Below are 144,179 nucleotides of genomic sequence, written 5' to 3'. Positions count from 1 at the left end.
TTTTCACCTGTGAGTTCTCTCTACTTCTCTGAGCTCATGGCACTTCCAGCCTGTACCACCTATTTGGAAATGAAGCCTGTGCTAGTCTGTGCTATTCCTGGTACTCTGTGGTGCTACAGAGCTACTCACATGTTCTTTTCTCCCTAGCTATAGTAGAAGATACTGGAGAGGAAGTACCATCCAGGATCATAAGATCATAGACTAAGACCTGGAGGAGACTTTCTAATAACAGCTAACACTTATGCAATGCTTTAAGGATGGCAAAGCATATTGTGCATGTTATCTCCTCTGATCTTCACCATATCCTCTGACATAGATGTTTCATTTTACAGATGAGGAAAGTGAGTCTGAGGGAAGATATTAAGTGATTTCCTTAGGGTCACACAGTTTGTGAGAGAGTCAATAGTCAAACTCATTCAATTCTTTTTTTTTCCTTTTTGATGAGGCAATCAGGGTTAAGTGACTTGCCCAGGGTCACACAGCTAGTGTGTCTGAGACTAGATTTGAACTCAGGTCTTCCTGATACATCAGGGTGTGGTTTTCTGAAGAAGAAAAAGGAGGAGGAGAGAAGAAGGAGGAGGAGAAGAGAGAAGAAGAAGAAGAAGAAGAAGAAGAAGAAGAAGAAGAAGAAGAAGAAGAAGAAGAAGAAGAAGAAACAGGAGAAGGAGAAGAAGAAGAAGAAGAAGGAGAAGGAGAGAAGGAGGAGGAGAAGGAGAGAGAAGAAGGAGGAGGAGAAGGAGAGAAGAAGGAGGAGAAGGAGAGAAGGAGAAGGAGAAGAAGAAGAAGAAGAAGAAGAAGAAGAAGAGAAGAAGAAGAAGAAGAAGAAGAAGAAGAGAAATGATTCTACATGATCTGAAATATTTCTGCAATGTGTCCAGGCAAACTAATTTTGAAAATGCATAAGAGGGTACCTGAGAAAATAAAATATGAAGTATCATGTTCCTGGTAGATGTTCCGCAACATTTTTTTAAAGATAGCTTTAAATATTTTCTCTTGCAATAGTATATTCTGGTGCCCATGTATACATGCTCGCTATATGACTCCTGTGAAGTGGGAAGCTTTCATTTCCCCATATGGATAACACCTGTCTTATAAAAATAAATAAACAGTCAGAATAATTCTCTCCCTAAAGGGGAGCTGCTGTCAGCATATAAAGATCTGTCTTCAACACCACAGCAACTGGATGTTTATTTTTAGTGAATTTCACATTTACCTCTCATCTTCTAGGCAGTTATTTTGAGCCTAGGGTTCCCCCCACCCCAGTTGTCTCAATTTGTGACTTTCCTCTAGCTGACCCTAATTTTGATGTTTCTGATTTTTTTTTTAATTTGGATGCTGCCAATAACACCTTAAGGTGCCAAAGGAACATGACTTCTGGAATTACTTTTTGTCAAGTAGGTTTCACATAGCATTTAAATTAAAAATTGTTGGTTTTTCCTAATCACTTGTTAGAATGAAAGTGATACTTTACATTTGTCGTTTTCTGAAAATATCTCAGATCCCTGCGTCATTGTCATATGTGAAGTGAGATTCTGGGACATAAAAGATTAAACTGGGCAGGGATGACCTGTGGTAATTTTAATAATAATGCTAATAACAATGATCATGATGACTGTCTTTTATAAAATGCTCTGAGGTTACAAAGCACTCTTGTCACAATGACCCTGTGTGTTAGTTAATAAAAGTACTATAATCTATACTTTATACATGAGATAATGGAAGCTCAGAGAGTTTTAGTGGTTTGCCAGAGTTCACACAGCTAGGAAGTTTCCTTGCCAAGACTTCAATTCAGGTCTTCTGAATCTATGCTGTGTTCTTTTTTTCTACACCAACATGTGGTTCTGGTTGGTTTCTTAGGGACATCTGAGGGGACCACTGACACTAAGTAATGTCCAGTAAAGTACCAGGATGGGGAGATGGGAAGAAGCACTGAATAAATATTGCAAGTCAATGCCCTGTTTTAGAGTATAAAGTGAAAGATCTTATAATTTGAAATGAAGACCAAGAAATATTAACAAAACTAAGCTGGGGTGAGCAGACACAAAGCAAAAACGTAAGTCAGAGTTAGTCTAGGTTCCTGACTGGATAGCAAAAATCAAGGTGAATTATTCATTGAAGGAGTTCTGTGGACACTGCTGCCTTTAGAGTTATGTCAATAGGGCTGTTGTATTTCTCTCAAGATATTAAATAGACAGTATCATCACAGTCATCATAATTATCATCACTGGCTTGACATTCATCATCAAAATTATAATAATGATCATTCATATTGCCATGTTCTCCTTTTAATTTTCCTCCTCTTCCTCCTTCTCCTTCTTCTTTGTCTTCATCTTATTCTTCATCTTTTTCTTTGACTTCCTTCTCTTCTCCTTTTGTTTTTCTTTTCTTCTTTGTCTTCCTTCTTTTCTCCTTCTTCCTTTTCTTTTCCTCCTTCTTCTTCCTTCTCTGTCTTCTTCTCTTTTTCTCCTTCTCCATTATTAACTCCATTATCTTTATCATCACTCTTACAACAACAGCATTAAGGGCAAGCAGAAGATCAAAGCATCAAAGAATGTAAACTATGAATATAAAGAAAAAAAATATAAAACAACCAGAGATTTCAAGAGGAAGAAAGCAGCTAAAAGTTAGACAACAAGCTGATAAGTCACCAGAAAAGATACTAAAATCAGATGGCATCTAAAATATTACAAACATCTCTAAGTAATACTGCAAAACAAAAGAAATTAAACCAACAGCTGATGAAACACAACGATGTTGACTCCCAAGAAAGCATGGAATTGCTGCAGGATGTTCCAGTGTGGCCTGACACAAATGAGAACCATGAGAGAGGAATTTAGGAAACAACTCTTGGCAGAATTTATGTCCCACACAGCAAACATAATTAGCAGAATACAAAAACTGGAATCCAAGTGGTCTCTCAAAAAAGTGAAAGAGAGAACAACAGATTAGCAATACAGAAATAGTAAAGTGAAGGACAACTTGGAAAAAGAGGCATAAAAAGCAATAATGTTAAAAAGAGCATATGATCTTTATGAAAGTAAAACACACTAGTCTCAAAAGCAGGTTGTGCAAAGACAACTTAATAAATGTAGACCTCCAAGAAGAACCTGACAAGTCAAAAAGCATGAGCACCATGGTACAAGAAATAATATAGGAAAACTGTCAAGAAGTTCTGAATAGGAAAAAAAACCCCAAAGGACCAATTAAAAAAAAAACAATCTCTGGGGGGAGGGAGGTGAAACAGCTTTATGTTTCTACTCCAAGACACATGATTAAATTAAACAATTCTAATAAGAAACAACAATTTCTGTAATTGAGATTAGTTTATACGTACAAGAAATTGCAGAAGAGAATGGCATAATATATTTTCATAATATGTTATGATGATAAGGAAATTCCATTCAAATTGCTAGAAAATGCATGAAATATTTGGGAGTTAATCAAATAAAACACATGTAATATTTAAATTGAATAAAGATTAAATTACTAATTATTTTTAAAGAAATCAAAAACAATTTAAACATTTGGAGTAACATCAGTGTTCATGCCTTGCTCTGCCAATGTAATAAAAATTAAAATACTACCAAAATTAACTTTCAGTTTTAGTGCTATGGAAATCAGACTATGAAAGAGATACTTTATAGTGCTCAATAAAATAATAACAATTCATTGGATGGAGCAAAAGATCTAGAATATCAAAGGTAGGAATGAAGGAGGAATACTGCTTCTCAATTCAAACTCCATTAAAAAGCAATAAACATTAAACAATAGAAAAGTAGATAAATGTAACTGACTAGAGAAGGAAGAACAAGAAATAATAGACTTAATAGTCCAGGGTTCCATAGACACAAAATTTTTGTGTCTAAAATTTTTAGGACAGAGTTCTACATCTAACTAGAATTGCTAAGAAAACTGGAAAGCAAATTGGCAGAAATTAAGCTTACACCAACATCTTGTACCAAATTCCACAATAAATTCAAATTGATAAATAAACTGAATATTAAAGACTATACCATAAAAAAGAAAAGCAGCACACAATTCACCTTTCATCACTATGGGTAAGGGATGAATTCTTAATTTAAAAATGAAAGAAGTAATTACAAAGCACAATATAGACAATTGTATTTAATGAGATTGGAAAGCTTTTTACATAAACAAAATTAATGCATCTAGGAAAAAAAGAGAAGCAGCTGTGTGGGAAAAATATCTTCATATCAAAATTTTTAGATAAGGGTTTAATATCCAAGATATTTAGACAACTAACAAGTATTTTAGGGATAAAACTTTAAAACAGCTCTCAAAAGAATTGCAAACTATTAATAACCATATGAAAGTAATGTTCAAAATGACCCCCAAATAAGAGACATTTAAGTTAAAATAACCCTAACATTTTGCCTACTACTCAGAAAATTGTCAATAATCATAAAAATAAGACTAGTTAGTATTAGAGGGGGTTGTGAAAAGGCAAACTCAGTAATGCATTGTTAGAGGTTATATGAATTTGTTTAACTATTCTAGGAAGCAATCCAGAATTTTGGAATTGAAGTGCCTAAAATGACCATACATTTTTATTCAGGGATTCCATTGCTAGGCATATACTCCAAGAAGATCATGGATAAAAGGAAAGATCCCACAGAAATCCAAATATGTAAAGTGATACTTTTTATAGTAGCAAAGAATTAAAAACACAAATAGATGGTGATCAGTGGGTGAATGGCTAAACAAATTGTGGTACATGAAAATAATAGAACATTACTGTGCTGTAAGAAATTGTAAATAGAATGAATACAACAAAGAATGGAAAGACCTGCATGAGTTGAAGCCAAGTGAAGTAAGAGGAGCCAAGAAAACAACATACACAGTGCTTCCAACAAATGTAAATGCAGAGGATAACCACAAAACAATTGAAAGTGAATATTACAAAATTATAAAGAACAAAGTTGGCCCTTAAAAAGAGATGTGAGAAGACACTCCCTACCCCTACTCATTCACAGAAGTTGGGGAGGGTCCACAGGTGTGGAATATCTGCACAGGCAGATTTTTAAAATTTTGTAGGTCAGTTTTGCTGATTCCTTTTCTTTTTTCCTCTAAAAAAGTCTTCGTTATATGGACTAATGTACTAGGAGAGGGAACAACATGAGGAAAATTTAGGTGTTATAAAAAACAAAAGATATCAAAAGTATTTTCCAGAAGATATGAAGACTAGATAATAAACACAGAATAAACACACAGAGAGAAATAAATTATTAGCATTGTGGACAAAGAATCAAATGTATATTATGGGGTGATGGGTACAAAAAAAAGATATGAAAACTGTTTATTCAGATCTGGTCATGGAAAGAGGATATAATATACATACATATATATATATATATATATTATATATATATATATATATATATATGTTTCCTCTTTAATTCCAGTTAAGGAAGTCGTTTGTGGCATAGTTGTGATTTCAGGTTTAAAAAGTAAGTTTTTGACACAGTGTTCCTCTTTTGTTCCAAGTTCCCACATTCATCTCCATGCTTTCTCTAGGTTCCATAGTAATAGCTAGCATTTATATGGTGCTGAAAGTTTTGGGAAGTGGTTTTTTACATATGTTATTTAGATAAGAATAATAAAATTAGCTAGCACTTACACGGTGCTTCAGTGTTTACAAAATACTTCATAAATATCTCATTCTATTCTAACAACAACCCTGTGACGGGAGTGGTTTTATTATCTTCTCTTTTCAGATGAAGAAACTGAAGCAGATAAAGGGCAAGTGACTTGCCCAAGGTCACATAGCTGGTAGGCAATATTCAAACTCAGGTCTTGATGATTCCAAGTCCAACACTTTATCCATTGTGCCACCTAGATGCCCAACAATGTATGACATATGCATGTAATGGAATATCATTGTGCGGTAAGAAATGACAGATAGAAGAAAACACGGGAAGATTTGTATCAATGGATACAAACTGAAGAAAACAAAACTGGAAGAGTTATATATAGTATTAACTTAAATATAGTCAATCATAGCATTTTCACAGGTCTTTAAGGTTTACAAAGTGCTTTATGTATGGTAACTCCTTTGACCCTCACAACAACCTTATCAGATAGGTGCTATTATCAAATTCACAAGGCACAGAGAGATTTAAGGGACTTGCCTGCTGTCACACAGCTCGTACGCATCGAAGGAAGAATTTTCACTCCAGTCTTTCTTACTCCAAGACCAGAGTTTTATCCACAGTGTCACCCAGTTGTCTATCTCATTTATCCTCACAACAACTTTGTGATATAGATGATACTATTACTCTTCAATTTATAGATGAAGAAATAGAGGCTAGGAGATGTTAAATGTTAAATGACTTGTCCAGAGCAAGTATCTGAGGCAAGATTTGAACTCACGTCTTCTTGACTCCAAGTCAGTCAATCAATAAGCATTTATTAAGCTCTTATGTGCAAGGGACAGGAAGGCTCGTGCAGTTGGATAGTAAAGTGCTTGGAAGGGAGTAAAATGTGAAAAAGATAATAAGAGATCTGGTTATGAAGTGGTTTAAATGTCAAAAGAGGACCTTATATTTGATCCTGGAAAAAAACAGAGAGGCATTGGTTCTCTTTGAGTAGCTGACGTGGTTGGACCTACGTTTTAGAAAAATCACCTTGGCAGCTGAGCGGAGGATGGACTGGAGTGGAAAACACTTGAAGAAAGGAGACTAGTTAGAAGACAATTACCTTATCTATAATTCTTACATCTCAGCCACCTAGCTGCCTAATCTAAATCTCTGAATGTTTTATCCATTCCATTCTCTTAATTCTCACTCATTTCAACCTCTTTGGAGATAAAACAATGAGACAAAATATGTTTGGCAAAACAAACAAAACAAAGCCTCCCTCCCCCCAAACCATTATGGGTATGACAACTTGTCCAGTCTAGCGTGTAGCCAGAGAAATTGAACTGCAATGAAGTATGGGGGTGCTAATAGATACCCTAATGTTTTTCAGTAGGAAATGATGGGTTTGACACAAAGGCCTTGGGATGAGCCCCAAAGACTTAGCTTATAGTAATTGGAAGATGAATCAGAGAGATTCAGTAGATAGTGCCTAATAACCACTAATTTGCAAATGCCTGGGCTGAATTGTCTTTATTGTTAAGTATCCAAAACATTGTTTAAAAGGAAGTTGGCATTGTCTGACAAGATAAAAAGATGGATGCCTTCTAATATATATATATATATGATATATTTATATATAAATTAAAGGTTGAATATGCTAGTATGTGGAGGTTTCCTAGAGGAGAGTGAGAAAAAAAGGGAAAAATCAAATTTTGAGTCCTTTTTCTATATTAGCTCTGAGCTAGGCAATGCAGAAATTTAGACATATGTGACAGAGTCTCTGACTTGAAAGAACTTATGATTTAAGTAGAGATACAAAACTATCTTATGATGAAATAGCAGGGAATTCAAAACTGTGTATAATTTGGCATAAATGTAATGACTGAGCTCATACATGTCACAGGAGTTCTGAGGAGAGTGATATCAATGAGGGCTAGACTAGTCAGGACAGGCTTCGTGAAGGAAATAGGAGAATTTAAAAGAATCTTTGAAGGATAGATTAGGATTTAGATAGGTAGAGGGAAAATGGAAGAACATTTTGGGCAAGAGGAAACATGAACAAAGGCATAACTATGGGGAATGAGACAGTAAATAGACTGGCTTGACTAGAGATGAGACTATATGCTGAGGAATCATTGGAAATAAGAGTGGAATTTTTGGGCAGCAGTAGGGTGTATGTATGCTTTCCCCTTCCCCAGACACTTTCCAACTCTTTCTCTCATAACAGGAAACAAATCATTACCAACATTCATAAAAGGCACATGCCAGTCAATAGCCCCAGGACTCCAATAACAATTTCTTCTGACTTCCTTGTCCAAAACATTCCTTCATGACCTCCACTCCCTTATATGTGTTATCTTTCTCTACTAGAATATAAGCTTCCTGAGTGTCAGGACTGTCTTGCTAACTTGAACTTACTTTTCTGGCACTTAGCACTGTGTCTGGTGTTTAATAAATGCTTTTTCATTCATTCATTCATGTCTCTTTGTTTTATGGTGGTCTCATCCAAAATGCTTCAAGTGATAAAAAAAAATAGAGGGGGGAGTTACAAAGGGTGGGATAGAAATGGCTTAATCATTACCTAAATTTTGGGAGAATGTGCTCAGCAAGAGCCAATGTCTGACCCTAAAGCAATTTACAGGATGAGACTGGGAAGTTGAGTCTCTTCACCAAAGTCGTGTCATGAAACAAGCAGTGAGTGATGAAAGGGTGGAGGGATCGCCAGAATAAAATATCTGCCATGGAGGAAAATAGTTATTCTCCAATCCAGATTGTTAGGGAGTGAACCATAGGGAGGAGTAAGAGACCTGTTGAATTTCATGGTAAAACCAAATCCCTCGAATGAAGCATTATTGACCCTTTTGGAGGCTGTGACTACAACAATATCGTTACATTTATTTGCTTATGGTGGATGTAGCTGTTGACACATGCCTACAGATTGGATAAGGGTGCCTGAGTCTGAGAGAATCCTCATACTAGCCTACATATTAGTTGTTTTTAGTGTGTTTTATTAATATTCTCTTTGATTAAACAGATCTGAGTAAAGCCTATGGGCAAATAAGTCAAGCTTGTGTGATTGACTCAATTTTGCCAAGCTCATGTACTGATTCACTGAAATATATTCCCCACTAGGTGGGATGTTGAGCAAAGAATAATCAGTCCCTTTTCATAGACTAACAAAATGAGTTTTTCCAGTTACAAGAAGAGACAGAACTGAATTTCAGAGGTGGCAACTATCTGAGAATTGTAAAGAGCTTAAAGTTTACCCCTCTGTTGTTGGGTGGGGCAAATCATCACCTGAGTGAGTGTGGGACTGCTTCATAAACTCATAGGATCATAAGATTTTAAGTTCAGAACTGAAAAGTACTTTGAAGGTCATTACATTTTACAGCTATGGAGATTGAGGCCCAGGGAAATTTTGTAACTCATCTAAAGTCACAAGATAGTAAATAGAAGAGCTGAGACATGAACTCAAGTCCCATGCTCTTTCCACTGTAATGAATAGCATCAGGCTAGTGATCAGTAGCATCTCCTTGTGGGTTAAATTTTAAAATATTATTTTAGATAGCTCTTAGGAATTGAGAAGGTTTTATGTGCGAAAGAGGAGACTCCTGGAATTGTTATCCCACAATGTCATCTTCCAATGCTCCATTGTCATGTGGCAATGACTCTAGTATCTAAAAATCCATACCACTGGATCATAAGCCAGGGTGGGTCCTACTAAGTGGGATAGTCTCTGAGGAAAGGCAGTATGTAAGACTCTATGTCTATAGTTTGAAGACTAAATTAGCCAAAGTGGAAACACTAAAGCCACCAGGAGATGATTTTCTTTCTTTCTTTCTTCCTTCCTTTCTTTCTTTCTTTCTTTCTTTCTTTCTTTCTTTCTTTCTTTCTTTCTTTATGAACCACAGCAACTCTTGGAACTAGCCACTAAGGCACTGGAGAGTTTGCAATATTCATCAGTGGAGGGAGTTCCCACATACCTAAAGTCATAAAGCCATGAAATATTGAAATATAAATAGCTACTAACATCAAGGATCTTTCAAGGGTGTATTATTTAACAAACATACATTTTTGGAAAAGGAAGAGTCCTTTTTTCAGAGACCCATATGATTCTAGTCCATATGTGTGTGGGCTATGCGGTTTCAGAGGAGCTATATTAAGTGGGATGTATTTTGTAAGATATGCACTATTTGTGCTTGGTGGGAGATGGGGTCGTTATTTGTTTTTGTTTTTTGTTTTTTGTTTTTTTAATAAGAGGCTTTTGAAGTATTATATTTCATCCTGAAGTATTTTGATTTTCCTACTGTCTGACTTGATATCTCTTCAAATGAGCTTACCTAGCCTCTCAAAACATTCTCCTTTGTGGTAATTTATCTGAAAATACCCCATCTTCTGATTTTCAAAGTGCATTTTGTTCACAGAAGCAGTACAGTAGAACCCCATCAAATCTGAGGTAAGATATCTAGATTTGAATTCCAGCTTTGTCACTCAAAGATAGTAAGGGCAACATGTATGAAATGATAAAAGAACTAGGAATGGGCATGGGAAGAAAGAAAAGAATGGATGAAGAAAGAATCAATGGACTTGGTGTTTGATGCCAATTGAATGGCCACCGGTTAAGGCTATAGACAGGATTATAAAGGCTGACACTGAAGGAATATTCCAGGATAAGGGAAACAGGAGTCACCCAGGCCATGTATAACAAGGAGGCATATGAATTTGTTACCTGACAGATAACCATAATCTTGGGGCAAAGGGTAGTGAAAACTGAGCATGTATGGCAACAAACACAGAATATATGCAGTTGAGCTGCATCTGGGCCAATGTAAAATGTTTTCTTTACCAATACTCAGCTCCTTTTTTTTTTTAAATAACCCTTAGCTCCAGCCCAGAGAGGGGTGCAGACACCTTTCCTTCACAACCGTGCTCCCCAGCAAGACATTTCCTAATTATTGCTCTAGCGATGCCAGGTTTCCTGGCTAAACATGCCCTTTTGTAGAAGTACACATAAGCCTTGTGTCTTCTCAGGAGAAGGTCTCCGTAGCAAATAAAATAACCCCTAACCACTGACGAGACTAAAAAGACCTGGACTTAAAAGAATGCCTGGTAAGTCACTGTTCTTAGGGGACCCAGTTAACAAAATGTAAATGAAGCTCTAATGTAAGCCCAAGCTCTCAAGAAGCAATGGATAAATGGTGCTATGCAGGCCACAGTCTCAGCAAGCAGGCAGTGGGAAGCCAGCAAGCATGTGAATCCACCAGCAGCCATTGCATATTCATTATGCAATTTGGAAGCAACAGGTTCATAAATAATCTGCTTTGATGAAGCAGCAAGCAGGAGCTCTGGTCAGGCTTTGGGGACTGAACGTTTTAAATATTAAAACATATAATGTATTTTGTCACATTCTCCCACAGCTGTGTTATGCAAACTCAGGGACAGCTTTAAAAATAGTTTTTAGAGGGAGGCTGCTAATGTAAGGTGCAGCACCAGTAAAGTGGTGAATTCCTTTGTGAGAAAGTAAGGAAAGCAAGACATATGCCTTCCTCCTCTTCAGCTATACTTCGCACATAGACATCTATGCCTCCCACCAGTATAACCTAAGCTGCAACTCTAGGACAGAACAAATCCAATTTGGAGCACAGTCTATGGAGTGTGCCAAATTACAGCGGCTGTCAAGCATGAGCAAAAGAGGGTTTCTTTATTCCTATCCAGCACATACAGCCTTGGGATCCCCTCACCCATTCCATATTCCTTCCCCTTTGATCACCTATCATTCCTGTCTTGTCTTCCTTTAGCATTGAACATCAGCAGAAAGGCCTTCAGATTCTACTGGCTTTTATTTGGGGCATGGGGAGTGGGAACCTGGGATGAATTTCTTTAGCACAAATATTACATACAAAGGCAGTGGAAATAGCATATAAATTCTCAGCCTTTGATTTTCAAGAAACCTCTCTGGACCCCTTCCCTAGCTACCCATTTTCCATCTCTTTTATTTGCGCACTTAATCTGTATGCTTCTCAAATATTCAATCTCATTCTATTTGAGACATGCACATACACACATACACACACCTGTAAATAAAACATTTATGAGGCTTTTTCCTGCACAGTTCAAATCTTTTGTCAGTCTTACTGCCAAGTCTGCCCTATATCTTTTCATATATTATCTTTAAAGCCATCTTTTTTTTTTTTAGCTTTTCCACTATGAAAGTCCAATGCATTTCCTTTAGAATAACATAAGCAGAATCAAAAAGGGAATAATAACACTAACCTCACAGGATAGTTTTGAGGCTCAAATGAGATAATAAAAGGTGCTGGGGAAAGTAGAAAGTACAAAATAAGCTATTTCAGAGACAAGGTGGCATTGTGATGGTAATTATTTCTCAGTCATTTCAGTAGTGAATGCACTTATTTGAGGATTAGAAGGAGGAAGACAAAGGCAGGTAATGAAAAAGTAGAGAGGAATTCTATGAAGATCTTTTTAAGACTTTCCAAATGTGATCAATATATATTTTGCTATACACTGGCTTCAGTAGAAAAGGGACCCAAGAGAAGAAGGTGGAAACTATTTTAGAAAACGTGGCTTGACTTTTAGACTCAGAAGAATTACATTTGTGCATTTTGATTTTTTTTTCTAGATGAGAGGTAGAAGGAGCTGGATATGATAAGAGCTGAATAACACCAGAAAACATGAAGTTAACTGCATCCAAAAAGACAAAAAACAAATGGTTACATATCTAACATCATTTCAGAACCATCTCTCTGTGTATAGCAGATCTTAGCTGGTTTGATCAAAGGTCAAGTTGGTTATTAAATTAGAAGAAAGGATATATATCAACAGATTATATAGCTTTTATAATTGCTTAGATAAAGTGCTGGCTTTGCAAAGTGGGAAATGTACAAAACACCTTTCATTGACTGTCTTAATTCTCTGTAAAGGCCTAACCTATGGAAAAAGGCCTCTACAAAAGGACAGTTAATGCAACCTAAATATAATATGAAGGGAGGAAGGAGAAGTGTTCTAAGTAGGTTGGTTTTTGAACAAGAGTTTCATCGGATAAAACTTTATAATCTAGGAAAGCTGTCATCTAAGAAATGCAGAATTCTGATAAGCCAAGGGACATGACAACCAAAGGCAATACTGGTTTACAGTATAAGTTCATCTGCAAAACACTGTGCAACATGTTGGATCACTATTAGTCCTATTGCCTTAAAGAACAGTGAAAAACACATGAAAAGAAAATAAATCATTCTTGTAGAGAGTTTAGTGGGTAAGTGAGTTCCAAATAAGCCTAGTTAACTAGAAGGCACTGAAAACTAGGAGGACAACAGTAAACAAATATGAAGAGAGACTGATCTATTAGCATCTTTGTGGTGATCTATTTTCATTTGCAATGGTTGCAGAGCAATGACATTTAGAATGTGCTACTTCTGCATATGACCTATAGTTTGATTTCTGAAAGGTATACTTGAATTAAAACACTCCAAAAACTACAACTAACAAATCACAATACAATTTCCCTATTTTACTAAATCAAATCATAAGGTATAGTAATAAAAAAACACAGGCAATTTAATTGTGCAAAACAAAAAGGTAACTAATTAGGGAAATCCCATATATATGCAGGGGTATAATCTACCATATATTCCCATACCACAAATGGAAGGAGAAAGTATGTTGCCTGGCTAAATTTTAGGGGTGCATCTCAAATGGAACACTCCTCTGCCTTCAAAATAGCTGCTTGCTTATTTTCCTCACAGAGGTGTTGGCATAATCTGCTAAATTGATTCTGTTCTGCTGTTCTGCTATCTTCTGATCTCTGCTGAGCTGCTAATGGCATTTATTGGTTTCCCATTAGATTACAACTGCTAAATGGATTTTTTCTGCAAGAGACTGCTTATATTTTTTTGATAGCATGGTGAACTAATTCATGGCTACTTCAGCTATTTTGTGAATCAGACTGACAGCTACACCCAGCCAAAATGCCCCAAACTCCACAGGTTAAATTTGTGTTTTGAATTGTTTTTCCCCTTTACATGCAGCTCCTCCAAGCCTGCTTGATGTATGGGTTCAGATGTGTGAATTCCTTCCAATCCTCACCATTCCACTGGCATCTAAAACTAGGGCCATGAAGATTACCTTGAAGTTTCACTTTAGCAGACTAAATGGGCATAGTATATAGCTGGTGATATTTGTCCTTCACTCCTGCAGCATGCATCTATATAAGATGTATTATGGAAAGAAGTTGCAATGGTGTCTTAGAAGGTAAATTTAGGAAGGACAGACTGTCAAACAAAATATTCGAGGAAGAAATCTATGCTCAGAAGAGCTCAAATATGAAGGCAAACAGGGATTGCTTAACAAGTTATTTGAAGTGACAATAATCATCCTGGAAATTCTCATTAGCCCTGCTTTTATCACTGTATGTGAAAGTTTCTCATTTGGGTACGTGGTCTCTATTCCACTCACCACCCACCCTAAAAAATAAATAAAAAGATATATGCAGTGACTGATCTCTATTCACCCTTTATTATTACTAGAAAATCTATGAGTATTGTGTGTGGAGACTCTAGCAATAAGGAAGGCAACCTGACACATGATGTGACTAGATTGGAAGTATTTTAATGGACATAGAGAAGATGTACTCAGGACATCCACTTTCTCCAACAACTTTTCTGCTTCTTCTGTGGAATACAGAAAACCCAGATATAACTCTTTCTCTCTCTCTCTCTCTCTCTCTCTCTCTCTCTCTCTCTCTCTCTCTCTCTCTCTCTCTCTCTCTCTCTCTCTCTCCTTTGTTGTTAAATGAGTGAGATTCAACTTACCAGAAACATTGTCTTGCCAATCATTTACTCAATGGCTAAAAAATGATGCCTGGAAAGGAGAGTCAACTGAATTCTCAAAATGTCCTCCCAGAGCAGGGTTGCTAATACAAGATATGGGAAGCATAAAAACCGTTAACCCAAATGAAATACTAAGCTGACTGAAAATTAGATGACATATACATATTTCTGTCTAATGGTAGCCATCTCCAGGGCAGGGAAGGGACAGGTAAGAGAAAAAGGGAAAAAAAAAGATAACTTTATTATATATTTAAAAGGAATAGCAAGTGGTACATAATGTATTTGCAGTTTCATGTGCAATCATCTTTTTATTATACTATGATATGGAAATCCTTGTTTTATTCCATAAATTAAAAAGAAAATAAATTAAAAGAAAAAAAAGAAAATCAGATGCCTTGGTGGCTTTATGTAGTTTGGCCATGAGTTGTAAACCTATTTTAGAGCCATTTTTTCTGGTATTTGGAGGGGTTTAAGGTAGAGCTCAATCAAGTCACTGCTTTTACTCTGCCATTTGTAAACCTATTAAAGATAAGGAATATAGTAAAGTTATTTTTTGTTGTTGTTAGTGCAAATAGGCAGGTGCTGATGCCAGAAATATCTACAATATATCTTAAGGTGACCTTTTTGTTGACAAATTTAGTCATTCTTCATGATAGGAAAACATAGTGTGACATGGTGAAAAGAACACTAAAGTACAAGTTGTAAGCTGGGTTCAACTCCTGGGCTCAGCTACAATAATACTATCTGAGCCTGCCTTGTAGGGTTATTATGAAGAAAGCTCTTTATAAAGCATCTTAAAAAGAAAAGAAAACAAACTATGATTGTGCTCTCTCTTAAGATGTTAAAGAATTCTGTAGACATGAATGAATAAATAAGTGAAAAAAACCAAAACCCAAACATTTGTTAAATGCTCACCATATACCAATCAGTGTACTAAGAGCTGTAGATACAAATAGAAAAACAATACAGTACATGACTTAAAGGAGCTCACATTTTTATAAAGGAGACAACACAAACAACAAGTTTGAGCTACAAATTGTATGGAAAATGCCATGATCCTTTTGGTATGACAGAAAATTAAACAGTAATGCATCTTCTTGGATAAAACATTGTTTCTGATGTTGAACCATTCAACAGTGCCGAGGACTTCAATAACAAGAATTTTCTTTTATTTATTTTTGTTAGTTGTGGTTGTTGCATGGGCAGAGGCTATAGTAGCACTTGTACAGGTAGCTGACCAGTTGCATCCCCACAAAGGTTGCTTTCCTGTACTATAAACATAACGGCATAGGACTTTATTGTGTAAATGCATATTAAAATCATGGAACAAAAATGGAAAATTAAATGTTTAAGGTACAAAGTTAATGTGACAGAGGAACTGGTATATCTGACTCCTATTCCCCCTAGAAGTTGGAGAGACAGACCACAGTCACTCTAAAAAAGTTTAAAGTGGTGAAATAATACCCACTACAACTAATAGGCACTTTGTCCTCTATAGCAGTATGAATGGCATCAATATTTTTATACTGTACTTTAAGGTTTGCAAAGTGCTAATCTTATTCTCATTTTCGAGATGAGGAAACTAAGGGACAAAAAGATTGGATGACTTGTTCAAAATCATAAAAGTGGTAAGTGGCAGAGAGAGGCTTTAAATCCAGGTCCTCTGACTCTTCATCCATTAGACTGATTCCATGTCAGGCTGGGGAACGGGGCACAGATCTTGGCTTACATAACAATCCTGTAAGAAACATATCAGTCATAGACAAGACGGTGGAGTAAAAAGGTAGTCGCTCTCACCATTCCCTATCAACCTCTAAAAACCCAGAAAATATCACCCCAGAAAAAAAAAAACCCTGGAACCACTGAACAGAAGAAAGATGGGGAGCAGCAGAGCAGTAGCCCAGCCTCATGTTAGCACACTAGGAGGAGATCCTGGTGACTCGGCATTCTATAGTGAAGGAGCCTCTCCCACTGCCTCAGCAGATCTAAGGGAGGCAGCACTGCAAGGGGCTCCAGGCGGATAAACAACGTGTAGCATTCATCTGAAAGGAGCTGAAGAAAGCAACCTAGAGTTGTCCTAAAGTTCCAGCCTTGCTGATTCCGGCCCAATACCAGGTAAGCTGTCAGAACCCTACAGTCTCCAACTGCCAACCAGGAGGAGATCCTGAAGCCCAGGTGATAGAGCAGGCAAACACCAACACCTTGACCTCCAAGTGCCTCAGTGAGGGTGTGGGAACTGGTGGAAATCAGCTCAGAAAGCTACCAGGTGCCTCGGCATTTTATAGCAAAGGAGCCTCCCAGTGCCTCAGCAGATCTAAGGGAGGCAGCACTTCAAGGTGCTAGAAAGATACACACCCTGCAGCACCCATCTAAAAGGAGCTGAAGAAAGCTAAAGGAAAGGAAAAGCAGGCAACCCAGAATTGCCTGAAAGTTCCAGCCTTGCTGATTCCAGCTTAACACCAGGTAAGCTGCCAGAACCCTACAGCCTCCAATTGCCAACATAAGAGGCCCCAGCACACAAAGCCAGTGATTGAGACCTAGGCTCCCAAAACAAGAAGCTTGGGTTAATGTCATCTCCTCTCCAGTAGAAGAGCTCAATCTCTTTAAAGGACAAGGAATAAAGAAACACTATGAGTAAAAGGAAATGCACCATAGATTCATATTATGAGAAGAGTGAAGATCAAGACAGAAATTCTGAAGAGGACGACATTATCAACAAACCCACATCTGCAACATCAAAAGGGACTATGAACTGGTCTGAAGCCCAAAAAGGCTTCTTAGAAGAGCTCAAGAAGGATTTTAAAAGTCAAATGAGAGAGGTAGAAGAGTTCTTAAAAAATACAGTGGCCAATTGGGAAAAAAGTACACTGAAAAAAACAAATCTCTCAAAAATACAATTGGCCAAATGGAGAAGGAAGTAAAAAAACTAACAGAAGAAATCAATCTGTTAAAAACTAGAATTGCACAAATGGAAACTAATGACTCTATGAGAGAGCAAGAATCAGCCAAACAGAAAAAAAAAATGAAAAAATAGATGAAAACATAAAATACCTCATAGGTAAAACAACTGACCTGGAAAATCGATCCAGGAGAGACAACGTAAAAATTATTGGACTACCTGAAAATCATGATGAAAAAAAGAGTCTGGACAGTATCTTCCAGGAAATCATAAAGGAAAACTGCCCTGAAGTCCTAGAACCAGAAGGTAAAATAACCGTAGAAAGAATCCACCACTCACCGCCTGAAAGAGATCCCAAATTGAAAAAGGCAAGAAATACAATAGCTAAATTCCAAAATTAGCAGATGAAAGAGAAAATGCTGCAAGCAGCCAGAGAAAAGCAATTTAAATGATATTCCATAAGGCAAAGAAGCTTGGATTGCAGTCAAGGATCAACCACCCAGCAAAAATGAGCTTGATATTTCAAGGGCAGAGATGGATAATCAATGAAATAGGGGGACTTCCAAACCTTCCTGATAAAAAGACCAGAGCTCAACAGAAAACTTGATCTTCAAGTACAAGATTCAAGAGAGACATAAAAAGGTAAATGGTACAGAAAGATATAATATGTTGTTAATAAGGGCAAACTGTCTACATCCCTACAAGGGAAGATGACACTTGCAACTCTTGAGAACTGTATTGTTATTACACCATGTTATAGGAGTATACATAAAGGGGGTGGATATAAGTTTACTTCGATTTATTGATAAAAAAAAATCTAACAAGTGGCTTAAATGGATCCAAGTAAGTGGATTAGTCTGATCTAAGAAAATGTACTGAGAAAGGAGGAGGCAGACAAGGGTAAATTACATTACAGGAAAAGACACAAAAACCTATTACAGCAGAGGGAAAGAAGGGAAGGGGATGAACATTGTTTGAACCTTACTCTCATCAGATTTGGCTCAAGAAGGGAATAACATAATCAGTTAGGTATAGAAATCTAACTTGCCCTATAGGCAGTAGGAGAGAAAAGGGGAAAGAAAAGGGAGGGGGATAAAAGAGTAGGGGGAATAAAAGAGTAGGAAGAAGCAGTAAGGGTAAAGGGGAAAAAAAGGAAAGTAAAAAGGGAGGAGGGACTGAAGGAGGTGGTGGTCAAAAGCAAAACACTAGTGAGGGGGGGAAAGAAGAAAGGTGAAATAAAAGCATAAACGGGGGGAGGGAAAGGATAGCGAAAAAGACACAGATAGTAATCAAAACCGTGAACGTGAATGGGATGAACTCCCCCATAAAATGGAAATGAATAGCAGAATGGATTAAAAACCATAATCCTACAATATGTTGTTTTCAGGAAACACATTTGAAAAAGAGTGACACATACAGGGTAAATGTAAAAGGCTAGAGCAGAATGTATTATGCTTTAGCTGAAGTAAAAAAAATCAGGGGTAGCAATCCTGGTCACAGACAAAGCAAAAGCAAAATTAGATCTTATCAAAAGAGATAAGGAAGGAAACTACAACCTGCTAAAAGGCACCATAGGCAAGGAAGTAATATCATTACTAAACATATATGCACCAAATGGTATAGCATCCAAATTCTTATAGGAGAAGTTCAAGGAGTTACAAGAAGAAATAGACAGCAAAACTATAGTAGTGGGGGACCTCCCCCTCTCCGTACTAGATAAATCTAACCAAAAAATAAACAAGAAAGTTAAGGAGGTGAATAGAACATTAGAAAAGTTAGGTATGATAGACCTCTGTAGAAAACTGAATGGGGATAGAAAGGAATATACTTTTTTCTCAGCAGTACATGGCACATAACACAGAAATTGACCACAAACCAATGCAGAAAGGCAGAAATATTAAATGCATCCTTTTCAGATCATCATGCAATAAAAATTATATGTAATAAAGGGCCATGGAAAGACTAAAACATAATTGGAAACTAAATAATCTAATCCTAAAAAAATGATTGGGTCGAACAACAAATCATAGAAAAAATCAATAATTTCATTCAAGAGAATGACAATAATGAGACAACATACCAAAACTTATGGAATACAGTGAAAGCAGTTCTTAGGGGAAGTTTTACATCTCTGAATGCTCATGTAAATAAAATAGAAAAAGAGGAGATCAATGAATTGTGCATACAACTAAAAAAACTAGAAAAAGAAACATACCAGTCTATCCATGCAACAACCATCTATGTCTATATATCTATATCTGTATATTTATATCTATAGCTGTACCTCTATCAGTATCCATATCTATATCTATGTCTATATTTACATCTATTCATGATTCATACTAAACAAAGGTGTGGAAGCATAATGGAAAGAATATTGGATAAGAAATTGGAGGACTTAGCATCAATTTCTTGCTTTGCTTGTTACTAACTCTGTGACATTGGGCAACTTACTTCTCTCCTGTTATTATATGTAAAATCATGAGTTCAGACCAATTCCAAATACAAGTGAAAAGGTCTTCAGATATCATCTAGTCCAGACTCTTTTATAAATTATGAAACTAAAGCACAGATGCTTTAAATTGCTTGTCAAAAGTCACACAAGTAGGGTTGAGATTTGAACTTAGATCTTCTGACTTAAAAGTCAATGCTTTTCCCACTGCACTGCTTATGAATGAGAAAATAACTAAGATTTCTTCCAACTCTAAATAGGATTTTCCTTCTATCTTAGTGTTCTACTTTGACCAGTCCCTGGGAGAAAGCAGTGTTTCTGGTCTAGTCAGCAATGAGATTCCTTGTTTTCTTATGATTCAGTCAATAAAAGGACCAAATAATGTAATGAACTCTTGCCCCTCTTGTTGCTGGTACTATTTCTTGTCTTCTTTCACTATGTCTTGTAGCCGTAAGGAGTGAAAAGGAAAAAAAGGGTAAAATTTATACTTCTGATCTCACCGGAGTAGTAATAGTAACTATATCTCATGTATTTGCCTGCTGAGAAAATATACTGCTGTTCTTCATAAAAGGAATGAAGATTTACATGTCTTGTCTTTGTGCTGCACAAGCCAATTTCAGCTCATGGTTTTAATAAGCTATATCAATTAGAAGCTTTAGAAATGGTCAGCTGGAGGCAACTGAAGATTTCTGAATTCAGCCAAAAGCAAGGCCAATCTGCGGCATTCCAGCTGCTGTAAAGTCATCAAAGTGCTGATAGAGGAATTTTTATGTGGCTTAGGTCAGGCAATGTCCTTGAGCAACCAAACTATTTGGGAACTCAGCAACAGGTCTGTAAGGCACCATGTGGCTAATTTGTCAATTAATGACTGTGGCTCTTTAGATCCTGTTGCCCCAGCTAGTCAAGTGTAATCAAATGATGCTCTTCAGATGGAGAAAATGCTTGAGATAAAATTAGCAGAGTACCTTGGGTTCACAATCAAAAGGTTTCATCAGTTGCATTTCATTTCTGTGTCAATGGCTTCATAATCAGCCTTTACATTCTAAATAACTGTCTTTAAGAAAATGGACAATCATTTTTTTGTTCACTTTTCATGCTGATGTTTAGTACCTTGAATATGTAGTTTCCATGAATAGCCCTGTGTCAAGACAAAGAGCCTGGCTGCCTTACTTAGGTTTTTGCTTCACTAAGTATTTGCAGATCTGCACTGTCAGCAACTAATAATGGGGAAAGTGTGTGTGTGTGTGTGTGTGTGTGTGTGTGTGTGTGTGTGTGTGTAATATTAGAGGAATACACAGGAGTAGTTTTTGACTGACAAATCATGCAGGAAATCTCAGAGGAAAATCAAAACAAAGCCCCCCAAAACGAAATTCTAGCTTGATGGAATAGGCACAGTACCCATGTAGACAAGGGTCCTAGGAGTTCCTAGGCTCTTTCTGATGTTTTGGTTTAAAAGATACAGTTCTGAATAAAATAAATTCATCTTCATTATTTATATCACCTTGAAGTATGTGGTCTGAGGAAGTTCAGTTAAAGGTCTGGATTTTCATTTTTCTCCAAAAAAGTGTCTCTGAGAAAAGAGCATTGTAATGTATGTTTTAGAATGTTTTATGAGTAGAAAGAGATCCACACCTTTCTGTTTCCAACCCTAAATTTGCAAATACACATGCTTGAACACATGCCAAGATAGGGCTGTACATGCAAGGAGGCACTGAGGATATTGCCCGAAGTTACAAACATTGACCATGTATTAAGGTATATAAATCACAGAAATAAATGCAGAAAAAAGAACCCATGATGTCCGCCTGCATACCCTATCCTCTCCAGTTATTTATACTTTACATGTTCTATAATCACTGCTGGGACCCCATTAATGTAGCGTCCTCACTTTCTGGATTTACATTTAATGTGTAAAACAAGTCAAAATCAAAATGTGAGGAGAAAAACATTTCATTTCTCCCTGAGCCTCAGTTTCCTTGTATATGAAATGAGATCACTAGACCAGAAGATATTTAAAGGCCCTGTAGACTCTGACATTCTATGATTAACTCTATGAATAATCTTCAAAGAGCTATTCCGTCATATTTCAGTTGAACAATTCAGCAAACATTTATTAAATGACTTCTGCAGTTGTAACTGGGGCGTGATGTCTAGAGTTTAACCCAGCACGCTGACATCTGTGGGAATGTGCTTCCTCCCAGGGAAGCCCTCTAGCCTACCATCTCTATACATGCCTCTCACAGTCCTCATGCAGCATGTTCTGTGCATTGTGGCTAGCCGTACCCTTTCATGCAGGCTCCAGCCCCCAGGGGCAAGGCAGCATTCTGCCTCCATTACAATGCTCACCTCTTCCCACCCTGCCATATGCCATGTCCAGAACCTTGATATCTTCTTCCACCCTCCTTGATTTGCCTCCTTCCAGAACTTGGAGTATCAGGGGTTGGAGATTATTGGCCACTCTGTAGGGGCATGGGATAGAATCTCTGGGGGATGAGTTACTTCTGCTAGGAAAACCATAAATGACAGGGACAGACTATCTTCTGTTCTCTATGTTGTCCCATCAGACCTAAGGATCTGAGCCATGCCTTTTATGCCTCTTAGGCAAAACTTAAGAGTGGCAGCAAAGTTAGTACTGAGACTTTTGTGTACCCTAAGTGAGTGTTTCCCTCAATGATCTCACCTTTCTCTGACATTTGTTGGTCTTCCCAGCAGTAGTCTCAGGATCCTGTCTCTGCTCAGAGACTTGTGCCCCAAGGACTGAAGTTTCTCCCAAAGTTATTTTCCCTGTTCACCTTCCTTCCCAGCAGTGACTTTGCTAATTACAGGTCTGATACATCCCATGTTTGTAAGTTAGTATTACCTTCTTGTTTGCGTCCTCCCCCCTCTCACTACCTCTCCCCGTCTAGTTCATTATCAAGTTGTATCAATTCAACCTCTACTCTTTCCTGATCTACATTTTCTATTCATTTCCCAAGTCACAACCATAGTGAAGAGCATAATCATGGGATACCTAGACTACTGTTATGATTGTCTCAGTGGATTTCTTTTCTTTCATCCCCCTGCTTCAGCCTGTCTGCTAGAGGCTATTAGGAGACAGGAGAGCTAGTGAGGATAGCACCTGAATTGATAATAATATCACTCGCTGCTGAAAGTCAAGAAGAGCCATAGGAATGACACCATGGAAGACAGCCTCGGGGAGCAATGACTGGGGGTCAGAATAACTGGAAGTGAGAACTGCAGGGAACAGGTATGATGAACAGAACAATGCTGGGGCTTATCACTCCCTTTCCCCCATGAACCAGATCTCTAAGTAGGCTTATATAGGAGGAACTTCTATGGATATTTATAGTTCAAATTCATTTTTAAGATTTCTTTTGCATGTGTTCCTCACAATCTCAGGCTTTGTGTTAGGAGCATATCTAAGATCATAACCCCAACAAAATCTAGGCTACTTCTTCCACAAAAGTTACTGAAATTGCCTTTAATATTTAATTGGCTTCCTGGTGGCCTAAGTACAAAATAATCAGGGTTATGAAGAGTAACTAGCTCCTCCTTCATGTTCTGATAACAGAGGAAGAAAAGTAGCTGTTCATCCTTACTGAAAATCTTTTTCGCGTTATGAAAAACTTCCTTTTGTTAACAAGTCTGTCACTCTGTCAGTCAGTCAATTAGTATTTATTAAGTGCTTACTGTTTGACTGGCCCTGTTCTAAGTACCCAGGGATACAAAGAAAGGGGAGGAAAAACCAAACCAAACCAAAACACTAGTTCCTGCCCCAAAAGAGTATACATTCATTTGAAGAAAACAACATTTGATAATTAGGTACATAGGAAATGGGCAGCGAGGTGGTGCAGTGGATAAAGCACTGGGCTTGGAATCAGAAGATTCATTTTCATGAGTTCAAATTCAGCCTCAGAAACTTATTAGCAGACTTACTCTGGGCAAATCACTTGACCCTGCTTGCCTCAGTTTGCTCATCTGCAAAATGATCTGGGGAAGGAAATGGCAAAACACTCCAGTTTCTTTGCCAAGAAAACACCAAATGGGATCATGAAGAGTTGGATATGACTGGTACAATTGAACAACAACAACACATACAAAACATATACAGAGTAAATTAAAGTAACATGAGAAGGTAAAGCATTAGCTGAAGAAACTCAGAATGACCTTCAGAAGGTGGGATTTGAGCTGTCTTGAGGGAATTCATATGGACCAAGGAGCAAAGGAAAAGGGGTAGAGAATTAGCCATCAACTAGCCATTCAGAAGGAATAGTGTCTTATTTGGAGAATTTAAAGGAAATATAGCAGGGAAAGAAAAAAAAACATAAAGGTAGCAATAGCCCAGGTTATGAAGAGTTTAAATACTAAACAGAGCAGTCCATGCTTGATCCTGGGAGTAATAGGGAGCCACTCAAGTTCAAAGAGAAGAAGATTATTTGGTCAAACTTTAGAAAAATCACTTTACCACCATGTCTTATGCTTCCTTCTGATACTTCCAATACATTAGACAACTGGGTCCATGGCAAATCAGGTTGAGTATTATTACTATTAATGAAGTATTTCAGTGGAATCATTAAAAAGCAAAAGTCCTATCAAAATTCCTAAGATGTCTTATTCTTAGTACATAGCAGACATCAACCCAAATGGGACATTATTTTAGTTATTCTCTATTTTCTCCTCATAACTTCCCTGCCCTGCCCCTTTCACATATGTGCTTGTAAACCAATGCAATGTACTAAGAAACCAATTAGTTTGTCCTCATTGTTACATTATATAGAATCATAGCTCTAGAATTTTAAGGACAATTCTTTCAGCTTGAGATGCTACCTAACCTAAACTAAGTGATTTTAAACAAACATTTCCTCTTTGAATTCCCAAAGCCTGTTTTGCAGCAAGTCAAATGATCTAACTAAATTTGCTTAAGTTCAAGTTAATTATAGGTCCTAATCACTAACAGAAAATTGATCAGATATACTGGCTGAAACAAAGGAATCCTTTGAAAAGTGGAAATGGAATAATTAGAAGGTAGTTGGCAATACGTGTACAATGTTAGTCTTGGAGTCACAAAGACTTGAGTTCAAATACAGTTTCAGATACTTACTAGCTGTGTGACACTGGGCAAGTTATTTAACCTCTATCTGCCTCAGTTTCCTCACCTGGAAATGGGGATAATAATAGCACTTATCTTGTAGGATTATTGTGAGGATCAAATAAGTGCCTGACATATCATAAGGTCTTAATCAACGCTGGTGGAAGAGAAGGAAGGACATTAAAACTTTTTGCCCAGGGTTGGAGCAAAGATGGTGTAGTAAAAGCAGTGACTTGCTTGAGCTCTCCCCCAAGCCCCTCAAAATACCTGTAAAATGGCTCTAAACAAAATCTAGAGCAGCAGAACCTACAAAAGGAGAGGAATTCAGTTCAGCATGGGTGCACAGGCAAAGACTAGGCCTCAGTGAACCTGGAGAAGCCCTCAGGGGACTGAATCACTGGCAGCTATAGTGGTTTCCAGACTCCTCAACCCCAAAACACCAAAAACAACTTAGAAGGTCAGTAGGAAAAGTATGCCTGACTGCGGTGAGATAGAAACTTGGTCCCAACCCGAGTCCTGGGGCAGCCCCAGGGAGGTGGCTGCTTCCAGAGCTCTTGGCCCACAGATAGAGGGGGAATTGAGTGGCTGATCAGAGGGGGATTGCAGGGATCTCTTTGCTGATGCTGAGGCAGGATCCTCTTGCTTTGCCCATGATTGGATTTCAGTCAAAGTTCTGGGTGTCAGCCCTGGGGCAAGGAGGAGCGCTGGCATGGTGGAGCTTGTAGTGGCAGTGAGGAGAGAATCCTTTTCACAGTTCCAAGGCAGAAAAGAGTGCTTGTGGTCACTTACAGACCACAGCACAGGCCAGGATAGAAGTAAACACCTTGCCTTTGATCATACCATCTTGGAAGAACTGAAAATTTACAGGTCCCTAGAAGTATCTCTGAAAATAGCTGCACAAAACCCCTGAAGCTTGGGACAGTACACTCTCCACACTGGAAGTAGACCCCTACCTTTACAAAGAGTTTAAAACTCAAGTAATTGGCTGTGAATATGAGCAAACAGCACAAAAAAAGTCAGACCATAGAATCTTTCTTTGGTGACAAAGAAGATCAAAAGATACAACCAGAAGAAGACAACAAAGTCAAAGCTCTTATTTATATTTCAAAGCCTCCAAGAAAAATATGAATCAGTCCCAGGCCATGGAAGAGCTCAAAAAGGATTTTGAGAAGCAAAGACAAATGAGACTGATGCAAGAAAATCATGAAGAAACAAGTTAGCAGCTAGCTAAAGGAGACCCAAAATTACTGAAGAATAACACTTTAAAAGTAGCCTAACCCAAATGGCAACAGAGGCCCAAAAAGCCAATGAAGAGAGTGCCTTAAAAAGCAGAATTGGCCAGATGGAAAAAGAAGCACAAAAGCTCACTGAAGAAAATACATCATTAAAAATTAGAATGGAGCAAATGGAGGCTAATGACTTCATGAGAAATCAAGAAAGTATAAAACAAAACCAAAAGAATGAAAAACTAGAAGACAATATGAAATATCTCATTGGAAAAACAATTGACCTGGAAAATAGATCCAAGAGAGATAATTTAAAAATTATTGGACTATCTGAAAGCCATGATGAAAAAAAGAGCCTAGACATCATCTTTCAAGAAATTATCAAGGAAAACTTCTGATATTCTAGAACCAGAGGGTAAAAATACAAATGATCACCTCCTGAAAGAGATCCCAAATGGAAAACTCCTAGGAATATTGTAGCCAAATTCCAGAATTCCCAGGTCAAGGAGAAAATATTGCAAATAGCCAGAAAGAAACAATCCCAAGTACTGTGGAAACACAATCAGGATAACACAAGATTTAGCGGCTTCTACATTAAGGGACCAGAGGGCTTGGAATATAATATTCCAGAGGGAAAAGGAAATAGGATTACAACCAAGAATCACCTACCCAGCAAAACTGTGTATAATCCTTCAGGGGAAAAAGTGGATATTCAATGAAATAGAGGACTTTCAAGCATTCTTGATGGAAACACCAGAGCTGAACAGAAAATTCGACTGTCAAATACAAGACTCAAGAGGAACATGAAGAGGTAACCAGGAAAGAGAAATCATAAGGGACTTATTAAGGTTGAACTGTTTACATTTCTACATGGAAAGATGATATTTGTAACTCATGAGACCTTTGTCAGTATTAGGGTAGTTGGAGAGCCCAAAGTTTTTAAAATAAATGTTAAAAGTTATTTTCACGTGCAACTAGGAAATAAGATATACAGGCAATGGGGTATAGAATCTATCCTGCCCTATAGGAAGACAGAAGGGGAAAGGGATAAGAAAAGAAGGGAGTGATAGAAGAGAGGGCAGATTAGGGGAAGGGGTATTCAGAATGCAATGCTGTCTTAGGGTGAGGACAGGGTGAGATGGGGAGAAAATGTGTAACTCAAAATCTTGTGGAAGTGAATGTTGAAAACTAAAAATAAATTAATAAATAATAGTAATAATAAAAAGAAAGACTTCATGAAAACCCAAAAAAACCTTTTTTGCCCTATTGATGATTGTATCTTGAATAAAGTTATGTGTAGAATAATTATGAATTTCTTCTCTCCAAAAAGAGATAAGCTCCTTCAGGAAAGGGGTTGTTCTGGTTTTGCCTTTGGGTTCTGAGAATCTACCACAATCTCTGGCATGTAATAGGAATTTAATTAATAAGCTCCTTAAATATATTACATTGAATTTTTACTCACTAGTACTGCTTATGGTTGTAGTTTCTACTCAAAGCCTGAGTTTCCAGATTTTGAGGAGGGCTCATGAAAGCCAGAGTAACACTGGGGCTTCAATGATGTTTCCAGTACATATCCTAACTAGATATTCTGCAAATTCATCAAGAAACCTTTATAAAGTTTTTTTCATACAGTGGCAAAATCCCATAAAGACACTTCATTTATATACAATATTCATCTTCCAAGAATTCAGGAGCTACCTATGAGCTGAAGAGTATTGCTCAGTTTGTGGAGGGCTTATCATATAAGGTGGCAAGGATAAAGGACATTGGAGATAAAATGAATTATAGTTTAGGGAAAGGTGACACCTCCAGCCGGATGCCTTCTTTCGTGGTAATCCTTGTCCTTTCTTCACATTTGCAAACACTATCCTAATAAGTTTGCCTATTCTGAGGAATTTGGTAAGAAAACATTTATTACATATTAACAAAGGGTAAAGAAAAGATTTCTAATTTTTTTTTAAATTTTGCCTTGTGGCCAAGAATATCTTGAAATACTACTACCTCTAGTTTTTCACTTTGGATTATGAAAACTCAAGTATTTATTCTCTGTTCTTCTTGAGACAACTCTCTTGAGAAAAACAGTTGGAACACCCACTTCATACAAATTCTCTCTTGAGGACTGGGACAACAAGAGGTCTTTTTACGTGAATTCTGGCTTTCAGATTAGAGTGGTTTCCCAAAAGCCTTATACCAGCAATTATTTCTAAAGGGCAGCATAATGTTAGAGAAAGTAATGCCATTATTCCTATTTTCAACCAGCATGGATGTATTCTCTTAGTTTCAGGGTCATTCTCAAGTGTCTAACAACTTTAATTTCCCAAGATTTATATATTGAAAAAAGAATAGATTATTTTTCTTGTTTTCAGCTCCTCCAATTTCTCTGTTTTGTCTACAATAGAGATTAAGGCATTGGTCCCTCTAGTATAAAGTGATAAAAGACAAAAATTTAAATTACATTTCAACCAAGAATTATCTTTACTAAGAAAGAAGCAAAGGAAGATACAATTAATATTTTAACCAGAAGTTGAAGTTATGACTATGAATGGCACGGAATGCAAGTGCCAACTGCCAGCCTTTCAGATAACACACTGGCATTTTAAGCTTGAAACATTGTAGGAGGTGGATATTTAAATGATGTTTATTATGTGAGGGCATTTTTTTATACTTAACTTCATTATGTAACTACAAATATATATATATGTGTGTGTGTGTGTGTATTCATATGCATATATATATATGTGTATGTGAATGTAGATGTGTGTAGGATGTATGTATGTATGTATTTTTGTTGTTGTTGAGTCATTTTCAGTTGTGTACAACTCTTCATGACCCCTTCTGGGATTTTCTTGGCAAAGATACTGAAAGTGGTTTGTCATTTTCTTCTCCAGCTCATTTTACAGATGAGAAAACTGAGGCAAACAGGGTTAAGTGACATACCCAGTATTACATGGCTAGTTAAGTGTCTGAGGCCATATTTGAACTCAGATCTTCCTGACTCCAAACCCAATGCTCTATCCACCACATTACCTAGCTGTCCTGAGGTATTTTTCATTTTGCATTATTTTTGTTTTTTTCTTTTTCAGTCTTGTTCTCAAAATGGTATAAAATGTATCCCAATCTCTTTGGACTTTTAACATTATAAATACAAGGTGTGATTGTAAAGTACATCAAACATTTTTTAAGCACTTATGAGGCCAATTCTCTCCTGTGACTTATGGAAATGTACCTCTTTGTTCGATAGTTATACTATGTAATTTTGATCATCAGCATTGCACATTTATTGGGTACCTAATATTTCCCATTTCTGTGCCTTTTCCACAGGCTATCTATCCCCTATGCCTGAAAAAAGTGACACCTGAGGATGAAAAGAATTTTAATATCAAGAGCTCAAGGGGAAGGGAATAGCAAAAGGGAGGAAGGTTCTTTGGGCGTAGAAGGTTTTATGAAAAGATGCAGGAAAGGGAAGGTATGATATCAGAGGATGGTAAATAGTCCAATTTGACTAGAATATACAGTACCTGAAAGGGAATCCTGTTGCTATCCAGGAGGATTTGTTGTCATAAGTGGGATGTTTCAATTCTTTTCAATTCAATTCCAAAAGCATTTATTCTGTGCAAGACACAGAGGATACAAAAGACTTGAATGAATTTAATGTCCTAATGGTAAAGGATATAATACACAGATATGGATATGATATATAATATGAAGTATGTGAACATAAGTAAATACAAAGCTGGCACAACTAGAGGCAAAGTGAATAGAGCCCAGCGTCTGAAGTCAGGAAGACCTGAATTCAACTCCAGTATTCTTAGACACTTAATGGCTGTGTGCCCCTAAGCAAGTCACTGAACCCTTTTTGCCTCAGTTTCCTCATCTATACAATAAGCTAGAGAAGGAAATGGCAAACCACTCTAGTATCTTTGCCAAGAAAACTCTAGATGGGGTCACAAAGAGTTGGACATGACTGACACAATTCAACAACAGCAGCAACAATAAAACATATACAAGTAAAACAAGAAGTAGAATGTGCTGTTGGTGACGTGGGTCAAGAAATGTCTTCTGTTGAAGATGGTGTTTGAGCTTATGCTTGAAGCAATCTAGAGATACTAAGGTAAGGACGAAGGGCATTCTAGGTGTGGGGAAATATACTTGGGCAAAGTCATGGAGAGATGCGATATTATATACTTGGAACAGCAAATATAGGACTTGTTTTGTTGGAATATAGTGTGCAGAAGAAGATATAAAGAAATCAGGTTTTGTGATTTATGAGCACACCTTTGAAAATTTCTCTACTGCCATCCTTCACAGATGTCATGCAGTAGATACCCAGTACTTAGCACAGTGCCTGGCACATAAGTGCTTGTTGGTTGCCGAAGATTATACCCATGGAGTACTGGCTCTGACAGGTCCTACCAAACTAGCACGCTTCAAATACTCATATCCTGGATGAGCTGTTTGCCTTCTTCCTGAGGACCAGGCTAGTTAAATTCTGAGAAGCTCTTAACTAGGTGAGCCTCTGAGGGATATATTTTTCCATCTGAGTAACTCTGGAAAACTATCAACTGTTTCAGAGGGATTTCTGCATAGGCAGAGGAGAGAGCCCATGTTGACAAAAACACAGATCTTTGAAGTACAAGTTAAAAAGAAAGGATAGATAAGTTGGTGGACTAAGGGATTGATAACATCTTTGACGCTACTTAATTTTGAAATCTGCCCCTCTCTAAACCTTATTTTCATCAGCTAGAATTGGACACATTGATCTCTAAGATCCTTTCCAAATCTAAAATTCTATGAATAGGAATCAGTGAATTTATCCCTCTTGATCTCTTGTCTCTGCTGCTGTCATTTACCCATGGCTGAAATCAAGTTGATGGCAGTCTACCCTGGGACTCAAAATTTCCCAAAGCTAATCAGGACTTGAATATAAATATATTCATTCCCAATTCTCATTAATATGCTTCTTAAGCTCAAAGATAACTCTTTTTTGTCCCCTTGTGGAATAGAAATTTATCTTAATATCCCCAAGAACAGATAGAGAGTTTTAGACTATTTTTTTTCTGATTCTCCTCAATAATGAGCTTTAGATTTAGAATATACAGTACGTTACTATTTATACTTTTGAATCCTCCCTGGGTTTAATTACATTACTAATTACAAGCAAGTATACAACATAGGAGGAATTAAATAGCCTCTATAGGACTTACTCTACAAGTATAAGCCCAATAGAAACATCATGGCACTCCTCAAATTGCGTGAAATAGGAGGGTGCCTATTTCACATCTGAGGAGCTCAAAACCTGAGATGTTTGCTAACAGTCTCAAAGACATAGTAACAGTAGGGTTGTGGTCCAGGAAGATGGAAGGCAATGGCCTTGCCCTTTTAAGTTGTGGTTTCTCACTTTCATTCAGATGACAAGTCCTAAGGGAGTTGGAAAGAATGAAACTATAGTACATCAGACACATAGTACCTCAGATCCTTTGTGGTTTATTAGCAGGCAGCCCCCAGGATTGTTTGAGGAGGTACAATCCAGGGTATTTGCCACATTGGCCACTCAACCCTGTGTGCAATTCCCTTCCAAAGAAGAGTAGAAACCAGAAGATGGTGCTAAGTCAGGACTCTAGGATTCTAGGGTCCCGTCCAAGAACTATATAGTTTGCTTGTAGATTACTGTGATTTGCTTTGTGTATTTCCTATGTCTGTTTATGAATTTCTATAAGTTCTTTTTGCTTTTTACATTTTTCTGAGAATAAAATAGAGGTTGTCCTCTACTTGTCTGATATGCATTTGTTACCTTGATTGTTTATACTTTATTAGCACTCTATTAGTACGGTATTAGTCATATTTGTGGAAACGTAGGCATAACCTACATGCAATTTGTATTTGAAGATTTTCCAGGGTCAACTCAAATTGGGAGCAAATAAGTAAAACATAATATAACATTTTGGGTCAGGCCCCAGGATTGGACCTAGAATATAGAAGCCCAGAGATTGGGGGGTGGGGTTCTTCTGTAGCATAGGTTACATGGTTAATAAGGAAGCAAGAGACAATGTGTTAGAATGATCTTTGGTAGGTGGAGTCAAATGATCTTTCCACCTTGCTATTTACTACTTGCGTAACTTTCAGTAAGTCACTTAATTTCTCTAAGCTGGTTGCTGGTTTTCATAGCTAGAGAAAATGATATTGTCAGATTAGATAATTTAAAAGATTCCTTCCATCTTTAATTCTTATGATTCCCCTGTTCTATTCTCCCCTAGATGGACCATATATGAAATACTTTGTTCAGTTGTCAGCGCCACATGCAAGGAAGGACATAAAAAATCTAAAGCGTGTCCATAAAAAAAAATGAAATAGTTCCTGCCCTCAGAGATTTCATTCTATTGAGACAAAATGCACACATATAGATACATTTAAAAATGAAAAATAAATACAAGATAATTAGTCAATGGTTTCCTGTACATTGATTGTTAAACTAAGTCATAAGAAATTTCAGATTTTATAAGGCACAACTGAGGAGAAAATGCATTTCAGGAATGGGTGCAGACAGTGCTAAGATATGTTGATGGGAAATAGGATGTCATATGCAAGAAACAGCAAAAAAGAGAGTTTAACTCGTCTATAGAACTTATAGAGGAAACTAGTATGTAATAAGTCAAGACAGTTAAGTTGGAGCTAGATTGTACATGATGTAAAATTTTTCTATATATAGATATGAATTAGATCAGATGGCTTCTGATGTCCCTTCCAACTCATATCCTTCAATATCCACATCAACTAGGGAGCAGGTCTAGCAAGAAGAAAGCAATGATAACCAAAACAGTCTGGTTGCCCTACAACACCAGACACTTGATTAACCCCTCTACAATTGTGCCCTGACTATAGGTTCCTAATGTGAGTGTTCATTTTCATTCAAATGACAAGTCCTAAAAGAGTTGGAAATATATTATGTTGTCTCTATAGGTGCTCTTCGGGGGTGATTCTTATGTATGTCCTTCTTTCCTGTAGGTGGTATGGAATAGTAGAAATCTACGGATTTATCTGTGGAAAAGTATGTCTTAGAATTATTGGTGGATTGGTATCCTGCTATTATACTTCTTAGTGTCCCATTTTATGACATCTTTGCTTTAAAGTATTGGTATCTTATGGTTTACTATTAAAAATAAATATAATCTTGGGGTGGCACAGTATATAGAGTGCCAGGCCAGGAGTTAGGAGGACCTGAATTCAAATCCAAGTTGGCTCAGACACTGACTAGCTATGTGACTCTGGTCAAGTCATTTATTCTGTTTCCCTCAGAGAAGGAAATGGCAAACTACTCTAGTATATTTGCCAAGAAAACCCCAAAAGAGGTCATGAAAAGTCAGACATGACTGAAACAAGCAAACAAAAACATGCTTAGATTAAAAAACCACAGGGGACTGAGAGTTGATTATGCATCTATACTTCATCCGATAGTCTCATTACTCTGCTTCCATGACAAAAAAGAACTATTTTTCCCCTGGTGAATTCACTCAAAAAAGGGGAATGAGATAGAAAACTTTATAATACTGGGCTTTGGATTTTAAATACTCAGTATACTCATACTTTTACTTTGGGATTTAAATGTGTTACTAATTACAAGTGTAAATATTAAATTTGTGAGGAATGTTAAAAATGAGCATTCTTCCAGAAGAATGTTTTAAATTGAATATCTGAGACAGCTAATGACTATGAAAATCTTGGTATTATTTAGTTGTCTGTTTTAACAGACAAAGAAATACAAGCCACAGACATATGGAACACAGACGTGATTGATGAAAAATGGAAGCTCCTGAATGGAAGAAGAAAACATTTCAGACATGGATGGTTTTATAAATGGCAGAAAGTGTTCCTTTAGGGAAAAGATAATTGTTCTGTCAATCCAGACCCCATGGACTTAGTAGCTCTACTTGGTTATTTTAGTTGCTTTTAAATTCTTCAGTTTAGAGACAAGTACAGTGAAACTCCTTTAAAAATCTGGAGTTTTGATTTGGATTTTTTTTAAACCTGGAGAACAGGATTAACACCACACTTAACAGGATAAGAATTTTAAATTGAGCTTTTTAAAAAATTTATGGACTAATTAGAAGAGACAATGAGGTATAATGAGAAAAAGTACTGGACTTCAAATGTGTGTTTTAAAGATGTCCTGGCCACTAGCTCTATGATCGTAGATGCATCATTTAAACTCATTTAACTCCAGTTTCCTTATCTATAAAATGGGTGGGGGAGTAAAACAATAGCGACAACAAAAAATAAACTTGTCCTATTTCACAGGGGTGTTATGATGCTCAATTGAAATAATGAATCTGAAATACTTTTTAACTTTCAATTACTAAATAAATGTATACTATCATGAATATGAATTACTGTTGGGTAGATAAAAAAAATGATTTGTAAAATAAAAGAAAAATCCCTTGAGAAGTCTTTGGCAAGAAACTAGAAAAGATTAGTATGTACTAAGTTGTAAAATTCAAGTACTGATTCAAGAATATCAGACAAACCACATCAAAAAACTCAAAGGTAATGTTACCTCCATTTTGAAAAGTCTTTGAGTGAGATAAGAAAGAGGCAAGCCATGAAACAAATAGCATAAATGAAGAGGTCTAGAGGTTTGGGGGTGCTGCTGGGGGACCCCCCGAGATTGTGATGCTGGGACCTATCTGCATAAATTCAACTCAAATCTTCTTCCAGCCAGAGGAAAAGTTTATTAGTGAGAAGACACTTAGGCCAGGTGATGGCAGGTAAGGGCGAGTGGGAGTGAGAAAAGCTCAACCTTTGGGGCATGAGAGATTCTCAGTGTATTAGTTAGTTAACTGCCAATGGGGAGTCTCAGCCTTTTGTGAGATTCTCAGCATTTGAATGGGGGCCAGGACAGATCTTATATACTAAAGTGACTTTGGGTGACCAGGGGAGGGTCTGGGAAAAGGGTGCAGGTGAGAATTCTGATTAGAAGTTCTGAGAGATTGAATAGACAATGGGAATAGATAATGAAGGAACTGAAAGGCATCTGAATGAGATCAAAAAGGTGGGGCTAGGGCTTTCAAAGGGAAATAAGGGGTATTGACAAGGGGAGTCAATAAGGAACCTAAAATGGGAGCCAGATTCTTTTTTAGGGCCAGGGGCAAAGGCACACCTGAATAAGATTAAAAGATAGGGCTAAGGCTTTCAAAGGGAGATGAGGGGCTGGGGCCTGTAGACAAATGGGAGCCAGATTCCCTTTGGTGCAAGGGGCAAAGACTTCGGCTTGGGCCACATCCCATCATAAAGATGATGAGAAACCACAATATCAGTTCAGAAATGGCCTTTTCTAGGAAAAATAGTAGTATTTTCCTCTTAGAAACACTCAAAGCAAATTATCTGTAGGTTTAAGAAGAGATTTTAAAAAGACATTTGACATTTCACCTTTACTGAATAGCCGAGAACAAGTTACTGAGATAGTAAGTATCCTGATGATCCTTATCCTTAGATGAAACAACAGTTAACTTAAGTACTATTTGAAGACAGTGAAGTTTAGTAACAAGAGTACAATACTTAACTTATACTGAAGTGTTATGTTATTTGGAACTATGTTTTAACTTCTATATTATAGTTTTCAAAAGCAGACATTAAGGATTAGTTAAAATATCATCACTTAAATTTTATGGTTCTCATAGAGAGTAATTTAATGAACAGCTATATACCTGTTTCAGTTTTCCATGCCTAAAGAATTACTCTCTTATGGGCATTATTATCACTCAGTGGCAGTTACCTGAAGTGCAAGCAGAGTGTTATCAGCATTTATAAAGTTCTCTATTTCATACTTCAAAAGATGAAGAAATGAGAAGTGCTATCCGGGACCAGTGCTTAGAATGGAGGGGTTGATTATGATAAATAATGGAGAGAAGGCAGAACTATTCGATTTCTATTCAACTTCTGCTTTTTTCTATCAAAGAGAATGATCTTCACACTAGGAAGTAAGCACAGAACAAAAACACCTGAGAGGAGTCAAGTTTTCATAGAAGGAGTGCTGGCTCTGAAACTACTCTTGTGAATTGTGGGCCTCAATTTCCTCATCATAAAATGAAGGGGTTGGACTAGATTCTCTCTAGATTGTCTTCCCTGTAAAAATTTATGATCATGTGAAATCCAAGATTGGCATAGAAATAGTAAGTGGGTAACTAACTACCTTCAGTGAGTTCAAATCAATATTTCTGAAAAACTAAATCCTAATACAATAAAGGGCATGTGTAATGGATGATTGTTGGAACATTATGGAGAATTGGGGATATACTACAAGATTAAATGTGGACTAATGTTCCTTATCTTAAAAATGAGAATGAGATTGTCCTAGTCTTATTGATGGGGAAGGGCCCAAGCCAACATCTCCGCCCCTTGACCCAAAGGGAATCTGACTCCCATTTGTCTACACACCCCAGTTCCTTATCTCCCTTTGGAAGCCTTAGCTTTCACCTTTTGGCCTTACTCAGATGCCTTCCAGCTCCCTCCATTACAGGACCCATAAAAACACTTAAACTACTCCCTATATCTCCCTTTGACTGATGCCTTCCTGTTCCCTCCATTATCTATTCCCATTGTCTATTCAATCTCTCAGACCTCCCCAATTAGAAGTCTTACCTAGACCCTTTTCCCAACCCCCTTCTCTGGCCACCCAAAGTTACTTTAGTATTTAAGATCCACCCTGGCCCCCATTCAGAAGCTGACAATCTCAAGCTCAAAAGGCTGAGACTTTCCCATGCCCACCTATCCTTACAGGTGTCACCTGGCCTATGCGATTTATCATTAATAAACTTTTCCTCTGGCTGAAGAAGATTTGAGCTGAATTCATTCAGTAGGGCCTGGTACCGTGATTTTGGGTTTGCAGCACCCCGAAAGTCCTAGACCTCTTCATTTTTACAGGTTTGGAGATTTAGAATTTTTAGTGACCAAATGTGGCCAAAAATATTATCCAGCAACTCAAAAGCACTACAACACTTTCTCACTCCTGACTTATCCCAATTCTCTTGTGGTGGCAATATAAACATCCAATATTAGAGGTCATACTCTCTCAGTCTGAAGTATGATTGGCCATGCTTTGCTGCTGCTTTTTATTTACCAGGAAACTTTCCACTGAAGAGGGAAACAAAATGGCAGAAGAAGTTTCTACTGGTCAAAATTATTTTCAATTTATGATCAATCATCTTGAAGGAACCAATCTGTGATCCAGATTCCAACCACAATCTTAAAAATTTAAAGTTGGCCTTGAAGTTTTGTCCAAGATAGAGCTGTAGGACCCTATTTTCATTTTTAAAGCAGGTATGTTTTTTGGATCCACCATGTTGTGGATCCAACTCTCCCACTAATGCCTTGTATCACAGTTGTGATTTTGGGGGGTCCACATAGAGCAGCTGCTTCTCCAAGGTTTTGTGACCACTGCACAACAACCCTTGAAAACAGGCCCCTATAAAACACTTTCAATCAGATTCACGAGAATTAAGACAAATTTATAAGAACACAAGCCATTCCCCAATTGATAAATGGTCAAAGGATATGAACAGACAGTTCTCAGATGAAGAAATTAAAGCCATCTATAGTCATATGAGAAAATGCTCTAAATCGTTATTGATTAGAGAAATGCAAATCAAAACAACTCTCAGGTACCACATCACACCTATCAGATTGGCCAACATGACAAAACAGGAAAATGATAAATGTTGGAGAGGATGTGGGAAAATTGGAACACTAATACATTGTTGATGGAGTTGTGAAATGATCCAACCATTTTGGAGAACAATTTGGAACTATGCCCAAAGGGCTACAAAAATGTGCATACCCTTTGATCCAGCAATAGCACTTCTAGGGCTATATCCCAAAGAAATCAAACAAATGGGAAAAGGACCCACATGTACAAAAATATTCATAGCAGCTCTTTTTGTGGTGGCAAAGAATTGGAAATTGAGAGGATGCCCATCCATTGGGGAATGGCTGAGCAAGTTGTGGTATATGAATGTAATGGAATACTATTGTGCTATAAGAAATGATGAACAGGCTGATTTCAGAAAAACCTGGAAAGACTTATATGGTCTGATGCTGAGTGAAGTGAGCAGAACCAACAGGACTTTGTACACAACAGCCACATTATGCAATGACTAAGATTGTTAAACTGAACTTTTTTCTCAGCATTATGAGGATCTAAGACATCTCCAGAGGCCTCGGGATGGAAAATGCTGTCCACATCCAAAGAAAGAACTATGGAAGTTGAATCGCTATCACTTATTTTTACCTTCTGTTGAGTTTTGTTTCATCTTTCTGATGGTTCCTCCTATTGGTTTTAATTTTTACTTACAACTTCACTAATGTGAAAATATGTTTAATGGGTATGTAAACGTAAAGCCTATATCAGATTGTGTGCTGCCTTGGGGAGGGTGGGGGGGGGAGGAAAAGGGAGAAAAATTTTCAACTCAAAAGCATATGGAAAAAATAAAAAAATTTAAATTAAAAAAAAAATCAGATTCAGTTGGTCAGACTATGAATGGACACCTCCTCCATGGAGAGAGAATACCTTCAGATATCTTCCTCTTTTATTACATATATATGTGCCTTTTCAGGTGGGATGTGTGGAAGTACTATAATTAAGTCATGATGAACTAGTGCAGATATAGAAGAAGATATTGATGTGTAAACATAGAACAGTACTTATGTAGTTACTAAGGGTCTGGCACAATGTATATCAATAATCTGGTCAAGTGTGGTCTGAACCCAGGCCAAAGTCTCTTTTGGAATTTTGGACTTAAATTATAGATTTATTTCCCTCCTAGTGTCAGGATGCCATCATGGTGGTAGAGTTGCTTATTTTTACACTTCTTTCATTTGTGTGGGGCCTCCCTCCACCAATGCAAAGTATAATCAAAATATTCATTTAAAAAATTCCATGTAATCATAATCCACATCTTTACAATTCTTCAACAAAACATTGGCTCAGTGTAGTAAGGGATCTTTCTCTGGTTCTATTAATATGACTTTGTATTATACAGTTCATTTCTTCCTCTTGTTACATTACTCCCTATTGCAAAGGGAGAACAATTATTCACCTAAAAAATATTCCAACTTTACAATCTGCCTACCCATCCTACTGTTTTATAACCTGTGCTCCAAGGGTCCAAGCACCAAGTATACATGCATAAGGTCTATTATTGGGGATTATTCCAAAATTTCAATATTTCTTTGTCTCACATTGTTCCCATCAGAGTTTACTATAAGAAATTTCCAAATATAGCTCATTTCTAGGTTTCAATAGATATACATAAAAGAGTCACCAGTTCCTACACAGAAACTAAAGGGAGCAAAAGCATGTTGGTCCTAGGACAATCTTTATTTCATACACAACCACCATACACAATCCACACAGTTTTCCCCCATGTCTGATTGGGCCCATTTTCCAACAGGGCCCAAAAGTCCTTTATATTCAGCACCAACCTATGGTTTGGACTCCAGATGGTAGGGAACTAGCATTTGCCATATCAACCTTCTGACATTTTTCTTTCCCACATGATTTTTCACTATTTAACACAACATTATCCCCAAGACTCCTTCGAGTTTGGGATTCATCAAAGAAAGGTAATACACTTTGGGATTTTTAGTCATTAATTCCAACATTCCAGTAGTTATTGTTTATCCTCCATTCTTGGAGAAGACCACTGACATCATGAGGGTGATATCTTGACTTGCTCCTGAATTGGATTTAAATGAGACGGAGCTGAACAAAGTCATCAGCCTCACTCTATCCTCCAGAGTCATCAGAGTCCAATGGTAAGACAAAAGTCAAGACAACTGGTGATGGCCCAGGATGCAGTAAGTAAACATGGCCTTTCTAAATTAAGGTCTTTTCCAGATCTCAATTTGACTAAGGCCACACCCATTCAATGACTAAGGGCTAAGTAAAAATTGAGAAAAAAGATGGCCTACTTTACCATCACACAAGAAGCAATCTGGGAGTGGATTGAGTTTTGGTCCAGAACAGAAAATAATTGCCATTTACACTCATTGTAAACCTTCAGAACCTAAACAATGAGCCACAGAGGCTTGGGTTGGGGGCTGTAATTGGTCTTTCAATGAAAACCAGAGTGATTTGGGTTTAAAGGGAAGCCAAATAGCTCCATTTAAGGTCTTTCAATGAAAACCAGAGTGATTTGGGTTTAAAGGGAAGCCAAATAACTCCATTTAAAACACGGTGGACTTTTTAAAAGCCTACTTTTTTCAGAGCTATATTTCAATAAATCGTAAATAAAAACTGTGCAGCACAAAAAGTAAGCTGTCACAGCTTTTTGAAAAAAATTATTAAAATGAAATTAGTTAATGAACAAGAAGAGGATGAAGAAGATTGAGGAGGAAAAGAAGGAGGAGGAGAAGGAGAAGAAGAAGCAGAAGCAGCAGCCACAGCAGCAGCAGCAGCAGCAGAAGAAGAAGAAGAAGAAGAAGAAGAAGAAGAAGAAGAAGAAGAAGAACCTCTGAGGTCTTGGTACTTGACCACGATACTCTGTAACTCTCGATCTTCATTAGAGCTAGAAAACTAGAACATTAATCAGTTCCTTCAAATAGTACAGGTAGTCTAAAGTTTCTAAAGCTTCAGGAGACGATATAGATCAAACCAACTATCTGCCTAACATTACTTCATAATGTGTGGGATGCCACTCAAATTAAAAAAACAAAACACAGAGGTATCCAAGGAGAAACAGAAAGTTAATTTATTATTATTATTTCAAATCTCAAGATTTGAGTGTCCCTCCACCAGTATGTTCTGAGGAGGGGAGACAAAGACACAGAAGCAGAAAGCCAGGTTAAATAGTCCTAAGGAATAAATTCCCCCTCCCACTAGCTGTCCATCACTTGGTTACTCAGCTCACAATCTCAGACACGAGACTCTATCATAGAACAAAGGAAATAGTATACATCTCTATATTTCTTAGTTTGTTTGAGATAATGTCAAAGAAGCAATTAAAAATGTGCAGTCCAGCTAGACTTTGTACTGTGGAGCCAGGCCATCATGACAGAAAGATAGTTTACAAATGTATTGGGAGGTCTGAGAGATTGAACAGACAATGGGAATAGATAATGGAGGGAACTGGAAGGCATCTGAGTAAGGTCCTTTCAAAGGGAGATAAGGGAAGTAGATAAGGAATCTTTTAAGGGTTTTCTGTGGCTTGTAGACAAATGGGAGCCAAATTCTTTTAGGGCAAGGGGCAAAGGTACACCTGAATGAGAACAAAAGGTAGGCTAAGGCTTAACAACAGACAAATTTTAACTACTGATATATGGCACTAAAAAAAGAAAGCACTTTCAGAAATCTATACTTAACCCTATCCTACCTCCTGAACTTATTACCAGATTTAGAATAGTCTTATCCCAAACCTTAATTACACTGAGAAGTCTTCATTGGGACATCCCATTCAATAATGCGCATGGGTATGAGAGTTTCAATCCTCAGACACCACAATCTTGACATAATAGCTTATGGGCAAAGGAATGCCAAACCTCAGAGAGATAATAACTTGTCCAAGATAACACAATTAATAAATAGTAGTGATAGAACATATATTTGAGTTGTTTTATTTTTTTAAATTCCAAAATTCAATACTTTTAACTGTATAATTCTGCTTCCTCTATTTGATGTCAGAGTTACTCTAGGCCTAATGATTAAGTCTCATATTTTTCAATAAGGCTCTCTCTTCCTCTAAACCATCTGGTAAAATTCCATCCCATAAGTCTTCCTTAAAAAGCCACTTTCTCTTGTCACTCCTCTTTTACCTCCCATAGCTAAGTTACACAGATGCAATTTCAGATTTGTATTGCTACCACCATACTCTCTAAACCTGATTACTCTCAGAAGTGCTTTCCAATTGCCTGTGATAATCCATCTACAGCATGACATTCCTTAGGTGAGAGTCATTTAACTGGTATACAATACTGATAATGAAGCTTTTGTTGCACTTAACTCAGGCAGACTGTTGCATATCCTAGTACCACTCTGACACAGAGAGGATCACAAGAAGAACAGAGAGTGTGCTGGAGATGTAAGGGTCAGCAGAGACTGAGCATGAGAGTCTTCTCAGAAAAGCCTTGTAGGGAAGGGGAGTGATGGCAATTCAAGAGAGTGAAAGACACTAGGTGAGGGATAGATGAATTGCCATTAGCCTTCATATATTGTGGTCCCATAGGACATACTTAAGACAAAGGGAGAAACAGGGTCTGATTGGTAATGAATTTTTTCTCTGTCAGAGGACTGATTCTAATGGGTTATTTGCATATCTCTCCTCAGCTTTTCCCCATCTAGAGAAAGAATACATGTTAAATCCAATTTTTTCCTGTTCTTTAAAGTTAAATTTAAAATTGCTGCTTTAATTCATGGATAACAGCTTAGATAAAGGATTATGCTGCATACTTTATTGCATTAAAAAAGGAAATTAGAGAAAAGGGCAGTTGTCTAAGGACTGTTGCAAAAAGTTTCTGAGGATCTGTTAATAACTACTGTTACCCATCATCCAATCAATGATGCAGAAATAGAAAAAAAAACTGGTTTATCCACTCAAAGTATAGGCCTCACTGCAAACAAAAGTCAGTAAGGCCAGAACATCAGTTACAGCAACCTTATCTAAGTTTAGGTTACATAAGCAGAATAGTACAAAGGAATTTTACAGAAAGCAGAAGGGGAAAGTAATTATTTACACATGAAAGAACAGATGACAGAAAAGGAGAACAAAACAAGAAACTGGCCATTAAGCATTGTAGCTCTAGTTTATATCTCAGGTTGGAACTTAGGACAGACATTGATATCTCACTGGAGTTTGCAGACAGAGCTAGAACTAAATAGATAACACTGTGGTTGTAGTTGATGGCTTGATTGAGCAGACTTTAGCTAGTTATATATGATGAGCTTATCTTAAGTAAAAGGTGGCAATAAAGCTGAACCAGAAATCCTCTTATGACAGAACAAAACAGCTTTTTACCCTTTTTAAATGGAGAGGAGGACGAGGAAGGAGGTGGTTTTTTTTTCTCTCCTGCCTTCTGAGGAGGCCTGAGCTATATGAAGCAGAAAATTATGGATTACTATATTTTATAAACTTCCCAATGCAGAGCAAAAGGTGGATCTGGGTTTTTCTTTGACGAAAGTCTGAATCTTGAGTAAGCAGGTTTAGGGGATGGTTAGGTGGTTAAAGGACAGGAGAGCAATACCTCTGGGGCAGTCCTCTCAGGCAGAATCACTCTTCCTATTCTTCTCTGAAGGCATGGTCAGCACCTGAGTTACAAGCAGATTGGAGAGGTTGACTAAGGCAAAGTATCTCCCTTTCCTCTTTTCCCCTACACAAATAGCTGAAGGAAAGAGTTGGGAAGGTGGGGGCCAGCTAAGAAGTAGTAAATTATTATCCCCCTGAAAATAACCACCTCCATCCACATCTCCTGGTACAATAAAATCATATTATTATTATTATTATTGCTATTGTTATTGTTATTATATTATTATATATAATAATATTATTACTGCTAGCTAGCATTTGTATAATGCTTTAAGATTTACAAAGCATCATTTGTGTTGTCTCATTTAATCATCAATATTTATTAAACACCTATTATGTAGCAGGAACTGTGCAAAGCACTGATCCCACAGAATCCCTGTGAGGTAGTTAATATCATTATCCTAATGATACAAACGAGGAAATAGAGGCAGAGAGAGGACAAGTGACTTGTTCTGGGTCACAAAGCTAATAAAAAGTGTCTGAGGTAGGATTTGACTACATGAGTAGTGGTCTTATACAATGTCACATACCTGTAAGGAAGCTTAAAAGTTATATGCACAACCACTCTTCTCTCTACCTTTTACAGATGAGAGGACTGAGTTGGATCCAGACTGTGAGTTCCCCACCCTTGACCTATTGGATTAAATCCAAAATACTTTACCTGGCAACAGCATAGCTTCCCCTGTCCTCATACCATACATGCAATCATGTCTTTTATTTGTTCTCAAAACAAAGTGTCCAGGCTAAATCCTATCTTCCTCACACAGATGGGACCTTATTAGTGAGAAGAATAGGTGGCCATCTGTGTAGTACAATTTAAACACCTAGAAGGACCCCTGTACCTTTTTCAATAACTGAAACTCTTTGTGATTAACTCCTTAGGGTCTTGGAATATTTTCTCCTTGTTCTATGCTAAATCAAAAGAATTTTAATGCTTTATGTTTATATAGAGCAATTTAAGTTTTGAAGTGTTTTCACATACATTGTGAGGGTCTCATTTTGCCCTCACAATAACCTTGTTAGGTCAATAAGACATGAAATATTCCCATTTCATACATGAGGAAATTGAGGCTTAGGAGAATTTCATGTGTTTCATCTAAGGTTACAAGGACAGCAAGTGCCCAAGGTGAGATCTTAAACCTAGGTCTTTTTGATTGCATTTTCTTGTTTCTCTTTTAAAATGGAAACAACACCAGGAGAATGGACTGCTGTCAGCTAATGGCTTATGAAGGATTAATTTACAATTAAATGAGAGAAAGTAGGGGCAGCTAGGTGGTGCAGTGGATACAGCACCAGCCCTGGAGTCAGGAGGACCTGAGTTCAAATCTGACCTCAGACACATAACACTCACTTAGCTGTATGACCCTGGGGCAAGTCACTTAACCCCAACTGCCTCATCAAAAAACCCCAAAACAAACAACAAAAACCCCCCAAAACATAAATTGAGAGAAACTGAACACAAGAGAGGTAACTATTATAGAGAATTATGCAAAGGAGGACTGAAGAGATGAGTCCTGAAAGGAGGAAGTAAGATGATACCAAACAAAGACAGGTTTTCTCTATTACACTATTTTGCCTAGGCATGAACCTGTGCCTGCTTGGCTCACTCCTTCCTGTTTCCTTGCCTGGATTCTCCTGCTCTGCCTACTTAGAAGGATTTTTTTTCCCCCTCACTTCAATGGGTCTAAAGCCTATATTTCCTTCAAGGTTCAGCTCAATATTAATTTCCATATATGCAGCAATCATTTTTTCATGTGGATTTTCAATACAAAAATTCAGACATATTCTCTGACAAATTATTTTTCCTTCTGATTTGTGAAATACACTTACTATTCTATAAGATATATAGAGTCGCTTTTGGGGGCTAAATTAGGCAGATTGTGACTACCATGCCCTTCATGCCACATGCAACAATGCATGCATACCACATACACAGTTATAGAGATATATAATAGAAGTGAGTTTCTCTAAATCTTCAGGAATAATCAACATGTTTCTTTGTCCCAATACTACTTTATTATTCCCATTCTTTTATAATGAGTATTCATCATCTTTACCTGGGCAAATTACTTAACCTGTGTCTACCTCAGTTTCCCTACTTGTAAGTGGAGATATGTTAGGGTTGTTGTGAGGATCAAATTAAAATATATATATATATATATATATATATATATATATATATATATATACGCACATATATATATGTATATATATGTATATATATGTATGTATGTATGTAAAACACTGCAAATCCTATATAAATGTCAGTTATTATTACATAAGAAAACAAGATCACACCATTTAGAATGAGAATGGACCTTAAAGGCCATCTCATCTAACCCCTTTATTTTACAGAGATAGCCTGAGCCTCAGAGTGTTTAAGTGACTTCTCTGAGCTTTTTGACTGGATCCGTTCTTTCTTCTGTGTAGAGAGCTCCAGGTAAGGCACTTCTATTAATAATGCAAATCATATCTGTTCAATTTATAGTCTTAAATAGTTACCTGAGACACTGAGGAGTTAAGTGTTTTTCTCAGGGTCACCCAGGGGGCAGCTAGGTGGAACAGTGGATAGAGAATTGGGCTGGGAATCAGGAAGACTCAGCTTCCAGTGTTCAAATTCATCCTCAAAAACTTACTAGCTGTGTGACCTTGGGCAAATCACTTAACCCTGTATGCCTCAGTTCCTCATCTCTAAAATGAGCTGGAGAAGGAATGGCAAATCACTCCAACATCTTGTCTAAGAAAACCTCAAATGGGATCGCAAAGAGTCAGACACAACTGAAACAATTCAACAACAACAAAGGGTCACATGGGAATGAAAATGGAATGAAAAATCATTTATTAAATGCTTTCTATGTGCAAAGCACAGTGCTAAGGCTGAGGATACAAACCGAAAAGCAAGGAAATCTTTATCTTCAAGAAGCTCACATACTAATGGCAGAAACAACACATATATAAGATTTGGGCTGCAAGCCTGGTGGAAAGGTCCCATGGTTCTTAGGGTGCAGCAGCAAAGCAAGTGGTAATACGTCTTATTTAATGTCATTTCCTCCAATAAAATCATATCAGTTTTTGATGCTGGACGACTTGACAGTGTCAAGGACTTTGGGCAAGAACTTTCTTTGCTGGCAGCTATGACTGTAGCATGTGCAGGAGCAACTCAACTCCCCAGAAATTTCTTCCTACGGTGATGGATACTGGGGCTGACACAGAAGGAAGACCAGAGCAAACACTACTTTTCCAAGGCTCTTGGTTCAAGGTCTTTGGCTGTCTTCATTGGGTTTGAAAGGATGTGCTGGTGGTGGTTTCAGGATGACTTATGGCTTTAGCTAGGCTAGCATACCTCCTCCATGGTGGCAGTTGAAAAATAGTTGATGGGCATAACTGACCTCTTCTCCAAAGAAGCTGTTTCCCTGTCTGATATCTTTCCTTCAGGGAACCTTGTTGCTTCTATACTTCCACACACAGCCAAGTATTTGTCCACAACGAGGCTTTGAAGTGACATCTCCAAAGTCACATAGCTAGTATTCAAACAGATATACTCAGAAAGAGTAAGGGCACTGCTGATGAGAATAAACCCCAAAGTCTGACATAGTTTTAGAAAGAACTTTATTACGTTGTTTGATAGAGAAGAACAAGCCAGAAAAGAGGCATGGCTCCCTCTCCTCCAGGTTTTGGAAGGTTTACATTGTATAAAATTTAGACAAGGGTACGTACTACAAATACACAGTTAAGCTATTGTTCCAAGAGGGTAACTTGAAAACTAGGTTATTGAGATAGATATGAATAACTATAAACATTCAACAAAATTTGGGCAAATCTAAAACAGAAGGAAACACAAAACACAAGCTTGAGTGACTCCTTCAAGGTTCCTGGATGTAGTAACCTAAAATAAGAATGCATTGGATGGCTCCAGGACCTGGAAGAAATCAAAATACTTTGCAGCCATCTCCAGCATTCCTAGAGAGTTGCTGGCATCAGGCAACATTTTGGGCATGAATAACTTTTTATCACATAAGATTAGATTTAAATTCTATAATAGCTTTTTTTCTTTTTTGAACAATATAATAAATCATCCCCCCCGGTCTTATGTAAAGGTCATGCAGAAATTCTTGTATTAAGAGGGGAACTTCTTACATTATATTCCTCTCTTCTAATTTATGCAAAAAAAGGCAAAAAAGTGGTTCTTTGAAATAATTTTCATTAATATTTTATAATTAAAATTAAAACCAGAAAACTAAGATATATGCTAAATATGAAAATAAAAATCATAACTAACATTTATGTAAATGGCAGCACATGTAGTGTGTAGGACTGGGAGTCAGGAAGATGTTATTTCAAGTATAGCTTCTGATACCTTAGGTTGTGTGGTCTTGGTCAAATCATTTAACTTCTCAGTATCTCAGGAAACTCTAAGAATATAAGCTGAGAATGAACTGCCAATCAATATTAATAAAGAGCTTCTATACATAGAGTTTCTGTATTAGGATGAAATCACAAGTCCCGAAATAGAAAGATAGTATATATGTGTGTGTGTATTCATATATAATCCATATATACTATGCATTATCTCCAATGTATCCTTTATATATCTATCTCTCTCATTGAAAGGACACTTAACTAGGAGTCAGGAGAGAGAGATATTCAGTACCTTTGTTACTGTGGGCAAATTATTTTGTTTGTTAGATATTTTTGTAAGTTTCACTAGGGTCATATCTTGTGGAAGGTGCCTTCATTGTCCTAAGAGACGAGTCTAGCGTAAGCACTGGGGAAACAGTAGGTGCTTAACAAATGCTTGTCAAACCAAAATGAAGAGAGATATATAGATTCTGAGGAGTCATCAGCCATCGGTTGTTCATTAGGCCCATGGTTCATTTAGGAATACCTAGTGATCAGAGTAGGCATGCTTTTTGAAAATAAACATTCATCCATTCCTGGTCAGTAACTCAGGAATCTCCTCATTTCACAAATGTACAAAGTAGTGAGACAAACTTTTGTGTATCTTTCTTGGAAATCAGTCTCATTACTTCACAATCATACTTCATAAGATATTTGAAAAGCACCACAACTGACCTGCGATGGCAATTTTCCATGAGCAGTAGACATTGTATTCTGGGATTATTTCATAGTATAATGCATGCTTTTGTACAGAATATGGAAGATTCTTTAGGTGACTCTCTAACTGTACTAGTCCTTTATCACTAAAGAAGGAGAGAGAATCAACATGACTTATATTGGTGTTTGTTGTAGTCATTTCCAAAAGCCCTTTACTTGGAGAACTAAGATATGCTTATTTTACATGCATAAATATTTAAAAAGTAGCTTTATTAATATCAGTTAATTATTCCAGCAAACCTCTGAGCTTAACATCTCTTATTATATAACAAAGCAATAGATCTACATCAGAGCTGAGCTGGAAGTAGGTATAGCCAGAGTAGGGAATAACTTAGAACCTGACACCAAGGATACTTTTTTAACATTTTTTTAAATGAAAAAAACAAAAACAAAACAAAACTTCCAGGGAATTGTCCTCTCCATGACATGCAGCTATTTATTTTGTGATGATGTCAATTTGCCTGGGTTGGATATAGTGAGGTGATCAGGGCTTACATTAGACAATAGCAGAGAGAAGTCTAATTTTCAAATGATTTGGCTGGGAGGGGTCTATTTGTGGGTGTGGCTGACAGTAATGAGAAGGCTTTTCCCTAACCCAGGCACTGATCATTCCCTCTCACCTGGACTACTGTAATACCCTCCCTGCTTTGGGTTTCTCACCACCCCCATCCTTTTAAATTATCCTCCACCAGAGTTGCTACACATATTTGATACAGAAGATGAGCTAGCTGTTCTGAAAAATGAACCTTCAACCTTCAATTTGCTACCTCCAAGAATTTGCACAACCATTCCCCACTAGGATATACTGGAATATACTCCAACTTCCTCCCAACTTCTCAGAGCCTTATACTTCTTCTAGGCTCAGCTCAAGTATCTCCTCTTCGGCAAAGCCTTTCCTGGTACTCCTCATCGTTTAGGACTTCTCCCTCCTTGATTTATCATGTAAAGCAGGTATTTAATAAGTGTTGAACCTTCCTCAAGCATAACTCTAATGCAAATGTCCTGCTAAAAAAAAATCTTTCAATGGTTCCCTATTAAAGATGGCTAGGACGTGCAGTGACTAGAGTTCTGGGCCAGGAGCTGGAAGATTTGAGTTCATATTCTCCTCAGACACTTACTAGCTATGTGATCCTGGGCAAGTCATTTAACTGCTATCTGTCTGTTTCCTCAATTGTAAAATAGGAATAGTAACATGTATTTTTCAGGGTTGTTGTGAGGATCAAATGAGATCGTTGAAAAGTACCTTCCTTCTCCTGAAACACAGATCTTTGTCTCTGTCTTGGTTTCACTCTTGGTCTCTGTCTCTCTGGCTCTGATGTGGTTTGGGGTTCATGGCACCCTGAAATGCCAGGTTACAGGGTGAGTCTGCCTTGAAAGAATTCAAGCACCCAAACCTTTTAGTCAAGGTGGCAAGGTTTATTGTAATGCCAATAGGAGTGGGCTAGATTCCTAGTGAATCTGGGCCTTCATCAGGGTGAGATTAATACTTATATACAAAAAAAGACTGTGAGAAGATCTGGATGGGATTAAGGAGTGGTAAATAGCCTGGGGTGGCCCAGGTGCAACAGTGAAAGGAAATAAGGGTCTGGGTTGGGTCTAGAGTCACAGTGAAAGGACTATCAAGTAGTCTGGGGTGGGTCAGGTGGACTGTGAAAGGATTATTAAGTATCTAGGCAGGTTGGGGTGGGCCCCATGCCTTGGGCCAGATGCCAGTGATCTGGGCTGATGAAATGTGTGGGAAAATTCAGGGACTGGGTTGCTTTCAAAGACTTGGTCTTTTCCTTTTAGGAGTCCAGGTCCCATCACCCCCTCAGCTCTCTCTTTTCTTTCTCTCTAGTATTGTACTAGCTGTCCTTTATGTCTGGAGAATATATACATATATATATATATATATATATATATATATATATATATATATATATATATATATATATATATATATATATATATATATATATATATATAATTCCCGCTTTGTTTTATGTCAAGTCTACAAGTCTTTATTAAGCCTGTTCCTCTTTGTTAGGCACTATGCTAAGTGCTAGGGATTTAACAACAAAACAGTCCCTGCTCTTAGGTGTTCCTAGTCTAAAAGGGGATTGGGGGAAGTCAGGGAGAGAATTCTGAACACGTGGGACAGTCATCCAGTAAAAATGCCCAGATTTGGGAAGTGTCTTGTGCAATGACTATTACGGAGGCCTGGTGTTATTTGGATCATAGAGAAGTAAGTGAAGGGAAAGATTTAAGAAGCCCGGAAAGGTATGAGTTGAGGTGGGGGTGGGTAGGAGGCGGGTTATGATAATCTTTAAAAGACAAACAGAGCTTTATACTGATCCTAGAGGTAATACAGATCCTTGGGAGTTTATTTAATAAGAATGACATAGTCAGACCTGCATTTTATGAAGAACAATTTGACAGCTGAATTTAGAATGGCCTGGAATGGGGAGACATTTGAGACAGGGATAATTCCGTCTTTTAGAATTCCTTGTTTCCTTCAAAACTCTGCCCAAGCACTACCTTCTCCTGAATCATTTCCTGCTCTTCCCCTTCCAAGCCTGGCTCTTAGTGATTTCTTTTGTTCATTTTGTACATTATTTATGTATATGGGTGGCAATCAGGAAGACCTGAATTCAAATCCTTCAGAAACTTACTAGCTGTGTACCTTGGGCAAATCACTAAAGCTCTCTCAGTCTCAGTTTCTTTCTACCTCATAGGGCTGAACCTTAAAGCACATCAATAATAATTTTATTATTAATCACCATTAATAATAATAATATTGTTTATTTTGTTGTTGCTATTGTCATTGTGTCCAGTAATAGAATATAAACTCCTTGAGGACAGAGACTATTTCTTCCTTCCTTTCTTTTGCTTTTGCTTTTTCATTCTTTCTTCCTTTTTCTTTTTTCTCTCTTTTAATCTTTCTTGTTTTCTCTTTTTATTTCTTTCTCTTTTTCTTCCTTCCTTCTTTCTTTTATTCCCAATGCGCAGCATTAATTAATCATTTGATAAATGATCTTTGATTGATTAATTGATCTCTGTCTCTCTCCCTTTCTTTAGGTCTCTCTATATCTTTCTTTCTCTTTCTCTGTCTCTCTCTTTCACTCTGCTCGCCTATCTTTGTTTCTGCCTTTTTCTTTGTCTCTGTATTTCTCTCTCTATCTCCCATGCTGGGGTGGGCACTTCCTTTAAACAATTATAGAAGAAAAGCCCTCATCATTTGATTTGTCTTTCATCTCCTGCACTCACCTCACTCTCCCCCTGCTTTGGGAAATCTCACTCTTCCTATTAAAAACCAGAAAGGAATCCCTTGGTGCTGTTTGCAAAGACCCTAGTTGGCAGATGAGCAGATGAAGAGTATCATCAGTGTTCCCCATGTCACTGGAGCAATAGATAAGAGTACTCAAGCTGGGCTTGGATCCCTACCTCCTCTTCCCAACCACTGTCTTCCCAGCAGGGTTCTTAGTGAGCATTTACCTGCTCTTGTTAGAGAAGTGTCTGAGGAGCAGTTTTCCCCCCCATGTTCCACTGTCCGGTTAAACAAACCTGAAAACCCTCTGGTGGCCCAGAGAAACAAAATGTTCTCTTTCTGAAAATATGACACTGGGCCAACCCAACTGAAAGATCTTCTGTTATGTGGTTTTGCCGAAGGACACAACAGGACACATGTAGAACATGAGAGGCCATCCATTTACACAAAGGGCCTCAAGGAGGAAAAGGTACTTTTAAAGTATTTTGTTTTTTGCTTTTTTGGTGAGGCAACGGGGTCACACAGCTAGTAAGTGCCAAATGTCTGAGGTTAGATTTGAACTCAGGTCCTCCAGATTTCAAGGCTGGAGCTCTATCTAGCTGCCCCAGGAAAAGGTACTTTTGAAAGCGCACCCCATGTTGGCTTCTGCCCTGACTACTTTCTATAAGCAGTAGTTTCAACTCTCATTTTAATTATCTCTTCACTGCAATGATTAGCCATAGGTCAAAATTGTTTCAGATATGGTGAAAGATAAACCAGCCAACTATGACCTGTTTAGGAATGAGTAGGCGATCCAATGTGAACATTTACACCTTAGGGTACAAATCAGTACCTAGATTTAAGAAAATATTAATAATACAGATTCAAAAACACTTAGTTGTGAGTCCTGCATATGCCTTCCTCCTGCCCAAGTCAGTTATTAAACATTTACAAACGCACCTATGGGTTTGGGTGCTGTTCACAATCATTATTGGGGCTCATCTGCTATCTGGAGGTACAACTAGAAATCTTGGTCACAGCTAGATGGCATGCATTACAAGACATGGGATTGTTCTTCTATGTGCCCAGCACAAGGTACCACTGTCCATGTTTGTTGTTTTTGTGTTTATGTCCATTTCTATTCTCTATTGCCATCAGCCAGGCACTTTTGAAATAATATTGGATTGGTATCACCCAGTAAAACTGACTGCCAACAGATTTAATATACCAGCAGATAACAGGGCAAGAAGGAAATTTATTGACATTGCAAGGATATAATCACCCCTTCTAGGAGAGTCTTTATGTGTTAACCCTGGGACTAAAATTAAAATCAACATTAAGATTAGCTAAGTAGAGGCAGCTAGGTGGCGTAGTGGATAGAGCACCAGCCCTGAAGTCAGGAGGACCTGAGGTCAAATCTGGCCTCAGACCAAACACTTGACACTTACTAGGTGTGTGACTGTGGGCAAGTCTCTTAGCCCCAATTGCCTAAAAATAAAATAAAAAGTAATATTAAAAAAAGATTAGCTAAGTAATTCTTTTTGTGGGCCTACAGTACTCACAAAAAAATGTATCAAGAAATACGCAGGGATGTGTGACTATGTGGAAGTGTGATAAGGTGATAAAGAATGAGGGTGAGAAGGAAGCTAGTAACAGCACTAAGACACAATGATATTTCTATTTCTCCCTCTTCTTTCACCCCTCCCCCCCAGTGCCAAAAAGAGTATGCAAAGGAATGATCTCTCCAAGGTCATTTTACCTAGAGGTATTAGTGGAGAATGGCTTTCTACATTAAATAATCCTAGGGGTCTAGATAGAGAATGAAGGTAGAATTAGTAGAGACGCTAGTAGCAAGATATGGGGAATAGTGCCCTGAAGATTTGTATATTGTACCAGGAAGTATTCCTTCAGAGGGGAAGCTGCAGAAGCACTGGATTTGCCATAAGAAGAATTGGAGTTAAGTATGCGCAAACAGTTAGAATCTTCAGTCACAACTCCATGGCATGGTACACGGTTTAGTGGCATAACTTAGTTGTGATTTTTATGCAACATAGCAAGCAAACAGCATATTGTCCTTAGATTTATTGTTTGTTTGTTTTAATGCCCGTTCTTATTTTCTGCTGCAAGCATTCGGGTCCTTTAGAAATAATGATGGGCTGATATCAGCTAATGAAACTGTGTGCCAAGGAGGACAAATATTCTAATAGCTAACAGTGCAAAGAGGACATTCACTGACATTGTAAGGATAAAATCATGACTTCTGGTAGAACCTGGATGCATCAGTACAGTGACTAAAATTAAAATCAGCATTAAGATTAGCAAGTGTTCTGGCTTGAACTTGACTCAGGCCAATGCCCTGGTCGTCTAGGTTTGATAATGGAACGAAATGGGACACTTGCAGGTCATTCAACAGTTAAACGGAGATTTACTTAGTCATAGCAAGAGGATAGGCATTGAGAGCACCTCATGTTGATTCAGCTGAGCAAAGCTTCCATCACAATCCACCAGTCAAGTATCTATCATCTCTCTGGTGCTTTTCATAGCTGCTTTATACTCAGGAAGTGAGGAAGTTTGAGCCCTTTAGGTCACCGAGTCAACCAAATCTTAAGGAATGTTTTAATATATTTTAAGGATTTTTTTTTATTTAAAGAAAAAAAGATAGCTCAACTTGCACTGGGGGAAAGGTTAGGTGTAGCTCCTACCACAGAAATGTTATGCGGTTTGGATCCACAGCAATCACATACAATTTTAACCAGATGTATGAGTGTGTTGAAAAGCTTATATATAAATATAATACAAATTAATAAAATATAATATATAATAAATATAATATAAATATATATGAAATAGCATAATGCCCCCTAAGGAAGTTTATTTTAGATGAAAATTTATGAGTTCAGTCATAATCACTCTGAGCTCCCAGTTGGGTTAATTCTTAACATTTAGGCCGAGTTTAGGCTCTCTGTCTAACTTTACCCTTATGCCTATCTCTATTTATGGTTAAGGCAGTTTCAGTTTACTGGAAATGTCTGGTTATTGAAACTGCAGATGATAGTTTAATATCTGTGAATAAACAGGAACAGGATGGGAATCATAGGATTCAGGAAAAGAAAGTACTATAGAAATCATTTAGGTTAACTTTCTAATTCTTTAGATAAGGAAACTGCTTATCAGAGGAAGAAATCATGGCCTTGTGGTTGTTGTCATCATTCTTAGTCTTAATTTTTGAAAAGGAACAATAACATCACAGGTGATGACTTCTATGTGAATTGGATTTCAATGACGCAGAGTTTCACAAGGACATTTTTGTATAAGAAATTTTCTGTGAAATATCCTTTCAAAATATAGACTTTTGTTTTGGTCATCTTTATATTTAGATAAAGTTGAGAATTAAGGCATTTTAAAAAAGCTATTACTTTATACCCATTTTGTGTCTGGGATGAGGGAAAGAATCAAATTGAATTTGAAAAAATATACTTATAAATTCTATTCCAAAGTTATACAATTTTTTTCCTGTAACAATACAACTTTTAATTAGGAAGAATTTTTTTCTACCCATATTTCACTCTAAAAGAAAAAGTAACAAGCAAATAATTGTGTTGTTAAAAGATTATTATAGTGTTGCATTGTCATGAAGATAGCATCACTTGGACTGAATTGGATGACCAGACTACATATATTACAAGAGTGTATGACAAGTTTGCAGCAAAATCACGTGCATATCTTCTCATTGTAAAGCAAGTTCAAGAATTATGGGAGCACAGTTCTTTTTTGTTGTGTGTGTGTTGTCACTTTGTCGACAACAGCTTTTGGTTTTCCTCAATGAGAAGTGTTGCTCATTTGTGAACCTTCATTAATTTGAAGTGAAATGGTTAAAATATTTATCATGTTATAATAGGCTGAATCTTTTTAACAACTCATTGAAAACACACAGACACACACAGAGACACAGAGACACACACACACACACACACACACATTCACAAACCCCCTCTGGCTTTTGAGATGACTTATGCCAATTTACATTGTTCACCATGTCATAGTTCTTTAAGAACACTACTTAAAAGCAAAATGAACTTGGTTATAGAAGTCTAGTGGCAAGACAAAAGTCGAGATAATGGGTGATACCCTAGGATATGGTGTCTTAAGTGCCTGCTTCAGCCGCCTTCATGGCCTATTGGAACAAATTGTTCTCATCTGTCCATTCCATTGAGGAAAGTCTTCACATGCCGGGGTAGACATCCCCCCAACTCACCAACAGGTTTAAGAACCATCGCTTACCGTCAACCTGTTTTAATTTGTCTTCCAAGATGTTTTACTAAGGTGAGGACGCTAAGCATGTTACCGCTTTGTGGAGCCACAGGTGAGGGTTGGGTGATAGGGAGACACCAGTAAATAACAGCACCAGCATTCAAACCCAGATCCTCTGGGAAGCGGGATGATAAAATGAAAGACCAGTGACCCTGGGGTCAGGGTATATTGAAATTCCATTTCTGATGAAAAATGAAACAAATCACTTAACAAATCCTTAGGCCTCATTTCTTCACCAGTAAACCACACACACACACACACACACACACGTGTGTGTGTGTACATCCCATTATGTTGCTTAATTATCTGATGTTTGTCACCATCCTAAGATGCCAATATTATGTCCATACTACTTTCTCTTAAATTTTCAGGCTGATTCAGATCAGTTCTACTCTTTCCCAGGTCAAAGTCAGCCTGTTTTCCTCTATAAGCCCATTCCAATGTGTCTTCTTGAACTTTTGCTTCATTTTCTCACAAAAATTTTCTACATACTCATTTTTATTTTTTGTAAAAATATTCTTTTTAAATCAAAAGATATGAAAGGTGTAGCTGTGTAGTTACAATGTTAATGCCAATGTGACTAACACTTGTAACTTGAAAAAAAGATTTAGGAGCTTTATAAGTTGAAGTTTTCTTCAAATCTTCCACTTTTAATTACATGTACGCTTCCTTTTTCTAAATAAACATCTGAATTTTGGACTCATACATCCTTTAAAAAAAAAGAAAAAATGTTATTACAAACATTGGATTTTTAGGAAAATGTACTGGGATATAATTTGCTTTAGGCCCTCAAATAACATATAACCTCTAGTTTATAAACCAAAATAGAAAAGAGAGAATTTAGAAAGGATCTCAGCCATTCCTAAATCACTTCTATTAACTTATTTTAAAAGGAACTTCTCTGTGTAGTGCCTTAAAGATCAAAATGTTCAGGAATAGACCAGAATGTTAAAAGAAAAACAAAAATTCAGGCTTATAAACAAGGAAAAATACTGTTCAAGAAAATGCAATAACTAATGGAGGATGAGTGGATGACTCACTTAAATTAAGTGTTTTAGATCACTTTTTAAAAGTCTTGTTTTGACATAACAAAGCAATTCCTGGGATTATCGCTTTTATTTTCCCTGTTTTAATATTTAAATGCCATTTAATCAGCAGCCCCATAATTTATTCTCTAGTGATAAAATATTAGTGACTTTACGAAGTTAAGATTCAAAGCAAACAATTATAAACTACAACATGCACTCATGCTTATTGTTGGAATGACTTTTAAAAAAGCACTCTACTTGAATTACTTATCTTGTGGTTATAACATTTGTGAACTTTTAAAACCTTTTTTGTATTTACTGGTGAGTAGCATTTTGTTAGGTGTCAGCCATTACTTTTTGATTAGATATTTATTGTTTTCGATATTTGGACTTCTAGGGATTAGTTATAAAACATTGACAATTTAATGTAGTGCAAGAAATGTTACTTGTAAGGAAGGTGGTTTTTGGTTAATTTAATGTTTTCAGAAATTAAAATAAATACCGATTTTTTAAAAAGATATGAAAAAGCAATTCTAAATGGAAACCATCTAAGCCTTCTATAATCATCTGAAAAAAATTCCTCAAATTACTAAAAATCATAGAAATGCAAATTACAACAACTCTGAGGTTCCTTTTCACACCCACTGGATTGGCAAAGTTGAGCATAAAGGAAAAGGACAAGATGTTGCAGGGGTTGCAGGAAAACATGCATAAGATTGTATTGGTGGAACTATGAATTGGTATGGAAAAATACTCTGAAATGCAATTTTGAACTATGTCTAAACTGTGCATGCTCTCTGACTCAGAGATACCATTTCAAGGTTTATAGCCCAAAGAGATAAAAGAAGTAGAAGAAACTGTTGCAGTCTAGGGGTGCTGGGAACCCCAAAATTCAAGGGCAAAAGGCATGGGTCTGTCTCAAAAGAACTTGACTCAAGCCTTCTTTCAGTCAGAGACAAGGTTTACTAAAACATCAGTTGGTGTGGGCGAGATTCCTAGTGAATATGCAATATTGGCCAATTTTAAGAATGTGAGCATTTGGTAAACTAGACTTATTTTTTATAGGGAAAAAAGATTGTGGGAAGATTTGGATGGGATCAAAAAGTGGCTAATAGGTTGGAATTACCTGGAGGTAGGGTTCTAGATGGCATTAAAGGTAGAAAATAGACTGGGATGGTCTGGAGGCAACAGACAATGAAGAGCTGGTCTGGGTTAGAGGTAATAGAGAATTGAAGATCAGAGATAAAATGAAAGGACAGTTGAAAGGATTACTGGGATGGGTGATGCCTCCGGGGAACACCAGTTACTTGGTGATGTGGGAAAGTTCAGGAGGTTTTCCTTTTTGGGGTCTAGGTCCCAAATACATGGTCTTTTTCTTTTAGGAGGTCAGATCCTATCCCCATCAAACCCATAAACATAAAAATTTTCATTGCATCTATTCTTGTGATAACAAAGAACCAAAAACTAAAGAAAGACCCATTAATTGAGCCAGTTCCTGGTATTCAAAACTCCTTTCACCACCTGATTGTGTGTAGATGTACACTGCAGTGGTCACACATTAGACATCATTATGTTCTTCAATTCTAATTCAATTCTACTCCAAGATCTTGAACTTTGATATTTTACCTAACTAGAATCTTAATTCCTTGCTATCAGACCTTATGTGTCCATTAACCTCTGAAATTGCTTTTTTTGTTGTTGTTGTTCAAGGCAGGTGGGATTAAGTGACTTGCCCAGAGTCACACAGCTAGTAAATATCAAGTGATCAAGTGTCTGAGGCCAGATTTGAACTCAGGTCTTCCTGACTCCAGAGCCAGTGCTCTATCTACTGGGCCACCTAGCTGCCCCCTGAAACTGCTTTCTTAAAGATCACCAATAACCTTCCCTTCTAAACAGCTTAATGTCAGTATTCACTGAGGTTCTGTCCTTGTCCCTTATCTCTTTCTGTCTTTGACTTCTTTCACAATGTCATTCACTTATGCGGCTTCAACTGCATGTCATGTAGATGATTCCCGCGTCTCTATTTCCCCCCGACCTCTCTTCTGAGTTTCAGACCCACATTTTCTATTGTGCTGACACTGGTTATGTGATCCTGAGCCAATCATTCCCTCTTCAGGAGGCAATATGATGCATCAGGAAGAATGATGATCTTAGAATCAATATCTGAGTTTAGATCCTGGCTCTGCTATTCACTGCCTATGTGACCTTGGGTTAGTCATTTAACTTCTCTTGACCTCCCTTTCTCATTGGTAAAATGAGGGGATTGGACTAAGTGATTTTCATTGTCCCTTTCAGCTCTATAGCTATGATTCTTTGGATTTTCTGAGCCTCATTTTGCATTTGTAAAATTGAGATAATAATACATACTGAGAAGTTGTTTTGTAAGTTTTAGCAAGTTTTTATTGATATCTTCTTGGGGTTTTTTTTGTGTTTGTTTTGTTTTGTTTTTCACAAATCACATTTTTCCCCAGGATCCCTCTTCCTCTCTGTCCTGGAGAGCTATCACAGATAACAAATGGAATTTAAAAAAAAGCATTTTGCAAACCTTAAACCACTATATACATGGTATTATGGTGATGATCATTACGTTCAGCTCTATAATGAACTGTGTAAGGGAAACAAAGTACTTTAAACTAAAAAAAGATTCAAATTGATACTTGTATGTCAGGTAGAATTTCATGGGAGATGTCCCCCATGCCTGGAATGCTCTCTCTTTCTCATCATCTCTACCTATTGACCTCCCCGGCTTCCTTTAAGTCCTAACTAAAATTCCATCTTTTGCAGGAAGACTTTTGCAAATCCTCTTAATATAAAATATACCAAGGGGTTGAATAAACATCAGCTCATTAACAAATGGAAAAGTGAAAACATGTGCAATGTCTAATTCTTGTGAACCTCCCACTCCATGAAGTAATGGGTTGTTGGTGTCCTCTCATCTCTTCATTCAAGTCATACTGGATCTTTGTAAGATTATTATTTACTTTTGACTTTTTGATGTGCTCTTCTTTCCATTTACATTGTTGTAGTCATCAGGTATGTTTTTGTCTTCGCTCTACTCACTTTACTCTGCATCTGTTCATGAATATAACACATCAAAGAAAGCTGAAAAGTGGAGGCACTGGGCTTGAGGAAGTACCTAGCTCAGGATCTTGGTAGGACATAAGAGTTAAAGGACCCATATATACAAATAGATTTATGGTAGTTATTTGTGGTGACTAAGAACTGGAAATTAAGAAGTTACCCATCAATTGGTGAATAGCTGGATGAATTATGATAATGGAATGAAATGTTTGCTTTCATAAAAGAATTTTGTTCCATGCTGGAAAAAAATGTTCTTCATTATCAATAATTTCCTTTATGAATCTTCCACTGATGGCCAGTATTCTTGTTCGACAGATTCCACAAAATAAAATAAAATCATCCCTCCCTAAATCCCTGCAATTGAAAGGATTACATACTGTGCAGATTAGATTTAGGTTTGAATATCAAGATATAATGACAGTACTCAGGATAAACTTAACAAATAATCACATTTATTTACAATGATTAATAATGATTAAAAACCACACAAGCAATAAAGATAAGAATAACATTTAATGCAATAAGTAATAATCAACATAAAGGAAAGTAGGAATAAGAAAAGAAAGGATACACACTCACTGACCAGGTGAGCTCAAATACCTATAGAACTGGGGAGACTGGAGACGGCCCAATGGGTCTGGTCAGGAAGGCGATGGGGAGCATCCTATCCCATGGAGACTGTGCACATGATCTGCCTCTGGCAGAGAGTTGGTGTCCCTATCTCTGCATCAAAGTACTCCAAAATCTCCCTTTCAAATGACCCTTTTTATAATTATATAAACCAGGGAAAGACAATCTTAGCATTTTGCTTTGTGTAAGTCTCCTTGCTGAGCACTCATGTCCAGGCACGCACACCTCTCTAACAAAAGGTGGGGCTTGATCAGAGCCCAAAATACCTGTTTGTTGTGTAAGTCCCCAAGGAGTGATCAATTCTTGGACAGTTATACACCTTTCTCAAGAAAAATGTTACTTGAGATAATTTGCTTTCCCAGGTAACATAGTTTGTTGGTTATTTAATGTTTCATCCCCATGGTCAGCTCTGGCCATGCATGGTAACTCCCCTCTATCTTTATGTCAGGTCATGAGGCAGTTACACTGTTAGGTCATGAGATGGTTACACAGGGGCTGGGGAGGATCAGTCCTCCTCAGTTTCCCTTACAATCCCCAATGTTTTTGTTTACGGCATTTGTGATAGGTAATAGCCCATAATCAAAAGAGATTAAAGAGGTAGGGACAGAATGGTAGGTGAGACAATATGATGTAAGATTAAGAGTTGGAAAGGGCCTTATAGATTTAATGAATTCCCATACTTTAAAGATGAGGACACTGAGGCCCAGAAAAGAGAAGCAACAAACCCAAGATCAAATAGGTGAGTGGTAGAGCTAGGATTCAAACTTCGGTCTTCTTCTTTTTAAAATTTTATTTATTTTTATAGTTTTTAACACTCACTTCTATAAGATTTTGAGTTCTAAATTTTCTCTCTCTCCCTCTCCTCTTCCCTCCCCAAGATGGTGTGCAACCTAATATAGTTTATACATGTACAATCATATTAAACATATTTCTACATTAGTCATACTGTAAAGAAGAATTAGAACCAAAGGGGAAAACCATGAGAAATAAGAAAAAGAAGAAAAAAAGAGAGAGAGAAAATAGTATGCTTTGATCTATATTCAGACTCCATAGTTCTTTCTCCATTGTGAGTCTTTGGAATTGTCTTAGATCCTTTTATTGCTGAGAAGAGTTAAGTCTATCAAAGTTAGTCATCGCATAATGCGGCTGTTACTGTGTACAATGTTCTCCTGGTTCTGCTCACTTAGCATCAGACCATACAAATCTTTCCAGGTTTCTCTGAAGTCTGCCTTTTCATCATTTCTTATACCACAATAGTATTCCATTACATTCATAGAGCACAACTTCTTCAGCCATTCCCCAATTGATGGGCATTCTCTCAATTTCCAATTCTTTGCCACCACAAAAAGAGCTGCTATAAATATTTTTGTACATGTGAGTCCTTTTCCCGTGTATATGATCTCTTTGGGATGCAGCCCTAGAAGTGCTATTGCTGGGTCAAAAGGTATGCACAATTTTTTTAGCCCTTTGGGCATAATTCCATCAACAATGCATTAGTGTTCCAATTTTCCCACATCTTCTCCAACATTTATCATTTTCCTGTTTTGTCATGTTAGCCAGTCTGATAGGTATGATGTGGTACCTCAGAATTGTTTTAATTTACATTTCCCTAATTAATAGTAATTTAGAGCATTTTTTCCATATGACTACAGATAGCTTTAATTTCTTCATCTGAAATTCAAAATACTTTTGATGGACCCTCCTACCTCTTCAACACACACCCACCAGACGAAACTGTGATGAAGAAGATGAAGTCTGTCATTGGCAACATTGGTCATCTATTTTTAAAGTATTTCTTTATTTCTTTATTTTTCTTTTTTCTTTTTTCTTTTAAGGCAATTGGGGTTAAGTGACTTGCCCAGGGTCACACAGCTAGTAAGTGTCAAGTGTTTGGTCTGAGGCTGGATTTGAAGTCAGGTCCTCCTGCCTTCAGGGCCGGTGCTGCCCTAAAGCATTTCTTTTCTATGCCCTTCTCTCTCAGGCACCCAGTGAAGCTTGCCTGCCTTAGTTATCAAAGGCTGTTCTGAAGAAAGACTTTTCATACCTTGGTATAATTAATCACACTAATAATATCACCATTCTTTCAGTCAATAGTCCAGGTTTGAAACCTTGGGGTCATTTTTTACTTCCTTTCCATCACCTCCCACATTCAATCAGACATCAAAGTTGATTTTCCCTCCACAATATCCCTTGAGCCCACAACTCATTTTTTTAATTGCCATAGTTCTAGTTCAGGTTCTCTTCACCTTTCCAATAGGCTATTGCAATAGTCAAAATGCTAGTCTTCCTATCTGTAGTCTTTCCTAGTTCCAATCTGTTTTTCGTACAGCTCCCCAAATAATTTACCAAAAGCACAGATCTGACCAAGAGACTTAGAAACTTTCAATGCCTCCTTGTCATCTGTAGATGAAATAAAGACTCAGCCTGTCATGTAATGTCTATCTTAATCTGGTTCCAGTGTCCCTTTCTAGATTTATTTTACATTATTCCTTTCATGTATGCTATATTCTAACCAAAATAGAATAGTATGTGCTTTCATATCTTCTCCTGTCCACTCTCACCTTTCTGAATTTAAGCTGACTATCTCTCATGACAGGATACTGTTCCCTTACCTTCTCTATGAAATATTTTCTCTTCCTTCAAAGCCTAGCTCAGGTACCACCTCCTCTACCAATCAATCAGTAAGTACTTATTATGGTCCATGATCTTCTTGGCACTGTGCTAGGTCACCAGGGTACAAAAGCCAAAATAAGATCGTCCTTGCCTTCAAGGGGTCTAAATTTTATATTAAGGGAACAACATGTTAGGCATGTAAATAGATAGAAAATATATGTAATGAAAATTCAAGGTAATTTTGTGATAGTAATGTGGAAGCCTTGGGCTTCTTACAGGACCAGACACTTGAAAGAAGTTAGATATTCTAAAATGTCAAGATAAAAATGGATTGCATTCCTAAAATGGGGATGCTGTCACCCATGCAAAAGCCAGAAGATGGAGATAGAATTTCATGTTTGAAGGAAAACACATTGACTAGTTTAACTGGGCCAGGAAAGATAGGCTAAAGCCATGTAGTCAAGGGCTTGAAATGTCAAGTAGAGCAGTTTGCATTTGATTCTAGGAGTCATTTAAGCTTCTTAAGTAGGGGGAGGGGAAGTGACAATCAAATACACTGACTATCCCTTTATCATCTGTGTGGAGCCTGGAAAGGGGAGAAAGAAGTGATAGGGAAAATAAGAATAACACTTATAAATAATAATGACATTCATAATACATTTTTAAGTTTTGCAAATAACTTTACAAATATGTCATTTTATGCTCACAGCAACTCCAGGAAGTAGGTACAATTATTATCCTCATCTTACGGGTGAGCAAATTGAGGTGTAGACCACTTAAGTGACTTGCCCAGGATCCCATATCTAGTAAGTATCTGAATCCATACTTGAGTTGAAGTCTTCCTTACTCCAGATTTGATGCTCTATCCATTGTCATAATTGGGAGATTATTCCAATAATCAAGGGGAGAAGTGTTGAGGACTTGAAATAGTATGGTGGCTATGTAAGTAAGGAGAAAGTGGCAGATAGGAAAGGAATTGTGGAGATAAAACTGACAAGGTGGAGTAATTTATTGGATATGGGAGTGGATGAGGAAGAGTAAAAAACTGAAGATGACTTTGAGATTGCATCCTGAGGTGACTAGAAGTCTCACCTTTGCTACTTACTACCTATGAGATTATGGACAAGTCACATGATCTCTCTGGGCCTCAATTTCCTCCTCTAAAAAATGAGGGAATTGGGCTAGTTTGTTTCTAAGGTACCTTCCATCCCTAAATCTGTGATACAAAAAAAAGAATGCCTATAAGCACTATTTTTAAAGAGGTAAGGTTATGTGCAATGTACCCCCTTTCAGTAAATCCATTTGGTCCATTTAAAATAAAACATTTGATATGGATCACCATGACTACCATGTGAAAATCTAGATTAATTATTTGAATAAATGAAACTTACCAGGTTTTAAAGATTGACATTACATGTCCATAGGTTTGAAGGTCCTGAGTTTTTTCAAAAGGCCTGCCATTTTTCAAGTCAAGCAGCCTCATCTCTGCAGGTATTTTTTTTCTTTTTGGTCAAAAAAAAAAGATTTTTAATAAGCGTAAGATCCCTGAGGCATGTCTCCCAACTCTAAGGAGATAATTTTATTACTTCTTTGTAACCCATGGTCCCAACTTGAAACTTGAAAGCCAGAGTTTATATAAGAAGTGATCAAACCAAGTCTAGGACCCAGTCACCAAGCCCAGGTTTAGGATAACAGCTGCATATTGCTTTTCAGCATTGTGCAGTCCCTTGTTTCAGAGTCCCTTAGCTATGATAAAAAAGGGTTTTGTTTTGCTGTTGGGTCATTTCAGTTCTGTGTAATTCTTTGTGTCCCTATTTGGGATTTTCTTGGCAAAGATGCTGGAGTGGTTTGCCATTTTCTTCTCCAGCTCATTTTATAGATGATGAACTAAGGCAAACAAGGTTAAGTGATTTACCCAGAATCACACATCCAGTAAGTGTCTGAAGCCAGATTTGAACTCAGGAAGATGAGTCTTTCTGACTCCAGGGTCAGTACTCTAACCCCTGTGTCACCTAGCTTAAAAAAGCAAATAAACAAACAAACAAACAAACAAATAAATAAATAATAAAATTAAATTAAAGAAGTCCTAGGCTCAAAAACCACCAAATAGAGGTTCTCCATGAACAATCTTGGTGGGGGGAAAGGAAAGAAAAGAAAACCCAAAACAGAATTTTCTATGTGTCCATAGTCAGGAAAGTAGGTGGTTGAATTCTAAGTAGTTTTCCTCTTTTTGGTAGATGGCCTCTCAAATACATCTCCTACCCCAGCAGCTTTTGCTTCAAGAACTTAGTATTTTGGGTATTCTCTTGATCCCAAGCTGGGGCAAAGGAAGTTGTGTCTTGATTCTCAAGGTGGGTATATTTGGTTCTGCCAAGGTGGGTATATTCTGGTTCAAAGTTCTTGACTTGCGTAACTTTGGGAAGAATAGTCTTATTGAAATGATCCTCCAGGGACTGAGTACTGAAGTCTCTCTTGTATATTTCTTCATCTTCATCCATGAAGAAAGCTCCCCAGTGACAGTGGTTCTGAAAGAACTTGCATTTGCTCTTAACAGATTTGTTGGTAACTTTGCTATTTGCTTGGAGTTCAGCTCCTCTGTCATCTTTTGTCATTTCACATGGTTCAATCTCTGCTTTCTCTTTCTCAATCCTCTCTCTCCAAATTGAATCTTTTTAGCTCCAGAACTTGTCATGCCTCATATTACTCCTTGTCTTTCTCATCATCTGTGTTGAGTCCATCTAGGACAGCCAAGGGATCTTTGTTTCCTCTAGTTCCTTCTTTGACTCTTCTTCCACAATCTTGTGTGTATACTTGAGCCTCTTCTCAGCCAGGCATTTTGCCTTCTGCTCCAATTTCTTCTGCTTCAAAGCTTCTGCCTCATGCTCTTGAACTGTCTCCCTGTCCTTCTTTCAAATAAAGACTGGCTCAAGATGGGGATTCCATTTCATCTCACTCTTTGTCTATTCTTCATACTGGGATTCTGATTCTGATTCTTCACCAAAATTGCCCTTCATCTTTCACTTTCATAACTTCCAGCTCCTAATTTTTCCTCTCCTGTGCTAGCTGATATCATACTACCACCACTCAGTCTCATCAGTTTTTCTTCACTACTGTCCTCTTACCCCATTTGCCTAACATCTCCTACTTTAGAATCATTTTCTCCCACCAATTCAGGCTTTATTTTCCAATGCCTGGCCAACCTTTCTTCAACATCTTCACTGACTCAGTCCTACCAACACCAAAGCTCAGGCTCTGCTTCTTGCTCTTTGGCTTTCTTTCTTTTCTTTTTTTTTCCTGTTTTTCACTTTCTTTATTTAACTTGCTCATATTATTATTTTTGCAACATGCTGGATATGGAGATAACTTTTTCATGAATTTACATAAGTAATTGGTATCATATTACTTGTCTTCTCAATAAGTAGGGGAAGGATTGGAGGGAACAAGGGAATTTGAACAAAAAATTGAAAATTAAATGTTGAAAACTAAAAATAAAAATAAAGGAATCATTAAACAAATTTAGAAAAATTACCATAAAGGAAGCTTATGAGGCAATTGAGACTACCACACATGAGGAACACAAACAGATCTACAAAGACCCTTATGAACTAATGCGAAGTTTAAAAAAAAAAACCAAGCAGAAGACCAGAATACATATTTATAATGCTCATTTGAGCATAGTAATTATAGAGAGTGTGGATCCTATGTAGCAAATATACTCCCTCTCCAGTCAGTTTGGCTCATTTACCTTAACCTGCACTCACAATGGAAGGTTGAGATAGGGAGGGAGAATTCCAGAGAGGAAGGCAACCATTGCTGCCCATTGGTATAAATCACTTTCAGGATGCTAAGGGTAACTCCAGTTTGGGGGAGAAACATACATTACAATAGTGACTATTACCTGTGCATGTCCACCAGCATATTTTCCATTTACACAAATCAAAAAAAAAAACCCACCATTCACTCTCAAATATAAAGCAATTTCTAACTAAGAAGCAAATGATGTAATGTTCAAACATGTCACCTCGTTCATAAATCTGAGTTACTCACCAATACCCACATTGTTTGCAGGGAGAATGAGAACATGTTTACAGAAACTAAGTAAGGCGTCATTGTATAAAAGGCAACCCATTTACTCTGGGCAATTCAAAACTCTGGATTGTATGCCTGGATGTCTGTGGTCTCTTTAGGGAAAGGTCTGCATCACTCATCAATTGCTGCACTTTTCTGTTCCACTGGAGAAAGCCTTTTCTTGGATATTCCCAGGCCTCTGAAGTAGTGCAAAGCTCTTTTAAGGATGATAGTCTTAATCTTGAGATCTACAGAACTGCTGGAGTGTGATCCATTGGTTAGGTGCTGAAACAGTACCACAATATTTCATGGATAGGATTCTCTTTCATGTTTCTCTTGAGTCTTTTAGTGGAAAGTCAAATTTTCTATTCAACTCTGGTCTTTTCATCAAGAATGCTTGAAAGTCCTCTATTTCACTGAATATCCACTTTCCTCCCTGAAGGATTATACTCAGTTTTGCTGGGTAGGTGATTCTTCATTGTAATCCTATCTCCTTTGACCTCCAGAATACCATATTCTAAGCCCTCTGGTCCCTTAATACAGAAGCTGCTAAATCTTGTGTTATCCTGATTGTGTTTTTTACAATACTTGAATTGTTTCTTTCTGGCTGCTTGCAATATTTTCTCCTTGATCTGGGAACTCTGGAATTTGGCTACAATATTCCTAGGAGTTTTCCTTTGGGGATCTCTTTTAGGAGGTAATCAGTGGATTCTTTCCATTTATATTTTACCCTCTGGTTCTAGAATATCAAGGCAGTTTTCCTTTATAATTTCTTGAAAGATGATGTCTAGGCTCTTTTTTTTTCATCATGGCTTTCAGGTAGTCCTATAATTTTGGACTTCCTTTTCCATTTAGACAATTCTGCTTTTTAAGGCATTCTTCTCTTTGGCTTTTTGGACCTCTTTTACTATTTTTTAAGGTGTTATTTTCTTCAGTATTTTTTTGGGTCTCCTTTAGCAAGATGTTGACTTGTTTTTCATGATTTTCTTGCATCACTCTCATTTCTTTTCCCACCTTTTCCTCTACTTCTCTTACTTGCTTCTCAAAATCTTTTCTGAGCTCTTCCAGGGCCTGGGACTGAGTCATATTTTTCTTGGAGGCTTTGGATGTAGTACCTTTGACTTTTTTGTCTTCTTCTAGTTGCATATTCTGATCTTCTTTGTCACCAGGACCACCACTCAGAAATGTGACCCAAATCCAAGCATGGGCAAAGCAAGAGATTCCTGCCTCAGCACCAGCAAAGAAATCTCTGCAATCCCCTTCTAATTAGCCACTCAATCCCCCATCTATCTGTGTGCCTAGAGTTCCAGAAGCAGCTGCCTCCTCAGAGCTGAACCAGGGCTGGGCTGGACCAAGATCTTCTCTCACCATGGTCCAACGTGACCTTTTCTACTGACCTAAGTTGTCTTTGTTGTTTGTGGGTTGGGAAGTCTGGAAATTGCCACAGCTGTCTGTGATTCAGTCCCGTGAGGCCTGTTCCAGGTTTGTTGAGGCCCGGTCTTTCCTGGTGTGGTCCATGCTGAACTTTCTCCAATGAAATCTCTCTCCCTCTCTTTTTTTCTCTCTCTCTCTTCCAATTACATGTGAAAACAATTTTCAACATTCATTTTTTATAGATTTTGAGTTCCAAATTTTTCTCCCTTCTCAAGATTTCAAGCAGTCTGATATAGATTATGCATTTATAATCAGGTAAAGCATATTTCCACATTAATCATGTTGTAAAAGAAGAAAAAGAACAACAAAACCAAACACACATGCACACACAAACAATGTCCCCTTTCTCTTTGCTAACTGGAATGGCTGTGGTTGTGGAATGAATTGGGGGGGGGTGGCAACATTCTTTCTGAGGGCTTTCAGGAGTGACATGATCGTAATAGCAACAGTGTCTGCTGTGACCTCCAACCAGAAACACAGAACGGCCGACACAGACAAAGTAAACTATCCCTCCTTCTTTCTTCCAGAGGTAGCAAGGAATTCACTAGGAAGGAGGCACTGGAAATACTCTGCAGTGTGCCATTTGGTGGATTGTGACATCCTGGGATGGTGGATGATTTTATGGACCTCCCAGGGAGGCACCTCACCTTAGTGATCAGACTCCAGGTCATGTGACTCTCCATAGCTATGTTTTAGTCCTACAGTAAAATACCTCTTTCTTGTCCATCTGAATAAGTAATATGTGAATATTATACATGTATACATGTATATACATACATACATACATACATATATGTATAAATATTCATGAACTTCCACTGGGGACTTGAATTTTTACTTAAACAGTTAATCTCCGAAGTAAAACAATCAGACAAACACGGTAATTATTCCCTCCTGGAGTGGTGATGTGAGGAGAGGAGGAACAGGCCACAATTTGTAGAATCACTGAAATTACTTTACCCTGCTGGTTTACAGAGTTTCACAGTAGGGAAGATTTGTTCTTCATGTTTCTCTTACATTTCAAAACCCTTGGTAAGAGAGAACATTTCCCCCTTGTAAAGAAAGCTATCTCCTTCTATCTATGAATTACTTTTTTGATGTTAAAAAGAAGCATCGTTTCTCTCAGGAATTTTTTTTTTCTTTTTCTTTCTTTTTTTCTTTAATAAGAAAACATTTAATCCATATCTATATGGATTAAATAAAATAAATAAATAAAATAAAAGCACATAATGACTTTTAATGAATAAATCAGAGTAACAATAATAGATTATTTTAAGGAGATTAAAAATATTAACATATCAAAATTTTGGAGATGTACTCAGAATAATGCTCAACTGTATGTTCTTGGTTAATCATGTTAACAGGAGAGAAATGGAAAAATGAACTTGTGTCTAAATAAATTAGAAAACTAATCAATTGATATTCTGGAAGCAATTTCAAAATCATAAATTATGAAAGTAAAAGAAGAAATAAAATAGCCACAAAAAATTATCAAATTGAAAAATAAAGTGCTTTTTTAAAAAGAAGACTAATATAATTTATGATAAATTCATAAATTAAATCAAAAAGAGGGAAAAGGAAAACCAAATTACCCAAATCAGAAAAGAAAGATTATTAAAAGCATTGAAAGAATAAAGAGGGGCAGCTAGGTGGCGAAGCGGACAGAGAAGTGTCCCTGAACTCAGGAGGACCAAAGGTCAAATCCGACCCCACACTGAACACCCAACACCTAGTAGCTGTGTGACTCTGGGCAAGCCACTCAACCCCAATTGCCTTTTCATGTTCCACTTGAGTCTTGTATTTGAAAGTCAAATTTTATATTCAGCTCTGGTCTTTTCATCAAGAATGATTGAAAGTCTTCTATTTCACTGAATGACCATCTTTTCCCCTAAAGGATTATACTCAATTTTGCTGGGTAGGTGATTCTTGGTTGTAATCCTATCTCCTTTGCCCTCTGGAATATTATATTCCATGCCCTGCAGTCCCTTAATGTAGAAGCTGCTAAATCTTGTGTTATCCTGATTTTGTTTCCACAATAATTGAATTGTTTCTTTCTGGCTGCTTGCAATATTTTCTCCTTGACCTGGGAACTCTGGAATTTGGCTACAATATTCCTAGGAGTTTTCCTTTGGGGATCTCTTTCAGGAGGAGATTGGTGGATTCTTTCAATTTCTATTTTGCCCTCTGGTTCTAGAATATCAGGGCAGTTTTCCTTGATAATTTCTTGAAAGATGATGTCTAGGCTCTTTTTTTGATCATGGTTTTCAGATAGTCTCTCTCCTGCATCTATTTTCCAGGTCAGTTGTTTTTCCAATGAGATATTTCACATTGTTTTCTAATTTTTCATTCTTTTGGATTTGTTCTACTGTGTCTTGATTTCTCATAAAGTCACTATCTTCCAATTGCTCTATTCTAATTTTTAAGGAAGTATTTTCTTCAGTAAGCTTTTGGACTTCCTTTTCCATTTGGCCAATTTTGCTTTTTAGGGCAATCTTCTCCTTATTGGCTTTCTGGACCTCTTTTGCCATTTGGGTTAGGCTATTTTTTAAGGTGTTATTTTCTTCAGTATTTTTTTGGGTCTCCTTCAGCAAGCTGTTGACTTGTTTTTCATGATTTTCTTGCATCACTTTCATTTCTCTTCCCAGTTTTTCCTCTACTTCTCTTACTTGCTTCTCAAAATCCCTTTTGAGCTCTTCCAAGGCCTGGAACGGATTCATATTTTTCTTGGAGGCTTTGGATGTGGGAGCTTTGACTTTGTTGTCTTCTTCTGGTTTTATGTTTTGATATTCTTTGTTGCCAAAGAAATATTCTGTGGTCTGACTTTTTTTTGTGAGCTTTGCTCACAATCCCAGCCAATTACTTGAGTTATAAACTTTTTGTTAAGGTAGGGATCTGCTTCCAGTGTAGAGAATGTACTGTCCCAAGCTTTCGGAGCTTTGTGCAGCTGCTTTCAGAGTTACTTCTGGGGACCTGTAAATTTTCAGTTCTTCCAAGGTGGTATGATAAGGGGCAAGGTGTTTACTCTTTTCCTGTCCTGTGCTCTGGTCTATGAGCAACCGACCGCAAGCAGTCTTTTCTGTCTTGGAACTGCGAGGAAGGTTTCCTCTACAAGCCATTACAAGCTCCACCTTGCCAGCACTTCTCCTTACCCCAGGATTGCCACCCAGAACTGTGACCCAGACCCAAGCACAGGCAAAGCAAGAAATTCCTGCCCCAGCACTGGCAAAGAGATCCCTGCAATCCCCCTTTGATCAGCTATCCAATTCCCCCTTAGTCAGTGGGCTGGAAGCTCAGGAGGCAGCTGCCACCCCAGGGCCGTGCTTGGTACCTGGGGCTGAGACCTAGCTTCTCTCTCACCACAGAAACAGACTCTTCCCACTGACCTTCTAAGTTGTCTTTGGCATTCATGGATTGAGAAGTCTGGAAGCCACCACAGCTGCCCATGATTCAGTCCTCTGAGGCCTGCTCCAGGTTCGCCGTGGCCTGCGTACCCAAGCTGCACTGTGCTGCTCTCCTACCCGGCACGATATACCTTTCTGATCAACCATCAAGGTTTTCTCGTGCTGGAAATTTGTTTCACTCTGTCTTTTTGTGCATTCTGCTGCTTTAGGATTTGTTTAGAGCCATTTTTTATGAGTATTTGGAGGGGTTTGGGGGAGAGCTCAAGCAAGTCACTGCTTTCACTCCCAGATCTTGGCTCCACCCCCAGCTCCAGGATTTTTTTTTTCAATAAGGGCTGGTGGTTATCTTTCTGGGAGAACTTGATCATTGTCTTATGTGGAGACAGGAGGGTGGTTCGGCTGTCTCAGGATCCTTAACATACTGAGAATTGTGATATTGTCTCCATAATGAAGAATATTTATCTGAATGTTTAATGGTAGATGATAATGAGAGCATGGAGGAATGTGTGACCTTTGGCAAATCACATGTGGCACAGGAGAAAGGCCACAGGATTTGGACTATGTAGTTAATATAGGATCTTGAGATCATAGAAAAATTTAAGAGATGTTAGAGCCCATTCAGTGTAACTTCCTCGTTTTGCAGATGAGGAAACTGAGGCCCAGAGAGTTTAAGTGACTTGCCCAAGGTAACACATCTAGTAAGTGAAAGAGTAGGCGTATGAATTCAGGTCATCATTATGCCATAGGGGCCAAGTGCTCTTTTTGTGCTATAGAGAAGAAATCTTGTAGCTCTAGGAAAAATGAGCACTTTTTCTACAATTACTAATACTAGGTTCTAGGAGAAAAAAAATGAGAACAGAACAAAGGCCAGAAGGAACCAGAGACTTGCAAGCTAGCTTTGAAAGTTACTTGGAGAATTTATTATACTTAAAAAGAAAAAAAAATTCTTCATTAGAGAGACTTACTCTTTTATGTACAATACCCTCCTTCAGCTCCACATTGTATGTGAAAACATTCATTTTATTTAGTCCTTGGTAAGTGCATAACAAAAAAGAAAATAGAAGAAGAAAAGAACTAGGCATGATATTTCAGACCTTTCACTCTGGTCTTCCCAGTGTCCAGGGTCCTAATTCAGAAGGGGAGAAAGTGAGACCACAGGACCATATCTAGCCACTGCAGAAGATGCTGCCACATCTCTGGAAAGCAACCTTGCCAGACCCCAGTTCAGGTCCACGTGATTTAATGTGAAGTGACTAAACAACACCATCCCCAACAAAACCTGGGGTTTGCAGATTACCCAGTCAGTGTTATAACTAAGTACTCAGCTGGTAGCCATATAATATACCAAGTCAAACCTTCCTACATCATTTGGAAGGAGAAGAGAGAAATGAGTGGTGAGTATGACCAGCTCTGCTGTAAACACTAACTCTCTGTGGTAAAATCCTATATGCCTCCAAGGTGCTGTCGCTTTGGGTAATGTCTAAATCATTTGTTCTCATTCTTGCTTTCTGTTCCAGCTCGCTTACCTAGGTTTTAGTTTTTAATCTGACTCAAGCAATGCCAAATTCATATTATTAATGAAGAGTGATTATTTAGCATTTCCATAAGATTGATGTGTTTGGTTATTAGTAGCTCAAAAATATTTATTGAGTGCTTTTTGTGTGCAAAATACTGATTTCATATTGATTGATTGGTTGATTGATTTGTTTATTTTTTTGGTTAGGCAGTGGGGTTAAGTGACTTGCCCAGGATCACACAGATAGTAAGTGTTATGTGTCTGAGGCCAGATTTGAACTCAAGTCCTCCTGAATCCAAGGCTGGTGCTCTATCCATTGTGCCATCTAGCTGCCCCCTTGATTTATTTAAAAAAAATGCTCAACAAATTTGAATAGGATAAAATGATAAACCAAGAACATTTCCTTTCCTATAGGGATGTTAAAGATTTCTGGAGCCAGATCTTTGGCTTCAGAGCTACCAGACAGGGATCCTAACAACCTTTAGTCTTCAAAAGTACAGTAGTCTGTCTCAGGGAGTCATGCACTGGACAGAGCATGGTAAATAGATAGATAGATAAATCACTCAATGATGGATGGATAGATAGATAGGTGGAGAGATAAATAATGGATAGATATAATGTTCCAAAAATCAGTGCAATTTTGGTGCAATTTTAAGATAGCAAAGCTTAAAACTACACTAAGGTTTTTGGAAAACACTGAATCCATAATGGAGATCATATACTTCCATTATTATTCCCTGATAGAATATAAGCTCCTTGAGGGTAGAACCTGTTTCCCTTTTGACTTTGCATCTCTACCACTGTGCCAGGTAATCAATCAATCAGCAAACATTTGTTAGGTGTTCACTATTTTTTAAGTGCTAAGCACTAGGGACAGAAAGAAAATAAAAATCAGTCCCTGCCCTTACAGAACTTACTTCCAATTGGGGAAACAAGAGGCATATGAATAGATACATAGACACTTAATAAGCCTTGATTGTGTTGTTTGTCTTTTGTTTCAAAGAGGACCAGTGGCATCAAGAGTTGATTGGATTTAAGTGAGGCAGAGTTGCACAAAGTCATCTGCCTCACTCTCTCTGCCAGAGTCATGGAAGTCTACTGGCAAGACAAAAGTCAGCATGACTGATGATGGCCCAGGATGGAATGGATGACTTTGGCATTTTTGGTGTCTGACCAAGCTCTAAGTACCTGCTTCAGCCGCTTTCACGACTATTGGGACAAATTGTTTTCATCTGCCCATTTTACCTGGGTGTGTGTGGGGGGGTGTCTTCAAATGCTTGTGCATGCTAACTCACAGAGAAGTTTGCAGCCTGTTGGTCATCCCTCTTTGCTGAGAGGGTTTTGCTGGGTTACAGCCTCTGCACAAGCTATGGCTTCTTGGAGCCACAGGTGAGAGGTGGTTGAAGGTGGACACCAAAGGTAGATGAACAACTCTGAAAAGAGCTCGATAAGCCCTCACACCAGAGGTACTAGTCTTTCCGAGCACCGCATATACATGAAGTGCTTGGTTATTGACTGGCTGACTGAAGGTTTCAAGTGCAAGGGTGGCTGGATGATTAATTGTCAGGATTGTTGTAAAGAGAATTCTTCTTGAAGCATAGGTTTAACCAGATCACCCCTGAGTGCCTCCCAACTCTACAATTCTGTGAACAAGATGCATCAGGGTCTACTAGCTCAAGTGAAGAAAAATGTCAGAGAAGATAGGAAATCTGACACAGAAAGACCTGGGAATCAGCTGATGGAATAGAGGGACATAGGCTGAAGGAGAACTCATAGATATTTAGGATTCTCCTCAGCTCTTTTTCATGGGCCATGTGGTACCCACAGAGCCCACTTCTGTGTTCTGTACCACATGACAATCAGCAGATAACGACCTTCATTTTCTATTTTCTGTTTTATGTATGAGTGGTCTCAGTCTAAGCAATTGAGAAAGGGCTATGTTATAACATACACTGTCATGTTTCCTGGTGTGGCATGGAAATTAGTTTCAGCCCCATCCACCTTATCAGAGTCACTGTATAAAAACGTCTGCAGTTTATGTTTAAGTTTTTAGTCTAAATAGTCTGAAGGATTTCTCTCATTACAAAAATCTCTCTCTGTGACAAGAAATGGCAAATGTCCCAGCGTATATCTTTTGTGGTTGAGTTTATATGACAGATTTACATTCTGGAGTGCTACTCAGAAAAGAAGGTTGCATTGACTACAAATATGCTTCTTCATTTGGGGAAAATACTACCGAACACCTCTGAGCCTTGACTAGATGAAAATAGTGGGAATGGGACTATTGGATCAGCTGCCGTAGTGAGATTGAACACATCTTGAGAAATAGTTCTTAAAAAGAAATAAAAGGCAAGGAAGTTTGCTTCAGGTGATTCTAAAATGTAGTGAAGAAACTCTGTTGTGCTTCTGGGAGAAGAGCTGATTGGCAAGAAACAGAATTAAATGTTTGTTTGGTTTTTATTTTCTTTTACCCAAGTGCAATTTTGTTTAGCCATTCCACGAAGCTTAAACTCTATTAAAAAGATGCCTCAAAGAGAATCAGGAGAGGCTTGTGTGGGCAAGACAAGGCAATGTCAAGCTAAAGAGAGAGCTTATATTTTGCACTAACCTAATGTTTGCCTTAAAATGGACAAATTTAGAAAGAAATGAGGAAAGGGAAAAGGCAAGGGTGTGAGTTTTCTTTTGCATTTTTACTGGATTAGATATTTCTGCTATTGCCTGATGCTAAACATTTAATAATAACTCTAGCATCTCTGGGGTATATTGAGCATAGCTTAAAGTTCAGATAACTATGTTAACATTCACCACTGTTTCATTCTTTAAAAACCCAAAGGCCAGTGCCTGTATTTTTAAAATAATATTAAGCTTTTTAAAAAATGGTATTTAGTGGGATTCAGCCTAGACAATGAGGTTGAATACTATGTAATATTTACAAAAATCCCTTATCCAAGTGTTATTAGTTAACTTTCATGCAGTAAGTATTAGCAAAGTCCTTGTACATGAAATGACCTTTTATATATAGAACAGTGAATTCAGTCATTTGATCTTTCAATCAATGCAGATTGCCATATACTAAGGCCCCCTGCAGAAATTGGTACTGACCATTAAAAAAGTTGAAATCATCAGAGTGCCCATGCTACATATGGCACAATTGCTAATATCTTCATTCAGTCATAATCTCACTTTTCTAAAAAGAAACCAAGATCTTGAATAGTGAAGTGACTTGTTTAAAATTAATGTACAAGCTGGATCTAGAACCCAGATCTCTTCATCTGTAGGTCAAGAACAGTATCTGATTTATTTATTTATTTTCATTTTCTGTGGCTTCCCTTTCATTCAATGATGAAATCCTCTTGAGGTAGGCAAAAGTGAGAAAAAAGCATCAATCTCTGAGCTTCTTCTCTGACCAGATCTTCTGAATGGATGTTTGGACATAGTGTTGACTTTCAAAGGAAAAAAATCAAATAAACTATTGTGAAAAGCAAACTGTAGACAAGGGAAATATGATCCTTCTTATTTGGATGTTTTAAAAAGTCTTTTTTTCTTGAGGTGGGGTAGGGAACCATAAGTATGGATTCAGAGAAGCCCTGCCTTCAGGAAGTATCTATTGTACATCAAAGTTAATCTTTTAGTAACATTTGTAAGAAGCAATAAAGAATGGAGTGATGACTGTAATAATAAGAGCTAGTATTTCAGTAGTGCTTTAAGGTTTGCAAAGTGCTCTACATACATTATCTCATCTGATCCTCATTTGAGAGGTAGGTGCTATTATTAACTATTTTACAGATGAAGAAACTGAGGCTGAGAGAGATTGAATGTGCTCAAGGTCACAGAACTGATAAGTATCTGAGACTGGATTCAAACTCAGGTCTTCCTGACTGCTATAGGCCTACTGTTCCTTGTTGTTGCCTCTAAGAAAATCCTAAGTGCACTGGAATATCTCTCTCCCACACTCCCCTACAGGGACTGACTTTTGACTCCTTTTGTATATCCAGCAGACATATCATAGGTACTTAATAAATATTTACTGACTGACTGACTGGTTGATTTATCCCTTGGATAGGGTTGGGCAATTTATAGTATTTTCTGTCCTGCCCCAAATATAACCAGTTTGAAGACCCATTCCTGCTTAAAAAAAGATTATTTGATTTTTGTTATATTTTGACTTGTCTCCCTCCTTCCCTCTCAATCTCACATTACAGAAGGCCAACATTTGATATAGATATACAGCAATACATACTTCCATATATCAGTTCTTTCTCTGGAGGTAGATAACTTTTTTTTTATAAGTCCTTTGCAATTGATTTGAATGATCATATTACTCAGAATAGTTCAATTCATATTTTTGTATTACTAATTTATGCTATGCAATTATTTGCTTTGTTAGCAGACTGTCCTTGTATGGCTGGGAACAAATGTAAATCAGTGGGGCTTTGAGTTACATACGTGTACCAGTTCTCTTAGATGCTCCATCTACCAATGGGAAGTAGATCAACTGGCTGAAAAGAGCAGGTCAAAGAGGTCAGATGTAGCCATGAGCTGTGAAGGGGGAGCCAGACAAATTCAAGTGGACTGATCTGAATGGCTTCTTGTGCCTGACCATTTATGTGGTTGCTATGGTGATGATCTGCTTGGATATGGAGCAAAAATATGGGCATTGTCATTCTCTCCAAATGAGATTTCAGATCCCCAGTCACAATATCTAAACGACTTTCTTTTGTGGGATATCGAAATGCCTTTTTTCTTGTTTCTTCAATGACCTAGGACAGCGGCTTCTGTAGAAGACTTTTCCCCCCTCCAAAGCATTAAGAAAAGTTCTGGTTTATAACAAACCACAGACTTGAGGAGACAGATACAGGAGGTGGTCAGAGGTCACAGCTGATCGATGTGAGGCAGAGTATGAGCTGGTGCAGGGCTCTTCCCAAGCAGATCAGTTCTCACAAATAACTAAGCCTAGAAATAAAATATCTTCAGACTGACTTCCTTAACATCACTTTAATGTGACTGATGGAAATAAATATATCACATATCCTAGGATTAGTCAGAGTCTAATTGGACACATTTTAATTTTTGCAGTGATTTTGTTTTGATATCTCAGATAAAACCGGTTTTAACATGATGATATAGGCAGATACTATAGGGAAATGAGAGCTGTGCTTGGAGCCAGGAAAACTGGTGATCCAGGTCCACCTTTGACACCTGTTAGCTGTGTGACACGGAGCTTCCCTTAGCTTCCATGGGCCTCAAGCAACTCCCTATGAGTTGTCTACGAAGTCCCATATGGGCTTCAGACTGGGTGATTGAGGAATTTCCTATGATGGGAGTTCCTCACAAAGTCAAAATCAAGGCAAATTAACTTAAGAAGCCTTTATGAAGCACCTACTATGTACTAAGCATTGTCCTGAGAGCTGAGAATAAGTTGTACCTAAACAATAATCCCTTCTACAAATACCCAAGTCAATATCCAGACTCTATTGGAATTCAATTCAATAAAATTTATTAAATTCCTACTATATGCAAATCACTGTGGTTAATCAAAGGCAAAGACAAAAATAAACAGTAAAATAGAAAACACAAAACTGGGAACATGCTCTGTATTGACATAGAACAGTGTTATGGTCTTATAACTTAAACATTTTAATGTCTCTTTTAGACAGTTAATAGGTACTGAATTGTCATGCTCTATGAATATCAGATGCTCTTCAGTTTGGGATCTGCAATTTGGCTACTTGCTACCTCCCCATTCTTCCTATACCTTAACCCATTCTATACGCTCGTCCTTGCGGTTATACTGGTCTCATTGATGTCTCAAACTCAGGTCTTCCTGACTGCTATAGTCTACTGTTCTACTGCCTCTAAGAAAATCCTAAGTGCACTGGAATACCTCTCTCCCACACTCCTCCACAGGGACTGTCTCTTGACTCCTTTTGTATATCTAGCACTTAACATAGTGACTGACACATAGTAGGTACTTAATAAATATTTACTGGCTGTCTGGTTGATTTATCTTTTGGATAGGGCTGGGCAATTTATAATATCCTCTCCTGCCCCAAATATAACCAATTTCAAGATCCATTCTTGCTTTTAAAAATATATATACAAATTTGTTTTTTGTTACATTTTGAGTTGTCCTCCTTCCCTCCCAACCTCACATTAGAGAAGGCCAACATCAGATACAGATTGGGAACCCTGAACCCCATGAAACCTACAAACCACAATTTATTACCTAAGAAAGAGACAAACAAAATTGTGGTACATGTGTCCATGGTTTAATTTCTCTCCAGCTGGCTTGACATGTACTACATGGGAGTTCAGTCCAAAACTGGGCCACCCTAAGGGAGTCAGTTCAGAACTGGCTCAAAAGAGATTTAGGGGTACAGCATTATAGACTCTTTCAACAGGGGCTCATATCAACCTGCCATCATTCCAGACCACTCCCAGCCCCCTTCTGTCTGGGCAGTAGTATCTGTCTCTACCCAAGCCTTAGTAGGATAAAATCAGTTCATGTCTGGGTTGAGGTTGACCAAGATAAGAAGATTCAAAGCAATCTCATTATCAGTGATGTCTTTCTGAAGAAAGAAACTTTGAAGAAGAAGGCTGGCAGGGTGGAGGTCTGAGTCTCCAAGACACAGATTACCAAGAGAAATCATTTTTCACAAGATATATATCAATACATACAATACATACTTTCATATATCAGTTCTTTCTCTGGAGGCAAATATCTTTTTTCTTCATAAGTCCTTTGTAGTTGATTTGAATGACCATATTACTGAGAATAGCTTAGTTGTTCAATCCGTATTTTTGTATTACCTATCAATACAAAATTAATATGTATCAGAGGCAGAACTTGAGCTCAAGTCATCTTAACTCCTTTTACCATGAGGTCTCTGGCTAAGTAAATAAAAAATATTTGTACTTTAAGACTTCACATTTGTGTACAAGTTATTTAATAAACAAAGAGATTAACACTATATACTAAATATGAATCCAAGAATGTCTTGGAAGCCAATCCTAGAAGATATGTAGGGACAAATGGGTGCTTACAAATTGATACTTTCTGGTCAATGGACCAGATGATCTGCTATTTTTTTTTCAATTCAATAAAACAGTGGAATGTAATGATAACACTTCTGCTTGGAAGAACCATTCTGAGAATATATGTATAGATAAGAAATAAGTATGTAAGTATGGTGAAGATGTTTAAACAAATAGAGAGACTGAGGGATGTCTTGATAAGAGCAAATTCTCAACAATCTTTCTTTATGGTTCAGATAATTCTGTTCAAATGTATTAATGCATGAAGTAAAATGACCAGAGCCAGTAAAATAGTATATACAATGAAAACATCAGAGATGGTAAAAATCAATTACAAGCCAAATGAAGGAGAACACTGTGAAATTATAATAACCAAGCTCAGCCCCAAAGAAGAGATATGAGAAGCCACTTCCCTTTCACCTCTTTAGAAGGAGGCCATTATGGGTGCAGAATACTGCACATGCTGTTGGAATTGGTTGGTTAATTGATGGGTTTTGTTGAACTGTTATTTTTTTCTCTCTCTTTTTAAAAATTATTTTTTTTACATAGAAAATTTTTCTTAGAGGGTGAGGAAAGATATATTGGGGAATGTAGGTGAGATCAAATAAAAATTATCAATAGACTTTTTAAAGATAAAGTAAGTGCTCTAAGAAATTATGAATACATTGAATACAGAGAAACATGGAAAGATTTATAAGAACTGATGCAGAGTGAGGTAAACAGAGCCAAGAAACAATATACCCAAACAAAGCAACAATGGAAATAACAACCACAACAAAGTAAATGTTGAAAAAATCACAAAGAACAAGAATGATTTCAAGAAAGAGATAATAGAAGGCATCCCCATCCCACTACTTTGCAGAGGTGGAAGGTTCTTATATGTGGTATACTGCACAGATTTTCAGATTTTTGTGATGCTCTGATCAGCTTTTCTGATTCTTTTTCCTCTTCTTTTTTTCTTTAATAGATTTTAGGGGTATATTTGGTTAATAATAAAAATATGATGGTTGGTGATGTTAGCTGATATTGGTATATGACTTTCTGGTTTGCAAAGCACCATATTAACTCATTCCATCTTCACAACTACTGTGTGAAATAGATGCACATTTTACAGAATAGTAAATGGAATCTCGTAGAGGTTAAAAGACTTGTAAAGCATCATAGGACAATGGAGAGTGCTGAATTTGGAGTGCAAGAATCTTAGTTCAAGTTTTGTCTCTGCCATGTATAGAATGTATGTTGAGTGCCTTTGGCAAGGTACTCAACATCTCTTGGTCTCAATTTTCTCATCTATAAAAAACAAATGATTGAATTAGTTTGCCCCAAACATATCTTTTCTAGATATAAATTTGTGATCTGTGACTTGCCCATGGTCTCACATCTAGTAATTGTTTGAAGCAGGATTCAAACCCATGTCTCCATGACTTCAGGTCCAGGACTCAATCCATTATGATATATTCCATTTCAAGGATGCCTCCTTTTAGCTTCTTGACAGAGAAGTTTCCAGGGCACTACTTGGCAAGAGTTCTGTCACAATCACTTAGAAAAAGATTAACCAAAACCTTTTATCAACAATCACATTAAACTGGCAGCTGGAAGATGATTCTCTTCTGTCGCTATCCGATTTAAGCTGAGCTCTAGAGTTTAACATAGGAGAAAGCAGAGATGGGAGAAAGGGAAAGACATCCTTCCTATTCTTCAGTTCCCTCCAGGGAATTTAACTAATATCTTCTAAGTCTCAAAAGTAAAACCAGATCCCATTAAACATTTTGGTAACACTTTGCATTTTTAGTGTGCCTTATGATTTGTATTGGTAATCGTTAATGCCCGCTTTCTTTATGTTTTCACTGGTTTTATAAATCCACTTAAAATCAACTAAAATCTAAAAATCTCTAAAAATGAACAATGAACCTGAGGGTCAGGATCTGTGCATATTCCTTCCAGTCAGTGTTGTAGCTGGCCTATTCGTGACACATGATTAATTGACGGCATTGGAGTAAAGTTCATACTCATGGGCTGCTACTCCCTAGGAGTCGAGAAAGTCCCTAGAAAATTGGGGTAGTGGTGTATCAACTCACTCATATGATATATCTCCCAGAGGAAGGATTGGAAATTTGAAGCTTTGAGGGCCCTCATCATAAGGGTTGCATTTTGTCTTTTCTTTTCATTTGTATGGACAAAGCAACCAAACTTGAAAACCTATACCTGCCTTCACCACAAGCATTTATTATCATTCAAGCCTTAGGAAACAGCCTTTATGGAAATCAGAATTTCCCCTTTATCACCTATCTGATTTAGATGAATGGTCAAATGGATTGTCATTATAAATGCATACACATAGAAGTGCAAATGACAATCTCCATGTTTATATAGAGAAACTGATATAGCCCAATGGAAAGCAGTGGTCAGAATGTTTATACAAATACTTATGCACAATGGGAAAAAAAAGGCCCAGCTTGAGTATTTGAAGATTTGGTTTAAATCTTACCTCTGGGAGCAGCTAGGTGGCACAGTGGGTAGAACACTGGCCCTGGAGTCAGGAGGACCCGAGTTGAAATCTGGCCTCAGACACTTGACACTTATTAGCTGTGTGACCTTGGGCAAGTCACTTAGCCCCATTTTCCTAGTCCCCCCCCCCAAAAATTAAATCTTCCCTCTGACATTTGTTACCTCGTAGGTGACTTGGGGCTGGTTACTTGACCTCCCGTCATCTGTAAAATGATGAGAGTGGAAGGGAAGAGGGGGCATGATGTGGCTTCAGAGGTTCCTTCTATCTCTGAATCTTTGATCCTATAATTAGGAAAACAATTTTACCCCCTCTGAATCTCAATTTCCCCATTTATAAAATGAGGCAATAGCAATAATTAAAATGTAGCTGATTATGTAATTGTTTGCTCACAACCACTTTGTGAGGTTATTAGAGACAAGGAAACAAACTTAGAAGTGTAATAAAATCCTTCTAGTCACTAAGCTGATGCGTCAGAGAAACAGGATCTGAAACAAGGTTTCTGACTCCAGAGCCAGTACGCTTTCTCCAGTCTCCACTACAATTATCTCGAGAGAATTAGAGCGAACACTGATGAAGTCGCCCATGAACAAAATGTTACATGTTACCTCGGAATGTTCTAAACATTCGTCTGTGTGGCTCATCCACTCCCCGTTTGACATCTGTACGAAGATGAGATTGTGGGTACGGGTTTTGGTGGGTAAAAGGGAATAGCGGTGAGCCCTGGGAACTAGTTCTGTTGTAACTGCAAAATGAAGACAATACCACACGCGTCCCAAACTAACCCTGACCCCTACCAGCAAAACACTGCTGAAGGACAGCTTTCCAAAGAAATTATGATAGTGATCACAGATGACATTTATTTAGTGCTCTATAGTTTGGGAAGTAGCTTGTACACATTTTCTTTCTTTTTTGATGTTCATGATAACCCCGTGAGGTTGGTGTTGTTATTATCCCCATGTAACAGATGAGGAAGCGAGGTCGACTCGCCCCCAAAGATTGCATAGTAAGGGAGCATTTGAAGCGGGATGTGACCCAGGCCTTCCTGACTCCAAGCTCAGCACTACAGAGATGAGAATTTGCTTTCACTGTTATTCATTTTATTATTCACAATATTCTAATTGTAATCACCATAGATAGCCTGGACTAAGATCACAGAAGTCACAGAATTTAGAGCTAGAAGGGACTTTAGAGATCATTTAGTCCAATCTTCTTATTTCAAAAATGAGAATACTTGAGCCCAGGAACAAGAAATAATTTACCCATGGAGAAACAACTAATAAGTGAAACTTCTTAGATGGGTTCCCTCTTTCTCTGCCTATTTTATACATATGCTAGCATATACTTTTATATCAATAAAGCCCTCTCTGTCACCATGCCTTCCTTATCTAATCTAGTTCCCTGAAATAAGTTGAATTCTTAATCATCATCTCCTTATGATAATTATGACTCATTCATTATATTCGATTATCAAGATCTCCAAAGGATTCTTATTTTAGTCGCCATGGTCTTTTAGGGACTTCTGAGATCCCTTAATCTAATTCCTCCTTTTAAAGAAAAGCAAACTGAGGACTTGTGCACTCTCTGTTCTAGACAAATTTCCCTGAGGTCGAATCTGGCCTCAGACACTTACTAGTTCCGAGAAACTGGGCAAGTCACTTGTTTCTGCCTCAGTCTCCTCAACTAGAAAACAGGAATAATAATAGCACTTACCTCATAGGATTATTGTAAAGCTCAAATGAGATATTTGTAGACTGCTTAGCACAGGGCCTGACCCTGTTCTTTGTTCCCTTCTGCTCGGCTAATTGCCTTTCCCCAGCACATGACATACCATCACTTGCCCCTGTGTTTTGCCATGGATGCAGAACCTGGAACCTCCAGCCCACATGTGACCCTCTAGGTCCTCGGTGTGGCCCTTTGACTAAATCCAAACTTCACAGAATTAATTTTAAATTAATTTAATTAAGGGGATTTGTTCTGTGAAATTCGGATTCAGTCAAAGGGCCACCCTTGAGGACCTAGAGGGCCACATGTGGCCTTGAGGCCGCTGGTTCCCCCACACTGGATAGATTCTCACCTGTGCTTGGAATTATTTTTCTTACCCTCACCTCTTGGAATCCCTAGCTCAGATTCAATTCTCCACCTAGATGCTATCTCCTACTATCTTCTGCTATCTCCTATCTCCTTTCTCCTGCTATCTCCTTACTTTTCCTATTTTACCAACTTCTATTACTCAAACCTCCGAATTACTTTCTACCTTTTTTGAATCTACTTAATTATTTACATGCCTCTCTTTCCTCTGCTGCCCCCTCCCCCCTCACAGTAGAATGTAAGCTTCTCAAGGACAAGGTATGTTTTATTTTTGTCTTCCTACGCCCAGCAGTTAGAACAATAAATAACACATAGTAGGCATCTCATAAGTGATTATTGGATTGAACTAAAGTGGCATTCCATAGTGACCTTGGTAAGAACAGAATTCAAAACCCCGGAATTCTAGTCTTGTACTTTTGCCTCTGCAATAATGTCTCTGGACAAAAAGCACAGTCAATATACATAGAATGTAAGCCTGTTGAAGGCAGGACTAATGGTTTTTTTTGTTTGTTTTTGTAGTCTTGATGTCCGTGGGGCCTAGCATATAGTGGTGTCAAAACATGCACACACACCCATGCGCTCACACGCGTGCACACATGTGCACGCGCACACACACACACACACACACACACACACAGCCCTTGGTTTGGAATCACAAAGAATTTTATGTCCACATTTTGCTTGCTGATCTTATTTATATTCAGTACATGTTCTTTCAGTTTTTCACTAATGTCCTGGTCTTTCCCAGGAAACACTACTTTCTGGGTCTGACTGAATAAAGCACTTCAATGATTAATGGAATCTTCTTATTCAAAATAACAAAAAGAAAACTTCTCAAATGCCTCTTAGTCACTTGATTGGTGCAAGAGTAGTGCAAATTTGTTTTTCCTAGGAGTTCCTTCTCCTATGGACAGAGCATTTTACCAGTGGCAGATGTGTTCTCTAGGGTGTCATATATAGTGGTTGCTTGTGTAACTCCACCACCCATCCCTTACTTTTTATTGAAAGCTCTTTGGCTAGAGCTACCAACAGTGATTTGGACCTCAGAATGTTTGAAAAACTAAGTCAGTAATTAAAGGTGACATGCGTGTAAGGTAATGGGGAAAGGGCAGAGTGCCAACCCTACCAGACAAACTGCAGATGACATGTGTGTATTAATGAATGCTGTATTGAGTAAAGCTAACAGCAGTTGTACTAGGGAAATCTTCCAGGGCTTGTAATGTATACTGTGCAGTCTTTGTTTCTTGACTTCAAAGCAATTGAAACAATCTGGTGACTTAAAGGCTTGGGAGAGACAGGATTTAGCAAACTAGAAATATTCAGGAGTGTAAATAATGTACATATTTAATTTGGTGAGAGAAGGCTTTGGCTGCTCTCGAGTCATATATCAGCAAAGCGGTTAAACAAATAGGTATAATTGAGTGATTTTAGGGTTTTTGTGTTGTCTTGGCTTTATGTTGCATCTTCAAATGTCCCAAGCATGAAGGAGTTCAGAGTTCAGAGCTATAACTAAGACACTCCTTGGATGGGGTACAACTGGAAATATGTCTTTCAACATGTTATAATATAATAGTCTGCACATGCGTGCTGACAGACTAGGGCAACTGCTGCAGAAGTCTTGGGTGGGTGTGTAAAGGGAATTATGTTTATGGATAAACATACTGTGAAAAGGCATAGGATGAAGTCATTGGTAAAATGAGGTAATATGCAGAGACTTCATACATCCGTATCAGTGTTGTTGTCAGACACCAAGAGTACTTGGATGAAGCCCATTTGGGCTTCCTGATGGGCAAAGATGGAAATTCAGTCTTATTTCTCAGCTGTCAAAAGGGACAAATGTCCCAAGGACCAGGAAAAAGTGAAGGCAAACTTCCTCATATGTAGTAAGGTTTATAAAGACTAGAAATAGAGACCACTAATCTTTTTGTTTGTTTCCATTGTTGCTTTTGTTTGTTTTTGACAGGATCTTTGATTTCCTTGGAATAAAGAGTTTCCTGTGATGAACTTCTCCTCTTGCGGATCAGGCTGGGGCACTGAGATTACTTGATTTACCCCAAAGCATAAAGCCAGTATGTATCAGTGGGCAATATTTGAACTCGTGTCTCTAACTCTCTGGCCATCTCTATCTATTCTGTCAGATTGTCAGTCAGCCAGTAAACATTTGTTAAGCGCCTACTATGTTCCAGGTACTGTGTCTTTAGGAACTCAGATATTCAGAAGGAAATCCAGAGGGAGTTTTCACATTCATGACTCCACAATTTGGCTTTTAATGGAGTTAATGTCATCAGTGATCAAATGAGTTAATAATAATATAATAATATATAGTAATATGACAACTACTGTGCTAGGCACTGGAAATAAAAATACAAGCAAAAAGGGGTGGGGGGGAAAGTTGCTGCCCTGAAGAAGCTTACATTCTAATCCAGAAAGATAATGTAAGAGGAAGCTGAAAAGGAGGAATTTTCTGAAAGGATACCTGACTGAGGGGCATGATGAAGGAATCTTGGATTACAGCCTAAGAAATGAAGAGATGGCTGGGAAAATGTGCGGGAAGAATGCACACAAGATCATATGCGTGTGGGTGGAGGGGATGTGTCCTCTAAATTCTGTACTGAATCATAAGCAGCAATGACATTTTATATCTTATGCATGTTGGGATTGGTGGTGATACTGAAAATTTAGTAACCATTATAAAAGATATCAGATGCAACTATATCTTTCACTCACATGGAACTGGTGGCAATATCAGTGGAGAATGATTCACTTTAACAGTTTCCTTCCCACCAGCAGTACTTTGACATGGTTTTCCCAGATGAATCCATTAAGAAACCATTGTCTGTGATGCACTGAGAACAAAAAGACCCAACCTCTATTTGGTTCATGTCAGGACATGTCTCTACAACCAATGAGGAACAGAAGGCTGAACAATTATTCCACAGAAATAATTGACATAAATAATTGAGGCATCACCAAATGCATTGCCTAAATCATTTGGCTTGGTTTCCTCAGGTCTTCCCAGTTCACCAGTTTGTTATAAAACATAACTTCAGTGGTATGGACCTAGGCCATTATAAAAGCTAAGTGACTTCTAATTAGATAGCTGATTCTCCCTCCCATACACCTCACTCAGCCAGCTGGCTTAATAAAGGACAGTTTGATTACTGTTGCAGGTATGATTGAAAAAAAAAAGAAAAGAAAAGAAAGAAAGAATCCAAATGTAACTAAAGCTCCTTATGTTTTATTTCCTTTAGGCAAGTTTGATGTTCTGTTCAGCTGTTATATGACTGCAAGGGGAAATGAAATGGAAATGAGGAAAATCCACGTGATACAAGTTAGCCCACTTTTCACAAAGATGTCTTTTTACAGCTCATGTTGGGAGACATAAAACCTTGAAGTAACCACTAGCTCTTAGAGAGTCCAGACAAGACTCAAATCTAATAAACCTTGGAGAGAAATGGTAAAGCCAGCAGATGGGGAAGAAAGCACAGGAACAAATGAATAAGGGAAGTATCAAAAAATAGCCCCGTATTTATGTAAATTAAGGTCTCCACCTTTTCTCTCATCTGTCATAAAAGAGTCAAGAAAGTCTCCCTGGAAGATTTTCCATTTGGCACTGTAGAAAATTCTAGAATACTCAAAAAAACACATGGCTGATTTCCCAGCATGAAAGAACTACAAGTGACTTTCATGTGCCTTTGAAAATAATTGCTCATTCATTCCTTCATTCACTCAATAAATAGTTATTGATCAGAATTTATACCAACAGCAGTAGCAGCTGCAACTTATTTCTCTGTCTACTGTGTAATGGAGACAACTGGAATTCAAATAATTGAGAGTCTCTTTTAAAATCGTCTATAATGTATAGCCATATTGACATGAAAATGAGGAAATGTTTAAGAATACCGGGTGACAAGCAACAGAAATCATATGAAGTACTTTGGTTAAGCTACTGAGAATATGACAATGTAATTAGTTTGAGCTCCACCCAGAGGAGCTGTGGCCAACCAGGATCTAGCTTGTCTAAGATCGTGATAAAAATATTTCTCTGGGTCCTGGCCAGATCACAAATAGGCAGGCCAGAATGAAGTCAGCCAGTGAGTGAAAGCACGACTGTAAGAGACATTCCTTCATTTTTTGAAGTCATATTAATGGTTATTTGAATCACACTTACATACAGAATATCCATACTACTTGGCAATCTCATCAGCTACTATGGATTTAATTACCATCTTTATGTCTGTGACTGTCAAATCTACTTATCCTGTCCAAACCTTTCTGTTGACCTCCAATCTTACATTTCTTATAATCTTACATGCCTTTCAGACATCTTGAACTGGATATCCAGTTCAATCATAAGTTCATTATGTCCGAAAAAGAACTCATTATCTTTCCCCCTAAAGTAAACCCTCTCTCCCTGCTGTCTTCCCATTTACTGTAGGATCAACATCATCTTCCCCCTCAGGCTCACAACCTAGGAGTCATCCTGGATTCCCCTCCATCTCTCACCTTCCCCATATCCAATCTGTTGCCAAGGCATGTTGATTTCACTTTTGTAACATCTCTCAATATACCCCCTTCTTTCCTCTGACACTGCCACCACTCTAGTGCAGGCCTGCATCACCTCATACATGGATTTTCACAACAGCCTGACAATAGTTCTGCCTGTCTTAGGTTACTCTCTCCTCTAATTCATCCTCTTTTGAGACCCTAACATAGTTTTCCTAAAGTGAAAATATGATCATGTCACCACCCTCCTCAAAAAACTCCAATGACTCCCTATTGCCTCCAGGATCAAACACAGAATGTTCTGTTCGACCTTCAGAGCTCTACATAACTTAAGGCCTTTCCAGTCTTTTACCTTGCTCCCTGACATGTACTCTGTGATATAGTGACATTGGCCTCCTGGCCCTTCCAGGAGTAAGGCACTCTTTGTCTCAGTTCTGGGCATTTTCTCAGGTAATTTTCTAGGCTGGAAAGTTATCTCTCTTCTATTCTGGCTGCTGACCTCTCTGTCTTCCTTTAAGACTCAATTAAAATCCTACCTTCTACATGAAGCCTTCTCCAACTCTTCTTAATTCTGGTGCCTTCCCTCTGTTAATTATTTCCTAATATATACACATATGTGTGTATATAAATATATAATATATGCATACACATATATCTATACATATGTACACACACATATGTATGTATATACACGCTTGCATATTTTACTTTGTATGTATTTGTTTTCATGCTGTCTCCCCTAGTAGATTTTTTTAAGCTCCTTGAGGGCAAGGGCTGTCTTCTGCCCTTTTTTGTATCCTCAGTTCTTGGCAGAGTGCCTAGCACATAGTAGAGGCTAATAAATATTTATTCATTGATTGATCAATATGTGAGTTACATAAATGACAATATATTTTCCTTCTAAGTGTTTGGTGCTCTTTTCTTTTTTTTTTAAATATCACTATTACTTTGTGACAACTTCCTCAACCCCAAATAGAATGTTTTCTTGTAACAAATAAGTAGAATCAAGCAAAACATACCAAAAGAGTGGCCTTGTCTAAAAATGCATGTCTCACTCTCTATGTATAGTCTACTACCTGTCTCCCCAAGGTGCTCTCATCTTGGTTCTCTCAATTATCTTAATTTTAAGTTGCTTGCATTATTCAGCATGTTTCAATATTAAATCAATGAAATCACTATTGGATATTGTATTTAGTATATTAACAAGGCCTCATGTGTAGTACAACGTACAGAGTGCTAAATGGGCAGCCAGGAAGGCTTAGGTTCAAGTCCTGTTTCAGACGTGTCTCAAGCTCAGTTTCCTCATTTGCAATATAGGCATGATAATAGCACTTCTTTCACAAAGTTGGGAAGATTAAATGAAATCATACATGCTTAGGTCTTTGCAAACATTAAAGCACTGTATAAATGTTTATTTAACATTATTATTAGTGACATTGTTACTATTACCAACTTTCTGCATCACCAATGAAGAATTACTTTGTTGCTAGCTATAGTGAATCAAATTTATAATCTGGACTGTTTTGTGATTCTGCATCCTGCTTGTGTTCTCCTTCCTTTGGTCTTTATTCAAAAGAGTGCCTTATTGCCTATTTGGTCTTTCCCTTTTTATTTTTTCTTTCTTTTTTTGGCTAGGCAAAGGGGTTAAGTGAGTTGCCCAGGGTCACACAGCTAATAAGTATTATGTGTCTGAGGCCGAATTTGAACTCAGGTCCTCCTGAATCCAGGGCCAGTGCGACACCTAGCTGCCCTCACCCTTTTTAAAAGTACAGTTAAACCACATAGTTTGAAATTACTTCACGTGTCATCTGCCTAGTGAGAGGCAGCATGGTATAATGTATAGAGCACTGTTCAGGAGTCAGGAAGACCTGTATTTCAATCTCCCCTCAGATACTTAACAGTTTTGGTACCCTGAGTAAATAGTTTAACTTCTCTGTGCATCACTTTCCTCATTGTAAAATGAAGGGGGTTGGGCTTCATGACCTCTAAGGTTGCTTCTAGCTCTAAATGTATGATCCCATGCTTCCTGTTCACTCTGCTTGTAATTGGCTCACTAAAAAAAAAAAAAGGAATTTGGAAATGTTGCAACTATGTTCTCCTCTTCACACACACAGCCAGTGAGTGAGTCCATAAGCATTGTTTCTATCCATTAGAATTCCAGCTACATCTCTAGATCTTATTTTGACATCTAATTCTCTCTATACTCATGGCCCTTAGATGACTGATGAACATTCTCGAGAAATAAGATAGACTGTGACTAAGTTTTTAAGCAGCATGGTTACTTTGTGGTTATATTTAGTTGGTTCTAGAGCTAAATATTATGTTGGTTTAACAATAATCATGCTCATATAATTGTAACACAAATAAACATTTATACATATATACACACATAACACACATATATACACGTACACATATATGTGTATATATGCATATATACACATATACATAAACACATATATGTGTGTATACATATAAACACCATCATAGAATTTAGAACTAGAAGAGACTTTAGAGGTCATTGAGTTCAACCATCTCATTTTACAGGAAACTGAGGATCACAAGGGCCACATATCTAGTTTGTAATTGAGGCAGGATTTGAACCCAGGCCTTCTTTATTCCAAGGCCAACACTCTAGTCAGCATATCATATGGCCTTTTAACAGGTTGCAGCTACATGATTTCAATGCCACTGACTGATGGTAAATTGTAAACTCGTTGAGTTCAGGACTGTCTTTTACCTCTTTGCATATCTCCAGAGCTTAGCACAGTGCCTGGCATATAGTAGGTTCTTAATAAATGTTTACTGAATTAAATCAAATATATAAAGCTCCTCTTGAAACAATTTTTCCTCTTGACTTTTACTTTTATTAGTGTTCTCATCATTTTTCTAATCTTCAGATTCAAAATGTACAATTTGTCTTTGATTCTTTCCTCTTCCTCATCTACTGCACCCAATGAATGACCAGAATCCTCTGGATTCTTCATTTGTGATAATATTTGTATTTCCCTCTCATTTCCATTGCCACGGGCCTGCCTTAGGATAAACCCCATTACTTTTCATTTAATCTTTTGTGGTAGTGTCTTAACTGGTCTTCTGGTCTTGAATTACTTACCTAATCTATGCTTACAGTCATCAGATTATTACTCTCTTTTTTTCTTTGCCTACTATCAAACAAATAATAAGAGAGGTGGGATTAAAAACACCTGGGTTCAAATTCCTGCTAGTCTACTTAAACTGTGCAATGCCGAACAAAACACTTTCATAGCTTCAGTTTCCTCTTCTGTATATAGGAAGCAATGTTTTATGTTGGATACTATATTGTGTTTTATACGTAATCAATGAAGGAACATGGCTCAGGTTCCTAATCTGACTTTTACTCCTGCCCTAATCTAGCTTAATTTTCCTGCCAATGAAAGGCGGTCTTGGTAGCAATGTGGGCTTTGTTATCTTGACCACACATTTCCTGAGCATTTGAGCGAGATAGTCACAGAAATAGATCTTGGGAAAGCACGCTCACAATCAGTGGTATGATGTGAGTTAAAAAGAATTTCTTCCTTCTAAATCAAACAGTTGTCTGGAATGAAATGGACTTAATCTCAGCCATTTTGCTAGTTTTTGTTAGCTATCCTGAATATCACATCTGATATCCTTAAGCTACATACTAGAAAACACTCAGCTCACTTTTTTTTTTTTGGTAAGGCAATGGGGTGAAGTGACTTGCCTAGGGTCATACAACTAGTAAGTGTCAAGTGTCTGAGGCCAGATCTGAACTCAGGTCTTCTTGAATTTGGGGCCAGTACTCTATCCACTGTGCCATCTAGCTGCCCCCAAAGCCAATTTAAGCTTACTTTTATAAAGAGAATGTTTTCATTTCTTTTTAGGCAATTGGGGTTAAGTGACTTGCCCAGGGCCACACAGCTAGTAAGTGTGAAGTGTTTTGTCTGATGCTGGATTTGAACCTGGATCCTCTTGACTTCAGGGCCAGTGCTCTATCCCCTGTGCCACCTAGCCACCCAAAGAGAAGGTTTTCTACCAACTTAACTTCAGTTAGATGGGAACAGAGAAGACCAAAAGAAAACAACTGAGACCCAACATTTCATGATGCATTGTCTACCAGGGATAATTTGCCACCTCGTGGTGAACTGTAGGGAGCAGAGCAATTCTGTCTTTTAAGGCATCTACTGTTCTACAGCATTAAAGATATTAGTTTTCCCAGTCATCTATATGTCCTAGACACATATGCACATGTGTTCTTCAAGTATATATCTTCAATCACTAATCAAACAGATTCCTGATGTGTAACCCTTTGTACACACCCCTTTCACAGATGTGTTTTCCACAACGTGTACTCCTGCTATGCTCGCTCCTTGGTCACATGTGTTTTCTGCATGAGTACCCTACACTCAGGTAGCATGTAAACCTGTGAGAGTGCCACATATCAATACCGGTAGAATGTTAGTTTTTTAAAAATGGCCTTTGTTTTTAAGAGAAACTTGGGGCTGGCAAAGAAACTAAATGTATTTCCCAAAGACATTTCAGGCCATTCTCCTTTTCCTGTTCTGTTCTAGACTCAGCTTATTTGTCTGTACAGTATTACCCATATATACATAGTGATGAATGAGCTGTATAGGGTGGGCAATAGACATTCTTTATCCCCTTCGTCTTTCCTGGACGAATGTTGGCTTTTCACAGAGCTCTTCCAAGAGACTCTGCAATACATCCCTGATGGGGATAACTTCATGTCACTTCGCTATCATAGTTGATTAATTATCTCTTGTTTTGAACTATTAGAATATATGTACCCCAAGAGAGTATACTTTGATATTTTTGCTAGGAACTATTTCTTTTCTTTCTGACCTTCCCCCTTAGTGCAGTATCTGACACATAGTAATAGGTGCTTAATAAATGCTTTTTTATTGGCTCACTAATTAATCAAGTACTCTTGGTAGTTGGTGGTAAACAAGTCTACTGTTTGCTAAAAGAAAAATCATCATTAGAAATATATAATCTTCAGTTGATGTTAGCCCACAACGCATCTCAAACCTGGAGTACTATATTCTAGGCTGCCATTGGGTAAATGAGGTAAAATGAGGGAGTTGGACCGAAAGCGTTTTTTTTCCTATTTAGATCCTAGAGTGAAACTTTTGATCCTTTAAAATCCTACAAGACTTTTTTTATATTTCCCTTCTGCCTCTCATCAGATACTACTTTTCATTTCAATTATTTCTGTTTTGTCTGCCTTAGATTGTACCCCTTTTGAGGACAGGGATTTCTTTATTCATCTCTGAATCCCCCACAGAATCCAGCACAGAACATAAATAAAAGAACTTATAATGAATATTTGATGAATTAATGAATGAATGAAATGGATGAATGAATGAAACATTGCCAGCAACATTTTACGGGCTTTAAACAGTCAATTTTTTTCCAATAAATTTACCAGACATGTCAGCTTTTGCAATCACAGCTCCATACACAGATTTATATGTTATTGTTGCTTTTTTCTTTCTTTCAAAAACTCAGTATTTACAGAAATGCATGTTTTCCTTTATTATAAGCATTCTGCAGTAGCAAACATTCACAAGTGACCCTGGGTACCAGAATTGAAAGGGTACAACTCAAAAGGCCTGAAGAAAATGAAATCATTTGGTGTACTACATTAGTAAATCAGAGCTGATGGTCATATCCTCAGCGTTTAACTATGCAGTTAACTCCTTCGATAATTCGCAAGAGAACTATCTGTAACAACCTTGGACAGGGATCAGCTGGAAGGATGCTAGCTAGCTTAATTCTACAATTTAAAAAAATTGCCTTTGGGCCCATTGATTGTTAAACAGGCATTTGATAATTTTATATACATACACACACACTCACATATACATATATACATACATGCACACATATATGTATATATGAAATATGTACTCACACATACATATTAAGCTCCATAATGTATAATTATCTTGAGTTATCTGAATGTGATTCAGGCATGTTTCTTTCTGCAGATACTCAAACATGAACTTAAAATATCAAGGAACAAAACTCCCATTTTTCAAATCAAATTCTGCATATAATTTCACTTACATAAATGAATGGGCTGCCTCCAGAGGCATACAATGGACCATCCAAGATTCTGAAGATAGGAATGTTACAATGTGAGAAGATGGGTACACTGTCTTTGGCAATCTGCCAACATTCACAGCATTCAACAGAGCAAAAGAAATAGTGGTAATTGCTTATCGGAAAATGCCTTCCCCACAGGACAACTGTTCTCCCATTAAATTTGCACAGCCAATAAGTAATTAGGGGTAAGTAATGAGGCTCAAGGTTCATGTATATATCTATATCTATATATCTGTGGAAATCCCCTATTTGCCCTGGGTCTGTCACAGCCCAAATTCATTCCTTCTTAGGGCAAAATAGAAAAACCTAACTTTGAAAATTTGCCCATCCCACCGAAAGTATCATGTGAATTATATGGTTTTATGATGCTAGCTGGTAGCTTTGTTACTGTGGCTGCTATTTCCCGGTATAATATTTTAATGGAAGATTTTATGGCTCAAGTACCCTGAGGCTCTTTTTGAAGCAAAGGGCACAACTTTAAAAATCAAACAAATAAATAAATAAATAAACAAACAAACAAACAAACAAATAAATAAATAATTGAATAATGTGGCCTAAGAATGAAGCAAACTATAATTTCACCATGGCTGAAATGTACATTAATTTTTCTATAAAAATTTACTGATATTAACTTACTGTGTCTCATCTGTCTCTCCTACTATCATGCTTTACTTTATTCTTTAGGCTTTGTGCCTGAAGGGAAAGGTTTTATACAATTTTAGCTGATGGAGCATTCTCCTGTTAATTCTACTGTTTCTCCTAGGAGCTTTCTATCCTATTATTATTGCTGTTCTTAAATTTAGCTGTGGGACACCCTGATGATTCAACACAGTAGCTACCCTGTAACATCTCCTTATAGCAGCAAAAAGGACATCTCCTATATTACGGTGGGTAGACAGTCCCTGAGCTACCACTATTATCTGTCTATAGAAGCCCAATAACTCCAGGCTTCTTAAGAGTGAAATACTCGAATACCAAGTCTATCTGCAATCTCATTAATTTAGGTATTTTCATATAGTGTGAATGATAATCCTTTCATATTTGTACATGCCCTGTGCCTTTTGTCTATGTCTTATCACAGGTTTTTCACAGGGAGATCCAACCTATTCTCCTGGTATTTCAAGAGTACTAGTGGAATCCTCTGGCTTTCCACCTGTCATCCCTCATTCTTAACACATGACCAGCCCATTTTTTCTCTTCATTTTCACTTCCTATCACATTACTTGTGCTGATTGTATTGTTCTTTGTTTTTGCTCCTGCTTCTTATAGTTCCTCATTGGTTATATGTTGCAGCCTGCTCAATCATATGCCCATCTTTTGATCTCTGTGTGATACTCATTTTTAATTCTTTAGAGGCTATTGTTATCTTGCTGCCACACATCAACACTGGTAGAATGCTAGTTTTAGAAAGATGGCCTTTATTTACCAACTTGGGGTTGGTAAAGAAACTGCAATTTCCCAAAGGCAAGTCCATTCTGGACCCAACTTATCCATCTGTATAGTATAACTCATATACACATAGTGATAATAAGCTGTATAGGGTGGGCAATAGACATTCTTTATGCCCTTGGTCTTTCTTGGATAAACTTTGGCTTTTTATAGATTTCTTCCCAGAGGCTCCACAATGTTCTGAGGCTTAACCAATTAGCACAATTTCATTCTCAAATAGGACCACCTGAAAGCTCTTACTATTCATGGGGAAATCATTGTTGACCTGTATTCTAAACTGGATCTCCATATCTCCATTCTGGAGAGCATACTACTTCCTGTTTTATCCTCACCTGATACTTAGCATTAGAGGGTCATTGAATAGGGTTATTTCCATTGCTATTTCTTCCAAGGAGTCTCGAATGATTTTGATGCATAAAAGAAGGCTGTTTGTTGTAAAACAACCTGTTCTGTTGTACCAAATACTTTTTCATAATTAACCAACAATAAGCACAGTTTATATTACCCACTATTCTTCAAAAGGGTACCCTGGCAGAAGTCTTTCATGGCTTTTACCACTTCCTTTGCCCTCAATCCTGGTTGCTTTGTCTAGGCTTTCCTTGAATTTGTGAACTTCTTGGTTTTTTCATTGTGTCCTTCTGGCAAAAGAGTTACCAAACATTCCCACTGGGTAGGCATAAACATGCATAGCACATATCATTAGGGTGTTGTATAGCCTATTACACCATGACTAATATGTATCATTTAATATTATCTTGTTGGTGATTTCTATGAACCTTTCTTATGCTGTTTACAAGCTTATTGGCTTCTTAGAATTTTGATAACTACGATTGTCATCCTTCCTTGCTATAGGAAATTGATATTGCTTGCCAGGAAATACATACATACATACATACATACATACATATATATATATATATATACATATATATATATATATATGCATATAGACATTTACACATAGCTATATTAATAACTTGACAGATGTTAAGTAGCAGAGCTTAAGCATTTATTAAATATTTTCTACCTACCAGCCTCTGTGCTAAGACTGGGAATACAAATATAAGCAAATAAAAGACAGAGTGTGCCCTTAAGGAACTAACAAATTCTAATGAGGGTAGACAAAATATAAAAGAAAGTTTAAAAGGGTAGTGAAGATGAAGGTACCTGGCATGGGGGCATGGTAGGGAAATTTGGATTTCAGCCTGGAAAAGAATGAGATGTGGCTAGCTTGGGTGCTCTCCTTAGATGCAGGTTCTTGTAGGAGTTAATCAGACAGAAAAGCTAAGGTGGGAGAAGATATTTCCAGTGCGTGAAGTCCAACCCAGGCTTTATGACTTGAAATCATATGTTCTTTCTACTGCAACACACTGCCTCAAAAATGGATTAAAATGTCTTCATCTTTCTATCCTAGAGAACGAGATATTGCTCATAAATTGTTATGGACTTAAATTCTTCAATCTTATCATTGTAATTAGGTATAATTGCCAAATTATTCACAAATTCAGTAACAAAGGTGTTCAGTACACCACCCTAGAGCAGACCTTCATCATCTCATGCTGGCACCACTTCAAAAATCTCATTGATCTCCCTGCCTTAAGTCTTTTCCTATTTTAGTCCAATTTCCACTCACCTATCAAACTGATCTTCCTAATGTTCAGGTATGATCATTTCATCCCCAGTCCTTTCCTCTCTTAAATAAACTCTAATGCTTCCCTATTACCTCCAGGCTCAAATATAAAATTCTCTACCTGTGGGAGACCCTACCTTTTCAATCTTCATACAGTTTACTCACCCTCACATACTATGTGATTTGTTGACATTCATTGACATTGACATTCATTGACATGGCCTCCTTGTTCCTAGTATAACACATTCCATCATCTAAGTCCATGCATTTAGGCCTAGAACTCTCTCCTTCCTCATCCCATTTCATAGCTTCCCTGGTTGTTTTCCAGCCCCAGCTTAACTCTCACCTTCTGTATGCTTTTCCCAGTCCTTCTTATTCTTCATGCCTTCCCCCTTGAGACTTTCTCCAATTTCTTATATATATATATATATGTTTTTTACATATTTGCTTGCATACTTCTCTCCCCTATTAGATTATGAGCTCTCTGAAGACAGAGGCTGCTTTTGCCTTTCTTTGTATCCCAAACCCTTAGCACGGTGCTAGGCACATAATAGACAAAAAAAATGCTTCTTGACCTGAACATAAAAAAATTAAGAGCTACGAGTAAGTTGGGATGCTATTTCTTGTTAATTGTAGATTTTAATTTAGTTTATTTTTTTAAAACATGTTCTAGTTTCAGAAAGCTCTTTTACATGAGCTGCTTGTAAAGAGAGGACTATAAAGCCCTCAGTAAGAAAGTGCTAAATAAAAAGGCCTGAAACATGGAAGACCAAACCAATCCTTTACCACTAGTGTTCACAATACTACTTTTAGGAAAATATTTGTTAAAATCCAAAAGCAAATTGGTTTCAGCTTCCAAATCATCCAAGTACACTTTATAAGTATTGACAATGTTTCTTATATCATCCAAGCTGATGTCTGAGCTCAGCAGTTTCTCTATTGCAGTCTTAATTTTACAAGTCTTCAACTTCCCCTGGGTCAAATCACTCATCAATTGGTGGTAATCATTGATGGTAATCATTAAGTTGAGGAATGGGCCAAATGCAGTTACTCTTTCCTTTTCCTCCTTTGTATCAAAGTGATGCTGAGATTCAAACACATCATTCTAATAAGTGACATTTTTTTTTCTCTTCTTAACTGGAGGAATCAATCCATCATTCTCCATATATACATATTCACACTGTCCTTAACAACAGATTGAAAATATTCTGGGCCACTTCACATTGTGACCGAAGAATTATGCAAAGCTTCTACCTGTCAATGCAGTAAGTCAGTCAGTTGAAGTCTAAAGCTTGAAGAGCAATTACTTGCTTTTATTACCATCTGGAAAATAGATTTGTCATGAGGCAAATAGGTGGCATATTTGACCTGGAGTCAGGAAGACCTGAGGTGAAACCGAGCTTCAGATACCTGGGCAAGTGCCAGTTAACTTCTGCCAACTTCAGTTTCTTCGTCTATAAAATGGGAATGATAGAACCTACTTCCTAGAGGTGTTGTGAGGATAAGATGCAATATTTATAAGGTGTTATTTAAAAGCTACCTATTTTTTATGTAAAGTACAAAGATGAACCTGAATGAATTGAGTTCACAGATTAGGCCCTTGGCTTTTATCTTGGTGTTGGCAAAGCAAGTTGTTTGATCTCTTAATTGAATATCTAATAATCTTATTTCAATCTTTATCATCCTTCATCATTCTGCAGACTTTGACACAGCCAATCACCTTTTTCCTTTGGATGCTCTGTCTTCTCTAAGTTTTTGTGAGACTTTTCTCTTCTGATTATTCTGCTTATGCGGACTCTTTTTTCAGTCTTTTTTGCTGGATTGCAGTCCAGGTCACAGCTGCTGAGCATGGAGGTCTTCTAAGGCTTTACCCAACACCTCTCTCCCCACATCCCCACACCCTATGATCTTTATAATCCAACAGTCATACTGATCTTCTTACTGTCCCCTTCTTGAGGACTTCCATTTTCCAATTCTGTGTCCTTTCATGGGCTGTCCTCCAGACTGGAATGCTCTCCATACTCACCTCCTTTCGACTTTAAGACTCATCTCAAATCTCATCTTCTGTACAGGTCATTTCTCATCCTCACCCTCACTCTTTTCTTTTTTTCTTCGATTTTTTTTTATTTTAGATACAGGCTTAGTAGTGGCATTGCCAGTAGCAGTAGTGGCATTATGCAGCAGGTGGACCAGTGGATAAAGCAACAGGCCTGGAGTCAGGAAGATCTGAGTTCAAATCTGACCTCAGACACTTACCAGCTCTGTGAATGAGGGCAAGTCATTTAAACTCTGTTTGCCTTAGTTTCCTCAACTGTAAAATGGGGATAATAATAGCTACTTGGTAGGGCTGTTGTGAGGATCAAGTGACATAATATTTATAAAAAGTGCTTAGCACAGTGCCTGGCTCATAGTAGGCACTGTATAAATACTTATTCCTTTCCTGTTTCCTGTTAGGGACTTTTGGGACATAATTCCAAAACTACTTATAAGAATGGCTGAACTAATTCACCATTTGAACATGTCTCTGTTGTTCAGTTGTTTCAGTTGTGTCCAACTCTTCTTGACTCCATTTGGAGTTTTGTTGGCAAAGCTACTGTAGTGGTTTGCCTTTTCTTTCTCCAGCTCTTTTACAGATGAGGAAACTGAGGTCAATGGGGTTAAGCAATTTGTTCAGGGTCACATAGTGGACAAGTGTCTGAGGCCAGATCTAAACTTAGAAGATGAGTCTTTCTGACTCCAGGACTGGCTTTATCCACTGTACTACCCAGCTGACCCAACATGGTGTCTAGTGTGGCTATTTTTCTGCAGCCTCTCCAACAATTTTCATCTTCCTGTTTTATCATTTTTACCAGTCTAGTTTATATAAAGTGGAATGTTAGAGGGTTTTTTTTCAGTTTTAATTTCTCTTCTTATTGATGATTTGGAGTATTTTTATGTAGTTTGGTCTTTGTTTTCATCTCATGTCCTGCCATCACATAAGATACACACACACACACACACACACACACACACACACACACACACATATACATATATATATACACATATACATATATATATAAAATATATCTGTAATATATGCATATATATACATACTCCCTCAAACCCCCTAACTTTCCATTTCCTCAAACTAAAAATTATTATTTAAGTATATATTGAATTTTTAATCATTATTCATTAGCTCATATTTCTTCCTTTGAGAATTGCTTGTTTATATCCTTTGGCCATTTATCTATTGGTGAATATCTGTTCATATATGTTTGAAATAAATCTCTCCAAACTGTCAGTTTTTTTTATTATGACCTCTGAATAGTGGTTTTCCACATTACTCTTCAATTATGACACTATTCTTTTTTAGACAGATAAGCCTACTTGCCCTCACCCAATAATACAAGATGCTTCCCTTAATTAAAATTGATGCTAAAGAACAGTTAAATAAGTGAGATCTTTATAATTGGTGATTTTTAAAACATTCCTTAGCCTTATACCTGTTTCTGAATCCTACATTAATAAAAACTATATAGGTGTGGCATTTGTTTGCTTCATCAGTACAGAAGAAAAATAGCAGTAACAAAGAACAAAATGCTACATGCTTTAATCAGCTATAGTTTAGCCACTTATATTTTTTATTTCAATTGAACTGAAAACTTCCTTATTTTTCTACTCCATTTCTAAGAACCATCCTCAATTTAGATTTATATGGACCTTTAGATCATTGAGACTAATATTCTATTTTTCGGAGTTAATATCATAGAGTGGGTGGAAAATTAGTAAACATGAATTTATTAAGCACCTACAGGCACTATGCTAAGTACTAGAGATATAAAGAAAGGTAAAAATCCCTGTTCTGAAGGAACTTACACTCAAATGGGAAAGATAACATGTAAACAATGATGTACAAATAAGATTTATGTAGAGAAGCCACTAACATTAAGATGGATCAGAAAAGGCTTCTTATAGAAGGTGGCATTTTAGTTGGAAATTAAAGGAATCCAGGAAGGCTAAGGGATGGAAATGAGGAGGGAGACAATTTGAGGTATGGGGTTTTTGGTTGAGTTGTTTCAGTTGTGTCCAACAATTTTTGACCCCATTTGAGGTGTTCTTGGCAAAGATGCTGGAGTGGTTTGCCATTTCCTTCTCCAGCACATTTTATAGACGAGGAAACTGAGGCAAACAGGATTACGTGATTTACTCAGGGTTACACAGCTCATAAGTTATGAGGTCAGATTTGCACTTGGGAAGATGAGCTTCCTGACTCCAGGCCTGGCACTCTACTATACCACTTACAATTATACAAACTCTAGCTTCATTTTAGCTTTCTTATTTGGTTGTTATTTAATTATTGAAATCACTGTGTATTCTTCTTGGTACTACTTTCTTCACTCCATATCAATTCATGCAATTCTTTACATATTTTCATTCCTTATATTTGTTAGTTTATACACTATAATAATATCCCATTACATTCATAAGCCTCAGTGTTTTTTTTTCAGCAATTTCAAACACATCTACAGAATTATTTTTCCTTCCTTTTAAACTCTCAAGTATGTGTCTTATCTTAGAAATTTTTGTCTTCACTTTTTTTCAGCCATTCTTCAAACATCAAGCATCCACAGAAATCATTTTTTTCTTTCCATCCTTATTAAGTCTCAGGTATGTATAACATCTTGAGCAGCTTCATCTTCATTATAGTCTCCCCAAGTAAGGTATTGCTAACAATGCAATATCTTAATGATGGCACACGTCTTCATTTGTAAGCATTGAATAAGTTCTGGAATTTTGATTTCCCATCCTCCATTTACCAAATATTTCTTAGTTTTCTCAACTGTAAAATGAAAGGGTTGGGCTAAATGGTCTCTGATGTCTCTTCTCTAGATGGATAATTCTATATATTCTCCAGTAGAAAGAAAACTCTTTGAAAGCATGGCTGGCTTTGATTTTGTCTTTGTGTCCTTAGTGACCCAGGACCTTAATAAATGTTTGTTTCATTGAACCAAAAAAAAAAAAGGAGCCTCAGTAGTCTCTTCTAAGCCATTATGGGTATCCCTCATTGAATTGGCATAACTTTTGAGCAGATAGGTTACTGTTACTTTTACTTGTTTGTTGAACCTAGAACCCTTTGGTTTCTCATGTTTCTCAGGAGTTTCTTGAGATATAGACATGTTAGTGACCCCAGTGAGAGTGGACCAAGTTCATGTTGGTCCTTCTAACATATCATATTGGTCTAAATATAGGTCATACCCTTCAAATGAGATAACCCCATCCCCTACCAAATGCACCAACATCCGTCATCTCCTGTCTCCTTGGCTATACATTTGAATTTCCCTAGATTATACGTTTATCTCTTCTGTCTACTATAAGGCAGGCTTCCTGGGCCTAATAGGCCACAAAATCATTACCTATTTACCTTGAGGAAGAAACTTGAAAAGTCTAATTCATCTGCCTCCCTTAACATGCTGCTATCTGACCACTGATGGTGTGGATGATTTCTCCATGATTAGCATACTCTCATTTTCTCATGCTCTCCCCCATCCCAATGATCTTAAACCCCTGGTTGCCAATTTATAATCCCACCCCCAACCATCTACTCTTTTATTCTTCTCTACCTCAACACTATTTCCCCAGTGTCCTACTGAAGATCTACTCAGTCCTTCCTTTAAGCTGTCTGGTGTATCTGCTCCATAATTAACAAACTTACTTTCATCTTCTACATTTTCCTTTCTCACTTTTCCATTTTCCTGAACTCACTAAGATCTGGATCCCTCATTAAGACAATATACCCCTGGCCACCCTTTCTAGGACTTTTACTTATAAACTTTGACTCACTATTAATGTTAAGGGAGGCATAATAAACCTTGCTCCCCATTGTTGAAGTCACACTCTCCCACTATCAGTCTGTTAGTCAATGTGCTTTGAAGTTTACATTATTCAGATTTATTAACCAAGGCTACAGGACACTCTCCTTCCTTCCTCAATGAGCTGAGTGCCTGGCTCGCAGTCTTTGTTTTCATCTCAACTCCTGTTGAGTCAGGGAACTTTAACATACATATTGATGCTCCCTCAGAGCCCCTAATTTCTCATTTCCTCAAACTACTAAACTCCCATGACCTACTCCTTTACTCTACCACATGTACACAAATAGACAGCTAGACTCTTCTTGCTTACAAGTGTTCTCTTGTCTGAAAAAAATTCCTTTATCTGATCATAATTTTACCATTCACATCTTTCCCTATGACTTATGACCCTTAACTCTATTCTTTAACCTCCCTATGAGTTCCAAATCTCCACTCCCTCAGTTCATTCCCAGGCCATTACTCCTTCACAGTCAGTACTCTCTTCATTTCCCTATCTCAACCCTTTGGTATGTCACTTCAAGTCTGCATTATCAACTGTATTCAAATCCTTTGCACCATTGTCCTACCACCAATTATGCTTTCTATGCAGCAATTTTGGATTACTTCCACTAGCTCCCTCCTTAGATCCTTCTCAAATCCTTCTGAATGGAGCTTAAGAAAATATTGAAACTATGCTTATTTGTTCCTACTACAAATTTATGTTACGTAATCTCAACCTCATTGTGGCAAGGCAATATTTGTATACCTTCCTAATCAATCACTTTCCTATTCACAACAGGCTTGTTTGGTTATTCCAAAACTTTTCATCCCTCTTCAAGTCTTCCATTTCATCCTTTCCCATTACCCTCTAAGCTGACAATTTTGCTTCATACTTCACTGAGAAAAAAGGCTATTTGTCCAAAGCTCTCTCTCCTCTCTTTCTCCTCATCTCATATCACTCAAACATATTACCCCATTATTATAGTTCCTGGTTCTCAAAAAAAGAGGTTGCCCTTCCCGACAAGGCAAAGCATTGAACATGTTCCCTTGATCCCATGACTTCCTGTCTTCCAGAGGAAAATTTCCCCTGTACTATCCCCATTCGCTAATCTTTATCCTTTCTTTATCTAGTGACTCCTTTACTTTTTCTACAAATTTACCCCAGTCTCTGGAATCCTTAAAACAAACAAATTCACTTGATCTAGCCATTGTTGCCAGCTATTTTCCTATATCTTGTCTTTGTCCCCTCCCTTCTTGGCTGAACTCCCTGAGAAAGCTGTCTATACTCTTACTCACTTCCAAACCCTCTGTGATCTGCCTTCCAATTTTTCATTTGAGACTGTTCTCTCTGCCATTAGCAATGACTTCTTAATTGCCAAATCAAATAGCCTTTTCTTAAACCTGATCCTTTTTGACCAATCTGCAGCTTTTGACACTGCTGAGTAATCTGGATACTTTCTCCCTTTTGGTATTCATGACACTCTTTCTGACTTTTTTTTAGTTTCCTTTGTTGGACCATCATCCTATTAATTATGGATGTTCTCAAGGTTCTTTCCTGGCTCTTCTTGTCTTCTCCCTCTATGGTATCTTTTTGGTGATCCCATTAGTTCTCATAGTTTCATTTATCATCTTTATTCAGAATATATATAGATCTTTACATCCAGCCCTTACTTTTTTTTCCTGCACTCCTGTCTTGAATGGCCAAATGCCTTTTAGACATCTAGAAATGGATGTCCCCTAAGTATCTCAAACTCAACATATCTAAAATAGAAGTCATTGTCTTTGCACTCAAACTTCCTCCCCTTCCAAACTTTCTGTCACTATCAAGTACACCTCCATGCTTTTTTGTTCTTCACTAAGTACTCATATTCACCCCAAAATATCCAATCTTTTGTCCAGACACAATTTCTACATTCAAACACATTTCACATACAAACCCCTCTTTCTATCCATATAATCATCGCCTTGGTGGAGACCCTCATTACTTCATATCTGAACCATTATTATAACCTCCTAGTTGGTTTTTCATCCTCAAATCTTTCTGTATTTTAATCTCCCTCCCATTTAGCTGCCAAAGTGGCTTCCTTAAAGCACAGATTTCACCATATAAACTCCCTACTAAATTAAACCTTTATTACCCACCAGAATGAAATATAAATTCCTCTGTTAAGTATTTAAATCCTTTCACAATCCTTTCTTCTTATCCAGTCTTTTTGCACTTTACCCCTCTTCAAATACTCTATTATCCATTGGCTGTGGTCTACTTGATGTTCTTAGAACATGCTACTTTTATATGCCAACCTGACTTTAACCTCGCTATTCTCCATACCTAGAATTTTTGCTCTCTTCAACTCCTGGCTTCCTTTTTATTTTAAAACTCAGATCAAATCTCACAGCCTGAAGGAGGCTTTTCCCACCTACCACCCCAACCTTAGTCTCTTCCCTTTGAGATGATATGTGTGTTTGTGTGTGTGTGTGTGTGTGTGTGTGTGTGTGTGTTTCATTAGCATGTTTGTATTTTTCATTATTACCTACTTAGCACTAAGCCTGGCACAAGGAATGCTTATTTGATGGAGTAAATGATTTCTTTAAATGTAAAAAATATACACTGAGAATGACACCAATATACCTTGCTCAGGATTTATGCAGACCACAACACGAGAAAAGTGAAGCCTATATTTGGACTAATATAATATGTAGGCAGGATTATGGGTGTATAAAAGTTTTAAAAAATTATTACTATTTTAAAAAACCAAACACCTATAATCTCTTTTTTATGAGGATTAACTTTGGCATACTGTTATTTTCACACCTTAAAAACCGGTATGCTTGCTTAATAATAGACTTTCACCAACAACTTTGCATTCTGTAACATAACTAAAAACGCACATTACCATTACATGAAACTAACTTTTATGCTTTGGAAAATGGAAACATCTATTCAAAGCCACTTAGAATTAGTTATACTGGGGGCAGCTAGGTGGCACAGTGGATAGAGCACCAGCCTCGGATTCAGGAGGACCTGAGTTCAAATCTGGCCTCAGACACGTAACACTTATTAGCTGTGTGACTCTGGGCAAGTCACTTAACCCCACTGCCTAGCCAAATATTAAAAAAAAAAGAATTAGTTGTACTGAATTGTATCTTTGCAAAGAAAGACAGAAACATGTAAACTTTTAAAAAAAATATTTTTTCCAATTACATGTAAAAACAATTTTGACATTCTTATTTTTTTTTTGATGAAGCAATTGGGGTTAAATGACTCACAGCTAGTGAGTGTTATGTGTCTGAGGCCGTATTTGAACTCAGTTCCTTTTGACTTCAGGGTCAGGGCTCTATCCACTGTGCAATCTAGCTGCCCTCACATTCTTATTTTTAAAATGAGTTTCAAGTTCTTTTCTCTCTCCTACCACCTCCCTGAAATGGCAGATCATTTGATATAGGATAAACATGTGTAACCATGCAAAATATATTTCCATATTAGTCATGTTGTGAGAGAAAAGGCAGATTAAAAAAATGGAAAAAAGTGAAAAATAGTATGCTTTGATCTGCACTGAAACTCCAAATCTTTCTCTGGAGGTGGATAGCATTTTTCATCATGAGCACTTTGGAATTGTATTGTATCATTGTATTGCTAAGAATATGATTTCTCTTTCCTGTTTACCTCTTCATGTTCCACTTGAGTCTTGTATTTGAAAGTCAAATTTTCTATTTAACTCTGGTCTTTTCATCCAGAATGTTTGAAAGTCCTTTATTTCACTGAATGAACATTTTTTCCCTGAAGGATTATACTCAGTTTTGCTTGCAATTCTTGGTTGTAATCCTATCTCCTTTGCCGTCCGGAATATTCTATTCCATGCCCTCTGGTCCCTTAATGTAGAAGCTGCTAAATCTTGGGTTATCCTGATTGTGTTTCCATAATATCTGAGTTGCTTCTTTCTAGCTGCTTGCAATATTTTCTCTTTGACCTGGGAACTCTGGAATTTGGCTACAATATTCCTAGGAGTTTTCCTTTGGGGACCTCTTTCAGGAGGAGATTGGTGGATTCTTTCAACTTCTATCTTGCCCTCTGATTCTAAAATATCAGGGCAGTTTTCCTTGATAATTTTTTGAAAGATGATGTCTAGGCTCTTTTTTTGATCATGGCTTTCAGATAGTGCAATAGTTTTAAAATTCTCTCTCCTAGATCTATTTTCCAGGTCAGTTGTTTTTCCAATGAGATATTTCACATTGTTTTCTAATTTTTCATTTTCTTGGATTTATTTTACAATGTCTTGATTTCTCAAAAAGTCACTACCTTCTAATTGCTCTATTATAATTTTTAAGGAAGTATTTTCTTCAGTAAGCTTTTGGACTTCCTTTTCCATTTGGCCAGTTTTGTTTTTTTAGGGTATTCTCCTCATTGGCTTTTTAGACCTCTTTTGCCATTTGCGTTAGTCTATTTTTCTGTTTTTGTTTTTGTTTTTTGTTTTGTTTTTTGGCTAGGAAATGGGGTTAAGTGACTTCCCCAGGGTCACACAGCTAGTAAGTGTTATGTGTCTGAGGCAGGATTTGAACTCAGGTCCTCCTGAATCCAGGGCGGGTACTCTATCCACTGTGCCACCTGGCTGCTCCTAGCCTAATTGTTAAGGTGTTATTTTTTTTCAGTATTTTTTGGGGTCTCCTTTAGCAAGCTGTTGACTTGTTTTTCCTGATTTTCTTGAATCACTGTCATTTCTCTTCCCAGTTTTTTCTCTACTTCTCTTACTCACTTCTCAAACTCCTTCTTGAACTCTTCCAAGGCCTGAGACTGATTCATATTTTTCTTGGAGGCTTTGGATGTAAGAGCTTTGACTTTGTTGTCTTCTTCTGGTTGTACATTTTGATCTTCTTTGTTACCAAAAAAAGATTCTATGGTCTGACACTTCTTGCGAGATTTGCTCATGATCCCAGCCAATTACTTGAGTTATAAACTCTTTGTTAAGGTGAGAGTCTGCTTCCAACATGGAGAATGTACTGTCCCAAACTTCAGGGGTTTGTACAGCTGTTTTCAGAGATACTTCTAAGGACCTGTAAATTTTCAGTTCTTCCAAGGTGGTATGATAAGGAGCTAGGAGTTTACTGCTTTTCTGGCCTGTGCTCTGGTCTGTCCTGAAACTGTATGGAGGATTTTTCTCTTCACTGCCACTACAAGCTCCACTGAGCCAGTGCTCCTCCTTGCCCCAGGACCATCCCTCAGAACTGTGACCCAGATCCAAGCACAGGCAAAGCAAGAAATTCCTGCGCCAGCACTGGCAAAGAGATCCCTGCAATCCCCTCTGATCAGCCATCTGATTCCCCCTTAGTCAGTGGGCTGGAAGCTCAGGATGCAGCCGCCACCCCAGGGCTGCGCTTGGGACCTGGGGCTGAGGCCTAGTTTCTCTCTCACCACAGAAACAGACTTTTCCCACTGACCTTCTAAGTTGTCTTTGGCATTCATGGGTTGAGAAGTCTGGAACCTGCCAAAGCTGCCTGTGATTCAGTCATTTGAGGGCTGCTCCTGGTTCACTGTGGCCTGTGCACCCATGCCAAACTGTGCTCCTCTACAAGTCTTGTGCAATATACCTTTCTGATCAACCATCCAGGTTGTCTTGGGCTGGACATTTGTTTAATTCTGTCTTTTTGTGGAGTTGCTGCTTTAGAATTTGTTTAGAGCCATTTTTTATAGGTATTTGGAGGGGTTTGGGGGAGAGCTCAACAAGTAACTGTTTTCACTCTGCCATCTTGGCTCCTCTCCATATGTTGAGAATTGCTAAGCATTCACAGTTGATTATCATATAGTATTGCTATTATCAGGTATGATGTTATCCTAGTTCTGCTGATTTCACTTTCATCAGTTCATGTAAATCTTTCCAGGTTTTTATGAAAGCAACCCCCCCCTTCATTTCTTATATCACAATAATATTCTATTACATTCATATACCACAATCTGTTTAGTCATTCCCCAGCTGATGGGTATCTACTCAATTTCTAATTCTTTGCCATCATAAAAGGAGCTCCTATAAATATATTTTGTGCAAATAAGTCTTTTTTAAAAATCTCTTTTGGATACAGACCTACTAGTAGTATCTCTGTGTCAAAGAGAATGCATGGATTTATAGCCCTTTAGGAATAATTTCGAATTGTTCTCCAGAATGGTTGGATCAGTTCACAACTCCACCAACAACGCATTAGTCCTTTTCTGTTATATTAGCCAATCTGATAAGTGTGAGATTGTGCCTTGGAATTGTTTTAATTGTATTTCTCTAATCAATAGTGATTTAGAGCATTTTTATATTACTATAGATAGATTTGTTTTCTTCATCTGAAACTGCCTACTAATAACCTTTGACAATTTATCCATCGGTGAGTGAAATGTATTCTTATAAAGGTGAATCAGTTTTTTATATATTTGAGAAATGAAACTTTTATCAGAGAAACTTTTACATTTTCCTCCCAGTTTCCCATTTTTTCCTTTAATCTTGGCTGCATTAGTTTCGTTTGTGCAAAACCTTTTTGATTTAATATAATCAGATTTATTCATTTTATATTTCTCCTTCATCTGAGATATCTGAGATTTGGCTATGATATTTCTGGGAGTTTTCATTTTTGGATCTTTCAGGAGGTAATTAGGGGATTTTTGCAATTTCTACTTTTCTCTCAGGTTCTATGATATTGGGACAGTTTTCTTTGATAATTTTTTGAAATACAATGCTAGGATCCTTTTTTTTTTTTTTATCATGGCTTTCAGGTAGTCCACAATTCCTAAATTATCACTCCTCAATCTATTTTCTATGGCAGTTGTTTTTCCAATAAAATATTTCACATTTTCTTTTTTTCCCCATTATTTCAATTTTGTTTATATCTCAAGGAATCATTAGCTTCCATTAGCCAGATTCTAATTTTTAAAGAATCATTTTCTTCAGTGAGCTTTTGTACAATTTTTTCCATTTGACAAATTCTGCTTTTTAAGGAATTCTTCACTTCAGTGGATGTTTATGCCTCTTTTAACATTTGGCTTATCCTGTTTTTTTTTAAGATGACATTTTCTCCAGTATTTTTGTGCCTCCTTTATCAAGCTGTTGTCTTTTTCTTGCATTACTTCCATTCCTTCTTCCCATTTTTCTTCTGCTTCTATTGTTTGATTTTTTAAAATCTTTTTTGAGCTCTTCCGAAACCTCAGACCAATTCACAAAGTATGGGAAAATGTGTCCCACTTGAATCCTACCCTTCCCAAAATAACCAATCATGAGGTTTGTCTCCAACACAACCACAGCTACATTTCACTTCATGCAGATCAACATCCCACTATTCTGCCCTACCTTAGAAGTTCTTGATCTTATCCATTTCTGTAATAGGTGCTAACCCTTCATAATATTTACAACACAACCCCAAAAGAGACACCCTCAGAAGAAAGTTTTAACATATCATTAGGAAAATTCTACTTCCTCCCTCTCCAAGCAGCTTGTAGCTCTTGTTCCACAGATCACATCACAATTTGGCGAACACCTTTGGAAATGCTGGGTCTACACTGCAGGGAGTAGCCTCTGAATAAGAGCCCTAAACATTTTTTTTCTTTATTTAAGGGATAGAACAAGTTACACAGAATGAGCAAGCAAAATCAAATTGCAATCTACTCCATATAAAACCCACCGCTCTTCTGAACTTCCCTGTTTCTGTCAAGGGTACCACTATCCCTCCCGTCACCATTTTTTCGAAACTTGGTGTTATCCTTAACTAACTTCACTCACCTCACATGTCCAGTCAATTGCCAAATGTTTTCATTTTTTATCTCTGCATTTTAAAAATTTGCCCCCTTCTCTCTATGTCCTTAGCCAGCACTCTAGACTGTGAATTTCTTTTCTATTTCCTAGATTATTGCAATGGTCTCAAAATTATTTTTGACTTAGGTTTCTGCCAACCATAATTCATTTTCCACACATCTGCAAGAGGGATTTTTTTTTAAAGCTCAGGCCTGACCATGTCATGTCCCTACTCCATAAAATATGGTGGCCCCCTATTATCTCTAAGGTAACTCCTCCTATCATTTAAGCCATTCATAATTTGGCCTGACTTTCTAGCTTTATTATATAATATTTTATTTCCTGAGCTCTACAATCAGGACAAATTGATTTTGCTAATACTCACACAAGTACAGAAACACAACTAAAATATCCCACATAATCCATGAAGCAAAACCATATGCATGAAGAAATGTGGATTTATATTGAAAACTTTCTGCTGTATTGAAATCAGAGACAATTTGCTTTTGTTTGTTGAATTTACATTGTTTATGGAGAATAGTTACACACAAAGAAACATGATACCTGATGAAAATTTATGTTCTTTGACAATTATAACCTATTAATTGTTATATTATTTATCTGTCAATAACACAGGATCTTAAAAAAATAAGTTCACTTATTTGATTAGTAACACTGATCCAAGAAAATAAAGAAAATATGAAAAGAAAGTCAACCAACTGGAGAGATTAAAAAACTAAAGGAATAAAATAACTTTTTTTAAGTTTTTTTTAAAAATTTATTTATTTCTGGTTTTCAACATTCACTTCCACAAGATTTTGAGTTCCAAATTTTCTCCCTATCTTGTCCCTTCCCCCATCCCAAGATGGCATGCATTCTGAATACCCTTTTCCTTAATCTGCTCTCCTTTCTATCTCTGCCCCTCTTCTCTTATCCCCTTCTTCAATTTTCCTGTACAGCAGGATAGATTTCTATACCCCATTGCCTGTATATCTTATTTCCCAGTTGCACATGAAAATAACTTTTAACATTTGTTTTTAAAACTTCGGGTTCCAAATTTTCTCCCTTCTTCCCTCCCCACCCACCATCATTGAGAAGGCAAGCAACCCGATACAAGTTATACTTGTATAGTCAAGCAAAACACTTCCATAGTAGTCATGTTGTGAAAAACAGTATATTTCCCTTAATCCTTTCCTCCCCCCATTTATTCTATTCTCTGTTTTGATCTTGTCACTCCTTAGAAGTGTTTGCTTCTGATTACCCCCTCCCCCAATCTGCCCTCCCTTCTATCATCCCTCTGTTCTCTTGTCTCCCCCCCGCATTTTCCTGTAGGGTAAGATAGATATCCATACCCAATTGAGTGTGTATATTATTCCCTCCTTAGGCCAAATTAGATGAGAATAAGATTCACTCATTCCCTCTCACCTTCCCCCATTTCCCCTCCACTGTAAAAGCCTTTTCTCATCTGTTTTATGTGAGATAATTTACCCCATTTTACTTCTCCCTTTCTCCTTGTCCCAGTATAATACTCTCTCACCCCTTAATTTTATTCTCCAGATATCACCGCTTCATCTTCAACTCACCTGTGCCTTCTATTTATCTATCTATCTACATATACCTACATACATACACATAATTTTTTTCCCTCCAGCTACCCTATATACTGACAAAGGTCTCATGAGTTACAAATATCATCTTTCCATGCAGGAATGTAAATCGTTCAACCTTAATAAGTCCCTTATGATTTCTCTTTCCTGTTTACCTCTTCATGTTTCTCTTGAATCTTGTATTTGAAAGTCAAATTTTCTATTCAGCTCTGGTCTTTTCATCAAGAATGCTTGAAAGTCCTTTATTTCACCTAATGTCCATTTTTTCCTCTGAAGGATTATACTCAGTTTGCTGGGTAGGTGATTCTTGGTTGTAATCCTATCTCCTTTGCCCTACAGAATGTTATATTCCAAGCCCTCTGGTCCCTTAATGTAGAAGCTGCTAAATCTTGTGTTATCCTGATTGTGTTACCACAATACTTGAATTGTTTCTTTCTGGCTGTTTGCAATGTTATCTATTGACCTGGGAACTCTGGAATTTGACTCCAATATTCCTAGGAGTTTTCCTTTGGGGATCTCTTTCAGGAGGTGATCAGTGGATACTTTCCATTTCTATTTTTCCCTCTGGTTCTAGAATATCAGGGTAGTTTTCCTTGATGATTTTTTTTTCTTTTTTTTTTTAGGCAATTGGGGTTAAGTGACTTGCCTAGGGTCACACAGCTGGTAAGTGTTAAGCGGTTGGTCTGAGGCTAGATTCAAACTCAGGTCCTCCTGACTTCGGGGCCAGTACTCTAACCACTGTGCCACCTAGCTGCTGTGGTAATTTCTTGAACGATGATGTCTAGGCTTTTTTTTTTTATCATGACTTTCAGATAATCAAATAATTTTTAACTTATCTCTCCTGGATCTCTTTTCCAGGTCAGTTGTTTTTCCAATGAGATATTGCACATTGTTTTCTATTTTTTCATTCTTTTGTTTTCATTTTACAGTTTCTTGATTTCTCATGAAGTCATTAACTTCCATTTGCTCCATTTTAATTTTTAAGAAGGTTTTTTCTTCAGTAAGCTTTTGGACTTCCTTTTCCATGTGGCCAATTTTGCTTTTTAAGACAGTCTTCTCCTCATTGGCTTTTTGGACCTCTTTTGCCATTTTCATTAGGCTATTTTTAAAGGTATCATTTTCTTCAGTAATTTTTTGGATCTCCTTTAACAAGCTGTTGACTTGTTTTTCATGATTTTCTTGCATCACTCTCATTTTTCTTCCTAGTTTTTCCTCTACTTCTCTTACTTGCTCCTCAAAATCCTTTTTGAGCTCTTTCATGGCCTGGGACTGATTCATTTTTTTTTTTTGGAGGCTTTGGATGTAGGAGCTTTGACTTTGCTGTCTTCTTCTGGTTGTAAGTTTTGATCTTCTTTGTTGCCAAAGAAATATTCTGTGGTCTGAATTTTTTTGTGAGTTTGCTCATAATCCCAGCCAATTCCTTGAATTATAAACTTTTTGTTAAGGTAGAGATCTGCTTCTAGTGTGGAGAATGTACTGTCCCAAGCTTTGGGGATTTTGTGCAGCTGTTTTCAGAGATACTTGTAGGGACCTGTACATTTTCAGTTCTTCCAAGGTGATATGATAAGGGGCAAGGTGTTTCCTCCTTTCCTGGCCTGTGCTCTGGTCTATGAGTGACCACAAGCAGTCTTTTCTGTCTTGGAACTGTGAGGAGGATTTCCTCTTACCACCACTACAACTCCACCATGCCAGCACTCCTCCTCACCCTAGGAATGCCATCCAGAACTATGACCCTGATTCAAGCACAGGCAAAGCCAGAGAATCCTGCACCAGCAGAAAGATCCCTGAAATCCTCCCCTGATCAGCCACTCAATTCCCCCTCAGTCTGTGTGCCTAGAGTTCTTGAAGCAGCCGCCACCCTGTGGCCATGCATGGGTTACTAGGGCTGTGACCAAGCTTCTCCCTCACCATAGTCATAGACTTTTCCTACTGACCATCCAAGTTGTCTTTGGAGCTCTGGGTTGAGAAGTCTGGAAACCACCACAGCTGCCCATGATTCAGTCCTCTGTGGGTTGCTGCAGGTTTGCTGAAGCCTGTTTTGCCTGCATGCCTGTGCTGAACTGCATTCTTCTCCCTGCCCTGTGCGTTAGGCATTTCTAATCAGCCATCCAGGTTGTCTTGGGCTGGAAATTTGTTTCACTCTGTCTTTTTATGGGTTCTGCTACTCCAGAATTTGTTTAGAGCCATTTTTTACAGGCATTTGGAGGGATTTGGGGGAGAGTTCAAGCAAGTCACTGCTTTTACGCTGCCATCTTGGCTCCACCCCCAAAAAATAACTTCTTAAAAGCTGGAATTTGGGGGGCAGCTAGGTAAGCAGGGAATAGAGCACTGGCCCCGGAGTCAGGAGGATCTGATTTCAAATCTGGCCTCAGACTCTTGACACTAGCTGTGTGAACTTAGGCATATCACTTAACCCCAGTTGCCTCACATGACAAAACAAAAAAAAATCAAAAACAAAAAAACCCCTGGAATTGGGCTAGAAGAAGTTAATGAAGTTATAAAATACCAAGGAATAATAAAAAAAATCAGATGAATAAAAAAGTAGAGAATGTGAAACATTTCATTAGAAAAACAGCAAATCTCTAGAATAGATTGTGGAGAGATAATATAAGAATTGTTGGCATATGTGAAAGTTATGATAAAAAATAAGTCTAGATATGATATTACAAAAAACATTTATATTTAATGTTTCCCAATTACATGTTAACATATATACATATAATATATATATATATATTATATATATAATATATAATATATATATATATATATATATATATATATATATATGTAATGGTTTTGAATTCCAAATTTTATTACTTTCTCCCTTTACTCCTCCCTATGAGAGTAGGTAGTCTGATATGGATTATATATGTTTAATCATATAAAACATTTCCATACTACTCATTTTGTACAAGAAAATGAATAAAAAGCAAAGAAAGAGATTGAAAAAAAGGAAGAAAGGGAGGAATAAAAGAAGAAAGAAAGGAGGAATGAAAGAATAAGAAAGAAAGAAAGAAAGAAAGGAAGGAAGAAAGAAAGAGAAAGAGGTAAAAATAGCATGTTTCAGTCTGTATTCAGATAGTATCAGTTCTTTCTCTGGAGGCTGATATCATGTTTCATCATTAGTTCTTGGCATTGTCTTGGATCATTGTATTTTTGAGACATTCACAGTACTTCATCATACATATTTTTTTCTCTTTTATTTATTTTTAGTTTTCAGCATTCACTTCCACAATATTTTGAGTTCCAAATTTTCTTCCCTTCTCTCCTCTCCCTCCACCTGAAGATGGTGTGCATTCTGAATATCCTTTCCCCTAATCTGCACTCTCTTTTATCACCCTCCCCTTCTCTTATCCCCTTCCCCTTCTATTTTCCTGTAGGGCAGGATAGATTTCTATAACCCATTGCTTGTACATCTTATTTCCCAGTTGCATATGAAAACAATTTTTAACATTTGTTTTTAAAACTTTGGGCTCTGAATTCTTTCTCTTCCTCCCTCCCCACCCACCCTCATTGAGAAGGCAAGCAACTCGCATTATATATGTGCAGTTGTTCCTAGAACAATATTGCTATTACTGCATATGACAATCTCTTGATTGTGCTCATTGCATTCTTCATTATTTCATTCAAATCTTTCCACTTTATTTTTCTAAAATTGACCAATTCATTACTTCTCACAATACAGTAGTATCATAATCACATCACAATCATATACCACAACTTGTTCATCAGAACTAGATGAAAGAGGTAATAACATATACATCTAGAAGGGTAGGAAAGATTCTAAACATATTAAGAAATAGGGTGAGGGGACATGATAAGGGAGGAACTTTTAGAAGAATAAATAGAACAAGAAGGTGAGAAGAGAGGATAAGGAAGGGAATTTTAGAGAGGTGGGTAGGAGGATAAGGGGAGAGGATAAGGGAGTTCTTTTAAAAAAAGCACATATTAGGGAAGTAGTGGTTATAAGTAAATCAACAACTTTGAATGACTAAGTCATTTTGAGTATTATAAATACTCAAATCAACTACAAAGAACCTATGAAAGAAGCTGCTATCCACATTCAGAGACAGAACTGATAAATAGAAGTATGTATAGCATCGTTTTACATATATACACTTATTTGTGTCTAATAGTCTCTGTAGAGGGGAGAAAGGGAGGCACAGCAGAGAACAAAAGAAAACTTAGAAGGAAGTACAGAAAAGCAGGCTAGCTTTGAAAACGATGTGTAGTATTTATTACATAGGTTTTTTTTAAGTAACCAGTGCAAAATGGAAATTTATGGCTTTATTTTGAATCTTCTTTTTATGTGATGTTGTGTATATGTTCTTTTTTGGCTTTTAATATTGAAGTTCAAAATGAACAAGTATTAAAAAAACACTTTAAACACAAGTAAAATTAGATCTAAAGAACTGGTGAAATATTAATTGCCCATTGTTAGGCTTAGCCAATATAAGAAAATGATGATTCTATCTAAATTAATTTAATTATTCAGAGCCATACCATCAAATAACCAAAAAGTAGCTAGAATAGAGCTAGAAAGACTAATAACAAAATTCATTTAGAAAAACAAAAAGGTCAAGAATATCAAGGGAATCGATGAAAAATGTAAAGGAAGGTGGTTTAGCAATGTCAGATCTCAAAGTATATTACAAAGTAGTAATCATCAAAGTATTGGCTGAAAAATATACTTGGTGCGTCAGTGGAATGGATTAGGTAAATAACACACTGTATTAAATGCATTAAATGACAACAGTTATCTAATGCTTGACAAACCCTATATCCAAGATTTTAGGACAGGAACTCACTATTTGACAAAAATTGCTGGGAAAATTGAAAAGTAGGTATGGTAAGTATAAAACTAGGTATGGTAAAAACTAAGTATAGACCAACAGCTCACCCTGTATTACAAGATAAAGTCAAAATGGGTACATGATTCAGATATAGAGGGTGATATCATAAGTAACTTAGGGGCTCATGGAAAATTTTACCTCTCATAAGGGAAGAATTTATGAGAGAGAGAGAGAGAGAGAGAGAGAGAGAGAGAGAGAGAGAGAGAGAGAGAGAGAGAGAGTGCATTATGGATATAAAATGGATAATTTTGATTCATCAAATTAAAAAGCTTTTGCATAAAGGAAAACAAAGGAAGCCAAGCTTAGAAGGAAAGCATGAAACCGGAAAACAAGTTTACAGAAAGTTTCTCTGGTAAAAGCCTCATTTCTCAAATACATAGAGAATTGACTGAGTCAAATTTATAAGAATACAAGTCATTCTCCAATTGATAAATGGTCAAAGGATGTGAACAGGTTATTTCAGAAGAAGAAGTCAAAGTTATCTATAGTTATATAAAAATGCTCTTAGCCATTATTGAATAGAGAAATGCAAATTAAAATACCCCGAGGAACACCTCACTCATATCAGATTGGCTAGTATGACAGAAAAGGAAAACAACAAATCTTAGAGCAGATATGGAAAAATAGGAACACTAAATGCACCATAGGTGGAGTTGTGAACTGATCCAACCATTCTGGAGGACAATTTGGAACTATGCCAAAAGGGCTACAAAACTGTGCTTACTCTTTGTCTCAGAAATACCAATACTAGGTCTATATTCCAAAGACATCAAAAAGAAAAAGACCTCTATTTGCAAATCTTGGAAATTGAGAGGATGCCCATCAATTGGGGAATGGCTGAACAAATTATGGTAAATGATTGTGATGGAACACTATTGTGTTATAAGAAATGATGAGCAGGATGCTTTCAGAAAAACCTGGAAAGGCTTATATGAACTGATGCAAAGTGAAATGAATAGAATGCAGGGAACATTTCGCATAGTAACAACAATATTATATGATCCATTTTGAATGACTTAACTATTCTCACCAATACAAAGATTTAAGACAATTCAAAGGACTTATGATAAAAACACTATCTATTTCCAGAGAAAGAACTGATGGAGTCTGAATGTGGGTGGAAGAACTTTTAAAACTTTCTTTCCTTTTCTTTCTTTCTTTCTTTCTTTCTCTCTTTCTTTCTTTCTTTCTTTCTTTCTTTCTTTCTTTCTTTCTCTTTCTTTCTTTCTTCTTTCTTCTTTCTTTCTTTCTTTCTTTCTTTCTTCTTTCTTTCTTTCTTTCTTTCTTTCTTTCTTCTCTTTCTTTCTTTCTTTCTTTCTTTCTTTTTTCTTCTTCTTCTTCTTCTTCTTCTTCTTCTTCTTCTTCTTCCCATGCTTTCTTTTGTAATATGATTAATATGGAAATATTTACATGACTACACATGTATAATCTATACCAAATTACTTACCTTTGTAAGGAGAGGAGAAGGAAGGGAAGGAGAGAATTCGGAACTCAAATTTTTTAAAAAAAAGTTTTAATTTTTTATTTGCATGTAAATGAGAAAAAATAAAAATTAAATTTAAAAATAAAGGAGATACATTCTAACGGAGCCTATATATTTTTGACCAGATCTTTCTTGTCCCAAAATGACTCTTGAAATCTGCAAAATTTATTCAGTCCAGTAGGGTACTGTCCAGCAGAATGAAGCAGTAACCTCTTTATAAGAAATGTCCTATGAAGAGCAGAGATAAGCACAGATTTCCTTCACATCTGCTTTCTGATTATAAATCAGTTGAATATGCTTGAAGGATTACCTCAAGAATATAAATCAGCTTCTTCACTGAGAAACTTTTTCTTAGAGATTTCATTTACTTTGGTTTGAAAAGTCCTGAGGAAAAAGTATCAAAACCAAGTCTTAACTGAGAAAAGTTAAGCCTTCTCTGGATGTGACCTTTCTACCATAAACTTTTTCTCAACACCATTAATGAAATAAGACAGCTCAGATAATGAAAAATTATCTTTATCATAGCTTTTTTTTTAAACATTGATTAGTCTCTCCAGGAAAAAAAGTTTCTATTCAGCTCCTCCAGGTGAATAAAGAGGGTTTCTGGGGATAACAGGAGACCAAGACTGAGGCATCTGCAGCCACTGGGCTCACAAAATTCAAGCACCCTGGAATGGTGTATAATGACTGAAACTCAAAAACTCAGATTTTAAACACACCTAAGTTTGCAGTAGCAAGTCCAGAACCTAGAAACTCTTTGAGAAATCTTAGAGTCTTATAGTTGGAATGCAACTCTGCTCTTATCTGGCCCAGCTTTAACCTGACAAATAACCCCCCACTATGACACTCACAGCAGTGGTCATCCAACCGTTACATTGAAGACCTCCAGTAATTAGAAACTTCTCAAGCAATCCATTCACAATGAGCTAGATGTAATTGTCATTAGTTTTCTCCTATATTGAGTTAAAATCTTATTTGAAACTTTTATCCATTGATCCTAGTTCTGTCCTTGGGGATTAAGCAAATCATGATTAATTGGTCTTCAACCTGGCAGCTCTTTAAATCTTTGATGAATACTGTCAAATCCTCCATACATCTCATCTTTTTCTGGCTAAACATCCCTACGAAATTCATTTGAATTTAGTGTGACATAATCCCCATTGTGTTCATCTCTCTATGTTCCAGCTCAGTGGTTTTCAAAATGTGGTGCAGATAGGGGTCCAGTATCCCTATGAGTTTCCTAGATCCATTCTGGGTATTTGTGAGGTCAAAACTTTTTTCAAGTAGTACTAAGACATTTTGATCTCCAATATGGTAAATATCAATAGATGTAACCCATATAAACAAAAGCTCTTTAGGGGAAAAGGTCCTCAAAAGTTTTTAATAGTATAAAATAGTCCTTACGTAAAAAGTTTGAGAATTACTACTCTGGCTCATCAGTGTCCTTCCTAAAGAATAGTTCTTGGAACTAACTATGATATTTTATCTGATTAGGGCAAAAAAATGATACTTTCCTTCCTCCTGGACAGTGCATGCATTAATTCAATCTAAATCCACACTAACTTACTTGACTGTCTTTCTGTGGTGTATACTTACATTAAGCTTTCTACGCACTAGATTTCTCAATTTTCTTTTTCATATAAATTGCTATTTAGTTATGCCCGCTTTCTCTAACTGCTGCATATTAAAAAAAAATTAATTTACTTTGATTTATCAACAATCACTTCCATATGCTTTTGAGTTGAAAATTTTTCTCCCCCTTCCTCCCCACCCCCTCCCCAAGACAGTGCACAATCTGATATAGGCTTTACATTTACATTCCCATTAAACATATTTTCACATTAGTGAAGTTGTAAGTAAAAATTAAAACCAATAGGAGGAACCATCAGAAAGATGAAACAAGACTCAACAGAAGGTAAAAATAAGTGAGAGCGATTCGACTTCCATAGTTCTTTCTTTGGATGTGGACAGCATTTTCCATCCCGAGGCCTCTGGAGATGTCTTTGGTCCTGGTAATGCTGAGAAGGGTTCTAACTGCTTCATACTTACATAGTTAATGCTTTGAACACAAGTTCAGGATTTTACACTTCATCTCATTTCATCTTGTTGGATTTGTTTCTGTATTCTAGCCTTTTAAGCTCCTTTTAGATATGTTAGCTATCTCTTTCGGATCTGTGTCACCTGTAAACTTGATAACCATGCCATCTCTGCTTTTTTTAATGACAAAGCTGAACAGAATAGGGCCAATAATAGAGCCAGGTTGAACTCCACTATAGACTTCTCTTTGAGGAATTATAGGGTACCAAATACTCTTCAACCATCTCATTTATTTTGGGTTTCAAATCCCTCTTAGCCATTTTGATTCTCCTTCCCAGTCCAAAAATGATTCTCATTTAGAGGGAAAACAGAAGCCTAATAAGCCCTGAATAGTTCTGCTTTTTCAGTTATCATCATCTTATGTACTATGAACATTTGTACCATCCCTACACTTATCTTCCTCTTGCCCTTAACATAGGTTTTTGTTTTCCATAGCTATAATCACAAACCTCATCTCATTTACAATGCTACTCTTTTGTTTTCGTCTAACTGACTAAACTTTCTTCCCTTCTTCTGTAGGTGTCATTTTAAAATTTAAGTTTATTAATGAATTACTTCTGCATCTACATTTTCTTTAGGCAGTTTCTCTTTTCCTTCCACACTGGAACCATTTGATTTTGGGTTATCAGAATTTTATTCTTAAATTTTCCCTTCTCCTGAGCTCACAGGCTAGGTAGAATTTTAGGTCATAGAATCCCATTTATCCTGTGTTTAAAATATGTTAAATCTTTGGTTTCAATTTCAGGGTATGTGCCAAAGTAGTCACATTTTTCATTCCTAATCTATCTATTTAAATTGAGCACTTTGTTCTTCCTTTTTTTTACCTATCATAGACTGAATGTTTGATGAAATTATGTGGTCTAGACAAGTGCTATTAAGAATGTCTGTGTCTCACTCTATCCTATTCCTTCACTCTCCCTCCCCCCACTTTTTACCATAACCACTTAATATATGTATGGGGTTGCTACTGGTGGAAATATGTGGGCATTCCAAGTAAGGGAGCAGTATAAACAAAGGCAAGATGGGAAGGAAGGGGACAATAGGAAAGGGAGGGCTGATGGGGAATTAATGCAGCTTGATTTCCATCTCTATTCTGCCTTTCAGAGTACTGTAGCAGCAAATGTCTTCCTTTGCATCTGTCCTCGTCCCCAGTGACCCCTTTCATTCACCAAGAAGGGCTGACTACAATCATTCCTTTTGCTCAAGAGACTAATCAAGGTTAAAGACTTTAATGAAGATGATCTTTCATTATTCAAGCTGTCTGGTTCCATTAATGGGGTGGAGAGAAGTCTCAGGCTTACAGATCACATCCAGACAGAAATTGCCTTTACTTGGCTGCCTCCACTTAAGATAGATGCCTCCCATCAATTCTCCATAGACTTCTGTCCAACGTGCCAGTGGTCTTCCCTGAAATTTTCTAATATTTCATAGGAACCAATGTGGAACTTAGTTTGACCATGTTTTATCTTTTTGTTACATGCCTTGCTCATTTCCTTTCCTGATGGTATATTTCTTGAAAGGCATTTTAAAAAATTTTATATAAAAATCACCATTAGATAATATGCTGAAAGCTATTTATACCCAGACAATGTCACTCCATTACCTTTTGGCTGATTTGCAATTCTGGATTTTCACAGATTTTGGTATTCTATACTTTGAAGCCCTTACCTTTACCCAGCCTTTTGTCCATCATTTGCCAGTATTTTTTTAAATATTTCTGCCTCATTATTTATTAAAAAAAAAACCTTCATAAAGTTCTATTCCAAAATCCTATCTGAGTTTAGATATGTCTGATCCTGGGTTCTGAGAGCCTGTTTCAGCAAAGGAAGATCTCTGGCTGAATTTATCATGCAGGAAAGACCTTGAGTATGGTCTCAGAGCTAGACCACATCATCTGTTCAAAGATCGATTTATCTAAGGACAGAGAAACTCCCTTAATGGAGTAATCATTAAGCAATAAATTATTTGGGGATGGCAACCCATGAAACAAAATACAAAGTGGCCTTCAATCTTATGTGGTCCCCTACTGTTTGAGGACAGGCAGAGGACCCTAACAGTTGTATAGGTTTTAGATCATCAAAACCATTAGTAAGTACATACTAAACATTTCTTTGCCAAATAATAAGTGAGCTGATATACTATCAGAAGAACTGAACTTATCAATATCAATATTCTTCAGTAAGCAAAACCAGAAGACAAAAGGAAGTCTTACTTATTTGGAAGGGTGCATCATAGGTTATCCTTGGAGAAGCAAGCAAAGCTGTTAGTTTCCTTATGCTCAAAGGCAACAAGATTTCTTGAGACACTTGATCGTATGATTTAAGCAGTTGTCATGGTGCACAAAATCAAAATTACCACTATGGAGATAACCATAGCCCAAGTACCAATATCTGCTACACAGAACAAAGAAGAAAGAAAATTTTATGAAGAGTTTTACAAAATCAAAATCTGTACATCAAATCTGCAAATAGTTTGCTACTTTTGTAGAGGTTGGATTGGAGTAAATGTTAAGGAGCATGCTGGCCTGGCTACTTCAATGCTGAAGGACTTAGGCATTTTGAGAAGACAATAAACTGTGGGTGGTCCCTGGATGAGAAAAAGGAAGTCTGAATCAGAAAAGATTGACAACTAAATGAAGAGTAGCCCCTCACTCAGTGAACCTTAGAGAACCACTGGCTCTCTCTTGACATCTGCCAAGCATGTCAGGATTCCTTAAACCTCTTCTGGAAGTGTAAAGGAGAAACAATTTGCTCTTCACCCACTTGATAGGAAGAGTGAACCATGATCACATGGAAATTTTAAAAAGAGTCTTGGTTAGGGTATCTGTGTCTAGACAATGGATTCCTGACTGACTGCCTTTTCTGCTCTGTTTCTTTCCTCAGTATAGATGACTGATCAGCAATCTTGAGATAGGGGTTTCTAGTTTTAGAGACACAGAGGAAATACAGTGAGTAGAGTTCAGATCTTGGAGGCAGGAAAACCAGAGTTTAAATCTGATTTCAGTCACTTGCTAGCTGTGTGACATTGGGCAAGTCACTTAACTTCTTTCTCCACTACAAAGAGGAAAATCCTTCCCTTTAACTTCAGGTTTTCCATGTCCTACTGTGTCTGTCTCTTAATGGAAGAGGAAGAAGGAAGTTGTTAGGGAACAGGACTTTCTACTCCCGAGGTACAGGTTCAACATTCATCTCCTGCTGCTTCATTTCCTACATAATCTTCAGCTTTTGGAGGGAAGAGGAAGAGTGAAATAGGACTTCCTGCCTGATCATCTGATTGTGTGTCTTCCACTTCCTGCTGCACTTATTTCAAGATTTATTTCTTTTGGGAAGAGGAATGATATCTTCTACTGAAAGATGAACATTCTCACACTTGGTCACATCCTACATACCCCAGTGATTCTGAACCTCTAGGTAGGTCATCATCCAAACCTCATTCAACGTTCCCTACCATTCAATTCCTTATCTCCATCCCCTTCAACCCTACAGCCCCAAAGTTCCAATCAAACACCACCCATACCATCCACTATGCCCTTGGAATACTTGTTCCATAAACAGCAAACTTTCCTTCAGTCTAATTTTTTTTAACTTCCTCATTCCTTCCTTCTAGCTGTTATTGAAAGCCAGCTCAACCCTGATGAGACAGGCACTTGGCTACCCTTTCCAGTACTGGCTGTACCTTCTCATTCTCCTCAGTTCACTGGTCTACGTGGGCAAGGAATACTCTTTGCTACCCATTGAAACCCACAGATTCTCTCCCTATATCCATCACTTAATTGCATCTTTTTCATTGAGGTCCATGCTAGTCATCTCTACCATCAATCAAAATCCTAGTAGCTGTTGTCTATAGACCTCCATGACATTTCCCTTCCTTCTTGCACTTGGTATAGAGTTCACAATTATTGTTCCACTCCATAACTCCCAGGTGCATATTACAGGATTTCAACATACATATTACCTTTCTTTCAAACATTCTAACCACTCAGTTCATCAACTTATTCACTTCCCATGACCTACTTCTCCACCACAACCTCAACCATAGACAAAGATGATCAAATATTTGATGTTGCCATCACCCACAAATTGCAGATTTCATGTTCAAGAAATCCAAAATTCCCTTATCTGACCATAATCTATTGGACTTTCACCTCTCTCATCCTTTCCTTACAAAGCTTTGCTCTTCATCCACACCATTACATCCATTCTCTTTCAGGCTATCTACCCTGCAGTATCTACACCCTCCTCTTTGAACTATATGATGTCAAAGTACTTTTCTAGCTCTGAATCTATAATGCTATGACTTATTATAATTTTTTCAGTTATTATTGTTTGGGATGGATAATCCAAAATTTCATATTGTTGTTTCTAAATAAATAACTTTCCCCTTCTTCTTGTCTACTTAGAAATCTTTTTCTTTATCATTATAAATTTGAAATTTGGTGACAATGTTTCTGAGTAAGATGAATGAGGAATTCATTGAAGATTCACATATTCTACTGAACATAATAGAAATCTGTCCCTTGGTTTCAATAATTCTTGAACATGTTCTCATATTGTGATGTCCTGAAATGATGGCGAGATTTTTATTCACATTTTTCAGCCATTCCTACAACATTGTAATTCTCTGAGTTCTCTCCCACATTTCCTTCAATTTTTGTTGTAAATTTTCTTAAAGTTGCAATATTTGAGCTTGCTTTGCTGATTAATAATAGCTAGCATTAATGTAGTATTTTAAAGATTGCAAAGTGCTTTACAAATATTATTTGATTCTTACAATAACCTTTGAGAAATAGGTACTGCTATTACCCGCATTTTGGAGACTATGAAATTAAATGACTTGCCCAGAATCACACAGCTACTAAATCTGAGTTTGAGGCTCAATTTGAACTCAGGTCTTCCTGACTGTAGGTCTAGCTCTCTATCCACTGTGCCCTATCTGTTTCTACAATTTTTATTTTAGTACAATTTTGTTTTCCAGTAGCACAGTTTTTTTTTCTGTAAATCCATACTTTTATTTACTATTTACAGATAATTCCAAATTATTTAATTTCATTTTCATCTTCACTTTCTTTTTTAAAAAATTGATCAATTCTTTCATTAATGATATCAGGGCTTCTTCTGTGTCATTTAGTATACTTATTAGTGAGCTTGTTATCAATAATGATGAGTCTTTCAAAGGTTAAAGCTTGAGTTTTAAAAGAATCGTTAATATTAATTAGTTTTTCCTTCTTATATTTCTTCTTTGATTTCTTTTAGTATATTTTTATTCATGATTTTTGAGATACTGTTCTGCTTGCTAATTTTTTTGTCATATTCAGTAAAATATATTTTGAGATTTTTTTTGTTGTTGAACTTTTGTCTTTTTTCATTTTTGCCATATGAGTTCCATTAAAAAAAAATTAAAAATGTTTCATCTTGCCCTGACTGGAAGTATAGGGGCTACTTGCAAGCCTGGTGTCTCTACAAATTGGCACAGCAGTTTTGACTTGCTATAGGCAACCTGTTGACCTCACTTCCCAACCCCCACTCCAGCTCCCTATAGCTCACCATGTTGATGCTGAACTTAGTGAGGACCCTAGATTTGCAAGGCCCACCATAGCTTGCCACTCCTGAACTAAAGTGATCCACTCACATCTGACTTCTTGATAGCTGGTATAAAAGGTGCATTCAACAACACCTGGCTCTTGCACCATTTTGCCAGAAAACTGCCAAATAATTATTTTTAATATACATTTTTGGATATACATGAGAAGTGGTGTGGCATAGTGAAAAGAATAATGTGACAGGAAAGTCTAAATTCTACTACTTTCCAAGAATATTACCTGACTTCCATGAAATTTCCTCTTTAATGTTCTCCTCTTTAATTGAGCTTTCTCTTTCTCCTTTGCTGGTTCCTTTTCAGTTTTTTTGTTTTTTTAATTCAGAGACCGCTAGGAACCACAGTAGATAGTGTATTGGCTTCAAGTCAAGATTTTCCTGAGTTCAAATCTCACTTCAGGCACTTAACTAGTAAGTCACTTACCCTCTGTCTGCCTCAGTTTCCTGTACTACAAAATGATGGTAATGATAGCACTTATCTCCCAGCATTGTTTTGAAGATCAAATGAAATAACATTTGTAAACCACTTGGTACTAGGTAAGTGCTTAATAAATGCTTACTTCCTTCCTCTAATCCCCATCCTTTACTGTCTCCTTTGTTATTCTGTTCTATTGATCATGCCACCTAATGAAATACAACAACAAAAGCTTTTCTTTATCCTGTTATCTCTTTGGACTCCCCATTTCCATTCCTGGACTTTAGAAAGAATCATTTGTGATCACTGTCTACATTTGACAACATGGTCAGGGAGTCAGGGCAACAGCTACTGACCATTGTCCTAATAAGAACACCAGCTTCTCTTCTATCTTAAGGCTATATGCAAAGAGTGAATAAAAGCAGGACACAAGACTTGTTGACCAATGTTGCTAAAATGGCCCTTCTCTTGTGCTTGTAGAGTTGATTTTGCTGTTAAAAAGAGAGTAAGAGAGTGGTAGAAAATAGAGTCCTTGTCACATAATTCCGTGTTCATCTCATTACACCATACTACCTCTCACACATGACCATAAGTGTATCTTAAGACAAAATTATTGTGGGGAGATTAGACGAAATGGTGGCAAGAGGTCCTCAGAACTGAGGTCCTAGAAATACCTTTAAAATATTGCAATAGCCAGAGCATGAGACACTTTGGTGGATGACTATGATATATGTATACATATATAATATGGATGTGTCTGTCTCTACATATAGACACATATGTGTATATATATGTGTGTATATATATATATATACATACATATATCGTGTGTGTGTGCATATATGTTTATATTCTTTCATTTACAGAAAAGTACACAATATCATTATGATTTCCCTTCTTTGTGACCAAAAATTGCCTTGACCAGTTCCTAGAGCTTTCTGTGGTGTGGGCCAATCACTTCCTCTAAGGTTGTAGCTACATGAAAGGACTTTCAGAAAAGGAAGTAGAAATGTGTGTGATAGGATCAAATCAGAAGACTCATTAAAGTTTACAATGAAAGATGAATTAATGAAAAAGTGCCATTGTTAAAAAGGATTTCTCAAGTCATTTCTAAAACAATAAACTAAATAAATAACTAAATAAAAAATAAATAAAATTCTAAAAAACTTAAGTCTAGAACTTCAGTGACCCATTTGTATTTTCTCAAATTCTTTAGTGCATCTTACATCTTAAATGTGCCCTGATCACATATATAAGGGTTGTTTAAGAGTCATGTCTCTACTTGTCTTCTACTACCTGTTTTTCCTGGGCACTGCATAGATACTCAGGCAATAAATAAGCTTTTATTAAGGTCCTATCTACTCAGTGCCAGCCAATAGGATACAAACAGCAACAAAAACAATTAAACAGTCCTGACCCTCAAGTAATAGTTGCTAAATTCAATTTCAATTCAAATTCAATTTAATTCAATTCAAATTAATTTAGTAAGAGTCTACTAGTATTTAAATTAGATTTTGGAAAGCTTTCTTAATATATTGAAGTAATAACTTCCTCCAAAAGGAGGAAATATGAAATTCTTGTTTTGCTTGTATGTCTTCCTCTAATGCTTTGTCTTTGCACTGTAGTGGTCCTGCATTCTCGGTTACTGTTCCAGTGGAGCCCAAGTTCTGGGAAATTCTACCCCTTTGAAAAGATTCCACATAGGAACCCGGCAAGAACACAATGTTAGCCATTGGAGAGTGATCTTGGTTAAAATCAGGGAAATTCACTGCTAGAAGGTTGGCCAATTGGTAATAAAATCATATTTGGGAGAGGCTGTGTTAAAAGTCAAGATGAGTACTCCCTCCAGTGACATAATCATGGCTCTTTTGGTAACAAATTCTTGAATTAAAAAAATCCCTAAGAGAAGTGATGAAGCCTTCAGAGATATTTATTTGCCATGAAAGGATATCTTAGAGTAGACTAAGGGTTCTTAACTTTTTGTGTGTGTCCTAGCCCTGTTTGGCAGTCTGGTGAAACCAATGGACTCTTCCTCAGAGTACTGTTGTAAATGCAAAAAGTAAAACACATAGGATTACAAAAAAAAAACAATTCTATTGAAATACAGTTGCTAAAACATAAATTTTTTTAAAGTTCAGAGACCCCAGGTTAAGAACCCCTGCCTTAGATTTTAAAGAAAAGAGATATGCAATATACACAGAGCACATAAAATCCAGTAGATGAGCTAATGTATACAGTAAAATTATGCACATACGGAAAATGGAATGAATCATTTTTGTTTGTTGCACTCAAGCTGGAATGAAACCCGTTGAACATTTAAACTATCAAGTTCATTCAATGAGGGCAAGGAAGATTTCAGAAACACTTTATGCTGACAGGGTTGCAGATGTGTTTACATAAAGCATTCACAGAAAGTGCTAATAGGGATATAAATAATAAAGTAATATCTCATTCTTAGAGGATGTCAATGCATACAGAGGAGTTGTTGATTTTATTTTCATTACTTTTCTCAAAGGAGTTTGAGTGCTAATCTGAAACCCAGATTCCTTTCAGTGAGGATGCAGACACACATGCATGCACACACACACACACACACACGCGCGCACACACACATATACACATGCACATCTTTTTAGAGAGGCATTCAAATCCCTTTTAACTTGGCCCTCCCTAACCTTTCTAGTCTTCTTACATTTTATGCTCTTCTCTTACCACACACTCTGCAATCCAGAGACACAATCCTTGTGGTCCCTCTAATATAATACACCTCCAAATCAGGGAGTCTTCACTAGCTGTCCCTCATACCTAGAATGTGTTGCCTCCTCATCTCTGCCTCTTTGTTTCCCTGGCTTCCTTAAAGACACAGTTAACTGTGCAGAGTAAAGTATCTCTGAACAATTTTAGTATTTATTCTAAGGCTAAGACGTGGGAAAAAAATACTTGCACAGAACCATGCAGCAAGGTGTAACTGTATCAAAGAAGGTGCTGTATTCCTTGAGCAAAAGAGAAATCATAGAAGTACAAAGAAAATATAAGCTGCACAAATGCAGAGGCACATTCACTCTAAATTTTCTAATGGATCGCTTGTACCCATTCTGTAGTAATGCCTTCAAAATTCATACTGGTATCAATCAACCACAACCAAACACAATGTCCTCTGACCCCAACATCATAATGTCATTGTTCTTTGAAAATGAAGGATGAGCAACAAATGTCCAGAATAAAGAAATTATAATCTCATTGTGATATGTCCTGGATAGAAACACATCTGTAGTATTTTGGCCTATTATGCTCACTATGCTTTAAAGACAGAGCTAAGCTATAGGACATACAGGGGACGGTGAAAAGGATGATGAAAAGTCTTAAAAATCTTGCTCTCTGGGATCTTTAGAAGGACTTGGGGATATTTTGCTTGCAGAAGAGAAAATTTAAAGGGGAGTAGAGACAATTTTCATCAAGTATTTCAAGGGCCGTTCTGTAAAACAGAGTTTGTGCATATCTTGGTTGGCCCCAAAGGACAGAATTAGAAAGATTTGATAGGGGTTGTAAGAGAGAGAGAGAGATTTCATTTCAATGCAAGAAAAAAGTCCCTAACCTGGAGCAATCTAAATGTATAAGGTGCTGTCCCAGTGGAAAGAGTTCCTTCTCCCTACAAATCTTCAAATAAAAGCTTGATGATCACTTAGGTTTTGGTAGACATAGATTATACTAAGTGGTCTCTCAGGTTGAGGTTCCTTCTACCTCTGAAATTCTATTATTATTTCTACCAATAAAAGGATTTCCCCCCCACACTTCCCATTGATTCATTTTTGTGGTTGATTTCCTTTATATGACTGACCTAGAGGTAAAAATGTACCTTTTAAATTTTTAGGTGAGAGAGAATAATTTTATTTTTGGCAAATACTGTTAAAATTAAAAATGAAATTAGAATAGCAGGTCTTAATTTTTAAGATTTTTTATTAAACATTTATTTTTACCCAATTACATGTAAAAACAATTTTTTAACATTCATTTTTTAAAATTTGAGTTCACAGACCTTGACCCTTATAGAGAAGGCAAGTAATTTGATATAGATTACTTATGTGCAGTAATGCAAAACATATTTACACATTATTATGTTATGAAAGAAAACAGACCACCCCACCCACTCCCCAAGAAAAATAAAGAAACTAAAAAAAAGTATGTTTAGATTTGCATTCAGACTTTATCAGTTCTTTGGAGATGGATAACATTTTTTTTTTCATCATAAATCCATTTGAATTGTCCTGGATCATTGTATTGTTGAGAATAGCTAAGTTATTCACAGTTGATTATCACAAAATATTGCTTTTACTGTGGACAATGTTCTGGTTCTGCTCATTTCACTTTGCATCAGTTTATGTAAGTCTTTCCATATTTTTCTGAGTGCATCCTGCTTGTTATTTCTTATAGTACAATAGTATTCCATCATAATCATATGCCAGAACTTGTATCTTTGTGACACAGACTTAGTAGTGGTATTGCTGGATCAAAAGGTATGCACAGTTTTATAGTCCTTTGGGCATAGTTCCAACTTGCTCTCCAGAATGGTTGGATCAATTCAAAACACCAACAGTGCATTAAAGTCTCAATTTTCCCGTATCTCTTCCAACATTTGTTGTTTTCCTTTTTTGTCATATTGGCCAATCTGATAGGGGTGAGGTGGTACCTCAGAGTTATTTTAATTTGTATTTCTCTAATGAACAACGATTTAGAGCATTTTTATATGACTATAGATAGCTTTGATTACTTCATCTGAAAACTGACTATTCATATCCTTTTACCATTTGTCAATTGGGAAATGGCTTTGATTTTAACATATTTGAGAAATAAGGCCTTTATTAGAGAAAGTTGCTGTGTTTTTGTCATAGATATAATTACTATTATTTCCCTCCATCCTACCCTCCCATTTATCCTACTCTCTCCTTTCTCCCTGTCCATCCTTAAAAGTGTTTTGCTTCTGACTGCCGTTTCCCCCAAACCACCCTCCCCTCTATCAATTCTTTCCCTTTTCTTATCCCATTCCTCTCCTACTTTCCTGCAGGGTAAAATAGATTTCCATACCCAACTGAGTGTGTATGTTAGTCCCTCTTTGAGCCAAATCCAGTGACAATAAGGGTCTCCTCACTTCCCCATCTTCCCCTCCACTGTAAAAGCCCTTTCACTCCTCTTTTATGTGAGATATTGCCCCATTCTAAGTCTCCCTTTCACCTTCGCCCAGTGCATTCTTCTTTCTCACTCCTTAATTTAATTTTTTTTTTAGATATCACCCCATCGTATTCAACCCACACCTGTGCCCTCTGTCTAGGTATACTCCTTCTAATTGCAAAAATAATGATAAAGTTCTTAGGAGTTACAGATATTATCTTACCACATAACAAAATAAACAGTTTAACTATATTGAATCCCTTATGGTTTCTCTTTCCTGTTCACCTTTTTATGCTTCTCTTGAGTCTTGTACTTGAAAGTGAAATTTTCTTTGTTTTCTTTTTTTCAAATTTTCTATTCAGCTATTGTTGCTGGGTTTTTTTTTTTAAACCAGGAATGCTTAAAAGTCCTGTATTTCATTGAATATCCATCTTTTCTTCTGAACGAGTATGCTTGGCTTTGCTGGGAATGTGATTCTTGGTTGTAATCCTAGCTTTTTGCTCTTAGAAATATCATATTCCAAGCCATCTGATCCTTTGATATAGAAGCTAATAAACCTTCTGTTATTCTGACTTTGGCTACATGATATTTGAATTGTTTCTTTCTGGTTGCTTACAATATTTTCTCCTTGTCCTGAGATCTCTGGAATTTGGCTATAATATTCCTGGAGCCTTCATTTTGGGATAACTTTCAGGAGGTGATGGATGGATTCTTTCCATTTCCATTTTACCCTCTTGTTCTAGAATATCAGGGCCGTTTTCCTTGATAATTTCTTGAAAGATGATGTTTAGGCTCTTTTTTTCATCGTGGCTTTCAGGTAATCAAATAACTTTTAAGTTTTCTCTCTTGAATCTATTTACCAGGTCAGTTGTTTTTCTAATGAGGTATTTCATATTGTCTTCTATTTTTTCATTCTATTGACTTTGTTTTATTTTTTATTGATATTTTATAAAGTTATTAGCTTCCACTTCCTTAATTCTAATTTTAAAGGAATTGTCTTCCTCAGTGAGCTTTTGTACCTTCTTTTCCATTTCTACCTTTTAAGAAGTTCTTTTCTTCAGTAAATTTATGTACATTCTTTCTCATGTGGCCAATTCTGCTTTTTAAGGAGTTCTTCTCTTCAGTGGATTTTTGTACCTCTTTTACATTTGACCTATTCTGTTTGTTAAGGTATTATTTTCTTCAGTATTTTTTGTACCTCCTTTACCAAGCTGTTGACTAATTTTTCATGATTTTCCTGCATCACTCATTTATTTTCCCAATATGTTACTCTATCTCTCTTATTTGATTTTTAAAATCCTTTTTTACTTTTCCAGAAATTTTTTTGAGCACAATACCAGTTTACATTTTTCTTTGAGGCTTTGGATGTAGATATAACATTTTTGACTTTGCTGTCTTCTTCTGAGTTTATGTTTTGATCTTCCTTGTCCCCATAGTAATTTTATATGGTCAACTTCTTCTTTTTCTTTTGCTCATTTTTTTTCAGCTTATTTTTTCAATTTTTAACTTTATGTTAAAGTGGGGTTTTGTTTCCAGGGTGAAGGGGGCACTGTACCAAGCTTCAGGTTTTTTGTTTGTTTGTTTGTTTTGTTTTGTTTTTTGGTGCATTTTTTTTTCAGAGCTAGTTCTGGGGATTTTTAAGTTTTTTGTTCTTCTGAGATGGTATGATCTAAGGAGAGGTATGTTTATTACTGGGCTGGACTATGCTTTGGTCTGTAAGCAACAATAAGCACTATTTTCCTCCCTGGCACTGTGACCAGAGTCCTCACTCTAGACGGGCAAGCTCTCGTGTGCTAGTGGTGCTCCTTGCTGTGGGACTGAGACCCAGAACTGCCACCTGGATCTCCATGTGAGCAATGAGAGTCTTCCACCCAGTGCTAGCAAAGGGACCCCTGTAATCTCCTTCTGACCTGTTTTCCAACTCCCTTATCATTTGTAGGCTGAGAGTTCCAAAAGCTGGTGCTGCCTTTTCAGTTGTGCCCAATTCCTGCTGCTGAATTGTTGATATACCTCCTGCTGCTGTCTTGCTGGGGTGTTGCTGAGCTGGACTGAGCTCCATTCTTATCCTGGTGAGATAGATCCTTCCTGCCAACCTTCTAAGATGTCTTGGACTGGAAAATTGTTTCATCTTCTCCTTTTGTGGGTTCCGCTGCTCCAGAATTCATGTTTAAGGCATTGTTTAAAGTTGTTTGGAGGGGAATTTGAGAGACCTCAGGTGAATCCCTGCCAATTCGGCTCTTCCCCCAAAAGTACCTTTAAAAAAATTCTTAGAGGGCTAACTGTAGTAAGAATCACAGCAACAATATGCCTGGGAAAGAGAAGAATCATAGAATCTAGGTTGAAAGGAAGCACAGAGATCATGTGGTACAACTCTTATTGAAGTAGGGATTTTCTCTTTCTCATTCCTGCCTTGAAGCACCCCATTGATTACAAAACCATCATTTCCTGAGGCAGCCAAGGAGTTTTTGTTATTTGTATTTTATAGCTTAATTTTTAGGCCTTAAACATAAAATATCTTTTCTGTAATATTCATCTATCGTGTCTAGTTTTTGTCTCTAGGATTAAGTATATACAAGTCTAATCCCGCTTTCATATGACAACCATTTAACTATTAATATTGCCAGAGTAAACACTTTAAGTTCCTTCAGCCATTCTTCTAGAGACTTTCTTTGGTTACCCTTTTTAATCATGTTCTCATTGATGAAATAAGGATGAAGGCAAATAAGGTGACTGGAGATGAATAGAATTTCATGTAATCTAGCCCTACACAATAGAACATTGTTGATTTAAATTGATGCCTACGTCAAGGAAAGAATTTCCTAGCAGCGTATAATTAAATATTGGCATGAGTTATTGGGGGAAGTTGTGAAAATTTTCTTGTAATGTTTCATCTGTCTGAGATAACTTAGAGGAGAACCAAGATAATATTAAAGAAATAGACTTTATGATGCCTTAAATTTCCTGACCAGACTTTCTATGATGTTTTAGATTCTCTTTTGGAGCATTGAGGAACTCAAGGAGTAACATATGAAAAAAAATAACTCTACAACATACACATTACTGTATCCCCCTTCCCTTTATGGAAGCTTCTCACTCTTCCTCTCACTATCCCCCACCACCATCATTTTCCTGGAGGAAAGATACTACCTGTGTTGGAGAAAAATGGATGATTCTCTATATCTATTACCCGGTAAAGAGTTAATGGAGGTCATGAAGTCTATAAGAATTCCTGAGAAATCTTTTTTAAAAAATATACTGTTCTGTAGATCTCTTGTGAGTTGTACATATATGTTGTGGTGCTTTTCATATATAATTATCTCTAAATATACCAACTCCCAAACCCTCTCTACTACTAATCTCTTGGTAATCTAATCTAATCTATTGCTAGTCTCCTTATTAATTCTGTTTCTGGGTTCAAAGACTTTTTTTGGGAGGGTACACTCTGGAATAGGAATGGGGAAAGAGAATAAGCACTGATAATGTATTTACCATGTAAAAGGCACTGTACTAAACACTTTACAAATATTATCTCAATTGATATTCACAACAACTCATTCAAAGTAGGTACTATTACTATCCTCATATTATAGCTGAGGAAATTGAGTCAAGCAGAGGTTACATAACCTGCTCAGGTCACATAGCTGATAAATATCTGAGGCTAGATTTGAACTCAAGTCTTCCTAACTCTAAGCCAAATGATCTATCCATTGTGGCAACTAGCTGACTCTATTATAATATTTGAATATAATATGAATTTGAATAAATTACCAAAACTATAGAAACCTAGTCTATAATTATATCACCCTCTGCCCCAAACAAAATTGACTCATCCAATTTTTATGTTGGCTACCTTCCCCTCTGTGAAGGGAATAAAGGGAATTGTGCCTGCACATTTAACTGTTTTCTCTATATCAATTTCTATTAAAATGTTTTCCCCTCTTTATTAATTCTGCATCTCGGATTTCATGAAAGAAATCTAATGGTTTGCAGGAGTATAAAAGAACCATTTCCATTAAGTTGGGTAGGAAGCAATATTCATTAATTTGCTTAATGGAAATATTGATAGCCTATCTCAAGTTTTGATGTTGCTTTAAAATATACATGCAGTTAACATAGTTTATAAACATCAGACTTAAAATGAATACTAAATATAAATATTAGATATTGAAATAAAAAATATGCTGCTATTAAATGAATAGCATTTTTTTAAAAAGTCCTTAATATTAATATATGCTTCAATGATTTTCTTCAATAACAAGGAATAAAAAAACAATCAAACAAAGACTTCTTTAGAAACTGGATTTGAAACTTTTTTCTTTCCAGATTTAATGGAAAGAATCCATTTATCCCTTTGATCAGTCATGGATGACTTAGCTGTTTTTTTGTTGAAGTCTTTGAAAATCCTTCAATGTAACTTCTATTATGCTCTTAATACCTTTTAGACACTAAAGAAATTAAGGGGGAAAAAAAAGAAAGATGATTTTTCTCTTTTCTCAATATTATGCATACTGGGTTGTTTGGGAATAGCTTAAAGAGAATTAGTTGGGAGAGGCTTCATAAACCAGAGTCAAATAATATTGCGATGAAGTAATTTTCAACAATAACACTCTTTAAATATTTGTCTTCTTGCCATTTTCGTAAGTTCGATTGGGGAAGAGAGGGAGAAAAAAGGAAAGGCATGAAAGTCTTAGTCTTAGTAATGTGATTAGCTTCACTGATCTTTTCATTCATTTTAGGTATCTTGAAAAAAATGAAGATAAAATTGTTGTATCCCAAGGAATCTTTTATTTATTTTTTCTGTCCTGTATCAAAGCAGATACATCTACTTTGTGATTTAAAGAGAACCTGAGGCAGACTCAGATTTTGCTTTCTTTTCTTTCTACCATAAAGCGAGCCATTTTAAAATTACCTAAAATCTAAAGAATTCTTGTTTCTTTAGTTTTACTTAGTCACCTGATATCCAGCAGAATGCATTTCTTAACAACTTCACTGGGCCTCTTATGGCACAATAAAATTAATCATAGGATATAAGGTTAAGGGCTAAATTTAGCAACATCTAAAGACTAACTCTGCAAAAAGAGAAAGTGGTCAGTTTAGTCTCCCTGAGTAAGTCAGAGTTAAATGTTCTAAGTAAAGAAATTGTGAAAGCACTGAGAGAGGAAAGAATGTTTAAATCACTTCCATATTAATCACCTGAAGGTTAAAAATAAAACCTGAGTATTTTAAAAAGTGGTCTTTATTTTGACCATGTGTCTTTAAGCAATTTTAAATGTTGTAATTATGAGGAGGACTTTGGGTCTCTAATGCCACTTGCCATTAGAATAATTGAGTTTTGTGGGGTCATGCTTCATAGTTTCAAATGTGCATTTTAGTTTAGATAGAATAATAATTGTGCATTTAATTCTAAATGATTAATGAGAATTCAGTTCATGAGTAGGAGTGCTGCTATACTGAATATTCCAAGGAGATGATGAATGTGGTGAGATGAATTGCCTTTCCTTGGTTAGAGCAAGCTTGAAGAGTAGTTATTTTAATAGCTAGAGAGTTATTCAATACCTGCTCCAAAGTCTTTACTGATTGGTTCAGGACACTTATTAGGGAAAGAGGAAACAAAAATGAAGCCATATTCTAAAGTTCCATTATTACTAGATGGGGACTCTAAGAGAATAATAGAATTAAGCCTCCTGCCATCTCTGTTACTGTTCATTCATTTCAGTTGTGTCCAACTCTTTGTGATTCCATTTGGGGTTTTCTTGGAGAAGTACTAGAATGGTTTGCCATTTCTTTCTTCAGCTCATTTTACAGATAAGGAAACTGAAACAAACAGGGTTAAGTTGCCTAGGGTCACACAGAGAGTAAGTGTCTGAGGGCAGATTTGAATCAGGAAGATGAGTCTTCCTGCCTCCAGGGCTGGCACTTTATCCATTATGCTACCTAGCTTGCCCACTCCTGTCATCTCTAGCAATTGGCATAAAAATTCTGATTTAATGAACATATTATGGATTCCTAAGGAATAGTTTCATCCAGATACCTTGGAAAATGTATCCCTAAGGGAAAGTTATTTTTTTAAATGACAGTAAGTAGAGAAAAGGTAAATATTTAATTCAAGAGGCAGTATCTGCTAGCCATGGTGGTATATGCCTGTAATCCTTGTTTTGGGACAAGCTGAGATGAGTGGATCAGTTGTGCTCAAGAGTTCTGAGCTGCAGTAGGGCTATAGCTAATCAAGTGCCTACATTAAATCCAGCACTAATATGATGAGCCCCAAAGAGTAGGAACTTGTGGTGGGCAGACAAACTGGCTCAGGTTGAAAAAAGAACAGGTCAAAATTTCCATGGCAACCAGCAATAGGATTAAGCCAAGAATGGATCATATACTTGTGGCCTGGAGGACATAGGAAGATCTTGTTTCCTAAAAGTTAAATAAGATAAAATGAAATAAAAATGCAATGTGTGATTGTAGATAGAGTACAGTTTTTAGAATCAGGATGATCTGAGTTTGAATCCTGCTTCAGACACTTACTGACCTATAATATGACCTTTTGCAGAAGGATCAGTATCCTAAAGTAATTTAAGTGGGCAGTGGGCAGAGATGCATGCCCTAGCAGCAGCTGCAGGGCTGTGACAGAAGAGTGGGCACTTTCTGCAGCATGTAGTAGCAAAGCAGACCCACTGTAGCCTGTTAGTACTTTAAATTAAACTGATTAATCTTTTCATATCACTGGGAAGCTAGATGGTGTGGTGGATAGAGAACTGGACTTGGAATCAGGAAGACTCATCTTCATGAGTTCAAATCTTGACTCAGATACTTATTAGTTGTGTGACCCTAGATGAGTCACTTAACCCTGTTTGCCCAAGTTTCTCATCTGTAAAATGAACTGGAGAAGGAAATGGCAAACCCCTCTGGTGTCTTTACGAAGAAAACCCCAAATGGGGCCACAAAAAGTCAGATACAACTGAACAACAACAACAAAGCCAGCATAACACCCAATGGTCCTTCACAAGAAAGATTTATAGGACTAAGGGAATTTAATGAAAGTGTCTAACCATCCCAGTGGGGGAAAATGTTCCTCAGAGGCCTCTCATAAGGCAAAGACTTTGAATTTTCCTCTGTTGAGCTCCCAGGGAGGAGCAGGAGTTGGCTGATGAGCCAGAGAATGCTGAGTGGGGGACACAATGTGCTGCTGAGATTTGGCATTACCCACCAAGTATGCCAGATGATTTAGATTTGGTACTTTGTCTTTCTTGGTCCCAGGTTTAGTCACTGCTTTAGGGAAATATTAAATTGTTTAATTTTTGCTATTTTTCTATTTTAGCCTTTTCTTTTCCTTTTTTAGTGCAGCCTTTAACAGTCTTCTTGAAACTTGTTGGTTGCCCAGTAACAGTCTTAAAGTCATTTAAATGGTGGAAGACCCTCTAGAACAGAAGTGCCAAACTTGAGGTCCAATGGGTGTCATAAGTTCTACAAAACTCCCCACATCAAAATATAATTGGAAAGTGTTTAACAAAAATTGAGAAAAAATATAGTAAAACATAATGTTAATTTGTGGTTTTTCTAAGTCAACAAAAAGTTGTTCCCCTGCCCCCCAGTCTTACAAAATCCAATTTTATTCTACTATGCCACCCCCATTTAAATATATACAACAGACTAGGGAGACTCTTTAAAAGAGTCATAACCGGAATATGGCTAAACATGGGGAGGGAAGGAAATAACTATTTATATAGAACATACCATGTACCAGGAACTGTGCTAAACACTTTACAAAAAAATATGTCTTTTGATTTTAACAAAAATCTTGTAACATAGAAGCTGGTATTATCACATAGCTAAGAAGTGTCTGAGGCCACATTTAAACTCCAATCTCCCTGACTCCAGGCACTGTGCCTCTACACATACTAATCATCACTTTTCAGGGAAGATAAAGTCTCAGAAAATTGTCTAAGTGCTGAGAAGAATAAATGTCATTGCTAGAAATACTTGGCCAGTGTATGTTAGAGGAGACAAGTGAATCCAGGTCTTCCTTCCTTTACAGCCAGATTTCTATGCACTACAATCCAGAGTTTCTTAAACTGTGGATCATGACCCCCATATGAGGTTATGTAACTAAATGTGGGGGTTGTGAAAAATTTGGCAACAGTAAAAGGTTTCTGAAGGTGTAATGAACAAAAATTAATTAAAAATTAAACTTGTAATGATTCAGAGGTGTTTCTGGCAGCGCTTGCCTATGTTGCATCAAGAAACTTCACTGCAACTTTGGTTCTGAACACACAATATGCGCACTTTGTAGCGTGCATTTAGTCATGCTATGCCGTGCCAATGAACGCTGCCAGATTTACAAAGTTTTCTGCTCTTATGGAAACATAATAGTTTAATCAAGAAAAATAAAAACTTTTAATATTTTCCACTGTTATACTTCTGTAAGTATCAAATTGGTATATCTTTGAACTGTATTGTGTTGAACTGTTTGATATTTTAAATTGCTGTTATCTCCTTTTACAGGAATAAAAGTGTTTAATTGCAGCAAGTAAAGACAAAAGCCATTTAATAATATTTCTCTATCATCTCCACTGTATGTGTATGTAAGTGTGAGCATCAGTTTTTAAAATTACACACACACAAATGTAATTTCATAAACTAAAGCTAGTATTTATTTGAGAAATTATTAGCAAAATTTATATTTTAGGACAAAAATAGTTTTTGCCTATGGATAAGTGGCTAAATTTAAACAAAAGAGGTAAAAATACAGATGACAATGTGGCAGAGTCTTCACTATCAGGTTGTAGTACACCTAAGTTGACCAGACAAAGAAAATATTTTGAATCATTTTTTGCAATATGGATTTACTTCTAATAATGATGATGGTGTGGAAAAATCTCTTTGCTTAATTTGTAATGAAGTTTTGGCTATGGAGAGCATGAAACCAGCCAAACTAAAACAACATCTTAATACCAAGCATGCAGCATACTGCAATAAACCTAAAAAATATTTTGAATGACTTTAAAAATCTTTAGATAAAGAAAACCAATGATTTAAGAAACATATTACCGTCAACAAAAAGCATTTACTTGCAGCAAACTTCTTATTTAAGTGCAAAAACTAAAAAGCTCTACATGATAGGATAAGATTTCATGTTTCCTGATACTATTAAAATGTCAGAAATAGATCATGGGAAAAAGTATGGGAATAAAATTCATAAAATTCTTCTATGAAATGATACTGTTTCCAAAAACAAAATTCTGAAATTAGCAATGAACAATTCCAGCAGCTTACTTCCAGGCTTAAGGACAACCCAAAGTTTGCAATTCAGTTAGATGCAATAACTGATATTTCTAACATGGCACAGTTGTTACTTTATGTAAGATATGTTTATGAAGGAAGTATACATGCCTCTTTAGAAGGGCACACAAGACAGAAAGATATATATCTTAAAGTTGATGAATTTTTCACAAATGAAGCTTTACATTGAAAAAATAGTGTTGGAGTATGTACAGATAGTGCTAGAGCAATGATGGGCAAGACTGTTGGGTTTGCACCAAAAGTTAAAGCTGGTGGCAATGAACGTACCACCATCAGGAGGTACTCAGAGCCAAAAAAATATCATTGGAATTAGATGTTGTGCTTCATGGTGCTATCAAAATCATTAACTTCATTGAAAGCTATGCCCTTAGCAGTCATTTGTTTTCAAATGTTTGGAAAGACTTAGATTCCAATTACAAAATTTTATTACTACATGAAGAGGTAAGGTGGTTCTCAAGAGGGTGAAGTTTAAACAGATCACCGAATTTGAAAAATTGAAGTTGCTGTATTTTTGACTGAGCATAAATCCAATTTTGTTAATTTTTTCATAATGACTTATGCTATTTATTTATGCTTGTATTTATTTATTTATGCTTTTCATAATGACTGCTATTTGTTGGATATTTTTGAAAAACTCAATGATTTAAATGTGTCACTTCAAGGAAAAAACTGTAACATTTATGTTAAAAGATAAAATTGAAAGTTTTACTAAAAAAAGTTAACATATGGAATAATAGGTAGAAAATGTTTCTTTAGATTTCTTTAGAATTGTTTACAGCTACAGATGATTTTATAATTGAAAATAATCTTCCCAAAGATTAAGAGTTATAATAAATCATCTGAAGTGCCTGCCAACTCAGTTTCAGAAATACTTTCTTTCAAATGTTGATTCTAAAAAAAGACTAAGTTG

General features: G+C 37.0%; 1 pseudogene; it reads right to left on the bottom strand.

Moving 5' to 3' along the window:
- Nucleotides 1-65,609: 65,609 nt before the first annotated feature.
- Nucleotides 65,610-136,031, bottom strand: LOC110203213 (microfibrillar-associated protein 1A pseudogene; annotated as a pseudogene).
- Between the last annotated feature and the right edge of the window lie 8,148 nt (nt 136,032-144,179).

Source organism: Phascolarctos cinereus, unplaced genomic scaffold, assembly GCF_003287225.1.
Source record: "Phascolarctos cinereus isolate Bilbo 61053 unplaced genomic scaffold, phaCin_HiC Scaffold_7;HRSCAF=346, whole genome shotgun sequence".
Classification (NCBI taxonomy): Eukaryota; Metazoa; Chordata; class Mammalia; order Diprotodontia; family Phascolarctidae; genus Phascolarctos; species Phascolarctos cinereus.
This window is presented reverse-complemented; position numbering and strand designations above follow the sequence as displayed.